Source organism: Dipodomys merriami, unplaced genomic scaffold (assembly GCF_024711535.1).
Source record: "Dipodomys merriami isolate MVZ:Mamm:240054 unplaced genomic scaffold, mDipMer1.0.p SCAF_42, whole genome shotgun sequence".
Lineage (NCBI taxonomy): Eukaryota > Metazoa > Chordata > Mammalia > Rodentia > Heteromyidae > Dipodomys > Dipodomys merriami.
In genome coordinates this window covers 1,031,086-1,174,178 of record NW_027205826.1, presented here as the reverse complement: position 1 = coordinate 1,174,178, position 143,093 = coordinate 1,031,086, and the positions used below count along the sequence as shown (strand labels likewise).

The 143,093-nt window shown below is 46.5% G+C and overlaps 1 protein-coding gene and 1 pseudogene across 11 annotated transcripts; both read left to right on the top strand.

Annotated features, from left to right (window-relative positions):
* The first annotated feature begins 28,142 nt into the window (after positions 1 to 28,142).
* On the top strand, positions 28,143 to 140,647 carry Tnrc6c (trinucleotide repeat containing adaptor 6C). Of its 11 annotated transcripts, none has more exons than XM_069992896.1 (24): positions 29,338 to 29,889; positions 65,622 to 65,681; positions 67,987 to 68,087; positions 69,298 to 69,319; positions 85,677 to 86,003; positions 97,185 to 99,788; positions 105,403 to 105,618; positions 108,842 to 109,008; positions 113,263 to 113,343; positions 114,734 to 114,791; positions 115,621 to 115,763; positions 117,381 to 117,554; positions 118,607 to 118,744; positions 120,327 to 120,446; positions 122,046 to 122,129; positions 122,351 to 122,585; positions 123,946 to 124,113; positions 126,623 to 126,814; positions 128,658 to 128,801; positions 133,572 to 133,688; positions 136,016 to 136,210; positions 137,049 to 137,119; positions 139,123 to 139,262; positions 139,966 to 140,647. In XM_069992896.1, the coding sequence occupies exons 3-24, from the start codon at positions 68,025 to 68,027 to the stop codon at positions 140,324 to 140,326; spliced, it is 5,820 nt and encodes a 1,939-aa protein (XP_069848997.1). In that variant the 5' UTR covers positions 29,338 to 29,889; positions 65,622 to 65,681; positions 67,987 to 68,024; the 3' UTR covers positions 140,327 to 140,647. The 11 variants fall into 11 exon arrangements, with proteins under 11 accessions (XP_069849001.1, XP_069849006.1, XP_069849004.1 ...); XM_069992898.1 differs by lacking the exon at positions 29,338 to 29,889 and adding an exon at positions 30,727 to 30,883; XM_069992899.1 differs by lacking the exon at positions 29,338 to 29,889 and adding an exon at positions 48,217 to 48,232.
* Positions 42,889 to 43,515, top strand: LOC138807476 (small ribosomal subunit protein eS10-like; annotated as a pseudogene).
* Positions 140,648 to 143,093: the final 2,446 nt, after the last annotated feature.

The following is a 143,093-nucleotide window of genomic DNA, read 5'->3' as shown; positions in this document are numbered from 1 at the left end:
TCTGTAAAATACAGAAAACCACACGGAAGTTTCACTGTGTAGATGGCATTGTGCAGTTACATAATGAATGCTGCAGTTTATGGAGAACATCGGGCCAAATATTTAAACACCCTTACATATTTCATTTATATGTTCCTTGTGAACAGGAAGAGGCTGTAACATTTGTCCTTTATTATCAGGCAACTAAGACATGGTGGCTGAGTCACATCCAGGCACCCTGACTTGAACCCCCACATCTCTTCACCCCCTCTGTGCTGTTGAAACACCGAAAACACTCAGGGCACAGAGAGAGTCAATCACAAATGGTGGCCGTGGGTTTGCCCACGCCTGCTGCTGAGCTGCAGCGCCTGGCCACTCTTACAGTCTTCACGTAATTTGTGTATCTGGTCAGATACAACTGGCCCAGACTCCCAGAGAGGGGACCACTAAGGAGTCAGGATCACTGGGAGTCCAGTGAGCTAGGAGAATAAAAGGGTTCTTCATGCTGTACCCCAGCACCTAGCAATGCGAAGACTGGGGTCTCATCGGCGTCTGCTGTCCGTGTTGGCAGGTGGCAGTTGGGACTGACTTCCCACAATTGGGCATTTATGGAGAGAGTGGAAGGGGGGAGGGAAGGAAGGAGGGACCGGTGCTTCAGGGTAAGTTACCAGGCCTCAGGTGAGCATTGCTGTCAGTGTGTGTGTGTGTGTGTGTGTGTGTGTGTGTGTGTGTGTGTGTATGTGTGTGTGTGTATGACTGTCTTCTCATTTCAAATGAGCAAAGGAACGAGCCATCCAATGAGTCAGGTAAACCCTTTCACAACTCCTTGATCTTTCTGTTCTAGAAGGAATATGCAAGCAGACTGACCCGGGCATTAGAGGGCAGGTAGGAGGCTGTCCAGGCCTCTGGATCCTGGCCCAGCTCCCAAGACACACCCCTGGGCCTCTGGAAGGAAGAAAGGGCTTTTGTCAGGAATGCCTCCTTACAGGGTGGGAAATGCTCTGGGTAGTGAACATTTCCCTAACACAAAGCACGCTGGTGCTGGCGATGTCTAATGGAGACTTTCATGATAGGAATGTAATTGTTAAAAAAAAAAAAGATTAAAAAATTGGTTGCGATGCCTCCCCCTCCAGAGTTCATTTGTCCCCTCACTCCTGCAGTAAATAAGCCCTAATTAATGTTGAACCTTGCAGAAAGCCAACGAGATTGCCATTTCCCCATAAGGATGCACTTCACATTTGGGGGAGCTTGAGAGCTCTTCAGATTTCTCCCTTAGTGCCATTTCTCAGCGTTTCGGGGAGGCGTCATTAGGCTGCTGGGGCTGCTAATTGCATTACCATATTTTTAAACCTGCTAGGTGCAGGTCGGCTCCACACTCTCCAAACTCTCCCACTGATCTGCCAGTGTGATGTGGCAGCTTCCAGAGAGAGGGAAGGGAAGGCTCAGATCCCAGGACGCCTCTCAGCTCCCTGCGGGGTCTAGAGCACAGTAGCCCAACCAGACTACCCGCTCTCCTCAAGATCCAACTTCAGAGCCCCCTTCTCCAAAACCTTTCTTTTTTTTTTTTTTAGTTAAAAAAAAAAGGCTGGGAACTGATGACTCACATCTGCAATCCTGCCTAGCTATTCAGGAAGCCGAGACCTGAGCATCTAGGTTTGAAGCTAGGAAAGTCTGTGAGACTCTTATCTACAATGAACCACCAAAAAGACAAAAGTAAAAGTATGGCTCAAGTGGTAGAGCACCAGCCCTGAGAGAACAAAGCTAAGGTATAGTGTCCAGACCCTGAGTTCAAGTCCTAGTACTGGCAACAAAAAATACTTTAAGAGATTTTTTTTTTTTTTTGGTCCGGTCATGGGGCTTGAACTCTGGGCCTGGGTGCTGTCCCTCAGCTCTTCAGCTCAAGGCTAGCGTTCTACCACTTCAGCCACAGCGCCACTTCCGGCTTTTTTCTTTTTGCTTATGTGGTGCTGAGGAATCGAACCCAGGGCCTCGAGCATGCAAGGCAAGCGCTCTACCACTGAGCCACCTTCCCAGCCCTTATATTTTTTTTGTTTGTGTGTCTTTTCTGGTTTTGGTACTGGGGATTGAACCCAGGACAATGAACTTGCTCAGCAAGTGCTTTGCCACTGAGTTACATCCCAGACCTAATTTTTTTCTAATTAAAAGAAAAGTCATGGGGCTGGGAAAGTGGCTCAGTGGTAGAGCGCTTGCCTTGCATGCATGAAGCCCTGGGTTCAATTCCTCAGCACCACATAAGCAGAAAAAGCCAGAAATGGCGCTATGGCTCAAGTGGTAGAGCACTAAACTTGAGCTGAAGAGCTGATGGACAGCATCCATGACCAAAGTTCAGGCCCCACACCCAACAACAACAGCAAAAAAAGTCATGATGTTGTAATAATCCCTATTAAGAAAAACTCCTCCAACACTCCACACTAAAAAAAAAAAAAAAAGGAAAAGGAGTCTGGGCATGCATGTGTGTTTACATATAGAAACAAATTTATGCAAACATATGTATGTTTAGATAGACATAATATATATAAATAGTTATATATGTATGCTCAGGTAAATATAAACATATATCATAAAATATAAATATATTTTCATATGGATGATACCTGCACATGTGTTTAGCTAGCTGAAAATATATGTGCATATATACAAATATCTGTTTACAGAGATATAAATACCAATGCAGATAAGAGTATATGTGTAAATAGATGGAAATACATTTCTATGTATGTGTAGACATGTAAACATACATGCCTATGCACAGATGTGAATGTGTGTGTATATGCATACATGTAAATGATTATTCAAAGGAGTATGCATGTGTGTGGATATGAGCAATGTGAATATGTATATATATATGCATTTACATGTAAATAGATGTGAATTACAGTTGTATGCCTGAGAGGCACTAGTTCCAAGACACCCTGTTCATCCCGAGCTGGATTGATGTAGTATTTGCATAGAATCTGTACACTTCCTTGTATACACTTCTGTACACTTTAAATAATTTTCAGATGACTTACAATACCTAACGCAATATAAATGCTGTTCTAGTGTAGTGTTTGTAAAATAATGACCAGGAAAGAAGGTCTATACATGTCTGGTATGAATACTATTTTACATATAAGTATATGTATATATATTTATGTGTGTATGAGCCGGTTCTGGGGCTTAAACTCAGGGCCCAGGCACTGTCCCTGAGCTTTTTTGCTCAAGGCTAGCACTCTGTCACTGGTTTTTCTGGTAGTTGTTATTTGGAGATAAGGGTCTCATGGATTTTCCTGCCCAGGGTGGCTTTGAACCATGATCCTCAGATCTCAGCCTCTTAAGTAGCTAGGATTCTAGGTATTAGCCACCAGTGCCTGGCTCCCCTAAATATTTTCAGTTCAAGGTTGCCTGAATCTGTGGATCCAAACCCTTGGCTAGCTGAGTGGCTCAAGTTGTGGAGTGCTGGCCAAGCAAGCAAGCTGAGTGAGTGTGAGGCCCTGAGTCAAACCTCAGTACCAGAAACAAAGAAAAAGGAAAAGGCTATAGCGGGCTGATGACATGTATGTACACATATGCACAGAATGGTGGACAGGTAGGTGTATATCTCTACATATGCACAAATATGTGCATGTATGTGTGTATACACATGCATATACGTTACAGGTAGTTGTGGCTGTCAGGGCAGAGTGTGGACAGTGAATGCCAATGTGGTGGCTCATACCTGGAATTCTAGCTTCTAAGGAGGTTGAGATCTGAGGATCACAGTTTGCCTTTTTTTTGGGGGGGGGGTCCGGTCATGGGGCCTGAACTCTGGGCCTGGGCATTGTCCCTCAGCTCTTCAGCTCAAGGCTAGCACTCTACCACTTGAGCCACAGCACCACTTCTGGCTTTTTTCTTATGTGGTGCTGAGGAATCGAACCCAGGGCCTCAAGCATGCAAGGCAAGTGCTCTACCACTGAGCCACCTTCCCAACCCCTGAGGATCACAGTTTGAGCAGGGAAGTCCAGAGAGACTCTTATCTCCAAGTAGCTAGCAAAAAGTCAGAAGTAGAGGCATGGCTCAGGGGGTAGAGCAGGACTGGCAGGATTGGGGATTGCTTGGACAGTTCTGGTTTATTTCGTAGGACATCCTGGGCCCCATGTCTTAGAGATGGGGACACAGAGCCCAAGTCTGAGAGGCTGAGAGGGGTCCAGTTTCCACTTAGACATCAGTGTTCACTTGACCACATCCTTCCGGGGTAGCTACGGCCAGGGACTCCACCTTCCCCTGAGAAGTGAAGCCAAAACAAGCACCACCTTGAGGATGGCTGAAAGATTCTATGAGGTCAAATGAGAGCAGTCATCGGGCATCTATCTATTCACCTACCATGTGCCAGTGGCAGACAGGGACCTGCCCCCCAAGGGGCCTAGTCTACCTGGACAGTAGCAGGTAGACAATAAACCAACAAGCACAGCGTTTGGGAAGTGTCACAAAGAAGCATGTGCAGATGGTCTGAGTGAGAACAACAGGAGCCGGCCGGAGGTCAGGGAACAGCTGAAGGCTGAGAGGAGGCCTACAGCCCTGAGCGGGGAAAGCCGATTGAGCTGCGAGAACACGACACAGCCTGTGGGCTCTGATGGTAGGCGTGGCAGCCACATTGGCCTGCTCCGGTGGAGGACTCCATAGCTGTGGCATTCATGGTGTACCCCAAGCAGAATCTCCTGGTCCCGAGGGTCACCTGGCAGCCTAGCCCCCCTGCCAGGGGGTTATCTCCCCATGCACCATGCTAACCCTCGCAACAGCTGGGAGAAACCACAAGCTGCCCACGTTCCAACCCTCGTGGCAGATCAGGACTCAGATACCAGCAGAGCTCAGACTGAGACCAGGGAAGGAGACTGACCCACTCAGCACCAAGGAGGGGCTAGGCAGAAGACAGAGGGCCAAGGTAAGCCAGGTGGCCAGCTGACACCGAATTTGAAAGGTGCTCTGCTCCGTGCGGTTCCTTCTGCTTCTGAGATGAGGAGCACATTCTAAACTGACTCAGTCACTGTGATAGTAATCTCTCTCTATGTCTATCTCTGTTTGATAGGCAGGTGCTCTACCACTTGAGCCATGCCTCCTGCCCCATTGACCTCATCGTCTATGATTGCTTCCTGTACTACTCAAGAATTCTTGGAGCTGGGCACCAGTGACTCACACCTGTAATCCTAACTACTCAGGAGGCTGAGATCTGAGGACTGAGGTAGGAAGCCATACTGGATAAGGAAGTCCAAGAGTCTCTTTACCACCAATTAACCACTAGAAAACCAGAAGTGGGACTGTGGCTCAAAGTGGTAGAGCACTAGCCTTGAAGGAAATAGCTTAGGGACAAAGCCTAGGCCCTGAGTTCAAGACCCACAACTGACAAAAGAAAAAGAATTCTTGGGCCAGGTGCCAGTGGTTCACACCTGTAATCCTAGCTACTCAAGAGGCTGGTATCTGAGGATCACGGTCCAAAGCCGGCCTGGGCAGGAAAGTCTGTGAGACCCTTATCTCCAATTAACCACAGAAAAAAAAAGCTGGAATTGGCGCTGTGGCTTGAGTGGCAGAGTGCTAGCCTTGAGCAAAAGCAGCTCAGGGACACCATCTAAGCCCTGAGTTCAAACCCCAAAACTGGTAAACACACACAAAAGAATTCTTGAGCTGTCAGGATGGGCAGGCATGGAGCAAGGGTCATCTGGGGACTGCTGTTCTGGTCTCCCTGTTCGTTAACCCCGTCTCATACCCTACAGCTGCACCCTGAAATGAAATGTGTACACATCAACGAGAAAGCCCGAGTGCCCACCCCCATCTGCCTGCCATCCCTCACGCAGACACGGAGCACCGAGCACACGGAGCACCGTTTGTGCACCACTCACAGTTCTCACCCATGCGAGGGCCCCCAGCTTGCGCATCCTTCCCCCCTGCCCTCCCCAGGGAAGAAAGAGGAGTCTGTCTGTCTTGGAGGCTTTCCTCTCCTCGCTCTCCTGTTGGGTTCTCAGGCAGAATCCAGGGAGATTTCAAGCATGCATCAGATCATCCACGGGTTTCCGCTCTGGCCACAGCAGTCACCCGGGAGGGCCACTTGGGTCATGACACTGGCAGCGTCCCTGTCCCTGCCCTCGCCTGCATGTGTGGGCAAGTGCTTGGCCTGCTGGAGATGTAGAGGGCCCCAGGACGAGGGCAGGGGCCCGGCCCGCGGCTCCTGTGAGAACCCCCAGCAGCAGAGGCTGATGAGCTCATTCATTGCTGCCTGGCCTGTCACTGGACAGAATGAAAATCCAGACTTTCCACCCATGGTTTAGGATACAGAAGGGAGCAGGAAGCCTCTCACCTTACAACAGGTGCTGCCTTCTGCACATCTCCCATCCCCAGGCTCCCCATCCCCATCCCTGGCTGGTTTTGAACCTCGATCATTGGATCTCAACCTCCTGAGTAGCTAGGATTACAGGAGCGCACCCCGCCACCCGGCTTGGAGGTGAGTTTACAGTGTCTGGTTAGCCTCAGCATCGGGTGAGCTCTGATTTCAGCAGAAATACAAACGATAAATCGGGACATGAACAGCAACCAAGATTACCAGGTAGAGGGAGCTTTTCTCCTGGTAGGAAATGCCAGCCAGCGCTTTCCACCATGTTTCCCTGACTGCCAACTGCGTGCTATTGCTGGCGCCTTATCTCAGTCGACATTATTATTTTTGTTAGAGGATAAGATAGCAATGTGAGCTCGGCTCCAGGTTATCAGCTTGCGCTTCCAGCTATGTGTAATTTGTATTTGCTGCAGAAGCCGAAAGACCTTCCAAGACTTGAGAAAGCAACCTGAATTGGAGGGTGGGGACGGTTGCAAAAGAAGAAAGCCAATGTGAGAGCCAAGGAATAACATATTATCTTGATTAAGTGTGGGGGAGGAGTCCATGCACTCAGGTTAAAAAATGCATGGTGGGTTTTTTTTATTCTTTTTTGTTTTGCAAATTGTGTTTTTCTGTGTTTCATGTTGACTGATGTGATCTATTCTTGGCTTCCGGAGCAAGAAAAGTCATCAGGGCTTCATCTGTTATGTTTATGCCAATAGACATAAATCTCAGCATTCAGGGGAGCCGGTGGCTCACTCTGCCAAGCCTGCCTGGGGAATTGGGTGGGTAGATCCCTGCCAGGCTTTCGGAGCAGATACAAGGAGGATACACCTTGGCCTTATTGATCATAAAGTTCCTTCATTACTTCTGTGGGGCTGCCGATCGAAAGGCTCACAGAAACATTATAGATTTTTTTTTCTTTTAGAAAATCAATTAAACAGATTTTTTTTTTTTACCAGAATTGAGTTTGCCTGGCCCTTGTCATTTGTGTATAGTTTAACTTTCCCTCTAAGAGCTGCATTATTATTATTATTATTTTATGGTTCTGGTACTAGGGCTTGAACTCAGAGCCTAAGCACTGTCCTTTTACTTTTTTGCTCAAGTATTGTGCTCCACTTCCAGCTTTCTGGAGGTAAGAGTCTCACAGACTTTCCTGCCCGGGCTGGCTTTGAACTACAATCCTCAGATCTCAGCCTTCTGAGTAGCTAGGATGACAAGTGAGTCACCAGCACCCAGTCAAGAGCTGTCTTATAATAGAAAGGGGGCAAGACCGTACTGGAGAGTCTACAAGCTACCATACGGATGAGCCGGAAGTGAGAGAAGAGAAGATTCTCGCAGCTCATGGCTGATAACTGCCAGGCGCCACATGCTTCACGTTGTCATGTAGGCAAAATCCATCAGCTTGCTTTGTCTCAGTCTGGAAATACATGGAACTGAAACTCCTTGGAAAGCTCAGATGGAAGCCTGAATGTCCCCATTCGAAAAGGAGAAGGAAGTTGGGCAAGCGTGAAGATGGAATACCACTAGGCCATGACCAGGCAGCATGTGCCCCTCCCACCTGCAGAGGGGCGGGGGGAGCAGGGATACCAGACTCAAGTTACAGAACAGCAATGGGGAGACCACTAGTCCTGGGAGCACTGGCCATCCACCCATACACCTGGACTTCTCTTTTTCTCTTTTGGGCGTATACGGGTGTGGGGGGGGGCTTGAACTCAGGGCCTCTTTGCTCTTGCTTGGCTATTCTGCTCAAGACTAGTGCTCTACCCTTTGAGCCACACCTCCACTTCTGGCTTTTTGGTGGCTGATTGGAGATGAAAGTCTCATGGACTTTGAAAGTCAACCCTCAGATCTCAGCCTCTCACGTAGCTAGGTTTGAGCCACTGGCTCCAAACTCACATTTGGGCTTTTGGAGCTGACAGACACAAAATTGGCACTGCGCAAATTTATGGGGTCACTGGACACTTCTACAGTGAAACACGTGGCTCCCCAGATCCTGGCCCTCGGGGGAGGGCTGACCTGCCACGCTTCCTATCACTTCAGCCTTCCTGGGGCTTTGTTCTTGTTCCGTCATGATCCTGGATGGTGCACATTTAAATGAAGAAGAGAATTTCTCCTCCCCCTCTGGCAACTCCCTGATAAACCACTCAAATGGGCTGGGTGACAGGGTGACAGAGTGACATGGTGTGGAACTCAGGGACAGTGGCCCAAAAGCCGGCCAGTTCTGCCAACCCCAAGGAATGACATGTCCCTGCTGGGCTGTAATAAATAACAAAGCCGTAACTCCACAGAGAAGCCTGGCGGTGACATTTAAATGTCTCCCAGCTTTGTTCTCCTGGTTCCTGTCATCAGAACGCCAGGCTGGAACCTCGGCTTTAATTTATGTCACGTCAAGGGTATGTTATGTACTAGTGTTTCCTGAGCCGTCTCTTGCTGCCTTGAGTGTGTAGCGTGGCAGCTCTTCCTGGGCCTTCCTCCAGCCCCACTCCACACCAGGTCAGGGGAGGGCATGGCTCACACAGCATCTCCACTACCTGCATCCCTAATGGCAGAAAGTCTGAGCTTTGCATTCCTTCTCTCTCCCTGATGTGCTCCTGTGTTGGAAAGATTCTGAATGGAATCATAAAGCCTGGAGGGGTAGCGGGGGTGAAGTGTTAGGGGGAAATATGAAACTCCACTTCTTCCTGCCGGGCTAAAAGAAAACCAAAGCCCCTTAAATGAATCTCTGGTGGGAGTGGGATTTCCTCCAGACCAGACTTTGAAGATGGAGATATTCCCCAAACTGACCTAATCCGCCCATCTGAGGGGCAGCCCACCTCATGCAGGGACTCCTCCAGAGCGCAGCACTGGGGAGGGTCCCAGAGAACGGGGGTGCTTGTCTTGCTTAGAGAAAGGGGAGTATTAGAAAGAAATAGAGGTTGGGAATGTGGCTCAGTGGTAGAGTGCTTGCCTAGCATGCATGAAGCCCTAGGTTCAGTTCCTCAGTACCACATACACAGAAAAGACCAGAAGTGGCACTGTGGCTCAAGTGGTAGATCTCATTTAACCCATAAAAAGCTCCATATTTCAGTTGGTCCAAAGAGATGCATTATGCAATCAAGACTTTCCATAAGAACAATCATAAAAGCAGACACTGGTGGCTCAGGCCTATCATCCTAGCTACATCTGATGATCATGGTTCAAAGCCAGCCTGAGCAGGAAATTCTGAAAGACTTTTATTTCCAATTAACCAGCAAAAATCTGGAGGTGTAGCTCAAGTGGTAGAGCACTAACCTTGAGCAGAAAAGCCAAGCAAGAGTTCCAAGTTCAAGCCCCAGTACCAGCCTACACAAAAAAAGAAGATATCCAACTTCAGATAAATATTTCATGCATGCACTTAGCTTTTTACCAAACAGAAACACTTCTCATTATAGCTCACTTTTTCAACTTTTTAAATTTGAAGCACAAGTTAGGAACTCTATGCACCACAGATGATGGGGGAGAGCCAGGCAGATTTTGTTTTGTTGTTGTTTTCTTTATCATTCTGTTCCTGGGGCTTGAACTCAGGGCCTGGGCACTGTCTCTTAACTTTTTCTCTCAAGGTTGTCACTCTACCACTTGAACACCTTCTGGCTTTTCTGGTTAATTGGAGATAAGAGTCTTATAGACTTTCCTACAGGGCTGGCTTCAAACCGTGGGCCTCCCAGCTCAGATGCCTGAGTAGCTGACAGGCGTGAGCCACCAGGAGCCTCAGATCTCAGCCTCCTGAGCTGCTAAGATTCTAGGCCTAAGCCATAGGAGCCAGGCCCAGCCTTGGCCTTTTCACGGGAGCCTTTAGGACAGATGCTAAGCATTTGCAGCAGCACGGGGAGTGGGGGGTGGGGAGGAGGAGGGAACGCATTCAAAGATTTTAGAGGCCACGCAGGGGACCCAAGGGGGCAGGTCTGCAGTTCTGAGTAAGGATGGAGAGGAAACCAGGTGGGTGTGGGGAACACTTCCTACCCAGACGTCAGTATGCAAATCACTCGCTGCAGAAATAAATGATCGGGCAGGATGTGGACTGCAGGGCTCCCAGCGGGAGCCATTTGTCATTCCATTCCTTCAAGGGAATGGGAGAAATAGAGCTGCGCACTCGGGTAGCTCCCGAGGCATACTCTTGACCCAGCTTCTTCTAGTCTGGAGAGGGGGCCTGCCTTGGATTTGGGAGTTGGGGGTGGGGGGGAGGCCCACACCGTGCGCTGGAGAGTGCCTCTCCAAACCTAGGCAGTGAGCCCTTTGTCTCCAGGCCTATTTCTTCCCCCGGCACCCTCTCCTGCTAATGGAGTGGGTGGCCTGTCCGTAGGCAGCAGCGGAGCTTTTCCGTGATGTCAGCAGAACCCAGCCAGGTCTGAGATTCTCCCAGCCAGCCTGGCGCAGCTCGGGAAAGTGCCAGGCCAGGCTCTGTTCCGTCCAGAAATCGAGTCATGCTTGGATTCCTTTGCAAACAGCTGGTGAAGGGCAGAGGGGTTGATCCTGCCTGAGATTTGGAATCAGGCCAGACTGTTCCACATGCTCCAACAGAAGAGCAGAGGTTGGAGAGCATCCCACTGGGTGTAAGGCACCTTTGTTGCCCTTTGTCACTAGCCGGTACGGCTCACCTAGACTGCAAGGCTTGCATTATGTGCCCAGTGCTTCCCACTGAAGTGGTGCTGGGCTGGACGGGCAAATCCCAACTTTCCCAGCTCAGACTCTGTCCCATTGTGAGGAGTTAGGAAATATTTACTAGTGAATTCAAAGCCCAGTGTCGGTGGCTCAGGCCTGTAATCCCTAGGAGGCTGAGATCTGAGGATCTCCAAGCCAGTCCGGGCAAGAAAGTCTAAGAGACTCTTGTCTTCAACGAACTCAGCAAAAAAGGCCGACGTAGAAGCGAGTTGGCTCCAGTGGTACAGCACCAGTCTTGATCAAAACAGCCAAGTAAGACGGAGAGGCCCTGAGTCTAGTACCAAAATAATTAAAGTCATCCGAGAAAGTCCTTTGTGGGACCACATAACACAGACTCTGGATATAATTAAAACTCTGGCTGAGTTTGAGATTTGAAACCATGACCTTGATATTGAAAGCATATACACTCTCCTGTTCCCTGACCCTTCATACTTTGGCCTTTATTCAACTTATTAATTCACTTACTCCATTATCATTCAAGATCAATTTGCTGAGCACCAACTGGTATTGTTTTTTTGTTTTTGTTTTTGTTTTGTTTTTTGCCAGTCCTGGGGCTTGAACTCAGGGCCTGGGCATTGTCCTTAAGCTTCTTTGTACTCAAGGCTAGCTCTCTACCACTTAAACTGCAGCACCACTTCCAGCTTTTTCTGAGTAGTTCATTAGAGAAAAGTCTTATGGACTTTCCTGCCCTAGATGGGTTCAAACCGTGAACCTTAGATCTCAGCCTCCCGAGTAGCTAGGATTGTAGGTGTACACCTTGGGAAAGGTACCCTGCATTGCTTTCAGCTTTGGACACAATGATACTCCTGGAGCACGGATTGCTGGTGAGCAGGAGCTGGGTAATGAGCAGTGAGTTCTGCTGACTGTAGCTTATGGTGATCAGGAGTTCCTACAAACCAGGTCCCCAGCACTAGGCAAAGCCCAAGTATTGCTGGGCTCTGCTGATGTCAAAGAGGAAGTAAGGCCTGAGGGCTGGCTCTCCTGAGCATCCTTCCACCCTTCCCGGGTGTATATGGTGCTGGCAGGCACTCTGTCCCCACTGGTGCCAACGTAGAGGGGCAGGAGGGACTGGCTGGTTTGGGCAGGACCTTCCTCACTGTGGCTGCTATTTAGAACTCACTGCCATTCAGAAAACACGGCCTGTGTCTCCTCATCCCTCCTCCATGCACCCCGCCACAGGTAGGAGCCATCTGACCTCCTGAGTTTATCTGAGGCTGGTCCCCGCAGGTGACGTGGGTGACCCGAACCACAGGGAATGTGTTCTCAGACCCTGTCTGCCTGCCTCACCCAGAGCAGAAGTTGGAGCTGGATGGCAGCTTTGTCAAGAAGCAATCTCAGGAACGAGCTGAGAGCTTGTTCTCAGCACCAGCCAGGGGGCAAGAATGGATTCTGGACAATTCTCCTCCAGGAGCCATGGACCAGGGGCCTCTCCAGCAGCTGGGCTTGGACTGTGTCCTCAGAGGGGACTTTGGAGTCTGCCTCTAGGAGTCCCAAGATGCTCAGCTTTCCTTGGTTAAAGGGGCTGAGTCTGCTCAGACCCCAGGGCTTTGTAACTGGGCAGGAGCCACTCCCTGGGCAGAAGTATAGAGACTAGGGAAGAAGGGTACCATACCTGGGGATAGCCAGCCTCCCTTTGTCTCCTCCCCCTCCCTCCCAGGCCTTTGGAGGCCTCTTGTGCGGCACATCCTGCCCAGTAGCCTCTACTGGCTCCACAGAGATAATAATTACTGCATTAGCCCAGTGGCCTGAAGAAAGATGGGGTGGGGATGGGACTAAGAACTGGGGGGGAGGCTCTTTATTAAATGCAGATGTTTTTAAATCACTGTAATTAACTGGAATGGAAACTGGGAATCAGAAGCATAAAAGCTAAATGGGCTTTTGTTTTAACTGTTTGTCATCTATTTGAAGGGGTCGTTGGAGACTATAACACACCAAGATGGGATATGTTCTTGCTCTTTCCGCTTGCTTTTTGCCTGGTAAGCGCTTTCTTTGGGCTGTGTGAGATCGCACACACACACACACACACACACACACACACACACACACACACACACACGTGTGCACACACACACCCCTCCCATTCTTTCTGCTTCTCTCATATAGATATATACTCTACATGCATGCATGGCCACTCTGCTATGGTGGTCTCATTTCTGTCTATCTGCCTCCTCTCTCATACACACAGCGTAGCTGGTTCTTAGCTGTGCAGCAGTGGAGCACACAGCTGTGGAAGGCCCACAGGCCTTCTTGCCCCAGAGTGACACTCTGACCCCTGCTTGACTATCTGCCTCTGAGCACCACAGAAGCCTCAGATCCACACAGGCCTCCTCACCTCACTAAAACGGTGCACTCCCCCTCCCCACCCGGCCTGCCCTCTGCCCAGACCCCTTCCTTCTCCCCAGGAGATCCAGACTCTTCACTGCTCAGGTTCAGGCACCTGGAAGAAGGCAGGGTCCCCCGTAGCTTCAAAACACCTCCCTGGCTGGGTGCTGGTGGCTCACAGCTATAATCCTAGCTACTTCTGAAGTTGCTATCCTAGGACTGTGGTTCAAACCAGCCTAGGCAGACAAAGCCAGCACGCTCTTCTCCAATGAACCAACAAAAAGCTAGAGGGAGAGGTGTAACTCAAGGAAGAGCATGCTAGCTTTGAGTGGATAAAAAGCTACAAGAAGAGCACCCAGTGGAGTTCAAGTCCCAGTCCCCAAGAAAACAAACAAACAATAATAGAAGCCTCTTGCCAAGCACTTCCTCAAACCCTCATCCTAGTCCCTGATCCCTGCAAGTGCTGGTCTGCCAGTGGCCCACGGACAGAGGGCTGAGGACAGACCATGTGGCAGGCAGCAAGGTGAGGGGGCTTCCCGGTCAGGGGCCAACTCCCTCCCATCCACCCCAGGGAGAAGAAAAGCTAGGGCCCAGCCTTCTAGGGAAGCCATGTCCACTTGTCCAGAGGCAATGGCTCTGCTGCAGGATGAAGCCAGGGTGGGCAGGGGAGAGGGATGCTGCTACCCTGAGGGGCCCATGCAAGCTTTCTCTCTGACGCCCTCTGCCGCTTCTCCCCCTGGAGAAGCTTCCTGGCTAGGGCTGGGGAAAAGTGGGAAAGGGGGCCAGGTGTTCCTGGGATGACCAACTGCGGCGACATTCCCTGCGCCCCCTCACTCCCACAGGACCAGGCTTCAGGCCTCTAGTTTCTGGTTAGCTACCTTCCCATGCCAGGCTGGGACCCCACAGGTCTTAGACCCAGACTTCAAGAAGACAAGAAGCTTCAGGCAGTCCTGCCTGGACTGGCCTACAAGCCAGGGAGTCTCGCCTTTCAAGCACAGCCCTTCCTTTTAAGGTGTTCAGGGGACAATCAGGGTTTCCAGGCCCCAGGCCAATCCAGCTGCCAACCCCTGCATTACCCTCTTCCCTGAACTCAAGAGCACATTCCGGGCAACACCTTTCCCAGGACCTGGGTCTGGAGGCTGGCAGCAGTGTCTCAGCCTGCTCTGTCTGTCTGTCTGTCTGTCTGTCTGTCTGTCTCTCTCTCTCTCTCTCTCTCACACACACACACACACACACACACACACACACACATATAAACTACTGAAACAAACGTGTCACATTATTTCCTTCTATTTTTCCTTTCTTCTTGGGGGTTGGTACTGAGGATTGAACTCAGGACTCCACACTTGAGCTGTATGTCCAGTTCTTTTTTTCTTCTTTTTTTTTTTTTCTTTTCTTTGTGCCAGTACTGGGGCTCAAACTCAGGACATCACACTCTTGCTTTGCTTCTTCACTCAAAGCTGGTGCTCTACCACTTTGCACCACAAATCCACTCCTAGCTTTTTACTGGTTAACTGGAGGTAAGAGTCCTATGGACTTTTCTGTCCAACTTGGCTTAGAACCTTGATCCTCAGATCTCAGCCTCTGAGTAGCTAAAATTACATGAAAGAGCCACCTGCACCTGGCTCCTGGTCAGTCCTTTTGCTTTTAGTTTATTTTTCAGATAAAACTTTTGTCCAGGCTGAACTCAGACCTCCTGTCTCTGCCTCAAAGTAGTTGGAACCACAGTCATGTACCACAAACTCTGTTGGCTTGTTTTTAAGATAGGGTCTCCCTAACTTTTGCTATGGTCAAACTTCAATAATGATCTTCCTATCTCTGCCACCTGTCCTACCATGATTAGCCCATTAAAAAAAAAAAAAAAATATATATCCTATTACTCATTTCACCCTGAAAGCCACCGCTCCTGCTCCTGGCAGACAGCAGACGGCATCAGGAAGCTTTCTACAGCACTGCTGGTAGAAGTTTCCTGTACTAATGTTATTATCTCCCTGCTGCAGAGTCCAGAGTCAAGGCACAGGTAGGGTCCTTGGGTAGCACCTGGTGTGCTACAGCCAAGGTGTTGGTCCAAGCTGGTGTCCGAGTCTCTGGTCCTCTTCCAGGCTCAGGTGGCTGGGGCAGAATGCACCACCCTAAACAGACACCCTGAAGGGCACTGCAACCTTGGCTCTGATACGCTGGGCCAGCCTTTCTTGGGGGTCTCTTCTGCTCAGAATCTTTCAGGCTCCACTAAGTTCCTCTTGTGTTCTCCCAGTTTTCCACACACCACATGTTTGTCAAGTGGAGGGGGTCTTATCCACCCCAAGGAAATGTCATTTCTCCAATGACAAAGGCCTCATTTGCATGTCTGAATCCCAACCGGATATTAAACTAGTCTACCTCCCACCGGCAAATTGATGCCGTCAATATAGGGCAAAGGTTTCCCTGTAGGAGAAGAGCTCAGAGGACAGTCGTGACTGTCCAGGGCTCTCTTTGGGCTCGTCTGAAGCCGTATCTCCCATGCCTTGAGTCTATCCAGATCCTGCCAGGATGGTCCATAAGGGGACACAGTTACTCAAAGCTGCAGGCAACACCTGGGAGGTGGGAAGAATCGCATGTTGCCCTGGATATCAAAGTCCAGCTCTCTCCGCTGTGAAGGTTGCTTCCCTGGGGTTGGTGCTCAGATGGCAGAGCAAGTCCCCAGGAAAGCGAGCATTGTTTTGCTAAATGCATGCGGAGGAGAATGTCCTAAGGGCTCCCCCACAGCTCCTTAGCTGTAAATTTTAAAGCTTAAGCCAATGGTTCCTAGTGTACTCTAGACTCCAAAACAGGAGAGCTGGAGCCAGAGACAAAACTGGAGAGTGGGAGAGAGGGGGAAAGGGACTGAAGGAGAGGGAGAGGGAGAGGGAGAGAGAGAAAGGAAAGAGAGAGGGAGAGAGGGAGAGAAGAAAAGAGAGAGGGAGAGAGGGAGAGAAGAGAGGGAAAGAAGAAGAGGGAGGGAGAGTGGGAGAAGAGGGAAAGAGGGCGAGAGGGAGAGGAGAGAGAGGGACAGAGGGAGAAAAGGAGACTGAGAGGTAGAGAATGAGAGGGAGAGGAGAGAGAGAGGGAGAGAGAGAGAAAGAATGAATGATGTTGAAGGCTGTCCCTGGGCTCACAAGAAAAATCACACCTAGTACTACTATGGACTTTTTCAGGTCTGTTTTGAGAAGGATTTAGTATAATCTGGTTACCATATTTTTTGGTCCTAGGATTTGAACTCAGGGCCTGGGCCCTGTCCTTGAGCTTTTATGCTCAAGGCAAGCACTTTACCACTCTGTTATAGCTCCACTTTCTGTTTTGGGATGGTTAATTAGAGATAAGAGTCTCACAGACTTTCCTACCCAGGCTGGCTTTGGACTTTCCTACCCAGGCTGGCTTTGGACCTCGATCCTCAGAACTGAGCCTCTTGAGTAGTTTAGGACTACCAGCCCTGGGGTAGTTACCATACTTTTAACCAGACTGATTTATGCAGGAGAGTACCGGGCAACAATTCTACTTCATTTTCATAGCTATTTCCCATAGTATCTTCCTAGCAGGTCTTCTTGTTTATTTGTTTCTTTTTCCTTTTTGCAGTAGCAATTAACCTAATAAACCACCTTTTCATCATTCTGCCAGTAGATTAACCACTTCAGACAATCCCAGATGAGCAGGAGCTTTGCTGTTCTTAGCCCTTCAGAGAGAAGGCTGTTTGCTTTTTTTACAAAGCAAGGCCGGAACAATGGGGGTTGTTTTAACTTCACTGTCCCAGTCATTAGAGAGAAGAGGCCCCTAAGTAACTGCTGAGAAAGGTCCCTTAATTTGACCCTGTTTCACACCGACCAATTTTCAATAGAATGTGACAGACACTTCAGCTGGGTCCCTCAGGATATCTCCTCGGAGTCCATGCTGCCTAGATTTTCCTGGGGCGTCTACAGTAGGCGGTCTTCCCTGGTGATCTGTTTGCATCAACCAGTCTTCCCTCTGACTGCTCAGTATTTACCCTGGGCTGATCCAGCCTCCCCTCCCTGGGCAGTATTAGTCAAGAGCAGTGTTTTTTGTTTTCCTTTTTCTTCATTGCTCTGTGACCCCTTGATTATGTCTGACAAGCGACCCTTCTGACAATCTGCATGAACCAGCTTCCCTTTCCTACTGCCCATGGAAACCCAAAATGTCTTTTGATGGTGTATTCATTGTTGACTTAAGTATTCATTAGATGGCACTTCTATTGCAAATATACTTTTGGGGGGAGGAACGGGATGGGGAGGGAATAGACATCAGCCCTCAGCTCTTCACTCCTAAACACCACTACCTGTGTCCAACTCTGAAATGCAGTATATGCCCTGCGGAACCTCAAACAGTTCAAATTCGTTGTTGTATGATCTCTTCAGGTGCTTGAGTCCTGCATTTGTTTCTGTTCTGTCCCCTTGTCGAGGGTGACAATGGTTTGATCTCCTGGCAGCTCAGGGACAGAGACCACAATAGCAGTCCTTCAGGCACAGCTCTTTTCTAATCAATCATGAATTTCCTTCCACTCTGGTATCCAGGCCATGTGGGTATTTGTGGGAGCCCCATTCAGTGTGTGCTGCTCGGTGCCAGCCTTTCCTCAGAGAGACTCCTGGAATCCCAGCAGGGATTCAGGGCTGGCAAGCCGCTGGGACAGCAGCCTACCCAGGGCGGGACAGTCTTCCAGGTGCACAGGTAGGTGGAATCCCCAGGGAAGAGGAAAACGGCCATTCCTCTTCTTGCCACATCTGTCCCAGCATCAGACGCTAGGAAACACTGTGAATATCAAGGAAAAATCAAATATATTTGCAATGACTGCTATATCTGGCTCCTATATTCTCGAAGGAACCATAGGGGAACTGTACTGAGTTAAAAAATGCAGGGTTAGGAATGTGGCTCGGTGGCAGAGCGCTTGCCTAGCATGCATGAAGCCCTGGGTTCCATTCCTCAGTACCACATACACAGAAAAAGCTGGAAGTGGTGCTGTGGCTCAAGTGGTAGAGTGCTAGCCTTGAGCAAAAGAAGCTCAGGGACAGTGCTCAGGCCCTGAGTTCAAGCTTCAGGACTGGCAAAAACAAAATAAAACAAAACAAAAACCCTGCAATTAAAGCCACCCAAAGCAATCAGCATACTTCCTCCTGGGCCTAGCTCAAGTCAATTAACTTGTGTGATAGCACGATTTATGTTCCATTTACCAGATTATCATTCAATATGTGTTTATTAATGAAAGGAATTCTTAGTAAATGCAGTACAATAGCAAAATAAAAGCTAGTTGGGCATAGTAACTCATGCCTGTAGCCTTGGTTATTTGGGAAGTTGAGGCAGGAGGTCCAGCATCGTAGTGAGATCCCATCACTTCGAATAAAAGCCAACAAATCAACTGCTTCAAAACACAGAGGAGCCAGACACTGGTGGCTCACACCTGTAATCCTAGCTACTCAGGAGGCTGAGATCTGAGGGCTCCAGTTCAAAGCTAGTTCAAAGCCAGACAGGAAAGTCTGTGAGACTCTTATCTCCAGCAGAAAACTGGAAGTAGCCCTCTGGTCCAAATGGTAGAGCACTTGCCTTGAGTCAAAGAGCTGAGGGACAGCTCCCAGGCCCAGAATTCAAGCCCCACAACCAACAAAAACCAAAAACAAACAACAAACAAACAAACACAGAGGGCATGGTGTTAAAAGAGAATGAAGGCATCACTGGAGAGCTCTCTAAACTTTTATTTTAGGGTGGGGGAAACACAAGTGGCCTCCTGATAGAGCCCATGCCTCATCACACTGAATCTTCTATCATCTCTCAATAACAGATACTGAGCAGAGAGGCCAGAAGCTGGTCCGACTCTCTCCCTGGCCTGCTCAGAAACCTCAGGTCCTTCCTGAGGCGCTTCTGCGATGATATTTGTGTCACAGGTGAGATCCAGAGTTCAATGCTCTGCCCGTGGTCATTATTGAGCTTCAGTTCAGCTCTTCATGCCACAAAGATTTATTGTCTACTGTGTGCTGGGCTCTCCTCTAGGCATTGGGGACAAAAACTAAGTCAAGGCTGGCATAGATAATAACACTATAAGGAGCAGCTGCAAAAGATCACAGAGACAGTTCTCTAGAGAAATGCACGGCTGAGCACACTCAGTTGCTCACTGGCGTGTACCCTCTTGGTTCTACACACGGGAGGTTGTGTTGATTAAATTACCTATCAACACTGTTTGACAAGAGTACAGTGCTCAGTGGTAGAGCGCTTGCCTTGCATGTGTGAGGCCCTGGGTTTGATTCCCCAGCACCACATAAGCAAAAAGGAAAAAAGCCAGAAGTGGCGCTGTGGCTCAAGTGGTAGAGCACTAGCCTTGAGCTGAAGAGCTGAGGGACAGCGCCCAGGCCCAGAGTTCAGGCCCACGACCGGACCCATTAAAAAAAAAAAAAAGAGTACAGTATGTGGCTGTTTGGCAAAATACCACTGCAGCAGTTACAGTGAGGGCATTTTTTTTCCCCCAGATATTTCTTTGGTACAAAAAGAAATGTTTAAAATCAGTGGACTTTGAGTAAAGGAGATTACCTTGCATATTAAAAGCCTTAAAGAAAGAGACTGAAGGCCCCTAAAGAAAGAAAGAACTGTGTCTCCAGGTGGCTTTTGGATCGAAGATGGTGACATCAACTTGGCCTGCCAGCCTGCCCTGGTACGTGCTGCCGATCCCCTGAACTCTCCAGCCACTCGTAGGCTCAGATGCAAACGGACAGTGCTTTGGTCCCACAATGCACCAGAAAACTCCATTCCTCTGAGTTTCTACCATGAACAGGCATGGGAATGGCCCCAACCTGTGCCAACAGTCTGGCCACAGCTTCATCCTCTTTTACTTCTCTCAAGAACCCTGTGTGCATCCCGGCATCAGCAGCTCACACTGCTGCTCGGGAGGCTGAGATCTGAAGATGGACGTTCAAAGCCAGCCTGGAGAGTCTGTGAGACTCTCATCTCCAATGATCCAACAAAAAGCCAGAAGTGGAGCTGTGACTCGAGTAGCCGAGTACTAGACTTGTGTGGAAAAACTAAGGGATAGCGCCCAGGTCCTGAGTTCAAGCCTCAGTACGAAAAACCAAAACCTGAAAGCCACACATTGTGTTTTCCCAGAGCCGCTGCTGGGTGACTCCTGGGTTAAGAATGGCTGCCTTCTCTATGCAGGCTACTGTGCTCTGACTTGGGCCCCAGGGTGGAAGCAACTGGTGTCAACTCAGGCCTTCAGTCAATCCCAGGGAAACCTCTGCGATCCCTAGCCACGGCTCTGTGTGACGGGGCACACCAAAGGCCTGTGGTACCCCCAGGATGGCTGCAAGGAAACCGTGTCTCCCAGGTGGAAGGAAACAATCGCTGCAGCCATGGGCGCAATGAGTAACAAGGTCTTTTTTTTGCCAGTCCTGGGGCTTGAACTCAGGGCCTGGGCACTGTCCCTGAGCCTCTCTGTGCTCAAGCCTAGCACCCTACCACCGGAGCCACAGCGCCATTTCTGGCTTTTTCTATTTATGTGGTAGTAAGGAATCAAACCTAGGTCTTCATGCATGCTAGGCAAGCACTCTGCCACTGAGCCACCTTCCCAGCCCAGTAACAAGGTCTTTGAGTAATAAGTACAGGATTCTTCAAAGAGACTACTGCTGAAATGTCAGGCTCTGACATTCTCTCTCTTTTTTTTTATCAGTTGGTGATGGGGCCTGAACTCTGAGCCTGGGTGCTGTCCCTTAGCTCTTCAGCTCAAGGTGAGCGCTCTACCACTTGAACCATAGCACCACTTCTGACTTTTTCTGCTTATGTGGTGCTGAGGAATCGAACCCAGGACCTCAAGCATGCGAGGCAAGCACTCTACCACTGAGCCACTTACCACTGAGCCACCTTCCCAGCCCCCTAACACTCTCTCTTTCTTGCACGCCAAACACGTGTGGGTACTGCAGATCTGTACTGTCTTCTGGGGATGAACACAGATGCCCATTGTCCACACTGCCAATTGGAAATCATGTTTGACCTTGGTGTACAAAGGCCCAGCTGTGCCTGACAGTGAAGGGAAGCATCTTGAATCTTTCCACATAGATCTCTGGATTGAGGAGCCTGGGCAGGCCACTTGTGGGGTCTGGAGAGCGTTCCACTCCTGCTCAGCTGGTCTGGTGATGGGCTGGACTGACAGAGGTCATACTACTGGCCTGAGGCATAGTTCCTCTGTCTGACAGACGCCCTGGCTGGCTGGCCTGTCCCAGGCTGTGCTGACCCTAAGGTGAGCCGTCTTTGAGGTCCTGAGCATCTGTCTCCTCCTGCAGAGCTGGAGAAGTGAGGGATCAGAGGGCTACGAGGAAATTACGCCAGCCAGGAGTTTCAGGATCTACACACTTGTGACCCATAGAGTGCTACAGCCAACACAAGATTGGCCACAGAAGTGACACAGGACTTTCCAAGGCTCTTGCTATCCATAAACCCCAGGACATTGAGTTCTGCTCAAAGGCAACCGTAAAACTATGTTAGCTTAGCTTCCTTCAAGAATGCTGACTTGCAACCTGGCACTGGTGGTTCACGACTATAATCCTAGCCACTCAGAAGGCTGAGATCTGAGGCTCGGAGTTCGAAGCCAGCACAGACAGGAAAGTCCATGAGACTGTTATCTTCAAATAAGCACAAAAAGAAAAACAACAAACAAACAACAACAAAATGGACGTGGAGCTGTGGCTTAAGTGGTAGAGTGCTAGCCTTGAGTATAAAAGCTCAGGGACAGCACCAGTTCAGCCTCACAGTCGGAAGGAAGGAAGGGAGGGAGGGAGGGAGGGAGGGAGGGAGGGATGGAGAAAGGGAAGGATGGGGGGAGGGAGGGAGGGAGGGAAGGAGGGAGGGAGGGAGGGAAGGAAGAAGAGAAGGATGGGAGTTTAGGGGGAGGGAGGGAGGGAGACTTGTATAAATAAAACAAGGAAACCTATTGAAATTCTTTTAAAATTGGGAAGAGTGGTAGAAGGGGGAGGTTGATCAGGATACATTGTACACATGAGTGGAATTGTTACAATGAAACCTCCCAGTATAACTAATGTATGTCTTAAAGAAACAAACAACAACAACAGAAAATGCTGGGTGAGTCCCAGTGGCTCAGGACTGTAACCTAGCTAATCAGCAGACTGAAATCTGAGTACTATAGTTCAAAGCCAGCCCAGGCAGAGAAGTCCATGATACTTTTTTTTTTTTAATCTCCAATGAAACAGCAAAAAGCCACTAATGGGAGAGTGATTCAAGTGGTAAAACACCAGACTTAAGCAAAAATACTAAGGGACAGCTTCCAAGCCCTGAGTTCAAGCCACACACCCCCAAATGAGGACTGAAACAATGGGATACTGTTCTTCTTTCCAGACTTATATTTTCTAAATACAAGAGTTCATAAAATGAGGAAATTATTTTAGAGCTGCAAAGAAGAAAAGAAACAAAAATAAACACACGGTTGCCATGGTGAGATGATGGGGTGGGGACTCATTAGCTAGCCCCCCCCTTGTTCCAGTGTCCTGTTACACCCCCAGTCTGACCACTGGAAGCTGGGAGCCCTGCCCAGGCTGTGTGAAATGAACACCCAGGACTGCTGCTGGGTCCCGATCCCACCAGATGCCAAACTGAGGGGTTTGGCAAATGCTGAAGGTCACTGGGTTTGGGGTTTCCCTCCCCCGCCCTCCTTCCGGGTACACTACAGCCATGTGTCCGTGCATACACACCAGAATGCACATGGGCTGGCGGCTGGCGGTCAACATGGAAGATGCCCTGCAAGGAGCAGGTTGGCGAGGAGCCTCAAGTAGCCTCCTGGAGGAAAGATGGATTTTTTTTTTCCAGTAGATGTTGAAATTCTCATTTTGTTCTCCAACAGACACTGGTGCTTTGATCATCTCAGTCAAGCCTTTCAAAATACAGGCTGCTTGCCAGAGGTGACTTTGGATATAGACACAGCATATCTGCATCTCCCAGACAGGGACAGTCCCTGTCCTGGAGGACAGATGGATGTGAAGATGTATTCAAGTTTCAGGAGACTGGAGATTAGCCCCAGGTAACCCCAGACATCAATTCGTTCACATCTGGCGCTGGTGCAGATGCAATAAACCAATGAATTTATTCCTATGGCCCGGCCCCTGGAATTATTCAACCTACTGATGTTAGCAAGAGCTGCAGCTGAGGGTCTGAGGTTGAGATTGTTTCCATTCTCCAAAGTGCCAAATGGAAAGCGGGGCACTGTGGTACAAGTGCCCCTCTGTTTCCTTCATGTAGAGACTAAGATACGAGGATCATGGTTTGAAGCCGACCCAGGCAGGAAAATCCATGAGATTCTTATCTCCAATTAGCCACCAAAAAGGCAGGAGTGGAGGTGTGGTAAAAATGGTAGAGCACCAGTCCTGAACTAAGGGACAGTGCCCCAGGTCTTGAGTTCAAGACACTCACAAAAAGGTTAAGGACAAAAAGAGCTGTCCTGGAATACGGAGCTCCCTGAGACAGCAAATCCAAGCGATACTGGCTATGGTGCCTACTGAGACACCAGGACCAAGGCCACAGAGGAATCTTTTGAGAGAGAACCTGAGAGGAATCATCCCTTCTACCATTGAACTAACTCTTCTCCTTTGTCTTTTCTCTGGCACACCAGATTGTCAGTTCGGCAGAAGTAGATCAAAATAGCTAGTGTTCTCAAAAGCCTCCTGTCCAGTATCACAGGGCCCAGAGAATGAGAAGGCCATATGAAGTCCCTGAGACCGCTGACTTCCTCCTCCTCATTTATCATCAGTCTTTTGATCAGTACCCAGAAGTCTTCTGACTTTTACACCTGAGTATTTTTTTTTTTTTGGTCGGTCATAGGACTTGAATTCTGGGCCTGGGAGCTGTCCCTCAGCTCTTCAGCTCAAGGAGAGTGCTCTACCACTTGAGCCACAGCACCACTTCCAGTATTCTGGTGGTTCATTGGAGGTAAGAGTCTCATGGACTTCCCTAGCTGGGCTGGCTTTGAACCATGATCCTTAGATCTCAGCCTCCTGAGTACCTAAGATTACAGGCGTGAGCCACCAGCGTCCAGCTTACCCCTAAGTCTTATAAGATACAACAAAACACACCGAAGGCCTCCAGCAGTACCCACTTCTCCTCTCCTCTGCTTCACCATCTGCCTATCACCCATGAAGCCAGGAAGCAGATGACCATGCTCAGCCTTCCCACCAACCTTCTTACCCTCTGAATCTGCACTCCCCCCCCCCCCCGCCCGCCTCGCCAGAGTCTCAGGTGACATGACCTTTCAAATGGATCTCTTCTGACTTCGATACTCACACTAGATACTTCCATTGGTTCTTCCTTTTCTTTTTTTCTCTTTGCCAATACTGGGGTCCTAAACTCACAACCCTAGGGCATTCTTTTGCTCAAGGCTGGCTCTCTCCCACAGGGGCCACACCACCACTCCCAGCTTTTTTGCTGGTTAATTGAAGATAAAGAGTCATATAGATTTTCCTGCCTGGGCATGATCCTGAGATCTCAGCCTCCTAGGTAGGATTACAGGTGTGAGCCACAGGCTCCTGGCTGGTTTTTATTTCTGCCTTGTGTGACTGTACAGAGCTCCTACCCAGTGACATCATCTCTTACTTAGACCATCCTAGCCTGTCCTTCTCTACCCCACCAGGCTCTACGTTTGCAGGGAGATCTGACAACCGAGTCTAGTAATGTTTAGAGCCCTCTAAGAACTCCACAGAAAGGTTCTATCTCAGGATAAAGTTCAAACTCCTCCTGTGGATGCTGAGCTCCTTGTAATCTGGCCACGGCTCATCTCTCCCTTTCTCTTGTCCTGCCTGAGTGGTTGCAGCCCCTCAGAAGTGCTGTGGTGTGAGCACCCTCTGCTTCCTTCCCGCAGGCAGTCCAGTCTTCCTTTAATGTCCTCCCCTCAGCTCCACTGATCATTACTGAGCATCATTGCTTCCCTGGACTCCTTCAAGACTCAGGTCACAAGGCCTCTGGTAAAAGCATCATCCTGAGTCTTCCAGATCCACCTGGCTTTCTGCTGCCTCCCTCAATGCTTCCTATACAAGGTAACTGTGTTTCGGCCATGCTTGCACTTTAAATCACCAGCATCTGGCCTACTTCCTGGCACATAATACAGAGTCCATAAATGTTGGGTGTCTCCAATTCAGAGAGGAGTAGAAAGAAGTCTGAAGTTCAGAAAATTGCCGTAGGTCATGGGGCTGAGATTCCCCTCACTCTTGATTGTCAGGTTCTCTCCTTTATCTCCAGTCTCTATTATGAGAGATGGCCGATTGCTCCTCTCTTCTTTTCTGGTTAGGTATCAGATTCATGGGCCTTACCTGGACCTAAAGCAAGCCTTTCTTCGAGTCATAAAGCTTTCCCCTTTAAGAGCCTACCATTAAGATGCAAATAATACTTGTAGAATCAGTGAAGACAAAGACTGGGGTAGGAACTAGGCCGGGAAACAAGATCTACCCAGGTAGGTGAAAAGCAGCTGGGACCAGAGGGCAGTACACCGAACTAGAATTCCACAACAAGGTGCTCTTTGGTTCTCAAAGTTTATGGCACATCAAAACCACCTGGAGGGTTTGTAAGATACAGGTGCCAGGTTCGGAAAATCTGGCAATGGGGTTCCCAGAAGTGCTATTTCTAACCTGCTGCTAGATGCTGCTGCTGCTGGCCTGGGCAACACACTTGGAAAACTGCTGAGCTAGTAGAGTTTTGTTGTTGTTCTTATTTCATCCACAGCAGTAGCCACAGAGCGAGGCTATCTCCTTACCTTTCTGCATACACCCTTTCACAGATCCTGAGTTATGGATCTTGTTCATTTCAACATGAAGTTTCTGTGGATAACTCTCATTTGTGGTTCTTGAACTAAAACAAAATTTATCTTGAATGCCTTTCACCCAGTCTGCTTCCTGGATTCTCACAGGAATATATTTGTTCCTCCCTATACATGAGGGTTTAATATATATATATATATTTGAATGGGAGGGGGAAAATGGGAGAGAGCCAGGGAAAGGGGGATATTGTCCAAAAAGAAATATACTCTAGAGCTAGGCACTGGTGGCTGTAATCCTAGCTACTCAGGAGGCTGAGATCTGAACATGGAGGTTCAAAGCCAGCTCAGGTAGGAAAGTCCATGAGACTCCTATCCTCCAATTAACCACTAGATAATAGGAAGGGGGGATGTGGCTCAAAGTGGTAGAGTGCTGGCCTTGAACACAAAAGCTCAGGGACAGCACTCAGGCCCTGAGTTCAAGCCCCATGACTGACAAAAAAAGTGTACTTTTTACCCGACTTAGGTAACTGTAACCCCTCTGTATAACAATAAAAAATTATATACCACCATCCAGACCTGCCTGTCTTTTCTTTGCTATACCAATGGCTTCTGCTTCTTTGGTCATTGCTCAGATCAAAGAACTTCCATCAACAACTGGACATATCTCTGAGATGGTCTCTCACTCATACACTTTATGTATATGCTATACTGCAGTACTCAGAACTAGCCTAATACTTTATTTGTGATCAGATATAAAGTCTCTTATATAGTCTCACCAGTCCGTTTCTTGAAGTGGGCACTGTTTTAATGTAGTGTATTTTTTTTTAACAAATCATTTCACACATTTAGCCACTTAAAACTATTTTTCTCTTACACCAGGTTGTACTGTAATCCAATCAAGTCTTAGTTGTCCTTAATAAGGTGGCTTTTTAACATAAAGGTTGGCTACATTTAGCAGTTACTCCTTTTCTATCTAATTTTATTGTTTTTTCCCATTAAAAAATAATAAAGCATTAACTTGTACCTCAGTTATGAGGTGGTGGTGGTGGCAGGGCTGATAAGAGGTAGACAGATTCAAAGTATGAGCTTATCTACTTTACAATATTGCCTACGAGCCTAAGCATTCTTTATTTCATCCCAACAGCCAGTAAGAAGTGGCACCAAGTTCTGCAATCTCCAGATCTACAGCTACCATGTGTTTCAACACTTCTGGGCCAACCCTGATCTGAGATATTATTTTGATGACAGGTCCACTTGTCAAACTTTGGGTTCAGAAAGTGTGGTTTACCTCTTCTCCAGGTGTTTACAGCCTAATATAGGAAGAGGAAGACAGGCCTCCTTTACTCAGGGAGGGGAACATAAGGAATGGGATAGAGAATGTTAAGGACAAGTATGAAATGTTACTTGGGTTCTGGGACTGGGAGTGTAGCTTGGTGGTAGAGTATGCCTAGTATGTATGAAGCCTTGGGTTTTTCCCTCAGTAACCACATACACAGGAAAAAAAAAAAAGCCAGAAGTGGCGCTGTGGCTCAAGTGGTAGAGTGGTAGCCTTGAGCAAAAGAAGCTCAGGACAGTGCCCAGGCCGAGTTCAAGCCCCAGGACTGACCACAAAAAAAAAAAAAAAAAAAAAGAAAAGAAAGAAAAGAAAAGAAAGAAAGAAAAAAAAAGGTGGCAGTTTTGCTGATTACAACAGATAATTTTAATTGGCCCGCCCAGATACTTGGATTCCTCAATGATGTAGTAATCTACCTCCTGGATGTAGGAGATGTTATTTCGTACTCCTTCCAGGATCATGTGCTAATACTTCTTTTTGAGAAACAATAACCAAAAAAAAAAAAAAAGGATGCAGGTTCTTTGCGATCAAGAATTAAATAAAATGCTAAACAGGCAGAAGTCCATGTAAGCTCCGTCTGCTCTCTGCCTTCAGACCCTTCTGAGGGGTGGGGGGTGGGGGTGTTCGTGAGGGGGAAATAACACAGCGTCGCAGATGTTCAAAGACGACTTTTTAGGCGACTTGTGAATCTGACTACCAAGAGCTTAAAATACGGCAGAAAGAAGAAAGAAGTGTCAGGAGCTCGTGGAACCCGGGGGGAAACGTCAGCGGGGGACGCGTCGGGTCTCTTTTTATCCACCAACGATGAGAGCTCGCTACTTGCAGCAGCGAAGTCGCCCGGCCGAGTACCGGTGTGTGGTTATCTCCTCTGCGAGATGAGCCCCGGGAATGGCCTCTGACAGCACCAGCGACTTTCAGCAGCCCCGCTGGGCCTCCCCGGCGTCACGGAGGGACGTGGGCCTCCTTCCACCACCATTGTTTTCCGAGGCTTCTCGAGGCTGCCGCCCAAAGGTAACGAGGGACTCTGGATTGCACACTGCTCCCGACCTCACCGCCGAGGCACGGAATGGAGGATCGCGGCGGGCGCCGCGCCGGAGCTGGGCGCCCGGGTTCGGCCCGGGCCGGCGCGTGCGCAGTGCGGGCGGGGTGTCTGCGTCTCGGGGAGGGGGGGCGGGGGGAGGCAGCTTCGCAGCCGGGACGGTCGGGTTCGCCGCGGGGAGCTGGCTGCCGGGCCGCAGCGCGCGGAGGCGGGCCGGGATGCTCAGAGAGCAGAATGCTTCCAAGTCCCGGGCCGGCGCGTGTACAAGTGTGTGCACAGTGTGTGTGTGTGTGGGGGGGGTGCGGGGCGTGTGCACGGCACGGGCCGGACGCGCGCCGGAGCGGGCGCCAGACTCTGGGCATCGCCGCGCAGAGGGCCAGCGCCGCCGGGCGCAAACACCGCGCAAAGCCTAGATGCCGCGGGGGCGCTGACCGGGAGAACCCGGCGGACGAGCAGACCAGGATGGCCGCGCCTCCGGCCAGCGCGATGCCACGAAGCCACAGTACCCAGAGGCAAGGGGGCAGGCGGAGACGCCAAACACACCGCGAGGCCCTACGCGGAGCCCCGACTGGAGCACTTGCTACCCAGAATCAGCGCGCGCAGCCAGACAGAGCGCGGCCAGGGTAGCCGCTGCGCGGACGGGTATTAAGGGGGAAGGAGAAGGCGTGGCCTGCCTGGGATGAACCAATGGGAACGGGAGGGGCGCGAGAGGGCGGGGCTCGGCAGCGGAGCGCCGATTGGCCAGACCGTTCTCCTGTATGCAAATACAGCAGGAGTCACGTGTCCGGGGCCCGGACGACTTCCTGTTGGCGGCCGACGCGGGGCGGGGCGGGCGCGGGGGCGCGAGCGCCCCTTCTGGCTGGAGCGGGGGGAGGGGGGGTTCTTGTCAGTTAGAGCAACAAGATGGCCGCGGTGGCAGCTCCGCACCTCAGCGCGACGGCCTCGGGAGCCGGAGCCGCAGCCGCCGCCGGTCGCGCCGCCGTGCAGCCCTGAGCGCCACCGGGTCGACCCCGCCTCCCCGCGACCCGCCGCCCCCGAGCCGTCGCGCTCCCGCCGCCGCCGCCGCCGCCGCCGCCGCCGCCGCGGGACCGCCCGAGCCGTAGCCTGAGGCAGCGGAGCGGCCCCGCGCCCTGCCCGCTGCAGCCGCCGCGGCGGACCCGGGCCGCCCCGGAGCCTCGTCCAGCCAGGCGCCCGGAGGACGACGCGTCGCGGCGTCGCCGGCGCTGGACCTGGACCTGCCGGAACCCGCCGCCGCCCACCCGCCCGCGCCGCCGCTGCCGCCGCCGCCGCCCGCGCGGACACCCGAGCCCGCTGCGCCGGCGCCGAGCGGGCCCCCGCCGCCCGAGCGCCCCCGAGGCCCCCGGGTGGCCGCTGGCGCCTTCGCCGCCGCCAGGCCCGCGCCGCCGGAGCCCCGCGGAGCCGCCGCCGGGGACGGAGCCCAGGTGAGCGCGCGGTCGCCGCGGCGCCCCGAGGTTCGCGGGCCCTTTGTTCGTCTGAGCCGAGCCGGAGCGCGGGGGCCCCGAGCGACCCGCGTGCAGCGCCGGTCCCGGCTGGCGGGCTGGGGGAGCGGCTCCTTGGAGGGGCGCCGGGGCCGAGGCCGGAGGGCGCGCCCTCGGCCGAGCGAGCCTCCGGGCCAGGCAGCGAGGGGATGGAGGGATGGCTTGCACGGCTTGCACACGCAGCGGTCCCCCCTCTCTCTCTCTCTCTCTCACACACACACACACCAATACCAATGCACTGGGTGCAGTTCTCAGGTCGGTCCTCCCTTAACGGTCACCCTCGGACGGGCCCTATCCGACGGTTGGCGTGCAGGAACCGGCCATGTTTGGGTTCAGGACCCCCGTGGCGTCGTTTTGAGTGAGCCGAACCGGGCCCGCGGCGGGCCGGCGTGCGGTTCTGCGGTGCGGAGGGTTTGGAGCCGGGGTGCGGACTGCAGAGCAGTGCGTGCGAGGAGCCGCGCGCCTGCCCCGCGATGGGCTCACGCAGCCCCGGCGCCCGCCCGCCCGCCCGCCGCCTCTGTGTTTCGGGATGCCCGAGGGTGCGATGTCATGCTCCGTGGCTATTGAAGGGTGCAGCTGTGAAACCCGAAGGTTCCCGGTGCGGTTACCTGGGGACGAGGCGGGTGGCGCGCGGGCCGCCGGGGGCTGCGGGAATCTCGGCGGAGCCGGGGGACCGAGCCTGGCGGCTGGGCGGGAGCCGAGGGGGTGGGGGAGGAGCCGCCGGGTCCGGGCTGCACCTTTGGCGTTCGACGGCCGCTGACAGTTCTGGTCCTTCGGTACGTGGGTAATCAGTGGAGTTGTCTCAAACCTTTGCCTCTGCCAGGCGAAATCTCCATTTGAGCAGTCTGTTCGGTGATTTCTGGGCTCGCGGTGCAGATTCTGAACTCAAAATGGTGCCCCGTGGAGGTTCAACTCGAGCTTCTTGAACAAGCTGCAGGTTAGAGCCTCCTGGCTGGGCTATAAACCCATTGTGTTGTCTGAGGTTCGGGTTTTCTCCCCCCGGGTAATTTAGTATGCACCTTGATGTACTTGGAGCCAGGGTAGGGTAGGTAGTCAGTTCATCATGGCTGCGATGGGAAAGACTCGCAGGGCTCTGAATGTAATCTGACCCCGAATACAGCTAGATTTTATTGGGTTTCTTACATTTAGAGTCAGATAACTGTGTGAATGCATCGAGACATTAAAAACGTAGCTAGAGAGGTTTCCGAGGACACGGCTGAGCATTTGAGCTGTGTCCTTGGGGCGCTGACCGTGAGACTTCCGACCCCTGGAGATCCGAGGGAGAGGATGAGTGAGGAAATCGACCCAGGCCCAGATGAACTTGGAGAGGGCAACGGGAGAAAATGTACGTTATTCTAGAACGTTTAGCAGGGTAGCATTAGGGATGCTTTTGTTAGGGGAAATGATTCGAAAGGAGACTTTAAAAACGACTGGTTTTGACTGGTTTTGTTGTATTATTGGAATTGATCATTTTGTTCACGTTTAAAGAACGAAGTGGAAGTTGGGACAGTTGTAACTTTGTTTACCTGTACTGGAAAGGTAGTGTGTGAGGTTTTTTTTCCCTACAGAAAGGGTTTATATTTTTAGTCTCCTAAAAATAGATTCTTAGAATATAGTTTTCTTTGACATTTGTGTCATGAGAAATTAGTAGCTCAGAAAATAATAATAGTAAATTGTATTATACAATGCCTAATTATAGGGGTCCGATTTTAAAAGCTTGCTTTCAATTTAATTTTCTTGTACAAAGGAATCTGTAATTTCAGTTCAACTACTAAGGTATGAAAGTAAATAAAGTTGAACACTAAGACTGTCATAAAGTTTAATTTTAACTTATTTTTTATTTTGGCACTTATATATTTTGGGAGTAGTTTAGGAAGCATGTCAATGTTGATATTTAGATTTTCCTCCTACCCCCTTCCCAACACTTTAACAAAGATTGTTTTGTAACTGGTTTATACTTACACTTAGTTGACTTGGGAATTATCGAATAAGTAGTTACCATCAGAGTGCTGATTATGGGGAGAAAGTGGAGTGAATTGTTTCATTTGACACTCAGTGATTAAAAAATAAAGTGTGTGGGGAATATATGAAACTTAAATGACAATGTTTCTCACCCTTTTGTTAAACAACCAGCTTTACGGAGATAAACATGTGCTTTCCCAAATGCTGTCATTTGGCTTACTTCCAGAATTAAAGCAGAGGGTGAGGCCAGGGCAGGAGCAGGCAGCCTTTCTCTCTAGTGAGGAGAACTTTCAGTAGGCAGATAAAATTTTTGCCGTACAGGTGTTTGTATTACCTGCCTAGCTGCAAGTGAGTGGAAGGACTTCAGCAATGTAAACTTAACACTTGAAAGAGAAGGACTGGGACAGGGATGGGGACCAGGGATGAGGTGGGGGTTGGGGGAAAAAAGCATTGAGATTATTAGTGGATGGTACTTTACATTTGTCTCTTATTTTATTTGAGTACATAGAATGTCTTTAGCATTATAAGTTCCCTAACAATTTAACATCCTAAAGTTAAAGAGCCATTGTAGACTGCTTCCATAGGTCATTGCCACCTTACCCAATAGGAATTTGATCCAGTAGGTTGTATGTATATGTGTTGCATGACTGTTTACTATTCTGTAAGGGTGATATTTGAGAAGATTTTATAAGAAAGAAAATAGATTGGCTGTGAAGTCTGAGGTAGTTCCTCATTCCAAGTAGTATATGAGACAAAGATGATTTGGGATGGAACCAGCAAAGACTGCTTAGCCAGAGCAACTGAAGCCTGTAGGGAGGCATGAGAAGTGGGTAGGAGGTGGCAGGGGACAGATTTATAGCTGCCCTTGGAACCAAGAGAATGATGGGTGGAGGGAGCAAGAGGCAGAGCCCCAGTAGACACTGTAAGCCTGTCAGTATGTCAGGAAAAGCCAGGTGATTTTATTTTTGTCTGGCTTGTTTTGTTTTGATTGAAACTGCTGTAGCTTCCATCTGGAGACTTAGAGACAGTCCAGTGTGTTTTTACCTTTCAAGCTTTATTTCAGATGATTTCCCATGTGTTAGGGGAGGATAGGTGCTGCTGTTTCCCTTGTATTATAACTAGCTTCACAGTGAAGGGGACTGGATTTTTTTAGTTGCTGAATAAAGGTACTTAACACATTAGTCATTTTGTTTGAAAACATCATGGACTGGAGTTAGGACAATAAAATGTTAATGAGAATTGGGAGCAAATTTTACACACTTTATCTTAAGCAAGTCTAATCGTAACTGAGCAAATATCAATTAGCTTTCAATAATTGGGCAGTTGTGAGAAGTAACTTACAAGAAACACAATAAACTTTCTTTACATAGATTTTAATGCAGTAAATGAGTTCCCACTTAAAAATGTTCAGCTCATACACAACTCTTCAGGAATACAATTTCTTGCCGCAAATAATTGTATGACCTTGCATAGAGTGTATGTGTGATGTTGAAACCTGAGGATGTTTAAATTGAATACTCTTAAAATGTATAGGTTTTGGGGCTGGGAATGTGGCTTAGTGGTAGAGTGCTTGCCTAGCATGCATGAGGCAGTACCACATTTAAAAATAAATAAATAAATAAAAAAGCTAGACATGGTGATATAGCTCAAGCGCTAGAGTGCTAGCCTTGAGCAAAAGAAACTCAGGTACAGTGCCCAGGCCCAGAGTTCAAGTCCCAGGACTGGCAAAGCAACAAGAACAATAAAACAACAAAAGAAATATATATGTAGGTTTTTTTTTCTTTTCTTCTTCTTTTTTTTGATTGGTTGGAGGTTTGAAATCTGGACCTACGTACTGTCCCTGAGCTCTTCAGCTTAAGGCTAGCACTCTACCACTTGATCCACAGCACCACTTCCAGTTTTCTGGTGGTTAATTGGAGATAAGAGTCTCACAGACATTCCTGCCCAGGCTGGCTTTGAACCATGATCCTCAGATCTCAGCCTCCTGAGTAGCTAGGATTACTGGCGCCAGCTACCAGCACTCAGCTAGTTTTTTTTTTCTTGTATATATCTTGCACTGAACTGTTAACTAATTCAATAAAAGGTAGAATATATACATATATATTTAACTCAACTGTGATATAGAAAAGTTTCGCATGTTAAAATATGACAAAAGGTCATACCCTTTTTTCCATTTTTAGAGTTGTTCTAAAAATGAGTAATTTTCTTGGCCTCAGATGCTTTCACAGGATGAATAAGCTGTGCAAGATGGAGAGCTGTTTGTTAAGAATGCATTCCTCCTGTGTAGCCCTCAGACCTACAAAGCTGTGTGCAGAGCTAGACAGTCTGGGCATCCAGCCATGAAACATCCTCCCTGCCGCTCTCCTGAGCCCGCCCTCCTCAGCTGCAAACCGCAGCAGGAGGAGCAGCCTTGGGGATGCAGCTTTCATTGCTGTTTTGAACTCTTAATATTCTCGGTGGCTCTTTAAGTTCCAGCTGTGCTTTGGGACTTAGTTTTTCTGAGCTATAATCTTGTTAAGGATGGGCAAGTATATAGTTTCTGAAATAAATGTCACTTGGTAGCCCAATGAGTCTGAATCATGAGAACATGAAGAGTTTTGAGTTGTCTCTTCTACTACCTACCTGTCTCCTCCTTTATTTGTGTATTTGTTGCAAAATATCTTCCCTGTTAGAGACAACCTAACCATGCATAGTCACACGGCTCAAGGACTTACCTACAGGCTGGCTTCTGGAGAGCCACAGAGTTGGTCTAGTGGAGCTTGGTTCCCACTTTATCAGCTTTCCCGACACAACATTTAAAATTTCCACCAACCATATGAAAAAGGTAGAGCAAATACAAATAAGTGAACTCACTGTCATCCATAACCTTATGACGCTCTTTGTGACCAGCATCTCTTTGTATATTTACAGATGATCTCTGGTGAATCCTCCAAGACACAAATAAATACCTACCCAGCTTAGCTCTTTTCTCTTTCTAGACCTTCTCCATCTTCCTTCTTTAGGCCTTTTGTAAAAGAATACACTTGATGCCTTTGTAAAAATCCTCCCTCTGAAAGCTTGAATTGTAGGCTGAAATACCACATCATAAAATCAGCTTATTTTCAGCACTCAGAAAATTCCTGTCTGGGGGGCTGGGAAGGTGGCTCAGTGGTAGAATGTTTGCTTTGCATGCATGAGGCCCTGGGTTCGATTCCTCAGCACCACATAAACAGAAAAAGCTAGAAGTGGGGCTATGGCTCAAGTGGTAGAGCACTAGCCTTGAGCTGAAGAGCTGAGGGACAGCACCCAGTCCCAGAGTTCAAGCCCCATGACCGACAAAGAAAAAAGAAAAAAAAAAATTCCTGTCTGAGGCTGAGTCTTTCACCAACTGGAAGGTGGTCTTTTGACATGACTGGTTGATGACAAATGCAGATTCATAGCAAAGAATTTTCGTTGTGTGTACCAATGCTGAGGCTTTAACTCAGGACCTAAGTGTTATCCCTTAGGTTTTTGTTCAAGGTTGGCATTCTACCACTTAAGCCACAGTTCCATTTCTGGCTTTGGTGGTTTATTTGAGATAAGAGTCTTACAGACTTTCCTGCCTGGACTCATTTTAAACTAGGATACTCAGATCAGCCTCCTGAGTAGCTAGGATTACAAATGTGAGCTCCTCATGCCAGCTTGCAAGGTACTTTTTGGGAATGTATGCTTTCATTCATTTATGTGTAACATCCAGCTTATTAAGACTAAGGTCTCGTGCAACTAAAATAATTTGCTTGGCTTGAGCCTGGTAAAGGTATTAATTTTTATTCCAAAAGAGAATTTCTTTTTAGTTGCTCTTTTACTAAGTAGGAAAAACTGGAATTGAAATAGCAACCAGGAATTGAACTAAAATCTGAAATTGGGAAATAGTGGTATAGGCATAGTGGATGGATTCTTGCTGGGAAATAAGGTTGACCACAGTTGTTCAGAAGTTTTTTTGAGAAGGGCACAAAATCATCAATTGGCTCAGTTGTGTTTGCTCACATTGCATATGAAATATGCAACTCTGAGAGTGTGCAGAGTAGACTATTTTTCAGGAAGCTGTGGACTCTTTGGAGCACTGTGAGGAAAGGCTTGACGCTAAGAAATTATGTGGCCAGAGTTAGAGTAATTAATGCTCTCTTAGGCAGCTAATTGAGTGGTCACCATGTGACTGTGTGCAAGGATGTATTACTTTGTCCTTTACTGTTTCCTTTATCCATCATTCCCATTTTACAGATGAACATTTGGAGGCACAGGGAAAGAATCAACTTTCCTAAGATCCTACAGCTTGTAGCAGATGATGCCAGAATTTAAATTCAGTATTCCTTACAGCCTTCACAAGTGGAAGTAGCTTGGCTTATTTCAGTTGCTCCCTAATTTTAAAGATTTTTCTTTTGTCTTTTCTTTTTTTTGGTACTGGGGACCGAACCCAGGATGTTGCACTTGCTAGACAAACGCTTTGCCAATGAGCTACATCCCAGCCCTACCCCCTAATTTTAATAACCCCCCCTTACTAATACAACCCGAATGCTTGTATTAATTGGATGCTTTCCAAGCACCTTGTGCATCACCTCTTCCACTTCACAACAGCGCTTTGTAAGGCAGGTTCTGATACTTTGTTCATTTTACAAATAGGGAAGCTAAAATTGATGGAGGTCAGAACCTTAACAGGTGTGTCTAGGTGTTCTAATGCTAAAGCTGGAGCTTCCTCATGCCATGTGTCATCTTCTAAAACCTGAGCCACAGTTTCTTTTCACTCTCCAAAGACTGTCTTTCTGTGTGCAGTGGCTACAGTGAAGGAGATGGACTTTGGTAACCCTCCCAGAGTTGTCAGAGACAACGCCAAACAAATATTTTTTATTTATTTATCTTTTGTTGGTCATGGAGCTCAGGGACTTGGGCGCTGTCACTAAGCGTTTTCACTCAAGGCTAGCTCCTCTACCAGTTTGAGCCATAGCTCCACTTCTGCTTTTCTGGTGGTTAATTAGAGATACGAGTCTTAGAGTCTTATGGACGTGAGCCACTGGTACCCAGCTACATTTTTTTTGGGGGGGTCCAGTCGTGGGGCCTGAACTCTGGGCCTGGGCGCTGTCCCTCAGCTCTTTAGCTCAAGGCTAGCGCTCTACCACTTGAGCCACAACACCACTTCCGGCTTTTTTCTTTTTGCTTATGTGGTGCTGAGGATCGAACCCAGGGCCTCATGCATGCAAGGCAAGCGCTCTACCACTGAGCCACCTTCCCAGCCCCAATTTTTTTAAAGAGCACTAGCAATAAGTGTTTGAAGGAGGCCATGTGCACATACAATAATTTAGAAAAAAAATCAAAGGTAGTAATCATCTACCATAACCACTCTACCCTCTCCTTGAGGGAGGAGGATATATATCAAGTCCCATCATAAAAGAAACATGTTTGCCTTTAAAACCTTAGTATTTTCCAGTCTTATATGACCACATGGCCACTAAACATGGCTTTCCTTCTATACCCAGCCTTTTTGTTCCGTATAATGGGAAATGTGGAGAGTGCCAGTGAGAAGAGGGAGCCTGAAAGGAGATAAATGGGCAAGAAGTCACATTGAGAACATTTTGGAAGGTGCCTAACACAATGGCTAGTAGGCACTGTGTATTTATGGACTAATGAGCACTGGGGCCTCACTGTTAAGGAAGGTTTTGTGTTGGCTCCCAGGTGTAGCAGGGGCCACATTGGGTGGAACCTGGACTTTTTTGCCTGATTAGGACCTGACCCAGTTGGTAGATGGGAAATGTTCCTTAAACAGAGATACAATGTTGAAATTGTGGCTGTTTGGCGATCCATGCAAGGCAGTGCAGGCTTTTTTTTTTTTTTTTGGTCGGTCATGGGGCTTGAACTTGGCCTGGGCGCTGTCCCTCAGCTCTTCAGCTCAAGGCAAGCGCTCTAACACTTGAGCTACAGCCCCACTTCCGGTTTTCTGGTTTATTGGAGATAGGAATCTCACGGTCTCTCCTGCCTGGGCTGGCTTTGAACTGGGCTAGGGTTACAGGCGTGAGCCACCAGCGCCCGGCGGGCGGCAGTGCAGGCTTTGACCACACATCTAATTGAGGGATGGAACTGAAAAGGTGCTAGGAAGAATCTGCAGGGCAAAATAATACACAGGGCTTGGTGTGGACAGATTGGGCAGCTATAGCTTACTGCTCTGAAGCATGCTAGGGAGGCTTTGTATTCTAAAGAATCTAGTGTTAAAATGTCCCATTAAATATACACCATGCATCCTTTCTAGATCACAACCAGGGGCAAGATGACACAAAGATAGCCTCAGGACACCGTTTTTTATGAGATGGTGTTCCCAAGTAGAGAGAGTTTCAACTCATAGCATAAACCCAGGCTTGTAATAAGCCAAGTAATGATATGGTTCTACTGTTAATTATGATGAATACTCAGTGGAATAAAACTGTTCATAGAAAACTCTTAACTCAGAGGGGTCGGGGGGGGGGGGGGGAGATGGGAAGGGGAAACAAAGGAGGAGGCAACAATGCTTGATAAGAAATGTACTCAGGGCTGGGAAGGTGGCTCAGTGGTAGAGCACTTGCCTTGCATGCTCGAGGCCCTGGGTTCGATTCCTCAGCACCACATAAGCAAAAAAAGAAAAAAGCCGGAAGTGGCGCTCTGGCTCAAGTGGTAGAGCGCTAGCCTTGAGCTGAAGAACTGAGGGACAGCGCCCAGGCCCAGAGTTCAGGCCCCACGACCGGACCCCAAAAAAAAAAAAAAAAAAAAAAAAGAAATGTACTCATTACCTTGCCCATGTAATTGTAACCCCTCTCTACGGTATTTTCACAATAAAAAAAAAGAAAGAAAACTCTTAACTCAGACTTTATGAAATAGTCCCAGATATACAGTAAACTTCATAGATCTAGAATATTGACAGGAAACAAAAAAGCCTTTCAAGTTACAAGGAAACAAGATCAGATTATCAAATAGATAGCATAGCAGCATTAATACCTCTTGTATTGAAGTTGTCTAGAACTTTTTAAAGGTCAGGTAAATTTAATAGATTCCACAAATTTAAGGAATAATATATTCCTTTTTAGTAAAGAAAAATGTAAAGCAACAAAAAATTCCCCCTTGCCTCTTTTTTTTTTTAACACTAGTGAAGGAGTGGGGAAGCTTTCAAACAGATCCAAAGAATTCTTATTTTTACCTGTCAGGTGAGGAGATTCTTAGCCACTGATACACTTTTGCACATATTGTGAGTTTTGTATTTAATTGGTTAAGTTTCATTATTTATCATTTATATTCCTCTCAGACTTTAAACCCAGCACAGACTTTGCCAGATTATTGCAATAGGACTGCTACTGTGATCATTTCTTTATTTAGCAGGGATAACATATTCATCTTCGTAATCCCTACGCTATCTTTAGTATTTTGTAGGTATTAAAAGGAAGAGTTTTCAGTTTTGAGTCATTTGCTTTTTTGGAAATGTTGCTTTCATGGATGATAATGGGAGAGGGAGGTTGATAGCTGAACATTTTTTTCCTTGGGCTTTAGTCTTTCATGTTAATGACTACCTAGCCAGATGTCCTGTGGGGATGTAACTCAGATGGGAGAGCCCACTCTCAGTGGTCGTCTGGGGATCCTAATACTACTCTTCCCCCCATGGTGGCTAAAGGAATGGGTAGCTCCTTTTCCCTGAGGCTCCTGGCACTGCCAGTAAGCATCCCCAAACAGACTAGCAAGAAAATAACACATGACATTCCTTCCATACATTGAAACTTTAAGGTTTTTGTTTGTTTGTTTGTTTTTGTTTGTTTGTCGCCAGTCCTGGGGCTTGAACTCAGGGCCTAGGCACTGTTCCTGAGCTTCTTTCGCTCAAGGCTAGCACTCTACCACTAGAGTCACAGTGCCACTTCTGGCTTTTTCTGTTTATGTGGTATGGAAGAATCAAACCCAAGGCTTCATGCATGTTAGGCAAGCATTCTACCACTGAGCCACATTAACAGCCCCTGAAACTTTAGGTTTGATACATACATTACAAAAAAATTCCTGGTTTATTTTTCACAGATTTGATGATGGTCTTTAGATACTAGCTCATTGGAAAAATGGGTTATATAAGAAAAAGACCATAAATTATTTTGTCTTAAAGTCATTTTATGTTGACTCATATTTAAGTACTCTTTTAGCAAACATTTTACAACTTCCTGAGTATGCTAGGATCACAGGAATGAGCAACCAGCATTAGGCTCACCTGTCTTTTTTTTTTTTTTTTTAATTTCTTTTTTTTTTTTTTGGTCGGCCGTGGGGCTTGAACTCTGGGCCTGGGCTCTGTCCTTCAGCTCTTCAGCTCAAGGCGAGCGCTCTACCACTTGAGCTACAGCGCCACTTCCGGTTTTCTGGTGGTTTATTGGAGATAGGAGTCTCATGGTCTCTCCTGCCCGGCTGGCTTTGAACCGCGATCCTCAGATCTCAGCCTCCTGAGTAGCTAGGATTACAGGCGTGAGCCACCAGCGCCCGGCCTTTTTTAAATTTCTTATCTGTAGTGCTATACTTCAGAGATGTGACAGTAGGGTGAAGTCTGCCCCCTTTCATTCTGTGTTGGGTGTAGCTAAGCTTGTTAGCTTTGAAAGTGTCAGTCCACAGTTGGTGAAAAGATTCAAGGCAGCGTTTAGTTTTTTATTTTTGACCATCATGCAGCATTAACTCAGGGCTTGGACAGTCTCTGAGCTTTTTTGCTCAAGACTAGTGTTCTACCACTTTGAGCCTTGGTGGTGCTACTTCCAGTTTTCTGGTGATTAATTACAGATAAAAGTCTCAAGGAGGGGTTGGGAAGGTAGGTGGCTCAGTGGTAGAGCACTTGCCTTGCATGCATGAGGCCCTGGGTTCCATTCCCCAGCACCACATAAGCAAAAAGAAAAAAAGCCGGAAGTGGCGCTGTGGCTGAAGTGGTAGAACGCTAGTCTTGAGCTGAAGAGCTGAGAGACAGCGCCCAGGCCCAGAGTGCAGGCCCCACGACCTGACACACACACACGCCCCCGCCCCCGCCCCCGCCGCCACCACCTTCTTTTGCTGTAAATGAAAATAAGTTGGTATAAGGAGCATTACTTACCTTATGTGGATCCTTGATTTCTAACTATCAGAAAAGCTGCTTAGACAGGACTGTGCCTGTGAGATAGTGGATTTCTTTTCTTTCCTGCTACAACAACAGGTTTTTCTTGATGTATTATTTGAAAATTAACATTACTGAACATTTAAGCCCACTTAAATAAGTTCTGGATTTGATCCTAGTTATAAAAAGTGGGAGGCCGGGTGCCGGTGGCTCATGCCTATAATCCTGGCTACTCAGGACGCTGAGATCTGATGATCGCAGTTCAAAGTCAGCCCTTGCAGGAAAAGCCGTGAAACTTTTATCTCCAATAAGCCACCAGAAAACTGGAAGTGGTGCTGTGGCTCAAGTGGTAGCGCACTAGCCCTGAGCTGAAGAGCTAAAGGGGCAGCACTCAGGCCGAGTTCAAGCCCCATGACTGACAAAAAAGAAAAAAAAGTGGGAAGATATTCTGTTAAAACAACAACAACAACTGACACCTTGAAACTAGAATACAATTAATGGGGGTAAGCTGGAAGTAAGCAGCTTTTGATAGGTCAGAGCAGCATATGAAGGGGTAGTAACTGCCTTTCTCCATCTAATTCAGCTGCTTCCTATTCAATCTCAAGTCTCAGTTGGAAAGCAATTTCCCTTACTTGACCCATTTTTCTCCTGCACTGTATCCTTATTCTGGTTCTTTAACAAAAAAAAATGTAGAAATGGACTTACTAGATAAGGAAATTCAGACACCTGATTTGAGATATCTTTTGATTCATTATTTGCCTTTCTAGGTTGGAATAGCAATTTGCTTCTTTAGTTTGCTATCGTAGCTTTCAGAAGAGACATGCCAAATTGCTGAAATTGGTAGACATACTGATACAGAAGGAAAATAAGTGGGGTGAGGTACAACTCTTATTTTTAGTAATATAGGAATTTAATTTAAGGGCATTATAGCTTTACTAAGCATACACAGAATAAAAATAAGCCTAGTTGAAAACTGGTTGCTCATCCCTATAATCCTAACTACTTGCGGGGAGGGTGAGATCTGAGGATCATAGTTCAAAGCCAGCCTGGACAGGAAAGTCCATGAGACTCTTCTCTCCAAATGATCATCAAAAGCCAGAGCCATGCTGAGCTCATGTGGTAGAGCACTAGCTTTGAGCACAGTAGGTTAAGGGCAGATCCCAAAGCCCTAAATTCAAACTCTGGGACCAGCACAAAGGGGAAAATATATATGCTCTATCTGTCTGTCTGTCTATATCAAACTACCTCTCTACATATATAGCAGTCCTTACCCAATACATGATAAATATTAGATTGTGTATAACATAGTTTCTCATATAGCCACACATCCTCCCAACACTGAGCAAATACACAAAGTCTATTCTATACTGTTAACATTTGCTCTATAATCACTTGTATGCACATGACTCTGATTTCAAAGAAGTGATTTGTCTAGAGAGTGCCATTCTTTTAATTCTATCATGGATATGACATTAGTAATTAATTTGGTGTCATTTGTAAAGTGGAGGAGGTTATTTAATCAGAAGAACATCTGTAGTTCTGGCATATAAACTTATCATTTGAATGAAAGATGTAGAATAGAGATTGAATTTGTTTTCTTTGTTAAGACTATTAGGATTGTTGGTGTGGTGATCAAATTGTCAATTTACCATACTTCACACAAGGAAGTCTTGTTTAAGTTTCCAGAAATGTTTATAAAGCTCTCCTGGCCAGCCCTGGTGACACACCTGTAATCCTAGCTTCTTTGAAGGTGGAGATGGAGAGGATCATAGTTTGAGGCCAGCTGATTCAAAAAGTTAGTGACATCCCATCTCAACCAATAAAAACTGAGTGTAGTTGTGCATCCCAGTTACATGAAGAGCATAAATTCGATTGCAGTCTAGGCCAGCCCATGCAAAAAGTGAGACCCCCCCGTCCTTTCCAGCCTCGGCCTTGGACCCTGAAACTGCCGTGATGTTGATGCCCAAGAAAAACCGGATTGCCATTTATGAACTCCTTTTTAAGGAGGGGGTTATGGTGGCCAAGAAGGATGTCCACATGCCCAATCACCCAGAACTGGCAGACAAGAATGTGCCCAAACTTCACATCATGAAGGCCATGTAGTCTCTAAAGTCTCGGGGCTATGTGAAGGAACAGTTTGCCTGGAGGCATTTTTATTGGTACCTGACCAACAAGGGTATCCAGTATCTCCGTGATTACCTCCACCTGCCCCCTGAGATTGTGCCTGCTACCTTGCGCCGCAGCCGACCTGAGACTGGAAGACCTCTGCCAAAAGGTCTGGAGGGCGAGCAGCCTGCAAGACTCACAAGAGGTGAAGCTGACAGAGACACCTACAGATGGAGTGCTGTGCCCCTGGTGCTGACAAGAAAGCCGAGGCTGGGGCCGGGTCAGCAACTGAATTCCAGTTTAGAGGTGGATTTGGTCATGGACCTGGTCAGCCACCCAGTAAAGATGGAGATTGTTTTGTGTTGAATAAACTTGTAGCCAGGGGGAAAAAAAAAAGGAGGGGAGCATAGCTCAGGCAATTATGGCTCCTGCTGAGTGAGCATATGCCTAGTAAGCCCTAAGTTGATGAGTTTAAACCCTAGTAACTTTTTTTTTTTTGGGGGGGGGGTCCGGTTGTGGGGCCTGAACTCTGGGCCTGGGCGCTGTCCCTCAGCTCTTTAGTTCCAGGCTAGCATTCTACCACTTGAGTCACAGCGCCACTTCTGGGTTTTTTCTTTTTTGCTTATGTAGTGCTGAGGAATCGAACCTAGGACCTCATGCATGCAAGGCAAGCGCTCTACCACTGAGCCAACTTCCCAGCCCCCTAGTAACTTTTTTTTTTTTTTTTGGTCCAGTTGGGGGCCTGAACTCTGGGCCTGGGCGCTGTCCCTCAGTTCTTCAGCTCAAGGCTAGCCTCTAACACTTGAGCCACAGTGCCACTTCTGGCTTTTTTCTTTTTGCTAATGTGGTGCTGAGGAATCGAACCCAGGGCCTCATGCATGCAAGGCAAGTGCTCTACCACTGAGCCACCTTCCCAGCCCCCTAGTAACTCTTAAAAAAACCCAAAACAGCCGGGCGCTGGTGGCTCACGCCTGTAATCCTAGCTACTCAGGAGGCTGAGATCTGAGGATCGCGGTTCAAAGCCAGCCCGGGCAGGAGAGACCGTGAGACTCCTATCTCCAATAAACCACCAGAAAACCAGAAGTGGCGCTGTAGCTCAAGTGGTTGAGTGCTCACCTTGAGCTGAAGAGCTGAGGGACAGCACCCAGGCCCAGAGTTCAAGCCCCACGACTGACAAAAAAAAAAAAACCCAAAACACCAAACAATTTGTCTTTTGTGAAATTAATTACCATAATGAGGTGAGTTTCATGACTGAATTAAGATTTGTTCAATAAGATCAGATACGTAAGAAATACACAGTCATTTTATTTTGTACAGGTACTGGGGCTTGAACTCAGAGTCTCACAATCTGGCTTAGCAACTCAGAGCTAGTGCTCTATCACTTAAGCCACATCACCACTTTTGGATTTTTACTGGTTACTTGGAGATAAGACTCTCACAGACTTTTTTCTGTCCAACCAGCTTTGAACTATGATACTCAGATCTCAACTTCTTGAGTAGCTAGGATTACAGGCCTGAGCTACCAGTGCCTGGCCACAGTCATTTTATATTTATTTATTTATTTTTTTTGCCAGTCCAGGAGTTTGAACTCAGGGCCCCGGGCACTGTCCCTGAACTGCTTTTGCTCAAGGCTAGCATTCTAATACTTGAGCCAGAGTGAGCCACAGCACTACCTCTGGCTTTTTTTTTGTTTATGTGGTACTGAGGAATCAAACCCAGGGCTTCATGCATGCTAGGCAAGCACTCTACCACTAAGCCACATTCCCAGCCCTCATTTTCTATTTAAAGCTTGGCTTTGTCCTTCATTTTAGAGGTATGCCAAAGAGGAGGAAAAAGTAGAATGCTTAAAAATGTTATTGTTTGGCATTCAGATTGTATGGATCATTATGTTCACCAGTGTACCTAGACTTTCCTTTATGATGAATATATTTGTGACCTGCCCAAGGCAAAAAACACTAGGCCCTATCTGAAAAATAACTAGAGCACAGAAATGCTTGCAGATGTAGTTCAAGTGGTAGAGGGCCTGTCTAGCAAGGGAAGAGCCTAAATTCAAACTCTAGTTAATTGCTGAAAAACACCTCATTCTAAAGAGAATTTGGGACAAATTCAAACAATAGATGGGAGCTAAGGATGTGGTTCAGTAGTAGAAGTACTTGCCTAGTAAGATTCTGGATTTGATCCCTTGTTACTGCCATGGAGAGGTAGGATATTATATCCTAATAAGATTTATCTTTGGAATTCAAAGAACTCTGCTTGTACTCTGTTGCATTAGTAGATTAAGTAGTAGATCAATTGCTTCCTGGAGTGTCATTCACAAAAGTATCTTTTTAAACTTCTGCTTCTGGCTAAGGCAGACTAGCTATGTCTGACTAGGCTGCTGCTAAGGACTAAAAATGTCAGGTGGATAATAACAGTGATTGTTTGAAGACATTGAAAGGTACCAGGCATTGGGAGGTATTTGAAAGAAAGGAGGTCTAAAAAGGTAGAAGTATTTGGTGCCATATTACTCTCCTGTGAGGCATTTGCCACCCTAAATCTCTGATTGAAAAGCTGAGGTTGGGAAGTTGAGTACAGTTTTAGCAAACAGATGAGGCTGGACTTTAGGGATGACAAAGGAGAAAGGGAGAACACCCTAGCTTTTGGTTAGAAATCATCCCCCAAAATATTTTACTTTCAAAGTAGTATGAACCTTAGAATGATCCTGAAACCTATGAATCACCTGGAATAGAGTAATGAGTCAGCCCTGCTTTTTAAGTGCCTGTGCGATGTAAAAGCAAATTCTCTGTAGAGGAAGATCATGTTATGTAGAACCTCACATGACATTCATAGTTTTTCACATATAAGGCCAACAGCCAGCCAGACTGTAGGTAAACATACAAAATTAGCAAGAGACAAAACGTCTAGATGTGTTAGTTGTCAGATGTATGTCTTAAGTGAATGTTGGTTAATAGTAAGTTTAATGAGAAATGGAGTTTCAGCAAAAACTAGAATCAAAAATAGAAGTTGTAGAATTGAAAAGTACAATAACTCACTAGAATTCAATAAGAGGCTTAATCATAGAGTACGCCCAGGTAAACAAAGAGATAGTGAACTGGAGGATAGACCAGAATAAAATAACCATGCCCAAGCACAGTGAGTAAAAAGATTGGAAAATGAAAATAATAGGAAAACAAAAACACACAAAGGACAAATGAGATGAAACAATGTTAAAAGTCTAAAATTGCCAAGCACAGTGAGTAAAAAGATTGGAAAATGAAAATAATAGGAAAACAAAAATACACAAAGGACAAATGAGATGAAACAATGTTAAAAGTCTAAAATTGCTATAATTAGGGGCTGGGAAGGTGGCTCAGTGGTAGAGTGCTTGCCTTGCATGCCCTGGGTTCGATGCCTCAGTACCACATAAGCAGAAAAAGCTGGAAGTGGCGCTGTGGCTCAAGAGGTAGAGCACTAGCCTTGAGCTAAAGAGCTGAGGCACAGCATCCAGGCTCAGAGTTCAGGCCCCAGGACCAGCAAAAAATAAGTAAATAAAATAAAATTGCTAAATTAGAATCTCAAGCTACAGATTTAAGAATTAAATTTATAGATCTATGCAGAAGAGAGACAAAAATAGAAAAATTGACATTGTTAAAAAAATAAAAGTCAGGTACCGGTGGCTTACGCCTGTAATCCTAGCTATTCAGGAGAATGAGATCTGAGGATTGTGGTTCAAAGCCAGCCCAGGCAGGAAACTGTGTGAGACTCTTTTCTCCAATAAACCACTTAGAAAACTGGAAGTGGTGCTGTGGCTCAAGTGAGTCTTGAGCTGAAGAGCTGAGGGACAGAGTTCAGGCCCAGAGTTTAAGTCCCATGACTGACAAACACAATAATGACAAACATAATGGTGGTTGTGGAGCTTGAACTCTGGGCCTGGGCACTGTCCCTGAGTTCTTTTTGCTCAAAGCTAGCACTCTAGCACTTTGAGCCACAATGCCACTGGCTTTCTGGTGGTTAATTGGAGATAAGAGTCTCACAGACTTCCCTGCCGAGACTGACTTTGGGCCTTGATCCTCACGTATCAGCCTCTTGAGTAGCTAGTATAACAGGCATGAGCCCACCAGTGCCTGAGTCAAAAACCAAAATCATAAAAGTCAACCAAAAGAACAATCTGAATGTGGTGGTGTAAACTTGTTACCCTCTAGGAACTCAGGAGTCTGAGGCATAAGAATCACTTAAGGCCCAGGAGTTCAAGTCAGCCTGGGTAACCTAGTGAAACCCCGTCTGAAAAAAAGATAAATTAGCTAAAAGAGGAGGAAGATACAACTTTTGAAGGAGGGACAATAAAGACTGGTGGTCTACTTTGTAGAGGAAATGAAAATCTAGATAATGGAACAATATCACGAACCTGGACATCTGTATATAAAATAGCTTTGAAAAATAAAGATAGAATATATGCAAAATAGACAAAAACAGTAATTTGAAAGATTTCATTAGTAATAGACCCACACCAAGGAACTATAGGAAATTCTTCATATAGAAGGAAAATGTTTCCCAGATGAAAACATGGAGATGCAGAAAGGAATAAGCCTGAGCACTGGAAAGGATGGATAGGTCAAGCTAAAGTGATACTAAGTACATAAAACAGCAAAGATAGTAAATTACAGCAACACACAAAGCTGGGAGTTTGCCTGTGATTGAAATCAAACTTTGGCAATGTCATGTCTTAAGACTACCCTTCCCATCCCTGCTGAGTGCAATAACCACATCCTAATGCCCAAGCACAGGGATCAGCAAACTTCTCATGAGTAGCTAGAATAGAGACAAGATGACTGGAAAGCTCAAAATATTTACTGTCTAGTTCTTAATAGAAAAAACTTGCTACCCTCTGGCATGTGAACTGAGTATTTTTGTACCTCAAAATTCATATGTGGAAATCTTAACCTCTGATGTGATATTATGAATGGGATTTTAGGAAATATTTAGGTCATGATAGAGCCCTCTTTAATGGCATTAGTGCCCTTGTATGAAAGAGCTTACTTCTTTCCTTTTGCTCTCCACTTATGAGTGCACAAAGAAGACAGCCATCTGCAAGCTAGGAAGAGGCCCTCACCAGAGCCTGACCAAGCTGGAACCCTGATCTTGGATTTCTTGACCTCCAGAACTGTGAGAAAAGTTATTTAAGCCACCTGGTGTTTGGCACTTTGGTTTGTGCAGAAGTAAGACCTCTGTACTGGCATTCTTTGTCTGTAATGAGCTAACTTCTTGCATCTAGAATGACATAGGCTTTCTGCCTATGTAGGAATTGGTAAGGGAAAAGTGGGACTCAATATTTTCTTCAGAATATGACTTTTTCATTGAATCCAAGTTACTGTAGAGTAAGTGCTAAAAGGATAGAAAGACAGTTTATACCACCAAGGTAATAGTAAAAGGGAAATAGAATAATAAAAACTATTAACTGGTTCAAAAAAAAGGATGAGGACAAAGATTAGGTGGGAAATTCTTAGTAAAATAGTCAGTTTAAGTGTTAATGGACAAAAAAATCAATACAGTCACAAGGAAACATACCTCTATTTCTTGTGTTAGACAAATTAGGAAGAACAGGATATTTAATGTATCGTAAATTCACAGACAGTAGTTCCATGATCATACTTAATGGTTATACACTAAAAGTAGTTCACTATATATCTAATAAACCATGCAAGAATTTCTCCTGGCCATCCTAGCAACTTTGAACTGTCCTGCAATAGGAATTCTTACTTTATAAGTAGGGAATAAATATTTCTGCCCAATGACCCAGGTAGGTTTTATTGAATTGGAAGACGAAGGTGCCTCTATTGGGAACTCTTCATGCCATTTGACCATCTCGTAGAAAAGAGGGTGACTACTGCCTGGAGTGCTTAATGCTGATTAATAAGAAGACTTGGGGCAATGCCATACAATGGGTCAGGATGGGCTCTGGAACTCAGAGTGTCTGTAGTACAATACTAAAGAATAGTGAAAAACAATAAAAATCCACCATTTTTTTCAGTTACTTAAAAAAAAAGAATAGTGAAAAACCTTAGTACCCAGAACAGAGGTCTATTGAGTCACCTTGTATTGAAAACACAGACTTGAGGAAGCACTGATTGAGTAAAGAGAAAATCAGAAATAGTATCCATGGCTTGGAAATGAGGGTTGACTTGTCTTTTCTAAGCTCTTGTTTCCTTAACAGTTTTATCTTTAGAGATAGAATATTTAGTGGGCTGTGTCTGAACTATAAGGTGTAATTAATATCACCAGTGTTGAGTGCGTACAATGGTTCTTGGGACTGTGTTTCCTTGTTCTGGGAAGCTGAAAACATCTTCATATCCATCAAACCACTTGCAAGACATTGCAAATGGATTGTTTGATGCTAAGGCATCAAGAGTATGTGCAGGCTTATGTGTGGGAGGCAAATAGCCAAAGGGAAAGATTATGTCAATATTTAATTTGTCTCTGGTTCCAGGGCCTGGGTGCTGTCCCTGAGCTTTTCTGCTCAAGGCTAGCACTCTACCACGTTGAGCCATAGTTCCACTTTCAGTTTTCTGTTGGTTAATTAGAGATAAAAGTCTTATGGACTTTTCCTGCCCAGACTGGCTTTAAAATGCAGTCCTCATATCTCAGCCTCCTGAGTAGCCAGGATTACTGATGTGAGCTACCAGCACCCAGCTTTACACCTTGCTTTTTGACAGAGCCACTAAGTCTAAGTAAGCACTGCTCACCTCTGGTGCTGACAAAAACTTTGAGGAAATTTCTGCCCACTGTTGTAGGGCTCTTCTGTGGACCTAGCTCTGACCGGTGTCAGAGTCAGTGTCCTCCACTGGGTTCTTTCACTAGGGTCTAATGTGTGCTGCTTGGCAGCCACACCTTCTCCAGTCCTGCACGGAGGGGGCCTCTTCTGGGCTCTGAGTCTCTTTTGAACACTTGGAACTTCTTACTTCCTTGGTCTGTGATTTCTAAACCTAGATTTAAAGTGTTTGTGTTATTAGGTCAGGCCCACCTAGGCAGACTCCTAACAAATCTGCAAAATCTCTTCAAAATAATATCTAGATTTATGTTGAACTATCTGGTGTATGTATACCAAGATTCTTGAGGTAGTCTTGGAATTCTGACTACTAGGACATAAATACAAATAAGGAAGTGAAAAGATGGCTGCAATTTCCAGAGTGTGTGCTCAGAAAACCCAGGAGGATCAGCAGCCTGGTTTTTGTTTGTTTTCTTGTGCGAGTCATGGGTCTTGAGCTCAGTGCCTGTGCCCTGACCCTGAGCTTTACCATTTGAGCCATAGCTCCATTTCTGACTTTTTTTTTTTTTTTGGTAGTTTATTAGAGATAGGAGTCTTATAGACTGCCCAGGCTGGCTTTCTCAGATCTCAGTCTCCTGAGTAGCTAGGATTACAGGCTGAGCTACCAGCACCTGGTCTCAGCAGCCAGTTTTTTTGTTTTTTGTTTTTGTTTTCTTTTTAAAGGAGTAATGAAAGTAAATAAGTTGGTAACTTTACTAGATATCTACCATCAGTAATCATTTAGGCAATACATGGAATATCTGGTGCTATTCTTAATAGCAAAGTAAAACTAATAAATGGGGCTGGGAAGGTAGCTCAGTGGTAGAGTGTCTTGCATGCATGAGGCCCTGGGTTCGATTCCTCAGCACCACATAAGCAAAAAGAAAAAAGCTGGAAGTGGCGCTGTGGCTCAAGGGGTAGAGAGCTAGCCTTGAGCTGTGAAGAGCTGAGGGACAGTGCCCAGGCCCAGAGTTCAGGCCCCACGACCAGACCCCCCCCCCTCAAAAAAAAAACAACTAATAAATACCAAGATATGATAAATAAATGTAGGAAATATGTATATAGGAAGTAGATATGAAGAAATTGAGCTGGAGATTTAGCTCAGTGATAAGATAAAGGCCCTAGATTCCATTCTCAATAAAATAAGAAAATGACAGTGTTGCCAGGTGCCAGTGGTTCATGTCTGTAATCCTAGCTACTCAGGAGGCTGAAATCTGAGCATTGCAAGTTGGAAGACAGCTCTGGCAGTAAAGTCCTGAGACTTGCAGGCTCAGTTAACCACCCAAAAAGCCAGAAGTGGAGATGTGGCACAAGTGGTGGAGCACTAGCCTTGAACAAAGAAGCACAAGGAAAGTTAGTTGTCCAGGCCCTGAGTTCAAGCCCAGTTAGTGCCCAGGCTCTGAGTTCAAGCCCCAGACATTCTCTCTCTCTCTCTCTCTCTCTCTCCCCCTCTCCCCCCCCCCCCCCCGGGAATACATGTCTAGGGAGACATCACTGGGAAAAAAAAAAAACTGAATGCTCAGAGTGCATAGAGCTCTGTATTATACTGTTTTTGCTTGATTCACTTTTCCCGTAACACCACTCAGTACCACTCAACTTCTACTAAAGACATGCTACCTTTCAACAAACCTAAGATTTTCAACTTTTACTTAAGCAAGCACATTTACTTTTACCATGCTTTGGGGAGACCATTTGCTTTCCAAAATTAAGGGCACCAAGACACTCAGGAGATCACACAATGATTTAAACACAACTAATAACACAGGACTGACTTGAGCGTCTGTACTGGCTGAGCTGCTTGTAATGAGCAGGAACTGTGAAGCTTGGTTGATGTGAAAATATTTTGTTTAAAAGTTTGTTTTTTCCTTTTATTTTGCAGTATTGGAGTTTGAACTCATGCCTAGCAGGCAGGTACTCTGCCTTTCTGATAGGGCCTTGCATTTTTGCCTTCATTTGCTTCAGGCTACACTCCTACTTCAACTTTGCTGTCTCTGAGACCCAATTTGTTTGTTCTAAGTGGATCTTGCTTAACTTCTTCCTGGTTCTGGTCTCCACTATACTCCTGATCTTTGTCTCTCTGGTAGTTAGGGATACAGGTGTGTACTACTATGCCAACTTGGAATTTTATATAAACAATTATGCCAATCATATTTGTTTATTTTACATTTAGAAAATTTTCTAAACTGAGCCATTGTGACACATGCCTATAATCTACACAGGGAGACCCTGTCACAAGAAAAAAAGAAAAAGTTCCTTAAACTGAATGCAACATTGTCTTGAGTGTCAGGATGGCAATTAACTGTACCAGAGGTCTAGTGCCAGTTTGAAGGGTCTGCCTTGTATTATTCCTTCTGTGAGTCTTCTCCTGGCATCAGGATTTTTTCTCTATGCCTAGCATCTCTAAATCTGCTCTCAAGGAAAATCAATAGCTCCTGAACTCAACTACTTCCCTGTTAAAAACATGTGCGCGCGCACGTGCGTGTACACACACACACCTTGCTTTTTTCCCCCTCCTTTAGCTGAGTAGTTTGAGTGTCTAAAGGACTCAGTTATAATTAGCATGCTTACCACTAGGTGCTGCTATCTGTATTTCAGACTGCAAACAGCTCATTCAGTGGGATTTCAAACTACACATTTGCCCTTTTAGTATTGGACCTCACTTGTTAGGTGCTTAATGTTTAAGTTTTGTCTTATGTACATGTGACTGGAAATGAGTTAGCAACATTAATTATCAAGGAAGTATTTTATACTTTGCCTGGGAGATGCAAGGGTGCATAGATCTAAAACAGTGGTGCCTCATTTCCAGCACCTTACTTCAATGGTTATTCTTACTGTGGATTTCTAAACTGCAAGTTCAGGAAGGCAGGGGCCAGAGTATGGTGTAGCACAGTGTATTCTCAGTAACTGTATGCAGTTTCTGCCCGTGCAAACTTGTACAATTGGAATTCCCTCATTTCTTGGGCTGTGTGTCTTTAGCACAGTGTTACTTCATGGCCTTAAAGTGGCTGTCCCAACAGGAAAGGGATCCATCCATCAATTGCCCCAATGGAGCAATTGGAAATGTGGGAGTTATGTTTAGGATGTCACATAACTGGGGCTTACCACAAATGGCATTTAGTGGGCAGGAGCAGGGATCCTAGGTGCTCTGTAATGACTGAACTAGTCGTGTGCAGTGAAGACTGTCCCGGTGTCTTCCATGACCTTTGAATATTTGTCTGGATGTTAATGTAGGTGAGATGTTTAAGCTCAGGACCTCTTTTAAATGTTACAGTTCTTCATGATTTATTGTAATGTATGCTGCCTTCCTCAGCAAAGCACCTCTCATTCATTCAGGGAAGGTTAAACTTTGAAACTACTTTTTTCAGTGGTTACTCTTCATTTTGAAAATCCCACTGACTCCAGTGCTATTTATGGAATTTGAGTTATGGTGCCCATTTTATGTTCTTCATAGCATTTGTCACAAACTGAAAATCAATACCCTGTTTATTTACTTGTGTTCCTTTTTTGTTTACCCCTAAAATGCAAGTTCTTTGTGATAGCAGTCTTGTGTGTCATGTCATGGGATATATCCTTACTCCAAAACAAAAGTCTGGCATGTTGTGGCAGTTATCAATAAATAATGATAAATAAATGATGGGTGAGTGAACACTTTTCCAAATACTGATGTTCCTTAAGCTTCAGTTCCAGGACCTCTTTTTCCTTTAGGCTGAAATTCCCTCCCCTCCTGATCTCAGCTGTAACCCTTTCAGTTTATAGCTCCATGTTGACATATTCCAAGATTTTCCTGTAGCCTGGGTCTTTTCTCTGAGTTCAGAGCTACATATCCGGCCGTTGGTCCCTTCCCCAGTCACTGATAGAGGCACCTCAAGCTCAGCTTTTCCTCCTCTAGTGTTTATCTTGGTGTGAGAGACCTGGTGGCTGTTCTTGATGCCTCCCTCTCCTTTATGCCCATATCCAGTTCATCACCAAATCCTGTTCTTTTAATCTCTGTCAATCTCTGTCAAGCCCTTTACTGTGCCCTCACCATAAGCTGTCAGGTCTAGACTCATAGACAGCAGTGGCCTGTTCTTGGATTCCCACTAGTCCACAATTTCTCTCCACATAGTAGCCATAATAATCTCATGGAAGCCCAAATGTGATTGTTATTGGCTTGCTTAAAATTTTTCAGTGGTTTCTCTTAGCTCTGAAGATAAAGACCATGGATTTTTTTTTTTTTGGGGGGGGGGGGAGGTCCAGTCGTGGGCCTGAACTCTGGGCCTGGGCGCTGTCCCTCCAGCTCAAGGCTAGTGCTCTACCACTTGAGCCACAGCGCCACTTCCAGCTTTTTTCTTTTTGCTTATGTGGTGCTGAGGAATTGAACCCAGGGCCTCAGGCATGCAAGGCAAGCACTCTACCACTGAGCCACCTTCCCAGCCCAAGACCATGGATTTTAAGTCTGCCCACCAGACCTGTTCTGTTGTTCCATTGCTCCTGTCCTTCAGCTTGTTGGTCACCATTGCCTTCTTTCCTCACTTCCTCACCTATCCCCTCTCCCCATGTTTTTCCAGTGCTGGGAATGGGGAGGCCAGGGCCTTATGCAAGCTAGGCAAGCCTTGTGTATACTACCAAGCTATATAGCATGTTGTTTTTCCTTATCCCATAGAACCTTCATGCATGGAAGTCCCTCCCTCCCTCTCAGCCAGCTCTCCCCAATATAGCTTATGGTCACAGCGCCTTCTGTGACCTCCTGTCTCACTGGGCTCTCCTCATGCTTTCGCAGCACCCTCCCAGGTGCTAGTGGCTCATGCCTGTAATCCTAGCTATTCAGGAGGCTGAGGTCTGAAGATTGGGTTCGAAGCAAGCCCAGGCAGAAAAGTCCACGTGAGACTCTTCTCTCCAATTAACCACTCAAAAACTGGAAGGGGAGCTGTGGCTCAAAGTGGTAGAGCGCTAGCCCTGAGAAAAAGGGACAGAGCCAGGACCTGAGTTAAACCCCACAAACCCCACAGCAAAAAAGAACTGCAGGTCTCTTAGGAGTGCCTTATGGTATGATAGATACAGTGTGTGTTTAAGTCTAGTTCAGCCCTCAGCAGGGCTGGCATCTCTGACACTTCTGGCATTGTCAGTACACCAGGCTGGTCACGGAGACCCTTTGAGTATTGTTAGTTTTCCAATACTATATTTTCTATTGTCAGCCACCCTGGTATTTCAGTTGTTGGAAACTTGCTGTTGATGACAAGTAGTTTGGTTTTCAAAGTTTTGTCTTTGGATTAAACAAAACCATCAGAAACCTTGTGTTGTCTTAGCTCCCCCAGAAGATTGCTGCATTTGTGAGTACCCCTGAGCTTTCTCAAACCAGCTGACTGTCAAGAGACTGCAGCAGGTGGTCTCAGCCCACCCTTCATGTCAGCCGGGGCATATGCAGCCACTGCCTGTAGGAAGCCCCTAGAGAAACTTGTTTTGGGACCTGAGGGTTAGGGAAAATCTTTATTCCAGTACAAAATGGGTGCTTATCATGATTAACGGGACTCTGTAAAGAACAGGGAAAATAACTATTACAAAATGGTAAAGATAATTTGGTAAATTGCCATTTGCTTTCACTATGGAGCAAATTATAGGTTAGTTCTACATACATTAATCTGTTAGTGGATATAGTTCTGTTAAAGCTTTTGGAACATACAAACTCTAGGCTAAAAAAAAGAAAGAAACTAGAAAGCCAAATGGGTTAGCAACTATCAGTACATTTATTTTATGAGAGTAACAGATTGGTGTGTGAGCATGATATTGGACACATGGTCCTTATGAGATAATGTAATTTGAATATTAGAGTTCATTTTAGACAGTGATTTCCAGACAGTAGCTTGAAACAACTGGTGCAGAAACAGTCTGTCAACATTGTTTACAAAGTAGGGCTAAGCCCATTAAGGTCTCAAGTGTGAGCTGTTTGGTCCAGTAAACAGTGCACTGCTTTATGTTTGTTGAATGAATCACTAAAGACTTGCACCTCTAGGATCTCTACTTAAAACTCTTTTCCTGCCATCTGAACCTACTACTTTGTGTTTGAAAATCAAATAGAATTTTTTTCTATAATTGGTAGTTTTCAGATGTTTTCTTCTCATCATTTCCGAAATTAATCTTTGCAGTTGACATTTTTATTTGAAATACTGTGATAGTCGTGTTTTTTTTTCCCCCAGAACAGATAGAATTAACCACAATTTTTTTCTACTACTTTGTAGTAGAAGCTGTTTAGACAGATCCTTAGTTCTCTGTTGTGTCACTCCAGCACATACTTATGAAACCTTTTCTCTTGCTGTCCTCATGGAAGGGGCTTCATGCTTCAGATGTTTGGTGTCATCTTTTTCTAATTAATTATCACCAAGCAATTTCTGCCCAGGCCTTTCTTATTCACTGCCTGCTCTTCTAAACAGGATCTAGTTTTGAGCAGAGTTGGTTTAATGACTTAACAGCCCTTTTAGTTCACAGAATTGTATAATCCTTTGATTATACAATAGCCTCTCCACTAGAGAGGAGAGCAGCCCAGCCCCCACATCTATAACTGTCCCAGGCCGTGTTTTAGTGACTGGCTCCCGGTTACATGATGATGGGACTTCTTTCTTTTTTGTGGTCATGAGGAAGGCTTTTTCTAAACCTGTCCAAATATATCACACATTTGGAACACAGAAACACCAAAGCACACTAAAAGAAAGCAAGCAGGTAAGTGATTTTAGCCAGATTTAGGCAGTTTTAAATCTATCTGTTGGGTCTAGTATTTCTAGTCTGTGGGTTTTTTTTTTTATTTTGGTCAGAGTTTTATATTCTGACTTATGATATAAGCACATTCATGTACTTTATTTATTGGTGTTACAGTATTTAAAAATATTGGCAAGTTTTGAGCAGGCTCTCATGTAAGGGATTCACTTATTGTCAGGAGAGAGAAGCCAGATAGTGATGTGGACAGGGGAGTTTACACAATAAACTGCTAACTGTAGCAGGAAACCTTACTGATGAGAGATTGGTCTGAAGTAAAGAAGGTTCTAGAGAGGGTAAGAAAGGCAGATAGGAGGACTGAGGTGGGACACCCAGGCAGAACTTCCAGGACGCAGGCCCAAACCTTACTAGAGAGGCCACTGCCAAGTTGGGCGAATGAGCCATGTTAGTGAACCTTGCCAGAAAGCCACTGTCTTCGGGAAAGCAGTTAATAAACGTGCTAGCTCCTCCGACAGCTGTGTTGTACTGCCCCAGTGAGGGCGGTGCTTAGCACTAGTAGTGGGAGGCAAGCTCTTCTCCCTCAGTGTCTCTCCAGCGCCCTCTGCCAGAAAAGCACCAGCTGGCTAAGAACACCAGTCCACTGTGACAGAGCAGTAGGAGGGAGTGAATCAGTGCCCGCACAGTTCCCACCTCCAAACTCTTACACGGGGCTGGAAATTGATACTGCAAGGGAGAACTTAATGCTTATCATAGGTACAATACGTTTTTAAACTTCAGCAAGTAATGGAAGTCTGAGCATTGCTTTTTGTTTTGTTTGCCTTACTGTAGTTTGAGCTCAGAGCCTCATGCTTACTAGACAGGTGCCCAAACCATGGAGCCACTCCTGTAGCCCTTAATTATTGTTAATTACCACTCTGTAAGCATGCACCCCAGAACCAGAGACTTTCTTGTATTACTGTTAGCATATTCAAAGTATCTATATTTCATTACATAATGAGTTGTGAAAGAGAGTGCCATTAAAATTATATGGACATTTAAAAATGTGAGGTTAAAGCTGGGCGCTGGTGGCTCACGCCTGTAATCCTGGCTACTTAGGAAGCTGAGACCTAAGGATTGTGGTTTAAACCCAGCCTGGGCAGGAAAGGCCACGAAACTCTTTTTTTTTTTTTTTTTTTTTTTTTTTTTAGCCGGTCGTGGGGCCTGAACTCTGGGCCTGGGCGCTGTCCCTCAGCTCTTCAGCTCAAGGCTAGCGCTCTACCACTTGAGCCACAGTGCCACTTCCAGCTTTTTTCTTTTTGCTTATGTGGTGCTGAGGAATCGAACCCAGGGCCTTGAGCATGCAAGGCAAGCGCTCTACCACTGAGCCACCTTCCCAGCCCCGGCCACGAAACTCTTATCTGCAATAAACCACCAGAAAACCGGAAGTGGCGCTGTGGCTCAAGTGGTAGGTAGAGTGCTAGCCTTGAACTGAAGAGCTGCAGGACAGCGCTCAGGCCCAGAGTTCAAGCCCCATGACTGATAAAAACAAACAAAAAAAGTGAGGCTACCTTAAACTAAAAAGTGAAATAAAAGGAATTCACAAAGAGTACTTATAACTGAACACTACAAAGTGGACACCTTAAGTAATATTCTAGAACTATGTGTGTGCATGCGTGCGCACGTGCACGTGCCAGTCCTGAAGCTTGACCTCAGGGCCTAGGCACTGTCTCTTCTTCCTTCCTTCCTTCCTTCCTTCCTTCCTTCCTTCCTTCCTTCCTTCCTTCCTTCCTTCCTTCCTTCCTTCATTTATTTATTGGTCATGGCCTGAACTCTGAGTCTGCGCACTGTCCCTCAGCTCTGCAGCTCAAGGCTAGCACTCTATCACTTGAGCCACAGCACCACTTCCAGCTTTCTCTGCTTATGTGATGTTAAGGAATTGAACCCAGGGCCTCATGCATGCAAGGCAAGCACTGTACCACTGAGTTGCCTTCCCAGCCCCTCTTGTCTTTTTTTGCTTAAGGTTAGTATTTTATCACTTGACCCACAACTCTATTTCCAGCTCATCAGTGGTTAATTGGAGATAATCTCATGGACTTTCCTGCCTGGGGTGGCTTTGAACCAGGATGCTCAGATCTCAACCTCCTGAGTAGCTAGGATTACAGGCATGAGCCACCAGTACCCAGCCTTAAAGCAATTTCTTTTCTTTTCTTTTTTTTTTTTTTTTTTTGGTCTGGTCATGGGGCCTGAACTCTGGGCCTGGACGCTGTCCCTCAGCTCCTTTAGCTCAAGGCGAGCACTCTACCACTTGAGCCACAGCGCCACTTCCGGCTTTTTTCTTTTTGCTTATGTGGTGCTGAGGAATTGAACCCAGGGCCTCATGCATGCAAGGCAAGCGCTCTACCACTGAGCCACCTTCCCAGCCCCCTTAAAGCAATTTTTATAATGGTAAAAATACTTACTGAATTCATTAGTCTTAAGACAAATGGTAAAATACTGCATTCATTCAGTCTTAGCAAGGAAGCCTGAGTAATATAGTGTTGATACATGGTGCTTAACAGGATTCACAGGTCACAAGCAAAGGAAAGTGTGATTTAGAGGAGGAGGAAAAGAGGAACTTGGAACAGTTTAAAGCAGCTGCCAAAATAGAATAGAGACCAGCAGGCCACCTGATGCATAGTCCTAGTAGGAGATCTGCTCCCAATGTGTGCAGCTTTGTTCCCACAAGCGTCTGAACTGCTAGTGCAGTAGCTCTCTTCAGCTCTCCCTTGCTGGCAGGGTGGGCACTGCACCAGGATGCAGGCACAACTGCTCCTAAGACTTGGAGCTCTTCTTTCCATTTCTTAGATTCTCTTCCTCAATATTATCTTTAGTTGAGGAGTCTGTGGTTGAATGAGGACTGCTGCAGCTTCTAGCCTTATTGGTCTGAATGTTGATCTGTGTCAGTGCCATCAGTGGCCTAGGGAATGCGTTGTTCTTTGATTAGCCATGTAATGTATCCCTGAAGCCATTACCCTTAAAAATGATGGATTTCAGTAGTTCTGTGCAGGACGTCAAGGTACCTTTACCAGTGAGGGTAAAGGATGCCACATGACACAGTGACATGTGTCCGCCTTATTTTATGGAGAATGAGAATTGCCATTTATCCTGTGATAAAAAGCCCCTGGGAGAAGGTAGCAATGCAGGAGAATGCTGGGGAACCCCTCAGTGGCCAGTGATGTTTGCTACTAAGAGGTGAAGCAGCAGATGCTATTTCTTAGGAAGGCAGGTAAATTTTGGCCATAGGAGCTTCATACTGAGGTTGCTGCTGGGACTGTCTGGTTTTGGTTTAGACATTGTAAACTGAAGAACTAAATCCTGGAGTTGATGAAGTCCATATTAGCACTAAAATGGGAATAATCCAGAATATGTTTATGAAGCCTGAGTTGAGCTGAGTTTGTTATGTTGATGTGTCTTCCTTGCTCTCCAAAGTATAGACCATGTTAGGTCAGCTTTGCCCTCTGTGGGCAGGGCCAGGATCCATTTGCATCTGGCTCTTCCTGTGCTGTCGTGGACACCTGCCATTGGGAAATTTGTCTGAGATCCGGGACAGGGATTGTAGACATTTCACTTCAGTGTGCTAGAATAGGGTTTTCTGTTTTACTGGCATACTATTTGTTGCTATTGGTTAGAAGCAACTCCCCCCCCCACCACCCCAAGATCTTAGAGCCTTGTCGCTCACATTGCATTTTGGTATTCAAATAAAAATTCTTCCTTGGCCAGGCACTGGTGGCTCATGCCTGTAATCCTACCTTCTCAGGAGGCCAAGATTTGAGGATTGAGATTCAGAGCCAGCCCAGGTAGGAAAAGCTGTAATACTCTTATCTCCATTAACCACTAATAAGCCAGAAGTGAAGCTGTGGCTCAAAGTGGTAGAGCACTAGCCTTGAGCACAAAAGTTTGGGGAGGCTTGTGGGCACTCCTTTTGTATGATGATTGTCGTACTTCTGAGCGCTCCCTGTGTGCCATTACAGGATGCTTCTGTGAAACAGTCCTTTTTTTTAAAATTAAATTTAATTTTTTTTGTGAACATACTGTACAGAGGGGTTACAATTACATGGGCAGGATAATGTGTACATTTCTTACCAAGCATTGCAGCCTCCTTTGTTTACCCTTCACATCCCTTCCCATGTGAAACAGTCCTTGGGGCTCAGTCACAAGCATGCTCTTCTCTATTGCTGCTGCGTTTCATAGTCTACCAAGGTTTAATTATAACTCAGGCTTTACTGTCTTTTTTCCTGCTATATTATATGCCCCTTGAGATCAGAGATTATTTTGTTTTATATTTTCATACAGCCTACAGGATCTAGCAAGTAATTTTTTTTGCACACAGCAGGTATTCAGACATGTTGAATAAATTAAGAGCTTTCAATATTTCTGTGATAACTAGACAGGATATCTCTTCTTCCCCCTCCCTTTTTATTTTGTTTGATACCATTTTACCAGCCTTTCCTAACCTAAACACTGAGTTAGTCAAGCTTTCTAAATAATTACATACAACATATACCCCCTCGTGCTCATAAAATTAATTTGAGAATGGATATTTTGGTGAGATGACAATAGAGTCTAATGAGTGCAACTCCAGGGTATCGACTCTGAAGTGTCAAGCAGATGAAACTAAGTTAGGATGCGAAACATTTTCAGCTTCTGGTGACTAAATGTCAAAGGCAGAGCACACCCTCCCTTATTGAATCTTTCCTATTCTTTTACAAATAAAAAGAAAAACCAACAGGAAACTGGAACATTTTCCATCCATACTAGTTTTGCATAGGAGCAGGATTCCCAGGCTACCAACATAGTCCCATCATGTAAATCATAGTTCCTTTGGGCAGCTGTAGTTTAGGAACACTGAGATGCTCTGTGGAGGCCCTAGGCAGTGTCCTAATGTTTTTGTTAGTCATGGGGCTTGAACTTAGGGCCTGGGCACTGTTGCTGAGCTTTTGTGATCAAGGCTAGCACTCTACCACTTTGAGCTACAGCACCACTTCTAGTTTTCTGGTAGTTAATTGGAGGTAAGAGTTTCGTGGACTTTCCTGCCGAGGATGGTTTTGAACTGTGATCCTCAGATCTCAGCTTCCTGAGTAGTTGGGATTACAGGTGTGAGCTGCTGGCACCCAGCTCACACAATTGGTTTTTTGGTACCCCACATTCAAGCCACAGATTACCTGACAGGGAGGAAAGGTTCTCAGATCAGAGAGTCCAATGGGAGAAGCATCCAAACTAGAAACAGAGATAATGCAGGAAGCATAGGCGATCTTCAGAAAAACCCTAGTTCATGTCCACAGCTAAAGAGAGGTGAGTTTGCATGCATAAAACAAAAATTGGTTGAAATGGACCATTCAAGAGAACAAAAATTATTTAAAATAACAATAAGAAATTCAGTAGAAAGTTTGAGATCAAATTGAACCAAGCACCTAAAAAACAGAAATAAGGGGGAAAAAATAGGAACCCAAGAGATTCCATATAAGAAAGGAACTGGGTACTGTTGGCTCATACTTGTAATCCTAGCTACTCAGGAGGCTGAGGTCTGAGAATCAAAGCCAGCCCAGTCAGGAAAGTCCATGGACTCTTATATTCAATCAGCCACCAGAAAACCAAAAGTGGAGCAGTGGTTCAAGTGATAGAACATTAGCCTTGAGTAAAGAAGCTCAGGGACAGTGCCCAGTCCCAGAGTTCAAGCCCTAGGACTGGCCAAAAAGAAAAAAAAAAGCAGGGGTATGATGGCCCATGCTTGTAATCCCAGCAATCAGGAGACAGAGTCAGGAAGATTACTAGTTTGAGGCCAGCCTAAGGTGAGTTTAAGCCAACCTGAGCTTCATAGTGTAACTGTCTCTCAAGGGTTGGCTGATAAGAGTCATAGCCCAAGCAATAGAGGACCTACCTAGCAAGCAAGAAGCTCTGACTTCAAACTCCATCACCACCAAAAGGGGCAGGGGAGAAGACCCCCCCCCCCCCCCCCGTAGAGCTCTTGCCTAATTAGCATGAGGCCAGATCCCCTAGTACCACCAAAACCAAAGGCTCAGTAGTAGAACGCCTACCTAGCACCACACCTGCACTACACACACAGAATACAACAACAACTATTACTACTATAAAAAGAAGGAAAGGAAGAGGGAAGTAAATAAATAAATGTGCCTATATTGAAAGCATCTACCAAATGCTAAGCCCATATAATGGGCAGAAAAGACACTAAGGCTTTTGTGTAGGAAGTTTCAGAACTCAGTCATAGAGAGAGGCCATACACTTCTGCAGAAAAGAATGTGCCTAGTGCTGCTGTCCAGGCCTGTAGCGCTAGGTGACTTGGGAGGTAGAGATTGGGAGGATCAAGGTCCTAGGCCAGCCTGGACAAAAAGCTCCTGAGAGCCTATCTTAATAAATCAAGCATGATAGTGTCTATTGTTCCATCTGTGTGGGAAGTATACTACAATCACAGGCCACAGGAGACACTATTTGAAAAATACAGCAAAAAGGATTATGGGTATGGCTTGAGTAGTAGAACCCCTGCCTAGCAAGCAAGCACAAAGTCGTGACTCTAAAACCGCAGCATTGTCCCTCCCCCCCCAGAATTTTTTTTTTTTAAGTCAAAGAGTAGTGTTGGGTGCTGGAATAGAGTGGCACAGTGCCTTCTGAAAACAGATATTCAATGTGGAATGATAAAGACTTCAGTCAAGCCATGAGTCAAACAAAAAGGTAACCTGAAACTATTTTTAGACATTCAGGGTCTCCAGAAATTGGCTTCCCACACACGCATCCTTTCATGAAAAGACATTTGGATGTTTTCCAGCAAATTGAGAGAGTAATTCTCAGAGTGGAAGTCAGGGATGACTGAGTTAATAAATAAAAGTTTAATGGGTAGCTGCTGACATTTGCAGAGGAGTTCACAAGTTTGTTACTTACCTTTGATCTGTACTTCCCACTTGTCAATCTGGAGCAGACAGGAATCAGTAAACCCAATACAAGGTCAGTTTAAAAGAATAGTAGACTTTGATAAAGGAGTAACCATAGACTCCAGAAAAGTTGCACATGTAGCCCACGGCCTCTGAGAACATGCTCAGCTTCACTGAGCCTTAGGGAGATGTGGTCAGAGCCAAAGGAGGAGTCAGGCAGGCAGAACAGAGGGGCAAGAGAGTTGTTTCCTAGGGCGCTTCAGTCTTGTTAAGGTGAAGAGTGCTAACTGTACCATAATGGGAATGCATATAGCACTACTGAACTGTATACTTGAAAGTCCTTAAAAGGACAAGCTGTGTGGAACATCTGTTTTAGCACAATGAAAACAATTTAATGTGGCCTTACTGTAGGTGGTCAGGATCTACCAGGCTGCTTCCTGCTGGGATGGAGCAGGGTAGAAGGCCCTGAGCAGGAGAGTCAGGAGAGTGCTCTAAACTCTTGGTAAGGGAACAAACATAGAAGGGAAGGAAAAGAAAAGCAATTAAGAGCTAAAATTAAACAAAAAGTAAAAATAGATGACAGTGTATCAAATAACCATGGGAATTATTTACGGTTAACGCAGTGGCATTTATCCATTGAACTGAAAGTAGTGATGAGGATGTGTGTAAGAGCCCTCCCTCACACCTATATCTATCGTTTTATCTCTCAGCTAAGCTGTGACACTCTCAAATCAGTAAGAAATAGTAACTCGTTGGTGTGTTACGGATCCCAACATGCAAGAGGCTGAGGTAGGAGGATCATGAGTTTGAGGCCATCTTGGGCAAGACTCTTGTCTCCAAAAACATGACAAAAATAAAATTTAAAAATCCCAGTAATTAAGTCGGGCATCGGTGGCTCAGGCCTTAATCCTGTTTAAGCTTTCCTGCATAGCTATGACAGATATTTGCCACTGTGCCCTGCTCTTTATTGGTTGAGACGAGGTCTTGCAAACATTTGTCCAGGCTGGGATTGAACTATGATATGTCTTCCAAGAAGCCAGGATTGCAGGTATGAGTTAGAAAGAACATTCATTGCAACGGTTTCCTGTATATTATTTAAGAAAATCTAAGAAGAGGGCCTATGAACTAAAGGAGGAGTCTTTTCACTTTCCATCTTTTTGTACTTTGTTCTTCCCATGAACATATTTTCACTTTTATAAAGTAAAAATGTTAATTTTTAAAATTATTCATGAAAAATAGCCAACACTTTACACCAGGAGTTAGAGGTAGAAATGATCAATGCTAGCTAGGGGGACATCAGGTAAAGCCTAATTAAAGAGTGAACATCTGGAGCCAGGTGCCGGTGGCTCACACTTGTTATCCTGGCTACTCAGAAGGCTGAGATCTGAGGATCATGATTTGAATCTGGCCCAGGCAGAAAAGTCCCAGTGAGACTCTTATCTCCAGTTAACCACTCAAAAACCAGAAGTGGAACTATATGGCTCAAAGTGGTAGAGTGCACCAGTGGCTCACACCTGTAATCCTAGCTACTCAGGAGGCTGAGATCTGAGGATCTCGGTTCAGAGCCAGCCTGGGCAGGAAAGTCTGTGAGACTCTTATCTCCAACAAACCACTAGAAAACCGGAAGTGGTGCTTGGCGGTAGAGCGCTCGCCTTGAGCTGAAGAGCACAAGGATAGCACCCAAGCCCAGAATTCAAGCCCCACAACTGACAAAAAAAATCAAAAAACAAAAAAGTGGTAGAGTGCTAGCCTTGAGTTCAGGGACAGCACCCAGGCCTTGAGTTCAAGCCCCAAGACTGACAAAAAAAAAAAAATAGTGAACATCTGCATTATGCTTTGTCATATGCACGTGAGCACAGGCAGGCAAGGGTGAGATGCTTCGTAGCTATGTGAACTCTGTTTACAGTACTTCACTGTGACGGTGGGATCTTATTGCTGAGTAATGGCTAGTACTAATTTAATTTGCAGGTGAATAGAATTCAGTGAAATTCATTTTCATTCCTTTATTCTTTTAAATGTAGCCTGTACTAGCCTACATTATTCAATTTACTCTCTGAAGATGATGGAAGAATCTCACTCATTGTACTCTAGATACAGGGGTCTGACAGTGGCAGAGGAAGCCACTGTTGACCTGGTTTTCATTTGCTGATTTTCTCTGTAGATAAGTGGCTGAAGTTTGATGATTGTAACCCAGCCTGGTCACTCCCAAGAGCTGCCTGTGGTATGTGAATATTGCTCAGTGTCTCTACCTTTTACCATTAGCTTTTGCCTGGAAAGTATCATCTAAGATAATGAACAATCACTTTTCAAACTGCGTAAGTGTTCAGTCTTTTCGTTCGTTTGTCCTGGTACCATGGCTTGAATTCAAAGCATTGTGCTTTCACTTGGCTTTTTCTGCACATGGCTGTTATTCTACCACTTAAGCCACACCTCTAGTCAGGCATTTTGCTGGCTAATTGGAGATAGTCTTGGGCATTTCTGCCTGGGTTGGCTTTGACCCATAATAAAGCTCTAGGTCTCAGCCTTCTGAGTAGCTACGATAATAGGCATGAACTATCCATGCCTGATACATCTCCTTTCAAAGCAGTGTTTCTCAACTTGGGCTGAACCTGGAGTCTCCTAAAAGCTTAAAGTACACTGTTGATGCTTGAGTCCTGTTCCCACAGGCTTCATGTATTGCAGCCTTGGCCTTGGAAGTCTTTGAAGCTTCCCACATAATACTGTTGAGCAAAGTCTAAGGATCACTGTTTTAAAGGAAGAATACTCACAGGTAGCCTCACATACGCTTAAATTGTTCCTACTATGGCAATATTTGTGTACTGCAGATAGTAAGCTGAAATTCCTTATATATGTAGTTGTATCTTTCTAAAATATTTATATGTTAATACATTAAAAGCAATGTACTGATTGTTTTTTCCCCATTGCTGGGACTCATCCCAGGGCCTTGCACATAATGGACAGGTACTCTGTCTGCCTCTTCCTGTGTCCCCAGTGACAGAGTCTGCTGAGGATTGATTCTAGGGATGCTATTCGTAATCCATTATATTCCTACCTGCCAGTGTGAGTATGCTTTCAGTCAGGAGATAGAAACCATATGGTTTATATAAACAGGAAAAGTTTAATGTAAGGAATACAATATGGTAAAAGTAATTGTGGTCAGACAGAATGGCATACCCTATATGCCTACTCCTAGCTATCTGGAGTTTGGGTAAGTCATAGTTCAAGGCTAGCCCTGGCAAAAAGTTAGAAAATACCTTCCCCCTTCCCCCCAATCTCAAACAAGCTTAGTCTTGGTGGCACATCATGTCTAATTACAGCTTTGGGGGATTACAGTATAAGGGCTAAGGTCCAAGATCAGCCCTAGGTAAAAACAGAGACTCTTCATTAAAAAAGTAATAATAAGCCGGGTGCTGGTGGCTCACGCCTGTAATCCTAGCTACTCAGGAGGCTGAGATCTGAGGATCCTGGTTCAAAGCCAGCCCGGGCAGGAGAGACCGTGAGACTCCTATCTCCAATAAACCACCAGAAAACCGGAAGTGGCGCTGTAGCTCAAGTGGTAGAGCGCTCGCCTTGAGCTGAAGAGCTGAGGGACAGCGCCCAGGCCAAGAGTTCAAGCCCCATGACCGACAAAAAAAAAAAAAAAAAAAGTAATAATAATAACTAAAGCCAAAAAACTAAAAGGCTAAGAGCATTGTTTTAGAGGTAAAATGCCTGCCTGGGCAAGAAAGTCCAAGAGACTCTTATCTCCAATTAACCACCAAAAAGCCAAAATCACCACAGCTCCAAAAGGTGGAGTTGTGGTTCAAGTAGTAGAGCTCTTGCCTTGAGCAAAAAAGCACCCCCCCCCCGAAAAAAAAAAAAAAACAAGAAGGCTGGCAGGGAGCTTACTTTATATAGCAGGAGGGAGATACATTCAGTAGTACATGGTGAATGTCCAGTTCTGACACTCTCAAAGTGGTACCTACATTCTTCTGTAGGTGACAGTGGCTTCAGATATTTTGGCCTTGATGCTCCCCTTTCTTTCCCTTCCCTTCCCTTCCCGTCTGTTTTTCCATGTGGCAGAATTGGGATTTGAACTCAGGACATTATGCTTATTAGGTGTTCTACCATTTAAGTCATATCCTCAGCCCTTTTCAATCTAGTTATGTTTGAGATAAGGTCTCATTTTTCCCCCATCAGGCATTCACCTGGTTGCTGATCCTCCTGTTTTATTCTTTGTGCTGTACCTGAGATGACAGTCCCACACCACCATACCCAGCTTTTTCCATCAAAATGGAGCCTTGCAAACATCTTTCCCAGGCTGGCCTGGAACTGCTGCCTTCCTCATTTCAATCCTGATTTCAGCTGAGATCATAGGCACGTGTCACTGTGCCTAGCTGTTGGTTGAATGTTGAGCTATTTGTTGAGAGGCATATCATCTTCTTGAACAGCTAGGATTATAAGTGTGAGCTACTGCACCCAGCCTAATAATATAACCATTTAAAACAGCCATTATACCAACATCACTTTTCTTTATATTTAATAAGGGAGAAAGAAGAAGAAACACAAGAAGAGGAACATTTTGATGGAAGAAAAGAAAAAGAAAAAGCAGGAAGAAAAGAAAAAGAAGGAAGGTGCTCAGAAAAAGGTTTGGCCAAAGTGTTGACTTCACTGTCCTTGTAATCAACCATACATTTGTCATTTACATTGTCACAGCTATTACATTGCTAAGTTTAATTGTATCAGTATGCTATAATTATAAATATTAGCAAATAACAGATACTGTCATGGTGAAAAAAAAATAAAGGATGGCAGCTACAAAGTATCTTTCTTAAAGAGCAAAAGGTATTACAGTTGCATTTCAAGAAGTTTGGGTTTGCTTATGGTGATAAAGTACAGCTGTGCCATTTTACTCACCATCAGCTATCCAGAACAGCCAATCTAAGTAATAAGGAAAGACCTACCAAACTGATCTTACTAGAAAAGCTAGAGGGCTGGGAAGGTGGCTCAGTGGTAGAGCGCTTGCCTTGCATGCATGAGGCCCTGGGTTCGATTCCTCAGCACCACATAAGCAAAAAGAAAAAAGCTGGAAGTGGCGCTGTGGCTCAAGAGGTAGAGTGCTAGCCTTGAGCTGAAGGAGCTGAGGGACAGCGCCCAGGCCCAGAGTTCAGGCCCCATGACCGGGCCCCCCCCCAAAAAAAAAAAAATTAGAAAAGCTAGAAATAACCCTTGAGGGTTGGCATATATTCTTTTAGAAATCCTATCAGTAAATATTAAAGATAAAATTATATATATAGCTCTGGAGTCTTGAGTTTTATGGCATATAAAATACTAAGTTAACATTTAGGGGCTGGGAAGGTGGCTCAGTGGTAGAGTGCTTGCCTTGCATGCATGAGGCCCTGGGTTCAATTCCTCAGCACCACATAAGCAAAAAGAAAAAAGCCGGAAATGGCGCTGTGGCTCAAGTGGTAGAGCGCTAGCCTTGAGCTGAAGAGTTGAGGGATAGCGCCCAGGCCCAGAGTTCAGGCCCCATGACTGGACCAAAAAAAAATTTTAAAAAATAACATTTGCCTTTGTTCTTGCCTATTAGTATAGTTAAACTATATACCTTTTTTACTAAACAAAAGATAGAGCTCAAACAAGCTTCCATGTAGGTTTTATTTTTTGCCTTTACTTAATATTGTCATGTGATCAATAGCAAGTAGCCATTTCCCTCGATAATATGAAATCATAATAAATCAACAGAGTAAAGCTTGTTTTTTACAATGTCCAGTATGAAGTCTGCTTATGATGTGTCATAGTTGTGTATATATGTTCTACATGTGATTGTCCTAAAGCGTTTCTGATTTTTTTTTCAGGCTGCTGATCAAAAAACCAAAGGTAAATTTATTTATATTTCGGGGGGTGGGGGGGACGGACACATTTTATGGCAGTACCAAAGTTGATGAAGATGGTTTTCTTTTTTAGTGGATGTTTCAAAACAAAATATAAGGCTGCCTTTGAGTCTACTTCTTATTCATTGTGAAAGTCTCCATTTATCTCTGGTTTTACATCTGCATCTCATTGGCATTTGGGTAATCTAAAAATGCCTGAAAAATGTTAGCTTTCTAAATAATGCTTTTTTTTTTCTGGCCTGAGCACTGCCCCTGAGCTTCTTTTGCTCAAGGCTAGTGCTCTACAACTTGAGCCACAGTTCTACTTCCAGCATTTTCTGAGCAGTTTTTTTTTTTTTTTTTTTTTTTTGAAGATAAGTGCCTCATTAACTTTCCTGCCCAGGCTGGCTTCAAACTGCAAGTCTCATATCTCAGCCTTCTGAGCAGCTAGGATTATAGGCATGAGCCACCGGCATCCAGCTAAATAACACTTTTAAATTTGCTTTTGGTTTGATTTCTACCAAATAAGGACTGAACTGATGTTGATTCATTTGGAATAAGAACAACCAAAGAATATTGATTCTTTTTCTTTCTTTCTTAAGCTGAGTAGAAAAGTTAGTGAGCTGGATGCCAGTGGCTCACACCTGTAATCCTAGCTACTCAGAAGGCTGAGATCTGAAGATCACAGTTCCTGGCCATCCCAGGCAGAAAGTCTAAAAGACTTCATCTTAGTGGAGAGAAGCTGGATGTGGTGGTGTATACCTGTCATCCCAGCAACTATAGGATGCTTCAAATAGTATTCACCTTGGCAGAATACTGGATCCTGTCTTAACAGTAGTACAAAACAGGGTTGGAGGCATGTCTCAGTAGTAGAGCACCTTCCTACAGCACAAAGTCCTAAGTTCAAACCCTCATACTGCCAAAAATTTTTTCTTGAGATTTTTTTTTTTTTTTTTTTTGGTCAGTGGTGGGGCTTGAACTCTGGGCACTGTCCCTCAGTTCTTCAACTCCAGGCTAGCGCTCTACCCCTTGAGCCACAGCGCCACTTCCAGTTTTCTGGTGGTTTATTGGAGATAAGAGTTTCATGGACTTTCCTGCCTGGGCTGGCTTTGAACTACGATCCTCAGATCTCAACCTCCTGAGTAGCTAGGATTACAGGCATGAGCCACCGGCACCAAGCTTCTTGAGATTTTTTTTGTGGCCTGATTTATCCCCCCCAATCTCAGTCTCTCTCTGTCTCTGTCTCTCTCGTTGGTCCAAGACAGAACTCAGTCTTGGTATCTGATGGTTTTGCTCATCGGCTAGCACTTTACCAAGTGAACCCTCAAGGGTTAGCTATTTCTTCTCTTTCTTTTTTTCTTTTCCCCCCCAATCTCATTTAATCATTTTCATTATAATTATTTTCTTCTCAAATGTTAGAATTGTTATAAGATTGCTATTTTTGGGGCTGGGAAGGTGGCTCAGTGGTAGAGTGCTTGCCTCACATGCCTGAGGTCCTGGGTTCGATTCCTCAGCACCACATAAGCAAAAAGAAAAAATGCTGGAAGTGGCACTGTGGCTCAAGTGGTAGAGGATTAGCCTTGAGCTGAAGAGCTGAGGGACAGCACCCAGGCCCAGAGTTCAGGCCCCACGACCGGACCCAAAAAAAAAAAAAGATCGCTATTTTCTGTTATGCTGATGAATATTTTCATTTCTAACTTCAAACAGTGCTGAGTTTTTATCTGCTCTTTGCATCTTCTCTAAAATACTGCTCTCTTGGGTATAGTTTATTAGTAACTATTCACTGTCTTTACAGATTTTCCTAATAATGATTGTTCATGTCCTTTCAAATAACAAAAATGTGTGACTGTGAAGAATAACAGTACTGGAAGGTAATTTACTAATGGACAGTAACATCAGGTTTTAATTTGTCTCTCTTTTTTTATTTTTTCTTTTTCTTTTTCTTTTTCTTTTTTATCAGCTCAAGGCTAATACTCTACCACTTGAGCCACAGCACCACTTCCAGCTTTTTCTGCTTATGTGGTACTGAGGAATCGAACCCAGGGCCTCATAAATGCTAGTAGGCAAGAACTCTACCACTAAGCCACCTTCTCAGCCCTGGTTTGAATTTTTCTTTTTTCTTTTTTCTTTTTTTTTCTTTTTGTTGGTCGTGGGGCTTGAACTCTGGGCCTGGGCGCTGTCCCTCAGCTCTTCAGCTCAAGGCAAGCACTCTGCCACTTGAGCTACAGTGCCACTTCCGGTTTTCTGGTGGTTTATTGGAGATAGGAGTCTTACTGTCTCTCCTGCCTGGGCTGGCTTTGAACCGCAATCCTCAGATCTCAGCCTCCTGAGTAGCTAGGATTACAGGCGTGAGCCACCAGCGCCCGGCTCAGGTTTGAAATCAGAATTTCCTGGGAAGCGATTGTTTTGCCTGTATCATGAGGCATATTATAATAGTGTTTGTGCTGTCATACAAAATAGATTTGTTTTTCTAACATGCCAGCATTTTTGTTTCTTTTCCCTGCCCTTGCCTGTAAATCCATGGGCAGTTTCCTCCTTGACCTTTAGTCAGCCACTGCTTTCATGCGAGATCTGTTCGAAGTCCTTACTCTCAATATTCTTTCACTTGGTATTTCTTAGTGATGGTGGTATCATCTCCAGAGCACAGACTAGCAAACTAAAGCTGTGAAAGTTTAGTAAGGACATGGTGAGTCTGATGTGCCCAGGATTTCACTGCTGTACATACAGCCTGCAGATGAGCACACAGCAGCCATTTGTAAGTCCACCACTTCCTGTGCTCTGTAGCTACCCAGCTTCAGAGTCCTGCCCATGTCAGGGGGTACTCAGAGAAGGAAAACAGCTTTTGAAGGCAGAACTAGTGAGTAGCAGAGCTTCTGGGGCCAGGGAAATCAAGCCAAGAATTGTTTGGGTGTAGGAAAAAATATAGCAAGTTGGGTGAGTATAAAACTTGAATACAGTTGAGAGACTAAATCATAAATTGCATTATGTGATACACTGAATCAATTTAAAAAGAAGTTTGAGACCAGGTGCAGGTGGCTCATACCTGTAACCCTAACTACTTAGGAGGCTAAGATCTGAGGCTCATACTTCAAAACCAGCCTGTGAGACTATTACCTCCAAAACTATTCAGAAAAAGCTGGCAGCAGCACTGTGGCTCAGTAGAGTACTAGCTTTGAGCACAAAGAGGCTCAGGGACTTTGCGCAGTTCAACCCCAGAACTGGGCAAAGAAAAAGAAGAAGTTTGAATTGTTTGGGGTTGATACTTAGCTCAAAATAGACCAAATCACTTAGTAACATCCTTTTTCTGCAGTATCCTATGCTAATCATTTAGTAAAATTAGGAAAGCAATGCCTCCATTAATTAGCATTTTATCTGACTTAATTTGAACCTCTTCCAATAACATTTCTGAGAACGCTTTAGAATATATTTTGCACCTACGTAGGTTTTATGCTGTCTGCATTTCCCACAGAATATTGTGTTGATAGATCAGGCCTCATTTTAGCATTAATTTTTTTTAAAACTAGTTATACATGTGGCTATTACCATTGAACTTCAACTGAGAACCTACTTAGAAGGCTAACACAAAACTGGATCTAACTAAATATGCCTTTAAGTAAATAATAAATATTTTTTATTTTTATTTTTTTGTGCCAGTCTTGGGGCTTAACTCAAGGCCTGAGTGCTGTCCCTGAGCTTTTGCTCAGGGTAGTGCTCTACCACTTGAGCCACAGCTCCACTTCCAGCTTTTTTGGTAGTTTATTGGAGATAAGTCTCTTGTACTTCAGACTGGCTTTGAACTGGGAACCTCAGATCTTAGCCTCCCAAGTAGTTAGGATACTGGTGCCGGCTAAATATATCTTTTTAAACAATGCTCATATGTAGTACACTTCCTCTCTTCCTCATAAATTTGAAAACAAGAGTTCTAGAAAATGTTTTGTAAAATTATAACTAAAATAGAAATTTTTCCGCTGGCCATTGTTTTCAAGTCCTGACCTATGATTTTTTGTGGAGACTGTTTTCTTTTTAAAGTTCAAGCCAGGTGAGGTAGTATCCTGCCCTATATGGTAGTAGGAGCCAGAGAATACATTATTTGTGTATATGTGCACGCAAGTGTGTATGTGTGAGATTGTGCATCTGCACATGTGTGGGTGTGCATACACACTGGGACTGGGGCTTGAATTCAGAACCTTGGTCCTGACCTTTAGCTTTTTTGCTCAAGGCTGATGTTCTGCCACTTGAGCCACACCTCTACTTTGTACTTTTTGGTGCTTCAAACTACAATCCTCAGATCTGTTTCCTGAATAGCTTGGATTACAGATGTGAGACCCTCTTGCCCAACTCTGAGGGAACACACTCTTACTCAGACAGTGGATTCATTGTGTATCCACCCTTTCTCTCTCCTAACTCCCTTGTGGACCTCCGTAGTGCTCTAAGCATGCCTGTCCCATGGAACTGTGGCTCAAAGTGATAGAGCACTAGCCTTGAACAAAAGAGCTCAGAGACAGCGCCCAGGCCTCAGGTTCAAGCCCACAACTGACCAAAATAATAATAATAATAATAGCATTATTCAAAGAGAAATTAAAGTTCACTTGGAACTTAATTCCTCCATCCTAAGATGTTTTCCCAATTTACTTTCAATCCTAGCCCCTTAGAAGCTACAGTAGGGGCTTTGAAAACCTCTCCTTGAACCTGCTCATAAACAAAATAGTACTTTATAAGTTTTCATCTTGTACACAGCTGAACACAATTGCTGTTTTGCCTTGGTGAGATGTAGATGCTGTCATGATTGGAAGACAGGGCTGAGATCAGGTACTGTCCATTAGCTTAGACAGTAACCCTCTCCTATATAACTGTTGTCCAAGTATTAGGTACTCAGACTGCTTCTATGGGTTTTACTTCTGTAATCAGTAATGTCATTTCTTTATTTTGGGTACTGCTCTTTATTTGCCATAGGTAATTGTAACTGTGTGTGTGATATGAGGGATTTGTGCACCTAAAATTTCCATGATGTTTCTGGGGGTTTTTCATGGGTTGAACTTGAAGGATGTTCACTATAAAAATATGGTACATATAAGTATGATGTTAAATTTAGTGGTTTAAGTCATATTTATTAAGGCTCATAAAATGGTTGTGTATAGATAGATAGATAGATAGATAGATAGATAGATAGATAGATAGATAGATAGATAGAGCTCAAAGCTAATTAATCATGTATCAAAGTGATACCCCTCTTAGTTCAAGTTCCATGCAGTTATTGGATTAGAAATCTGAGTCATGGGCTGGGAAGGTGGCTCAGTGGTAAAGCGCTTGCCTTGCATGCATGAGGCCCTGGGTTTGATTCCTCAGCACCACATAAGCAAAATGAAAAAAGCTGAAAGTGGTGCTGTGACTCAGTGGTAGAGCGCTAGCCTTGAGCTGAAGAGCTGATGGACAGCGCCCAGGCCCAGAGTTCAGGCCCCATGACCGGACCCTCTCCCCCAAAAAAATATCTGAGTCATTTGTTTATAAATGTTATAAATTCAGACATTTAATTTGTATCCTAATCTTGCTTGTAAGAAGTGTGACTTGTTTTGCACTCAGATTTCTACTTTGCCACACCTTCAGTGGTTAAGTGTACACAGGACTTGACCCAGCAAGCCTGCTCTTTGGAGGTGACAGGCTCTTCCTGAGAGAAGAGGGAGGATTTTTCAAACTACCTCCCTCACCAGCCTTCATCACTTCTGTTGCAGTGGCTTGATGTGGGCTCCCTCTTCTGACAGGCTGAAGGATATGACACTACTTTTAGAGGGAAAAACTCCAGGGTTATGTTATAGTTCCTTCACAGTTTTAAAAAATTGATTGTTTTTAAGCCGGGCGCTGGTGGCTCACGCCTGTAATCCTAGCTACTCAGGAGGCTGAGATCTGAGGATCGCGGTTCAAAGCCAGCCCGGGCAGGAGAGACCATGAGACTCCTATCTCCAATAAACCACCCGAAAACCGGAAGTGGCGCTGTAGCTTAAGTGGTAGAGCGCTTGCCTTGAGCTGAAGAGCTGAGGGACAGCGCCCAGGCCCAGAGTTCAAGCCCCACGACCGACAAAAAAAAAAAAAAAAAATTGATTGTTTTTATTACTACATATTAATTGTACATAATTGTTGACTTCAAGGTGACATTTTCATACATGTATATAAGATGTAGGTTTTATTACCCAACCCCTATTACTTAATCCATATCTGTCCTCTGTCCTTCATTTTGCTTGCCTTGTCCTCTTCCCAAATAGTCCCTTTTCAACTTTTTAGGTTTCATATCTTGAGAGAAATCATGTAATAGTTGTTTTTCTGAATCTGGCTTATGCCATTTAACATGATGATCTCCAGTTTTTTTGTGGTTTTTTTTTGGGTCTGGTTGTGGGGCCTGAACTCTGGGCCTGGGCGCTGTCCCTCAGCTCTTCAGCTCAAGGCTAGCGCTCTACCACTGAGTCACAGCACCACTTTCAGCTTTTTTCATTTTGCTTATGTGGTGCTGAGGAATCAAACCCAGGGCCTCAGGCATGCAAGGCAAACGCTCTACCACTGAGCCATCTTCCCAGCCCGATGATCTCCAGTTTTATCCATTTTCTTGCAGATGACACCTTCTTAATGGTTAATATTCCATTTTGTATATATGCCACCTTCTTCCCTTCCATCCAACCATCTGTTGACGGGCTCCTAGCCTCATTCCATAATTTAGCCATGTGTGCCTGCACAACTTCTTAATTTATTACAAAAAAAAGAAAGGAAAAAAAAACCCAAGCTGGGCACCGGTGGGTGGCTCATGCCTGTAATCCTAGCTACTCAGAAGGCTGAGGTCTAAGGATTACAGTTCAAAGCCAGCCTGGGCAGGAACCACCAGAAAACCGGAAGTGGCCCAAGTGGAGAGCGCTAGCGGAAGAGCTGAGGGGCAGCACCCCGGCCCAGAATTCTAGCCTCATGACCAGCCAATAAAACACACACACACACAAAAAAAAAAAAAAACAAAAAAAAAAAAAAAAAAAAACACTTCACACAGTCCTACAGAAGGCAATACTCACATCCTAAGAGAAAGCCTTTGAGACCTAATTCCATTTACACCTTCTATATTTCCTGAGATAAAGATTAGTTTTTCTAGGAGTCATCTACTTCAGGATGATTTGGCATGGAGAGGGTAGACGGAGAGCATACTTGGTGTGCTTTCTCCTTCCTTTTCTTTTCCTTTTCCTCCTTCCACATGGTCAGATTGGAGGGCAAACTTGATTTCCCTGGGGGCAGGAGTATATTACTAAGGTTTGAGCTTAGCACCTTATGCTAGATCACAGGCTCTCTAACACTCGAACCATGCTCTTGGACTTTCTCGAATAGGAACTCACTATTTCCCCAGAAGTCTGAACAGCAGTCATCCTATTTATTCTCTTCTCATGTATCTGGGATGACAGGCACATGCCACCATGCCTAGCTTTTTATTGGCTGAGATAAAGATCTTGACAACATTTTACCCAAGCTTGTCTTGAGCTGCCATTATCCTGATCTCAGCCTCCCGGAGTTGCTAGGCCACTGTCCACTGTTCTGTCCACTGTATTGACTCCATTGATGTTTGATATGGAGAAGATTGCAGAAAGACCTGCAGCTGTTATACACGAACTTGATCGGCAAGATACAGAGAAGCCATGGGCTGGGAAGGTGGCTCAGTGGTAGAGCGCTTGCCTTGCATGCCTGAGTCCCTGGGTTCGATTCCTCAGCACCACATAAGCAAAAAAGAAAAAAGCTGGAAGTGGCACTGTGGCTCAAGTGGTAGAGCACTAGCCATGAGCTGAAGAGCTGAGGGACAGCGCCCAGGCCCAGAGTTCAGGCCCCATGACCGGACCCCAAAAAAAAGATACAGAGAAGCCAAACTTTAGGAGGTCGAATTGGGAGTCTTTATTAGAAAGCCAGTGACTGCAGGCAGACTCATGACCCAAAAAACCTCAGTGCCGAATGTTGTTAGCATGAAGTTTATAAAGGCAAAAGCCATATCAAGGAGATAGTGCATGGTATGGGATTAGCAAAGTGTATTTACAGAACCAAAATAAGCCAGTTAGGGGTTAACTGGGGGTTAGGGTGTTAGAGATTTCTCAGAATCTAATACTCTACTCTTAACAATCAGGTAAAGGATAGGAATTTCCCAGAGTCTTTAACAATCCATGACATATAGCAGTTCTGGGAATGATCTGTACCCCATCTGTACTTCATAAGAATTGAGTGCAATGTCCTATTACCTATTAAGGTGCTGAGGTGGCAGTGGGGACAAGATGGCATTGCTTAAGCCCAGTGTCCATATTTCACAGTCACTCAAGCTTTAACATACTACCATCAGCATCTTCTCCCTTCCTCGTCCCCTTTTCCCCCTCTTCTCCCTTTTACTCTTCTCTTTATGCTGGTCCTGGGGCTTGAACTCAGGGCCTAAGTTCTGTCCCTCAGCCTTTTCATGACTGGCACTCTACTCCTTGTGCCGTACCTCCAGTCTGGTATTTTGCAGTTAATTGGAGAAATGAAGTCTTTCAGACTTCCCTGGGCTGGTTTGGAACACTAATCCTTTAGGTGTCACCCTTCTGAGGAGTTAGGATTACACATGTGAGCCACCAGTGACAGCTGTTAATAGCATTTTCTATTTTGATCTTCTAACCTGACCTGTCGTAATTTGAAATTTAGAAATACAGGACTGGCCGGCGCCCGTGGTTTTCTCCTTTAATCCTTGCTACTCAGGAGGCTGAAATCTGAGGATCATCATGAGGCCCTGCATTCAAACCTTAGTACCACAAATTTAAAAAAATTAATAATGATTTAGAAATACCTATAGCATAAATAGTACATTTTCCTAAGAGTTAAGGAATTCAGTTCTAACTCGTTAGTAATCATTATTAAAGTAATTTTATTCTTTTAACATTAATGTTATCTAGTCTTACATATTGAGAGTCACATTTAACTGATACAGTAGAACTACTTTTTGGGGGTCAGTCATGGGGCTTGAAATTAGGGCCTGTGTACCATCCCTGAGCTCTTTTGCTTAAGGCTAGTATTCTACCTTTTTGAGCCACAGCATCACATCTGGTTTTCTGGTGGTTAGTTAAAGGTAAGAGTCTCACAGACTTTTTTGCCCAGGCTAGTTTTGAATACTGATTCTCAGATTGTAGCCTCCTGAGTAACTAGGATTGCAGTCATGAGAAACCAGTGCCTGACAGAAAATACTTTTCAACATTTCTCATTAGCAATAAACAGGTAATGTAGTTGGTAGTTAATGAGTTTGTGTATTTGAATTGTGCTTCAAGTGTTGCCATGGTGGTAGATGAGCCTGAAGCCTTCCACCGTAGGCCCGTACCACACTTTGCATCCCCCGGCTCTGCAGAGACAGCAGATGTGCTCCTTACTCAGAGCTGTTCCTACTTTCTTCTCAATGTCCTACGGCAAATTTTTGCCAGAGTGTTTGTTGTTTATGGATTGCAGGAGAAATTGTAATAATGAAAATAGTCCTTGGACTCTGATTTGTTTAGTTTAAGAGAATTGGTTTTTTATGTATTTACAATTGCAAACATTAATCACATATGTATGTTTTAGCCCAAAGTCAAAGAAGGAATATTTGAGTAAATTTAAATGTAAAATTGTTGTTGTTGTTGTTGTTGTTGTTGTTGTTGTTGTTGTTGGTCGTGGGGCCTGAACTCTGGGCCTGGGCGCTGTCCCTCAGCTCTTCAGCCCAAGGCTAGCGCTCTACCACTTGAGCCTCGGTGGCACTTCTGGCTTTTTCTGCTTATGTGGTGCTGAGGAATCAAACCCAGGGCCTCATGCATGCAAGGCAAGCACTCTACCACTGAGCCATCTTTCCAGCCCCGGTTAAAATTTTTTAAGGCTCAGTGCCAGTGGCTCATGCCTGTAATCTAGCTACTTAGGAGGCTAAGATCTCAAGATCTGAAGCTAGCTGGGACAGGAAAGTCTGAGACTCTTATCTCCAATTAACCACCAAAAAATTAGAAGTGGTTCAAGTGGTAGAGTGCCAGCTCCTTCCCTTCTCCCCCGTCCCGCCCCCCCCCCCCCGGCTCCCCCTCCCCAGCTGAGGACCAGACTCAGAGCCTTGCATTTACCAGGTGAATGCTCCTCCACTGAGCTAAATCTTCAACCTGGTAGAGTGCTTGCTTTAAGCAAAAAGAGAGATATCTTCAAGGCCCAGACCTAGGACAGGTATTGACGTAATGATATCTTGTTAGTGGACTAGGGGGATTGAATGAGTAATTTATGCTCTAATTGTAAGGTACATTCAAACTTTAGAAGTGACAGATGTTAAAATATGGGGATTAAAATAATTTAGGTTAGCATTCATTGTAGGAAGTAACAAAAAAAATTAACAAAAACAAAAAACTTCTGCTTGGCAGTTCCACAGCCTGGAAGAAGATGCCCTTAATCCATGCTGCTGGTTCAGGCTCAGCAGCACTGGTGCAGGTCACCAAGAGAGTGGTCATGGGCAGCCCATTCTCGAGGGCCTCTCATGTGCATCCACAGCCAGCACTTGCGTCTTGCTTCTGCCCACAAGGGCACACATGTGGCCCCTAGTGGGAAGGTCGTGATGCAAGGCCTCCATCCTCCCTGCAGTCCCAGCCCAGGCTGCAGCAGAGCAAAGCCACAGTGTTGAGGATGAATTTTTTTTCCCCCATTCATGAGGCTTGAACTCTGGGCATGGGCACTGTCCCTGAACTCTTCAGCTCAAGGTGAATACTCTGTCACTTGAGCCACAGCGTCACTTCCAGTTTTCTGGTGGTTTCTTGGAAATAAGACTCTCACAGTCTTTCTTGCCCCAGCTGGCTTTGAATGGCTAACCTTAGATCTCAGCCTCCTGAGTAGCTAGGATTACAGGCATGAGCCACCAGTGCCCAGCTGAGGATGAGTATTTTTAATTTCAGGAAACCACAAGACAAGGGCACAGATTAAGAACAAGAGATGGGACATCAACATTTAGAAGAATGTAGAAAATATTTTAAACAGTTGCAGTAGAGAATCAGACATTTCATGTTAGGTTGAGAAGAGGAGTTCTCAATAGCATTGGCTTATAATGGAACAATAGGCCTATCTTGTTCTAGGTTGTGGAAGTACCAAGCATTCTGGAGAGCAGACCAAATGTCAAGCTAAACACAAGTATGGCACACAGCAAGAGAAAGAGATTGGGGGTGGGAGGGCATTATGTGCTGACCACTGGGTCAGCTAGGCATGATCTTTCTCCCTCACTCCCGTAGAGATGATGAGATGTGTAAAGTTTCTGGGGGTGTGGCTCAGGTGGTAGAGCACTTGCCTTGTAAAGCCTAGGGCCCTGTGTTTAATCCCCAGTATTACAAGGTCAGGGGGACAGTTTGAAAAGGCGCTCCTAATAAAGTTCTTCAATAGGCAGTCAGAACTTCCTGTCTTCAGTGAAGCCTGAGTTTGGGGGAAAGCAATAGTAGGAATTTTGAGCTGCTGAAAGCCAAAGACTGTTTCCAAAAAATAGTTTTAAAAGTACTGCTTTTTTTTCTGTATTCTAGGAGGCAGTCCTTACAACTGCAGTGATTTTTCTTTTTAAAAGATAATTTTGAGGATACTTTTTTAAGGGGGTTTTCACTGTGATAATTCCATAGGTGCATTTAGCACTTTGAACCTCTTTACCTTCTCTATTATATGACCTAAGTAGAAAGTAGTGATTTTCTTGAACCAGGTATTATTTACTGTGAGATTTTATTAGCTTAAAGCATTACAAGTTGATTCCTTATTGTCAATAATAAACATCCTCTACATGATAAGAATGAACCTTTTTTTTGTTGTTGTTGGTTGTGGGGCTTGACCTCTGGGTCTGGGCACAGGTCCTCAGCTCAAGGCTAATGCTCTATCACTTGAGCCACAGTGCCACTTCCAGTTTTCTGAGTGATTTATTGGAGATTTTTCCTGCTGGAGCTGGCTTTGAACTGTGATCCTCAGATCTCAGCCTCCTGAGTAGCTAGGATTACAGGTGTGTGCCACTGGCACCACTTCCAGTTTTCTGGTGGTTTATTGGAGATAGGAGTCTTACGGTCTCTCCTGCCCGGTCTGGCTTTGAACCGCAATCCTCAGATCTCAGCCTCCTGAGTAGCTAGGATTACAGGTGTGAGCCACCAGCGCCCGGCTTAACAATGAACTTTATTTGCAAACAAAATTTAAGAATGTTGCTTTCTCAAGGAAATTGTTAACTATCTTTCACCACCAGATGTTATACCCTCATTTGAAAAAGGTAAAAGCTTATTAGAGTAGCCAATATTTCTGGCTTGCTGACAGATTTAATGTTAACTGTGTAGTTATTAAATGGTTTTGTTTTTCTAAATAACTGACTTATTGACATCCATAAACAGTCAAGTTAAAATAATTCCCATGATCTTGCTGTACTCTCTTACTTCATGAAAACCTGGATTTCTAGAAAGAAGTTATTTATAAGAGAAAAACTATGTTTTCATGGGAAGACCAGATAGAACTTTCTGAAGTTCACTAGTAGGTCTCTTTCTTTTCTTTATTTTAAATTTTAATATATTTTTATTGTAAAAATACTGTACAGAGGGGTTAAAGTTACATGAGCATGGTAAAGAGTACATTTCCTATCAAGCATTGTTGCCTTGTCTTGCCTTGCCTTGCCTTGCCTTGCCTTGCCTTGCCTTGCCTTGCCTTGCCTTCCCTTCCCTTCCCTTCCCCTTCCCCTTCCCCTTCCCCTTCCCCTTTCCCCTTTCCCCTTTCCCCTTTCCCCTTTTCCCCTTTCCCCTTTGCTCTTTTCCCCTTTCCCCTTTCCCCTTTCCCCTTTGCTCTTTGCTCTTTGCCCTTTGCCCTTTGCCCTTTGCCTTTCTGTCCTGGAGCTTGAACTCAGCCTGGGCACTGTCTCTGAGCTGCTTTGGTTCAAGGCTAGCACTCTACCACTTGAGCCATAGCACCACTTCTGGCTTTTTCTGAATAGTTTATTGGAGATAAGAGTCTCACAGGTAGGTGCCTGTGGCTCATCTCTGTAAACCTACTGCTCAGAAGGCTGAGATCTGAGGATCACGGTTCAAAGCCAGCCAGGGCAGGAAAGTCCATGAGACTCTTATCTCCAATTAACCACCAGAAAAATTGGAAGCGGTGCTCTGGCTCAAGAGGTAGAGTGCTCTCCTTGAGCTAAAGAGCTCAGGGACAGTGCCCAGACCCAGAGTTCAAGCCCCACAACTAACCAAAAAAAGTCTCATGGTCTTTCCTGCCCCAGCTCGCTTTGAGTTGTGATTCTCAGATCTCAGCCTCCTGAGTAGCTAGGATTATAGGCGTGAGCCACCGGCACCCAATTGTGTTCTCTCTCTCTCTCTCTCTCTCTCTCTCTCTCTCTCTCTCTCTCTCTCTCTCTCTCTCTCTCTCTCTCTCTCTCCCCCCCCCCTCTCCTCTCCCCTCTCTTCTCCTCTCCTCTCCTCTCCTTTCCTCTCCTCCTCCCCTCTCTTTTAATCAGTGGTGGGGCTTGAACTCAGGACTTGGGCACTGTCCCTGAGCCTCTCTGTGCCCAAGGCTAGTGCTCTACCACTTGAATCACAGCTCCACTTCTGGTTTTTCAGTGGTTAATGGGAGATAAGAGTCTCACAGGGACATTCCTGCCTTGGCTGGCTTCAACCCACGATCCTCAGGTCTCAGCCTCCTGAGTAGCTAAGATTACAGCCACTAGCACCTGGCTGGTCTCTTTCTTAATTCTGTCTTGTGTTTGCTTCGGCAGCACATATACTTAATTCTGTCTTTACTTTTCTGCTTCCTTTGAATTTTGTAATAAATCTTTAGGAAACTGGAAGACTTAGAAGAGTGAGGCAAGAAAACCAGTGAGTATTGGGGACATGTTGAATTTGAAGTGTTAGTAAATGACTAGATGGCAGTATCCAGTAGCCATCTGGCACTTGGAACATGGTTGCAGGATTGATAATGAAGCCATAGGAGTAGATCAAATGTCCCAGGATGTGTATCAAGTAGAAAAGAGTCGTGATAAGACCTTAAGAGACGGGAGGCCTGCCAAGTGAGCTGGGAAGATTGGCTCTCACTGGTGATCTGAGCGTGGTCTAAAGAATGGGAGGTCAGGGCTGGGAAGGTGGCTCAGTGGTAGAGCGCTTGACTTGCATGCATGAGGCCTGGGTTTGATTCCTTAGCACCACATAAGCAGGAAAAAAAAGGCTGGAAGTGGCGCTGTGGCTCAAGTGGTAGAGCACTTGCCTTGAGCTGAAGAGCTGAGGGATAGTGCCCAGGCCCAGAGTTCAGGCCCCACGACCGGACCCCCCCCCCCAAAAAAAAAAAAAAAGAATGATCAGTCAGAAAATAACAATCAGATTTTGGTATACAGTTTAGCATTGCATTGGGCAGTCCATTTTTTGTGAAAAGTTAGTTAAAGGAAGACTGTCAAGCGGAGAAACAGGAAAAGGTAGCTTTCACAAACTCCGAGGAGTTTGACTGGATTAAAGGAAGGAGATTGGGAGGCAGCTAAAGAGGAATTGGGAGCCAAGGAGAAAGACTGCTTATTGGCATTGGAGAAGAGAATAGAGGTTTGAGTGCTTGGGCCAGTTGCCATTGAAACTGTAACTTCCTGCTCTCTGCATGCAAACAGCCAACACAAGTGACCAGATCATCCATGATACTCAGTGGATTCAAGCCCTGGCTAAAACACATGTAACTATTCATAAATTAATGAGTTAATCTAAAACCAGTCCTACCTGAGGATCTTTGTATCTTCTTTGGAATAATGTGGGGTGAAGGCCCAGGCAACTCTCATCTTTCTTAGACCACTGATGGTAAGATGCACCTCACACACATACTACTAGGAAAGGAAGGAGGACTGCTGGTGAACACCCCGACTACTTCGTCTGGCATTGGAGAAGAGATTAGCGGTTTGAGTGGAAAGTCTTTGAATAAATGAGGCATTGACCCCAGTCATCAGGTCCAAGTGGGATTAATCGGAAGCACCTAGGGGCCATGCAGTCACAATGGCATCAAACGAAATGGCCACACCATTTTCTTAAGAGATCCTTAGCTGTGGGAGTCAGAGTGGAGAGAGTAGATGATGGCTTCATCTAGATTGAGGACTTGCTAGACAGGAGGATAACAGGAAGACAAGCAGAGGTATAGAAAATGCTAGTAAGCAGACTGTCATGGTAGTCATCTGTTGAGAGACCAACAGCATGCTAGCTAAAGCTGGAAATATGAAGGAAAATACAGTATCTTACGGACCTACCAGTGTTGACTAAAATAGTTAAACTCAGAAGGGCATCCTTATACTTCAGATAGACCCAAAACAATGTAACAATTCTTTTTTTTTTTTTTTTTTCCCCATCCCGGGGCTTGAACTCAGGGCCTGGGCTCTGTCTCTGAGCTGCTTTTTGCTCAAGGCTAGCACTCTACCACTTAACCCATAGTGCCACTTCTGGCTTTTTCTGTTTATGTGGTACTGATGAATCAAACCTAGGGCTTCATGCAAGGCAAGCACTCTACCATTGAGCCACATTCCCAGCCCTATAAATTCAGTTTTTACATCGCATTCACTCAGATTTAAACTGAAGACATTTATAGATTAAATAGACCTTTCCCTCCCAAATATTGAAACAAGGTGATGAGCATGGTAATATATATATATATATATATATATATATATATATATATATATATATATATATATATAATGATGTATCACTTTCAAGATGAAGGTGAGACTAGCTGACTGACACCAACATACAGGGACACTGCACAGCCTTGGTGCTAGTGTACTTGTTAGCATTGGTGCCATGGTTGAGCAGGCCACCTGCATTCCTGCCCAACAATTTTATCAGAGCCACAAATGCTGATACTGATGGTGTTCAGCTTTAGTTGTTCAGGAGCCAAAAATGTACAAAAAATTCAAAAAAATGTGCATACATGTATGGGTATATATGTCTGTGTTTACACACACACATATATGTATATAAATTCATGAACATCTGAGGATCTCATGATCTGTATAAACCCTAACCATGAACAGTGGTGGCCTGGGAGGAAGCAGCAGCAGCAGCAGCATTATTACCTCAGAACTTAACAGACACTCTCAGGCTCTAGCCTGAGAGTCTTGGGCAGGGACTAAGTCTACTGGGCTTTTATGATCCCTTGGTAATTCTGACAGGTATGAGAACTAACTGCAGTTCTACTCTTGACACAGATGAGACTGTCTGGCTTGAGATAAGGTTGTAGTTCTCTTGTGGGGAAACTGGGTATCAAACCTACAACTCTACTTTAGACCAGCTCTGTTTGAAAGTACTACATGGCATTTTTCCTTTTCTTTGGGTTGGATTTTGAGGAGGTGCTACTAAACCTTTGTTTCTTTTTCTTCTCATTTTTTTCAGTGCCAGAATCTACTAAGACCTGTTCAAGCCAGCCCCAACCTGCCGGTACCTGTACCAGTACTTCCACCAGCACTATCTCCAGCAGCAGCAATGGCAAACGTGCGTCCACCAGTGGCCAGCAGCCAGCTGCATCCCGTTACCTGCCTCGAGAGGTGCCTCCGCGCTTCCGCCAACAAGAACAGAAGCAGCTGTTAAAAAGAGGCCAGCCTTTGCCCACGGGGACTCCGACCAGTGTGCACCCAGCACCAGGCGCTGGGCCTGCAGGGGGGAGCCCTCCTCCCCTCCCCGGAGTTGGGCCACAGCAGCATTCCAGCAAGCCCCAGCCAGGTACAACCACGAAGAGTGAGGACAGTGGGGGGCTAGGATCCAGGGCCTTGTGCTGCTGGTCAAGCCCTCTAGCATTGAGCTATACTCCCAGCCTGAGATTTTGTTTTTATCTGAGAACTCTGCTGCTTATCAGCAAAAATAGATACACTTGGTTCAGATTCACTATATACATAATATATATACAAATGAAAGTTGGTGCTTCTAGTTATTTACAAAATTTCTTATTTATCTGTAGGTGGCATTAACTACTTAAAAGAAATATGTCATAGTATTTTCTGCAACAGTGATCTAGTTGAAACTAGTATTTTTAGACAACTTTGCCTTGTGTTTTTTTAGTAGTCTAGAGTTTGATCTGCTGAACTCCTGGTAGAGGGATGTGGTCTAGTGGTTGTTTCTGTAAAGCCAGAGAAAAATGAGAAAAGTTGATTTTTGAAAACTGATGAAGAACTGAACATACCTCTTGGGCACACCTTGCTAGGATACAGCTAGTTGGCAGCATAGTACCAGTGTTCTTCTAGTGGCTGTTAGTGTGGGAGTGTTGCTTGTTTAAGTAAGTAGAAGTGATCAAGGAATTGGTTTAGTAAAGTTCTGGTGTGAAAGTTTATGGAACCCATGTTCAAGGTACCTAGATTCTATTCTCAGTGCTGCAAAAAAACAAACCAACAAATTAGAAATGTAAACTGTCCTTCTGTAAATATAATATCCTTGTCAAAGAAAATAAAATATATACAGTTATGCATAAATACTCTGTCCCTCTCTGTCTCTCTCTATCTTTCTCTGTCTCTGTCTCTGTCTCTCTGTCTCTCTGTCTCTCTCTCTCTCCTCTCTCTCCTCTCTCTCTCTCTCTCTCCTCTCTCTCTCTCTTCTCTCTCTCGGCTAGGAGCATAGTCTAGCAGGCATGAGGCCTGAGTTGAAATTTGAGTATGGTCACATGCCTGTAGCCCAAGCTAGTCAGTAGGCTGAGGGAGGAGGATTGTTTGTGATCAACCCAGGCAACATAGAAAAACTCTGTCTCAAAAATGGATCGATCGATCGATACATACATACACAGATAGATAAACACATATGTGTAGATAGATAGATAGATGTATACGCATATGTAATTAAGCGGTAGAGTGCTTGCCTGGTATGCATGAGACCCTGAATTTGAGCCCAGCCTCCCAAAAAAATATGCATTCTATGTTTTGAGGACTCCTCATTTATGGACTAAAAACATGTCAGAGAATTGAATCCATCTATATAATGGATGTAAAGTAAGAAGTTGATTTTGGGCTCTCAAACCAAAGTCTTCCTTTTACACCATCTCCTTCCTTCCCAGTCATTTCTGGTATTTCAGCAAGGTAAGTCTTCCCATCCCCTTTCTTTGACTCAGAGGTATCCTTGGAAAGTACCTTGGTCTTAATCCATAGATTCATTTTCTCTGCCTTCACAGCCTTTTCTGCTCAGTGCTTGCCTCTTCTCCATGACCTGGCTTCTGTCCTCACTTGACTGTCTCCTGACGCCTCACATAGGTGCCAGCTTCATGCCAAGTCTTTCTCTAGTAGCACACAAAGGCTTGCCCTTTTACTTTGTCTATCTATTCAGCCCCTTCACCCCCAAACCTCCTCCAGGAGCTGTAATACACTCATCTAGCACAAGCCTTTGCACTCACTGTGAACTGTGCGACTTTGCTACATCTTTTGCTAATTAATTCATTGGAGTTTCACTAAATCCAAAATAACCCATAAAGTGTTTGGCCTTTCTATAATATGACTAGCTTAGTCAAATGAAAAAAACAAAAATTTGGAGCTGTGGACCAAGACATAGAAGCTGAGCATGGTTATGCCACTGACTAGTATTTGATTTCTCACCCAAGAGGAGGTGTCTGAGCCTCCATACTCTCCGTGTCCCTTCCCTGCCATTTTTGGCACTAACACTATCCAGCAGAGCTTGTTTGAGTTGTCCATAGTCTACCATCAAGTTGTAGGCTTGTGGGTAAGGAAAGTAGGTGGTAGTGCAGGCACTGTAGGTGAGGATTGCGTCAAATATGGCGATAGGCCAGATTCACCCTCCAGACCATAGCCTCCTGGGGACCTTGACCGAGACACTTGGCTCCCTGTACTTCTGACTCTTCCTCTCTCTCAGATGGATAGATTCCTCCTTGATAGGGTTCTGTATGTAAGTAGTGTGTGTCTGGTAAATGGAGACAGGAACAAATATGTACCCAGCTGTAAAATACTGCTATAAAGCAGAGTGTTTAAAAAAGATGCCTTATAATATTTTTTTTAAGTAGTTGTACAAAGGGATTTCAATTCTAGAAGTCCAGTAGTGAGTACAATGCATGTTGGTCAGTGTCACCCCTTCCATTATTCTCTCCAGCTTTCCCATTCTATCCCTACCTTCACGTTATGTAGTTCAGTTCTTACATAGTGTACGTCTACTATCATGACTACGTTTTCTCCCTCTCCCTCTCTTCATTCCTGTGCCTTCCTTCATTGCATACCCCCTACATATTTCAGCCTCTAGAATTTTGTTAAATGGTTCATTGTTCAGAGGAGTTACACTACTGGATTCTTACCCTAAGTGTACCATTCTTTAGTCAGCTTATTTGTGTGTATATGATATACATAACCCTGTATACATTAGCATGCCTAATTGTATTTTTATTACTGTTGTTGTTGTTATTATTATTGGTGGTGGTGGTCCTGGGACTTGAACTCTGGGCCTGGACACTGTCCCTGCACTTCTTTGGCTGAAAGTTAGTACTCTATGACTTGAGCCATAGTGCCACTTCCAGCTTTTTTTTTTTTTGTCAGTCATGAGGCTTGAACTCTGGGCCTGGATGCTGTCCCCGAGCTCTTTAGCTCAAGATGAGCACTCTACCACTTGAGCTACAGCACTACATCTGGTTTTCTGGTGGTTGATTAGAGATAAGAGTTTCAAGGCCTTTCCTGCCCAGGCTGGCTTTGAACCCTGATCTTCAGATTTCAGCCTCTGGTGTAGCTAGGATTATAGACATGAGCCACCAGTGCCCTGCACTTCCAGTTTTTTCTGAGTACTTTATTGGAGATAAGAGTCTCATGGACTTTCTTGCTCAGGCTGGCTTCGAACTGAACCGTGATTCTCAGATCTCAGCCTCCTGAGTAGCTAGAATTATAGGTGTGAGTCACTGGTGAGCAGTAACTAATTGTATTTTGGATCTACCCTCCACATAGGAACAAAAACACTGTCTTTTTGAGCCTGGCTTACTTCACTTAACATGATTTATTATAGTTCCATCCATTTCCTTGCAAATAACAATATTCGTTCTAATAGATGAACCATTGTGTATTTTACCATGTTTTCTTGAGCCACTCATCTGTTGTAGGGCATCTGGGCTGTTTGCATAACTTGGCTATTGTGAATAGTGCAGCAATGAACATGGAAGTGCAAATGTCTTTACCATATCCTGACTTGAAATGCTCTGAGTAGTTGACCAAGGAGGCAACTGGGTCATGGGGAACTTCTATGTTTAGTTGTTTGAGGAACCTCCAAACAGCCATCCAGAGTGGTTGTACTAGTTTACGTTCCCACAAACATTGTAGAGTTCCTTTTTCCCCTGTATCCCCTGTAGCACTTGTTGTTCATACTTTTTTTTTTTTTTTGAGGGGGAGCATTCCTTGGGGTTTGAACTCCAGGTCTGGGTGCTGTCCCTGAGTTTTTTGCTCAAGGCTAGCACTCTACCACTTGAGCCACAGCTCCACTTCAGGCTTTTCAGTGATTAATTGGAGATAAAAGTCTCAGATTTTTCTGCCTGGACTGGCTTTGAATTGCAGTCCTCAGATCTCAGCCTCCTGAGTAGACAGCATTACAGCCATGAGCTACCAAGTGCCTAGCCATATTCTTGATGATAAGCCAGTCTTACTGGGGTGAGATGGAATCACTGTGTTCTTTCATTTCCTTTATGTCCAGGGATGTAGAACATTTCTTCATGTGTTTATTGGCCATTCTCGCTTCTCTATTTAGCTCCTTTGCCCATTTATTAAATGAGTTATTGATTTGAGAGGGTGTTGGTTTCTTGAGCTCCTTGTATATTTAGAATATTAGTCCCTTGTCTTCCAACTCTTTGATTAAATTTCTCCACCATACGCCATAGAAAGACCTGAGAGTCTTAGACCTGAGAGCAAATGTTTATACATAGTAAAGCGTAAAAATCTCAGAAATACTAAACAGTCCTACAACAAGAAAGGGGGGAAAAACAGACAAGGCTAAGTGTGCCCAGAGGTGCTGGGGTGACAGAGACCTAGAAAGGTCTTCAAAGGGCTGGTGGACCTGCCTACACTGAGGACCAAAGCAGGCTGAGACTGGACTGGCAGTGAGCCAGGTATATGGACATGGGTGAAATTTGTGTACCTTCTTTGTCAGCAGTGGCAGCAGCAGAGGCTCAAGCAGGGTGGATATCTCCCAGGTGGATAGGCCAAACCCTTCCAGCCTTGCTCCAGATCCTCTTTTTGTTGTTGTTGTTGTTGTTGTTTGTCAGTTGTGGGGCTTGAACTCTGGGCCTGGGCGCTGTCCCTCAGCTCTTCAGCTCAAGGTGAGCGCTCTACCTCTTGAGCCACAACACCACTTCCGGTTTTCTAGTGGTTTATTGGAGATAAGAGTTTCACGAACTTTCCTGCCCAGGCTGGCTTTGAACCATGATCCTCAGATCTCAGCCTCCTGAGTAGCTAGGATTACAGGTGTGAGCTACCAGCGCCCGGCTCCAGATCCTCTTGGTATAAAGGCTGTCTCTGGCATCTGTTGGCCTTCTCACTGAGTAATGGGGGGGGGGGGGGTGTTAAATCCGTGTATTAATTGGGAGGGGAACTGGGTTAGCCAATTGATTGGAAACCTGACCAGGTCAGGGACTCTGTTAGATTTATGAAGATGTCACTTTGTTACCATGTCTGTTTCTCTTCAGATTATGGATATCCAAGTCTGCAAGGTAACTCCAACTTGAAAGACTTAAGAGCTTTTATCTTTAAAAGAAAAATCTTTCTTTTATCCTGCCTTTAAGCAGAGCAGTGCATTGTTTTTTGGTGGTTGGTTATAAGTTTATTAACAGAGCTCTCTTTAATTTGTAATAGTATTTGCTACTATTTTAGATACAGGTGGAAAGGCAGAAAATTAATTAAGAAGTTGGATATATGCCATTTTATATACGAAGCCCACTTAGAATATTACCGCTAGTGTCAGTATGCCAAAAGCAGAGAAGTTATTAGGAAAAGAAAGAATATAAAACAAAGGCAGTTTGGTAGAACCACAGTTGACTTTCATGCAACCAATAGGCAGCCCACCCTAATTGTGTTGTCTGGCTTTCAAAAAAACCTAGAAAAATGGTTGTGGTGCTAATTTTCACTGACTCCTGAAGTGGAAGCCGCTGCTAAAATGAAAGAGGAAGAAGATTGGTTTAGTGTCAGCTGCAATTAGATAATCAAAGCTTTCAGATGGCATCATGGGGTGGAAAGGGCATTGTTCATACTGCATTGCTGGCAGCGGTTGTTCTATGGTTAGCCTGCGCCAGGCTGGCCCTGGAGCATCCTGGCAGCTCCACAGAAGGCAGTTCATTCTGGCTACCGCCGACATGTTGGAGCCCAGGGCAGGGCAGCTCTCTGAGAGACAGCGTCTCCTGCACTTTGTGCCTCACGGATCTGTCCTCCTAGAGCAGGAGAGACAAAGCCATCCAAAAACTAATAACGGCTGCTCCTCTCCAGGAAGCTTGTGACATGTCATTCCTGCATGTGAGCTGGAGCTTGGAGTCCCTAAGCTCTTGGCAGCAGTTCAGATTGGATAAAATGGCGTCTTGGAAAAGAGCTGCTTGCTGGGATCTGCTTCGGAGCAAAGGCATGGCCCCGACATTGCATACTGTGTTTACCCCTGCCCTCTTAGTCTGAGCAAGCTTGTTTTTCCCTTTTCTCTACTGTTTTTTTAATCCATTCTTAACTTGGAGGAAACAGTCTCCTTACCTGCCTTTTGGAAGACATATGCTAGGCAACAAGCTCATTGTTTTGGACACTTCTATTATTGTTTCTAACAAACCTTTTCTTCTGCTCTACATGGAATTCCTTACGCTTAAAACAGTTGTTTCATGAGTCTCTGCGCACTAGAATTCTGAATGTGAAATACTTTACTCCTGAGATACTTGCACACAATATGCAGAGGAAGGAGCGGCATCTTGAGTTCTCAAAAGCTTAAAATACTTGTAATTTTTCTCCCTCCTCTGAAAACCATGTATCAAGGAATTTGTTCCCAGTAAACACATTGTTAACTGTTGAAACCACTGGAAACTATTTTTATAATGTTTTATGATTTTCATTAAGAGGACTGTGAAGGTAAAGAATGAACGCATTTACTGTTTGTCAGTGTGATTACCAATTAAGTAGTATTCAGCATGCTTTCGAGTAGAGCTTGTCTGTGCTTTACTACCTGATTAATTTGATACCTAATTAAAATTTGGCTTACTATACCTTTTAGAAGGCTTGTATTCAGTTATTTTCCAAGAAAAATTTATCTTCATGTGATAACATTTGGAAATTTAAAGATAAACAGGAAAGCTTTTCTCTTTAAACAATAACCCTTTTAAATTTATTCACCTCATATTACATAGATTTTTATAGGCATTTGTCAACTCGGTAAAGCATGCAAACAGAAGATGAAAGGAGAATTTAATGTTTTGCATGAGCTTTTTGTTTCTTCTCTTTTAGGAAAAATTGTCTTGATAACTGAATTAAATGACAGAAAGTACTAAGAATCTTGTTCTGAAACCACATATTTTCAATTTATTCCTCACTGTTTGTTAGTTGCAAAGTTAAGTCATACTACCTCTCTACACTTCTTTTTCCTGTTTGGAAAAGAGACATTATTTCTTCAATAAGGTTGAATTAGCACAGGTATATTTGAAAATAGTTAAAATTTCTGTGAGCTGTGTGATTATATTAAGGAAATATCTTCAGACATGCTGCATGTCTGGTATGTGGGCCTCAGTTTTACAAACTCCAATACTGTACAGAACAGGTGAGATCCCTCAAGGGTCCATGTTCATTGAGGATATTCCTTTAGTTTTAAAAGAAATCAGACATTCTAATTATTTTTCTCCTTTGTGGTTCAGTCCTTTGGACAACTTAGGATTTGTGAATTGACAATACAGGAAACTTTGGTTTCTAAAAATATTTGAGTCAAATATTTTCAAAGAAAGTTCTAAGACGCTAGGTATCTTTTCAATGTAAAAAGAAGGTTTTTTAAGTATTTGCTTTGGTGGGGGGGTATGTCTGAGGACTCCAGTTAAAAGAATATATGGTGGTGGTAGAAATGGAAATGGTAATGATAATAGAAATAGTGACTTGTGATGGTGATGGTGGTGGTGGTATCATAATTATGGTGGTGACAAGATTACTATAAGGACTCACCCCAGTGACCTGCTTCTTCCAGCTAGGTTCCATCTCCTAAAGTTTCCAGAACCTTCTAGCTTAGAGCCACCATCTGGGGACTAAGTGCCCAATACATGAGATTGGGAGTTACTTCAGGTCTAGGGCATACAAAATTAGTATAATAATCCAGTCAAGGCCAGGTGTGGCAGTGAATGCCTGTAATCCTAGCTACTCTGGAGGCTAATGTCTGATGATCAAAGCCAGCCTTAGGCAGGAAAAGTCCGGGAGACTCAGATCTCCAATTAACCACCAAAAAGCTGAAAGTGGAGCTGTGGCTCGAGTGGTAGAGAGCACCAGGCTCAGGCCCTGAGTTCAAGGCTCAGTACTGCCATGTGGCATGGTGTGTCGTGTACACACACACACACACACACACACACACACACACACACACACACACACACACACACACACACACACACACACACACACACACACACACACACACACACACACACACACACACACACACACACACACACACACACACACACACGGCCCAATTTGCAGTAAATATATTTTTAAAATTTTTCTTATTTTTTAATTTTTTTAAATTGTTTAAAAAAATTTTTTTTTAACTGGAGTTGGGGGTCTGAACCCTGGACCTGGGCACTGTCCCTCAGCTCTTCAGCTCAAGGGTAGCACTCTACCACTTGAACCACAGCGCCACTTCCGGCTTTTTTTCTGCTTATATGGTGCTGAGGAATCAAACCCAGAGCATCATGTATGTAAGGCAAGCACTCTACCACTGAGCCATCTTCCCAGCCTTTATTTTTATTTTTTTGCCCGTTCTGGGGCTTGAACTCAGGGCCTGGGCGCTGTCCCTGAGCCTCTGTGCTCAAGACTAGCACTCTACCACTTGAGCCACAACACCACCTCAGCCTTTTCTGTTTATGTGATATAGGGAATGAAACCCAGGGCTTCATGCACACAAGGCAAGCACTCTACCATTAAGCCACATTCCCAGCCCCATTAAATGTATTTTTAACTTAATACTTGATACTAATGAATTTTGTATTCAGGGTTGAAATGGTATATTTTGTGTTGCATATATTTTATCACATTAAAATACCTTTGCTTTAATAGATTTGATAGTTGAAATTGACTGTTATGATTGGCTCTGGGCACCAGTGGCTCACACCTGTAATCCTAGCTGGGAGGCTGAGATTGTTGGAATTGCAGTTGGAGGTTAGTGCAGACAGGAGGGGGAAAAATTGTGATATTCTTTCTCAGGGAAGAGCTGGATATGGTGGCTCATGCCTATTATAATCCTAGCTGCACAGGAAACCTAATGGAGGTGGATCATGTCCAGTCAGGAAGCAAGACCCTATGAGGAAATATTAGAGCTGGAAGTGTTGTGACTCAATGGTAAAAGTGCCAGCTTGTCAAACAAAGGATGGATGGATGGATGGATGGATGGATGGATGGATGGATGGATGGATGGATGGATGGTAGATGAATTTTAAATGAACTATATGTAATAAATAAAATATATGGAGGGTTAACAGTTCAACAATGTATGATGAAGGCATGGAACTCATGAAAGCTGTTGATCAATAGGGGATTAAGGATACAGGGGAAGAAAAATAATAGAGAAGGTTATTCTCAGCAAAAAGTAAGATACCATAGTGAAAGCTCCTTGTTACAATTAATTCTCACTTAAAAAAAAAAGTAATACTCAGGAGGCTGAGATCTGAGGATCGCGGTTCAAAGCCAGCCCGGGCAGGAGAGACCGTGAGACTCCTATCTCCAATAAACCACCAGAAAACCGGAAGTGGCGCTGTAGCTCAAGTGGTAGAGCGCTGGCTTTGAGCTGAAGAGCTGAGGGACAGTGCCCAGGCCCAGAGTTCAAGCCCCACGACCGACAAAAAAAAAAAAAAAAAGTAATAGGAAAGTAAAACAGGCTCTGATGGGGGGTGGACACAGCAGGAGTGGGAATGGTAAACAGAGTAAGTGACACCTGTAATCCCAGCTACTCTAGAGGCTAAGATCTGTGGATCATGGTTCGAAGCCAGACCAGGCAGAAAAGTTCCCACTCTGAATTTTTAATTAACCACGCAAAAACCAAAAGGGAGCCGGGCGCTGGTGGCTCACGCCTGTAATCCTAGCTACTCAGGAGGCTGAGATCTGAGGATCACGGTTCAAAGCCAGCCCGGGCAGGAGAGACCGTGAGACTCCTATCTCCAATAAACCACCAGAAAACGGGAAGTGGCGCTGTAGCTCAAGTGGTAGAGCGCTCGCCTTGAGCTGAAGAGTTGAGGGACAGCGCCCAGGCCCAGAGTTCAAGCCCCACGACCGACAAAAAAAAAAAAAAAAAAAAAACAAAAACCAAAAGGGAGCTGTGTTAGGGTGCTAGCCTTGAACAAAAGAGCTCAGGGACAGGGCTGAGTAGGTGGCTTAATGGTAGAGTGCTTGCCTAGCTTGCATGAAGCCCTGGGTTTGATTCCCCAGTATCACATAAACAGAAAAGGCTAGAAGTGGTGCTGTGGCTCAAGTGGTAGAGCACTAGCCTTGAGCAAAAGAAGCTCAGGGACAGTGCACAGGCCCTGAGTTCAAGCCCCACAACAGGCACCAAAAATAAGCAAACAACAACAAAAAGTGTTTGTGTGTGTGTGTGTCTGTGTGTGTATGTGTATGATTAGGGAGGGGAGAGGTTGACTGGATACATTGTTTATGTGTGGGAAAATGCCTCTATGGAAACCCCCTTGTACAACTAATGTGTGTTAAGAATCAATAAAGAAAAATGTCTGTGTATACTTTTACTTTCTGTTTTCAAACAACTTCAAAATTAAGTCATTAAATGTAATCTAAGTGAAAGACCATATTGGTATAATAGAATCCCAAATAAAATAATTATCCAATGTTCTTAGCAGGAATTTCAATTACAAGCAAATCCTGTTAGAAAAGTATGGTGATAAAGAAAGCACAGGTTCAGGGTAATTGAAAAAATCAACCTGAATTAAGACTAATTTCTCAAGGTGGGCTCCTTGAAGACATGATGGTAGACAATATCTTCTGAGTGAACCAGAGCATAAATGTTTATGGCCAAAATCTGAGTTCTTGTGGCTACCAATTATTTGGAGAGACTGGCTATCATTGAAGAATGCAGCTTATTGAATGAGAATTTGGCGTAGATGTAAACAGTACCTTATCCTGGTGAAACAGCAAGTTATTGGCTATTGGAAAGGGAAGGGTTTTTTTTTGTTTTTTTTTTTTTTTTTTTTACTTGTTTTTCAATACTGGAGATAGAATTGAGGGCCTGGTGCTAGTTAGGCAAGTATTCTGCCACTTGAGCCCAGCCCTCATTAGAACTCTTGAACTGTATTCAGAAGTCCAGGAGAACTTAGTATCTGTGCCAGCACTTCCCAAATCTATGTATTTGCAGAAGTTGCCTAAGCATGTACTCCAGACTGCCACTTCCTTTAGCACAGATGCTCAAAGGCACAGGGAGAGAGGGAGAGTGGGGGGGGGGTAGATTACTGTAATTTTTAGTGGGAGCTGCTAAGAAGTCAAATAGCTTTCTTTCTTTTTTTTTAAAGTTCAAGAAACGGTACGTAAGACCTCATCATGCATGCTATGCAAGCACTTTATCGCTAAACCATACCCTTAGCTCCTTCAAGCCATTTTTATATTAGAGTTCCTCATTTAGAATTAAAAAGCTGAACTACAATATAGAGCTTCTCCCAATTATTAGTTAACTGTTGATTCACTGACAAGTGGGACGAATATCTAATTCTGAGTTTTGTTCCGTCTTTTTCAGATCTTGGTCACAGCGCACTGGCAGATCATTATGAAAATTCTCAGTGGGGACAGCAGCCCTCCTACAGAACTGAAGCCAACTGCAGCTGGGATAAAGTGATCACTGACAAGGCTGACCAGGAGGCTTGGCCAGCCGTCCCAGGAGCAGAGATTGAGTCAGCCTTAGAATGTCCTGCAGACACTGACTCCGCCTCCACCTGTGGCTCAGAGAACAGTGGCATGGCTACAGGGAGTGCCCAGGGCAGCTTCACAGGACATACCAAGAAGACGAATGGCAATAATGGCGCCAGTGGCGCACTCGTCCAAAGCCCTTCCCATCAGAGTGCCCTCGGGGCAGGGGGAGCAAATGGGAGCGGAAGTGCAGCCAGAGTGTGGGGTGTAGCCACAGGTTCCGGCTCTGGCCTGGTTCACTGCTCTATTGGTGGTGGGGATGGAAAAATGGACAATATGATTGGAGATGGGAGAAGTCAGAATTGCTGGGGTGCTTCCAACTCCAATGCCGGCATTAATCTTAACCTTAATCCTAATGCCAACCCAGCTGCCTGGCCTGTGCTTGGACATGAAGGACCTGTGGCAACAGGCAACCCTTCCAGTATTTGCAGTCCAGTCAGTGCCATAGGTCAGAGCATGGGCAGTCAAAATGGGAACCCAGCAGGCACTCTAGGTGCTTGGGGAAACCTGCTGCCACCAGAGAGCACAGAACCACAAACATCCACTTCTCAGAATGTGTCTTTCAGCGTACAGTCTCAGAACCTTAACACTGATGGGCCAAATAACACTAACTCCATGAGCTCTTCACCAAACCCCGTCAGTGCAATGCAGACAGATGGACTGCCAAATTGGGGCATGGCTGTTGGTATGGGAGCCATCATCCCGCCCCACCTGCAAGGCCTTCCTGGTGCTAACGGATCATCAGTGTCTCAAGGCAGTGGGGCTGGTGGGGAAGGAATGAGCAGTTCTGTGTGGGGACTGTCCCCCAGCAGCCCTGCTACAGGAAATAATAATCCTGGGTTCAGCCAGGGGAGTGGAGACACTGTGAACTCAGCATTAAGTGCTAAGCAAAATGGATCCAGCAGTGCTGGGCAAAAGGAAGGGAATGGAGGGAGTGCCTGGGACTCGGGGCCTCCTGCAGGTCCTGGGATCCTCTCCTGGGGAAGGGGCAGCAGCAGCAGTAGCAGCGGAGTCGGTAATATCCATTCAGGAGCCTGGGGCCACTCCAGCCGGAACTCCTCTAGTGGTGTGAATGGGGAGTGGGGCAAGTCCCCGAACCAGCATTCCAATGGTGATGTCAGTGGGAAAGGATCCCCAGGGTGGGAAAGCGTTAGTGTTGCCAACCACTCTCCTGCCCAGCAGCCAGGTGGTGAGCACATGAACTCGTGGGCCAAAGCTGCATCTTCTGGAGCCACAGCAAGTGGAGGAAGTAGTGATGGCTCTGGCAGCCACGGTGATGGAGGCACTGGAAGGGAAGGAGCTGCAGAGGGCAGGAGGCGAGATAAAGGGGTTATAGACCAAGGGCACATCCAGTTGCCAAGGAACGACCTTGACCCAAGAGTTCTGTCTAATACTGGCTGGGGACAGACTCCTGTAAAGCAAAACACTGCCTGGGAATTTGAAGAATCCCCTAGGTCTGAAAGGAAGAATGACAATGGGACAGAGGCCTGGGGCTGTGCAGCTACTCAACCTTCAAACTCAGGGGGGAAGAACGATGGGTCCGTGGTGAACAGTACAAATACCTCTTCAGTATCGGCGTGGGTCAGCTCGCCACCCACTGCTGCGCCAGCAAACACAGGTTGGGGAGACAGCAACAACAAAGTGTCCAGTGGCCCAGGGGTGTGGGGGGACTCGATGAGCTCTACTGCTGTTACTAATGCTGCTGCTGCCAAGAGTGGCCATGCCTGGAGTGGGACCGTAAATCAGGAGGACAAGGCACCCACCTGGGGTGAGACTCAAAAACCCAAATCCCAAAACTGGGGCGATGGACAAAGATCGAATCCAGCCTGGAGTGCAGGAGCGGGAGACTGGGCTGATCCGTCTCCTGTCCTTGGACACCTGGGGGATGGGAAAAAAAATGGATCTGGGTGGGATGCTGACAATAACAGATCGGGGTCTGGTTGGAATGAGGCTGCAAGGTCTGGCACCAGCAGCTGGGGCAATGGCACAAGTGCAAAGGTGAATCCAGGTACAAACTGGGGTGAGGCTCTCAAACCTGGTCCCCAGCAGAACTGGACTCACAAAGCCCAAGACAACAATGCGAGTAACTGGGGAGGAGCTGCTTCTGTTAAGCAGACAGGGACAGGGTGGATTGGGGGCCCAGCACCAGTCACACAGAAGGACAGCAGTGAGGCAACTGGCTGGGAGGAACCCTCTCCACCGTCCATTCGACGCAAAATGGAAATTGATGATGGTACCTCAGCTTGGGGGGACCCAAGCAACTACAACAATAAAACTGTAAACATGTGGGACAGGAACAACCCAGTCATCCAGAGCAGTACCACGACCACTGCCACACCCACGACCCCCACTTCGAGCACTGCACATCGAGCTGAGACGCCACCTTCGCATCAGGCCGGTGCCCAGCTGAATCGGTCGCCACTGCTCGGGCCAGGTACGGAAGGCGCTCCATGCTGCTTTATGAGTAAAAGAGTAGCTTATTTCTTGCTGCTTATATGTAAGGACTCTGGCTAGAGGTTCCACAGTAAGTGACTCAAAAGTAAATGCCCTTTTTCCTTGTGGTGTAGTAGTCCTCTAAAGACGGCAAATAAAGAACAGTCTACTCATAAGTTTAATAATCAAGGGAAATGATCTCTGAGAACTCTGTAGAGCAAAATCCCCCCACTGCTTGGTGCTTTTTTTTTCTTCTTCAGATTGCCAGTGAGTAACGTACTTTGAAGTTGTGTTTATGTTGGGCTGTACTTATTGGTTATATAATTAGATAGTTGATTCTTTTGGGCCACTATTGGGGTAATTCATCTAGCTTGCTTTGCTGGTGGGGCCTTCAGCCCCACTTTTTGGTAGTTAATTGGAGATGTAGTCTCAAACAAGAACAGGCTTCAAGCCATGATTCTTCAGATCTCAGCCTCCAGAGTAGCTAGGAGTATAGGTGTGAGCCACTAGCACTTAGGCATTGACATCATATAGAAACAATTTTGAATTCCTTGTTTTAGCCTCATTCTTTGGAATATTTTCCAGTGTCATTGTAACCATACTTGAGAGGCTCTTGGCACATTTGTGCCATAATGGTCTGATTGCTGAAGCTAACTTAGTCTTAGTCCTCCGTTGCGAGATTTTAAGTGCAAGCATATTCTCTAACCCCTGTACTGTGCAAATAGTCTTAAGTTTACATTCATTCCATACCCTTATATGACAGTGCCAGGACTGATCATAAGATGCAAGAGAAAAGAAGAAACACCTCCTCTTAGGAAAGATTAGGAGCCATTATGTTCATCTATGTTAATCTATAAAATATTTTAATTGATCAGATGAGCTACCTCGGAGCTTGGTGGGGGGGGAGGAGGAGGAGGAGGAGAGCAATGAGTGTCAAGTTGGTCTGAAATGAAGTTCGTTCACAGTGTCTCTGATATGTGGTCAGCTCTGCAGTAAAACAGTGTTTGTAAAATGTAAAGGCCATTATACCAGTCATGTTTTGATTTTAGTTGAGAGAGAGAATTCCAATGTCAGCTATCTGTGCAACTGGATGCTGAGAATATTGAGACCACAAGCCTAAAGCACAGTGTTGCTTAAAATGTAGCTAAACACTGGAGAGCACAGGAGCCTCCGAATTTTGAATGCCAGTATGTGCATGGCACAAAGTGCCATTGTGATCCTAGCATGAATTGCCTAAGCAGTGGGTGAAAATGGCTCTCGAGGTCTATAACTCCCTCACCCAGACTGCACTCCTCCCTCAGGACTGCTATTCCCTGTGTGTTTCTGTTGCAGGTAGAGCTCTGTCCCACCCAGCTGTTAGAGTCAGGCCTCCAGCCTAGTGGGAATTTTTTTTTTTGTTTGGTTTTGTTTTGTTTTTACCTGAATCTATAATCACTGTGTTAGGGGCACCTTTCCGTTTTAATAGCCTCTGAATTTATAAACATCCAATGAAGATGAGACTTTACCGGAGCGAACAGCTCTCCAAGGCCCCTCAGACCTGGATGGGATGTGGCAGGCACTTTGTGGCACCCAGAGCTCAGCCTGTCGGGGAAGCCACATGGTTGTGTCCACTCTGGTAATTCTAGAAGGCCAGGAGAGAGCAGACAAGTGGGTGCTGAGTACCCATTGACTTGTCATGCATGCAGATGTTGGCTTGAAACTGTCCTAGGCAGTCAGACCTCTGAGCAGACCAGCTGGAAAGTCTTGTCACACAGTGGCCCACTCCACAGTGCCATCAGTGCCACCACATTGGCTTTCTATCTGCCTCTGTCCTCGCTCCTGTGAGGTGGTACATGCAGGCCAGAATGCTCACTTTGTGATGGTGGGAGGCCTTGCAGAGGGAAACAGCCCAAGAGAGGGACCCAAGACAGGGTCAGGCGGGCTGTGTGAGATACGGGGAAACAATGGTTTTAAGCAGACTGGAAGCCTAAAGTTAACTTTTTGTAGAATCAGTTGTAGCTATACAATGAATAATTGATCAGTGAGGAGCCGTGCTAGAAAAGATGGGGAGGAGACAGGGGGGTTGCAGTGTGGCGTGGGAAGTGGCAGAATGGAGATGTGGAAGTGGAGGCAGGCATGAAAGGATGTGGGAGCAAAAGGGAAGGCCAGATGGAAGCAGCTTAGAGCTGGGTAAGGGATATACAGAGGCATGGAATTCAGACTCCACTAGCACAACAAAAGATGTGTGAAAGACCAAGTCTCAACCCCGGAGCCTAGTGCAGCTGAGGGGAAAGGCCATCTCTAAAAAAATAGTAGTGTAGAAGCTGACAATGTAACTTGGTGGTAGAATGCTTGTCTAGCATACACATGTCCACGGGTTCCATCTGTAGAACCAACACCTCCAAAATACTAGGCGGGAGCACATTTAAAAGCCAACAGAAAGGAGCAAGTAGAGAATGGATGTAAAGGGAAGAGAGCACCTTATAAACATCTGTGGAGTGGCCAGGGAAAGGGCAGGTGCAGGCAGTCCACTTGTCAGTGAAGTAGAAAGCTTGTATTACCTCCCCTGCAGAGACGGAACAGAAGTCTGACTGGGTGAGGCTGGGAATGTGGCTTAGTGATAGAGTGCTTGCCTAGCATGCATGAAGCCCTGGATTCCTCAGTACCACATAAACAGAAAAAGCCAGAAGTAGTGCTGTGGTTCAAGTGGTAGAGTGCTAGCCTTGAGCTAGCTGCGAGACAGAGCCCCAGGCCCTGAGTTCAAGCCCCAGGACTGGAAAAAAAAATTCTGACTGGGGCCTAACAAGTTGTTGGACACTGTTGGGGCCCAGGAATAGCACACGTGAGTAGATGTTCATTCAGTGTGTGTATGTTGGGGCCCATCGTCCTGGCTGCATTCTAGTGCTGAGGTAGACGGAGGTGTGGGAGTCAAGCCCCTGCATGTGAAACTTGCAAGTCAGTGAGCAAAGGAAGCAGAGACCATACATAGTAGGAACAACATGGGGGTGGAGCAGGCCCAGAGAGGCCAGAATCATAGAGGTGGGCATCCTGCACATTGAGCAGCTGATGGGCAAACAAAGAGCCATCCTTTCTGCATGAATTCATGTCTCACTGTCCCACTGAGCCTCTTCAGTTCACCTGTTGCACATGGTCTTTCAGCTTCCTCCAAGTCCCTGGCAGTTTCATCTCCCAAGGCCATACCAAGAAGTCTGTATGGATCTGCTTGCAGTTCGGTACCATTGCACCAAGGGTCCAAAACAGCATATGCCCTTTGACCAACTTTCAGTGAACCCTCTCTCTCTTGCCTATCTTGGGGCTTGAACACAGAGCCTAGATGCTTGCTGGCCAGGTGTAGCACTGCCTTAATCTGACATAGGCCACTCGCCCAGAACCTGAAGCTGTCAGGTCATAGTGGCACCAGGCTGTTCTTTCTACTACTTGTGGGAAGTGCAGACATAGCATTTACTTAGATTTATAAGGGAATAAAACAAATCCTAAAATTACTTGACAGCTTGACTACCCAACACAGCTAATGTCCTGGGGCACTCAGTCTGCAGGCTCCCAGAAGACAGTGAATGTTAGTTATGACTGTTGTTTGACGAGTACAGGACCTCACAGTTAACTCTTGAGTTGTCGGTGCAGATGAGGAACAGCCTCCAGATGGTTCTTTCCCCCCTGAGCATGCTTGGGTTTCACCAAAAAAGGGATGGGGGCCGGGGGGAGATCACTGCACACTCCTCTAAAGGAAAATAGGGTATTATATACTAGACTCAAGTGTGCCAGCAGCATCCTGGGCTCACTGAGCCTTACCTGTCTTCCAGCATTGAATGGCAGTAAACAGTAGTTCCCTGTGCCAGTCAGAAATACACTGCTAATGTGACACGTATTCCAGATACTTTTCTTCATCCTACTGACTTGACTGCCTGTCTTAAGCCCCTGACCTCACTCCGCCATAGGTCATAGTTACAGAAGGAGCTGGAGCTTGTTCCTGCTTTCACAATGACAAGCTGATGGTAGGGCCAGGGGCCACTGCCTCAGCCTGGGGCCTCAGCCTGGGGCCTCAGCCTGGGGCTGGCTGTGCTCACTTCTAGGCCATCCAGTCTTAGCACAGCCACTTACTAATACACTTTGCTTTCTCCACTCCAGGAAAAACATGAAGAATGCTTATTTGGCATAGAGATGCAGCTCAGTGGTAGATCGCATGCCTAGTATGTTTGAAGATATAAATTCAACACACACATGCATGCGCACGCGCACACATACAAATACACACAAAGCCAGGCTCCAGTGGCTCACACCTGTAATCCTAGCTACTCTGGAGGCTAAGCCCGAGGATCATGATTCTAAGTCATCCAGGACAGGAAAATCCATGAGACTCATCTCTAATTAACCACCTAAATGGTAGAAGTGGAGCTGTGCTTCAAGTGGTAGAGCATCACTTGAGTGAAAAGAGCCAAATAAGACAAAGAGGCCTTGCGTTCAAGCCCCAGTAAAGTATTTTTAAAGTGAATGAAAACTACAATTTCTGGTGGTGTTTGCTAGTACTGCTAATTTGTTGTTCCCAATTCTGTTTGTTCAGTTGAAAGCACTGAAAGGAGGTAAGGACTCCGGAACTCCTTGGTACAGAAATGGTATACTAAAGGTGGTAGGATTTGACAGATTCCTTTCACTTTTTTGCATTTGAAGTGCTCTCCAGTACCGCTCAGCCTGAGTCCACCAGGTCCTTTACCAGTAGAGCACCTGGCAGGATCTCTCTCAGGTCTGCAGTTCCCTGTCGATGGCAGCTGCTCAGCACAGAGGCCTCCCCCTGTGACACGCACAGGTCATTGTTGGATGTACGCACACACAGCTGGCTTGGCACTTGTCTAAGTTGTGGACACTTCTGTGAATTCTCATGCTAAGCCGTGGTGGCTGGAGGCAGCTTCAACACCCTCAGAAAGCAATACTAATGCCCATCACACTTCCACCAGCTGTGCCTTACTTAGCCGTGGTAGTTGGTTAATGGTGAAGCCAATGTAGCACACCTAGACTTCCACTTCTGCACAGCTTGGTGGCGCTATGGATCGGACCCAGGGCCTCATGCACACTCTGTTAACCTTGAAGGGTCATTTTGATTTTTTTAATTTTTTGGTGGTATTAGGATTTCAACTCAGAGACTTGTGCTTGCCCATGCCCCAGCCCTTTTTGCTTTATTTTTCAGGTAGAATTTCAGGCTTTTGCCATGACAGTCCTACCTATACCTCCCACATACCTGAGATTTGAAGCTTAAGCCATTATACCCAGTTTGTTGAGATGGTATCCTTACTAAAAGTTTAACCTGGGCTGGCCTTGGACTTTGATTCCCCTTAAGAAGAAAATTAATTTCACAGGTGTGAATATCCATATTTAGGCTATATCATTTAAATTTTACATTTAAGTATTTTCATTTGATACCATAAGCTTTCTCTTGTATCAGAGTCAGGTCTAGTGTTTGGTTATTACTTGATTAATAATCTCATTTCTCTGGAGACAGTGTACCCATGAGAATTCCCAGTGGTGTAGGCCTTTCAGAGAAGTGGTGTCAGTCCACATGGTTAGCGTTGGAGCTGTTGTGATCGTTGAATTACAGTCTTTCTCTCTTGTGGGCACCTTTTCAGTTTCATCAGGCTGGGGAGAAATGCCTAACGTGCACTCAAAGGCTGAGAACTCGTGGGGAGAACCCTCCTCCCCTGCCACCTTGGTTGACAACGGCACAGCCGCCTGGGGGAAGCCACCCAGCAGTGGCAGCGGATGGGGGGACCATCCTGGTGAGCAGGCAGTGACATTTGGAAGAGCCAGCGCACCTGCCACCGGCCCAGCCCTGTGCAAACCAGGTAAGGCCCTGATCTGACAGTTTAGAAATGTGGGCTGCGGTAAATCAAGTAGTAAAGCACTGCTGGGCACCGGTGGCTCATGCCTGTAATCCTAGCTACTCAGGAGGCTGAGATCTAAGGATCGAGGCTCAAAGCCAGCCTGGGCAGGAAAGTCCATGAAACTCTTATCTCCCAGTAAACCACCAGAAAACAGGAAGTGGCACTGTAGCTCAAGTGATAGAGTGCTCGTCTTGAGCTGAAGAGCTGACAGTCAGTGCCCAGGCCCAGAGTTCAAGCCCCACGACTGACCAAAAAAAAAGGTAGTAAAGCACTTGCCTGGCAAGGACAGGCCCTGAAGTGACTCCCTCGTATATCCAAGATGGGAGGAAGAGAAGGAAGGGGGGCGGGGGTGGAGAATCCAGATGTGGTAGTGCACATGTAATCCAGATGTGGTAGTGCACATGTATAATCCTGTAATGAGAAGGTGAAGGCAAGGAGACTGTTCCAGGCCCACCAGCCTAGGCTGTCAACAAGACCCTATGAAAGAAAAGGAAAAGAAGGAAAGTGATTGGGTGTTATGTTTGGTACTGCTGTAGGTTGCACATGTTTTAAAATCTGAAACTTTCTGACACTACAAGTAGAAAAGTCTCATATGAAGTCACTCTGTGGAATCATTAATAATCATGTGGGCATTAGAGGAGTGGCTTGGTTGGTAGAGCACTTGCAGATGAGGGAAAGCTTCAGGTACCAAGTTCAGGTTCCAGTCTTGCACCAAAATAAAAAGAAAAAAGAAAATCAGACTGGGTGCCAGTGGCTCACACCTGTACCTGTATCCTAGCTACTCAGGAGGTTGAGATATGACGATCATAGTTCAAAGCCAGCCCAGGTAGAAAAATCCATGAGACTCATCTCCAATTAATCACAGAAAAAGCTGGAAGTGGCACTGTGGCTCAAGTGGTAGAACACTAGCCTTGAGCTCAGAGACAGTGTCCAAGCAGAGCTCAAGCCCTAGGACCAGCAAAAAAAAAATAGAATGGGGCTAGGAATGTGGCTTAGAGTGCTTGCCTAGCATGTATGAAGCCCTGGGTTTGATTCTTCAGTACCATATACACAGAAAAGGCCGGAAATAATGCTGTGGCTCAAGTTGTAGTATGCTAGCCTTGAGCAAAAGAAGCTCAGAGACAGGCCCTGAGTTCAAGATTCAGGACTGGGGGAAAAATACTATTTATATACATCATTGTGTATATGTTAATATTCCAAAATCGAAAACCGTGTCGAATACAAGCTCCCGGTTCCCAGCAGTCAGCTGGCTCCCTGTAGATACAGCGCTCACACAGCTTACACCCACTTCCCCAGTGGAACGTGGAAAGCACAGCATCTTTCCTCTTAGGCTTTGTGTTTGAAGATATTGATTAACAATACCCCAGTACTTCTTGCTCATAAACAAAATATCACTTTAGGTCCTCCACATTTGTGCTTAAAACTTGCAAAACAGGCTAAGTCAAGGCGGAGCACTTGTCTAGCACTCATTTCTTATGGGTGTCCAGACTCTGGTTTCCACCTGGAGCATCTAGTGTGCAGTGTCTTACAGTGTGACACTTAACACATCAGTGTAAATAGGAAGATCGCTGGATTTACAGTTGATATTAATCATTCACACAGCTGCAGAATCTTCCCATTTTCTTTGGCTGTCATTAGTTATCCTAGATCTTAAAAGACACTGTTGATTTTGTGTTTTAATACTTTGCCAACAATGGCTCCACTGCCTGGCCGCAAGTATTTGTCACAAAGCTAAAAGATCAGGAAACTTCTGGGCGCTTGGCTTCATGCCACAGTATATTTTGTTCTTAGAATTTGCCCTTAGGGTACTGGTGGCTTACGTCTATAATCCTTGCTATTCAGGAGGCTGAGATCTAAGGATTGAGGTTCAAAGTCAGCCCGGGCAGGATCAGGAGGCTGAGATCTGAGGTTCACAGTTCAAAGCCAGCCCAGGCAGGAAAGTCCATGAGTTTGATTTTTGTTTTTTTGTTTTTGTTTTTGTCGGTCCTGGGTCTTAAATTCTGGGCCTGGGCTCTGTCCCTCAGCTCAAGGTGAGCGCTCTACCACTTGAGCCACAGTGCCACTTGCAGTTTTCTGGTGTTTTATTGAAGATAGTCTCACAGCCTTTTCTGCCCTGGCTGGAGAACCAAGATCTTTAGATCTCAGCCTCCTGGGGTTGGGAAGGTGGCTCAGTGGTTGAGTGCTTGCCTTGTATGCATGAGGCCCTGGGTTCAATTCCTCAGCACCACATAAGCAGAAAAAAAAGCCAGAAGTGGCATTGTGGCTCAAGTGGTAGAGTGCTAGCCTTGAGCTGAAGAGCTGAGGCACAGTGCCCAGGCCCAGAGTTTAGGCCCCATGACCGGACCCCCCCCCCCAAAAAAAAAGAAAAGAAAAGAATAGATCTCAGCCTCCTGAGTAGATAGGATTACAGGCGTGAGCCACCTGTGCACTGGGCCATGAGACTCTTATCTCCAATTAACCACCAGAAAACCAGAAGTGGTACTGTGGCTCAAGTGGTAGAGTACTCACCTTGAGCTGAAGAGCTGAGGGACAGTGCTCAGGCCCAGAGTTCAAGCCCCACAACTGGCCAAAAAAGAAGAAGAATTTGCCCTTAGGTTTGTTGGGTGCCTATCTGTGTTGTAAGCATCATAGTTGCATCATCTTCAGGACCTTGGCCACCTATCATAAGTCTCATCTTGGTGTAGTTCTTCCAAGAAGTAAACATCTGGCCTAACTTTGACACCAAAACTCACTTTGTATTTTTAACAAGGAAGAAAAACATATCACCCCAACATGGAAACCCAGCTGACTTCCCTCTGCCCCAGGTCTCTGTCCTGGAGTGTGTGGGCATGTCCTGGGAACTTGTCAGACTTCAGATGGCTGGGCCTACCCTCGGCTCACCTGGTCCCCACCAACTTTCTCCTATGACCAAGTTGAGAAGCACTGGTCTGTGTGACAGTGCCATAGGCTTTGCTCAAGTTGTGACTTGAGAATCGCACCAGGACAGCGATGTTTTCCAGGCTTCTCCTTTTGAGTATCCTTTTCATACACTGTGGAGATTCCTGACTCTTAAAATGTCTGTGTTCCAAAATGATGTGTGTTTGGTTGAAGTTGGAACCACATAGAGAACAAGTAGAGTTTGAGGTGGAGCCCAGCTACACTTACTTTCCTGTGAATCTGAGGAGTCCATTTGTTCTCTTTGCAGCTTCCAAATCTATGCAAGATGGCTGGGGCAGTGGTGGGGATGAAATGAACCTGGGCCCCAGCCAGTGGGAAGACGAGGACGGGGACCTGTGGAATAATGCTGCCTCCCAAGAAAGCGCCTCCTCCTGCGGCTCCTGGGGCAGTGCCTCCAAAAAAGGACTTCAGAAGGTAGGCGGTGTCTGTGGGAGAAGAATGGGCCAGGAGACAGCAGTGCCCGACTGGTGGTTGGAGGGGACATCTCCATGAGTGGTAGATCTGAGCTCCCAGGGTGCTCTTAGGACCCTTTGTCATCCCTGAGACTCTTTGCGTGGTCATCAAGGTCAAAGATACATTTTGTTGTTATTGTTGTTTTTGTTGGTCAAAGGTACTTTGTTGTTGTTGTTATTGTTGTTGTCATCATCGTCATCATCATCTTCCTAGCTTGTGGGCCTGAACTCTGGGCCTGGGCACTGTCCCTCAGCTCTTCAGCTCAAGGCTAGCACTGTACTACTTGAGCCACAGAGCTACTTCTGGTTTTCTAGTGGTTAAATGGAGATCAGAGTCTCACAGAATGCCCTGCTGGGACTGGCTTGGAACAGCAGTCCTCAGATCTCAGCCTGCTGCGTAGCTAGGATTACAGTCATGAGCACCAGCACCTGTCTTAATCTTTCCTCTTTATAAACTGATTTAGTTCAGGTATTTATTACAGCAATGGCAAGCTGACTAAAATGCCGCTTTACTTCAAGTACAGAACTTGCTGAAAAAGACAAAGTTTTAGTCCTATAAACTAAACTAAGTTTTAGTCCTATAAAATAAACTTCCTTTAGGGCTGGGAAGGTGGCTTAGTGGTAGAGTGCTTGCCTTGCATGCATGAGGTCCTGGGTTCGATTCTTCAGTACCACATAAGCAGAAAAAGCCAGAAGTGGCACTGTGGCTCAAGTGGTAGAGTGTTAGCCTTGAGCTGAAGAGCTAAGAGACAGCAGCCAGGCCCAGAGTTCAAACCCCAGTACTGACAAAAAAAAAAAAAAAAAAAAAAGTTTGCCGGGCACCAGTGGCTCACACCTATAATCCTAGCTATTCATGAGGCTGAGATATGAGGATCTATTTCCAGTAAACTGCTCCGCAAAGGCTAGAAGTGACACTTTGACTCAAGTGATATAGCTTGCCTCAAGCAAAAGAAGCTCAGGGACAGCACCCAAGCCCGGAGTTCAAGCCCTAGAACCAGGGAGAAAAAAAAAGGAAAGGTTTATTTGGATTCACAGATTTGGAGATTGGCCCTGTTAGACTAGCCTGCAGCAGGAACACACTGGGGAGCAAGGCTGCTCAGCTTATCATGGGGAGTAGTGGAGGAAGGGGGGGAGAGAGGGGCGAGGTCTTGTTATCTCCCTAAAGTCCTGCCTGCAGCTGCTGCTGGGCCTGCCCCAGGGGTAGCACCATCAGTTCCCACTAGTGTCACTCTGGGGAAGTCTAGCACTGGCCAGAGCAGGTAGCACTGTCAAGAGACACCATCGATCGCTCAGCTGATGTGTGGAAGTTCAGGAGAATCCAGCCACCGCCACACAAGTGGTGCTAGTCCCCTCATAAAAAATGCCTTGAAATACATTTTTATTTGAAAATGTTTTTTCTGTTATTGCCAATTTCAATAAAAATTAATAACTTTAATTTCTGTTTTAAATTTAAACGCAAGAAAATATTGGTAGATCCAACTCTTAAGCTTCTTCTTTTTTTTTTTTTTTTGTGGTACTGGGGCCTACTGGTACTCAGGGCCTCATGCTTGCTGGGCAAGCGCTCTAACACTTACTTGAGCCACACCCCCTGCCAGAGAAAACAGTCTGTTCTCAAAGCAAGAGGAGTGCCTAGATTGCTGGCAGGAATGTAAATTGGCAGAGCCAAATGGAGGAGAGTTGTCATCACCTGTCAAAATGATTGATGTCTCAGCACTGCAAAGCAGCAGCACCACTTGTCCCAGGCATAGCCAATGACATGTTATTTTCTTTTTTCTTCATTCATTTTTTTAGAAATATTAATCTTTAAGTAGGTGTACAAAGGGCAGAATTGAGCAGATGAGGCAGAGTGAAGAGACCTGGTGCTTTTGCATCATGTGACTGTGCTGTTCAGAGTTAGCCTATAGGTTTCTTTGCCTAGAAGGCGCAGAGATTATTAGACATGAAATCTCTTTCCAATTGAGCCAGCAGGTAATACAAGTATGGTGGGACTGGAAATGCCAAATTGGTAAAGTAGTAAGACTAATCTGGCTCAGGCAGCTACTTAGTAAGGATTAAATTAGCCTCAAGTAAACTACTTCTTGGGCATATGTCCATTTTTATACTCTCATCAATTTTATTATGCCACATGCTCCATTATATAGTTACAGTCAGCTGTGTTGCCCAGACTGGCCTCTGAGCCTGGTTTCAGCAATCTTACCTCAGCCTTCCAAGTAGCTGGAGCTATAGGAGGACATTAATATGCCTAACTGAAGGATTGTATCTGTATTGTATCAGTAGTTGTCACTCAGCCTTTGTCACTGCAGAAGAGAGGGCAGGCTCTTGGGCACGGTTTGTGTGGTGCCCCTGGCACTTGCAGCCCCCTTGGGCCCCTGCCTAGGATACTCAGTTTCTCTCTCTCCCTTTTTTTTTTTTTTGGGGGTCCGGTCGTGGGGCCTGAACTCTGGGCCTGGGCGCTCTCCCTCAGCTCTTCAGCTCAAGGCTAGCGCTCTACCACTTGAGCCACAGCGCCACTTCCAGCTTTTTTCTTTTTGTTTATGTGGTGCTGAGGAATCGAACCCAGGGCTTCTAGCATGCAAGGCAAGTGCTCTACCACTGAGCCACCTTCCCAGCCCCTCAGTTTCTCTCTTTAGTTGCCTTTCTCCCCTTTCTCTTCATCTCCATTCTTCTTCTGACTCCTTGTTCTTTCCTTATTTGTCCTTTCATTCACTGACACAAGCCTCTTGCACTTGGTTGTTGTTTGGAATGAAACTGATGAAATGATAGAAACCATGTAATCTTTAGTAACCTTCACATGTCACCGAGTTCAGGGGGGCAGTCCTTGTGATTTTTAAAATCTTTTTTTAAAATTTTTTGTCCATCATGGGGCCTGAACTCTGGGCCTGGGCGCTGTCCCTCAGCTCTTCAGCTCAAGGCTAACTCTACCACCTGAGCCACAGCACCACTTCCGGCTTTTTCTGCTTATGTGGTGCTGAGGAATCGAACCCAGGGCCAGCCTCATGCATGCAAGGCAAGCACTCTACCACTGAGCCGCCTTCCCAGCCCCATCCTTGTGATTTTTTTCATAATGGAAAGAGTATGTATTTGTGATGAGCCTAACTATCTCTTTGGGAAAGAAAACTAATTACCCTGCTTTTTGTAAGTCCATTAACTACACATGTTAACCAGCCTGCAAATGGACTCATAAACTCATAAACTGCAGCATGATCCATCGTTTGTTTTTATTCTGCTACCAAAACTCAAACTTGGGGCCTCACGTTGTTGTCCAGCTATTTCACTGATAACTGTCTTCTCTGCCACTTGAGTCATTCCTTAGTTGGATTTTTTTTTTTTACTTTAATTGGAGGATAGAGTCTCAAGTTTTGTTTTTGTTGTTGTTGTTGTTGTTTTGCCAGTCTTGGGGTTGAACTCAGGGCCTGGACACTCCCAGAACTTCTTTTGTTCAAGGCTAGCACTCTATCACTTGAGCTGCAGCACTACTTCCAGCTTTTGATGAGTAGTTTATTGCAGATAAGAGTCTCACAGACTTTGCTGCCTGGGCTGGCTTGGAACCATGGTCCTCAGATCTCAGCCCTGGATCAGTACTTAGGATCTCAGCTTATCTTAGTAGCTAGGATTATAGCACCCAGCTGTTTTTGTTATTTGTATCTAGCTGACTGAACCTTAATCAGGAGGATTAGAACTGTTGCGAATAGAAGCATGCCTTTTAAATAGAAAATGTTTGTAATGACTGAACTAATTTTTAATAGAAAAAAAACACAATGTAGGGTTCCAGGAAAACCATATAAGCACTCCTACAACCATTTATGTACAGTGCCAAGCAGCGACAATTCAGTGGAGATGCCAGCTGGGCACTGTTCAGAGTTTCTTTTGCTCAAAGCTAGCAGTCTACCACTTGAGCCACAGCACCACTTCCAGCTGTTTCTCTATCCTCTTGAATAGGTTATAGGCATGAGCCACTGGCTCCTGACTACAATTCATTATTAATGCAAAAGATTCTATGACTTTTATATCAGCATGCTTTTCAGATGTCTTCCATTTCTAGTAGAAATGTATTAGAATGTATCTGGTGGGCTAGAGATAGCCTAGGGATGGAGCCCAATGGTAGAGCACATGCCTATCATGTGCAAAGCCCAGGGTTCCCTCCTCAGCACTACAAGAAATTAAAAATAAAGGACTGTCACCCATGGCCTGTCCCCTTTCCCATGCTTTGTTCTAGGGCATGAAAATGTCGGGTAAGCAGGACGAGGCCTGGATCATGAGCCGGCTGATCAAACAACTCACGGACATGGGCTTCCCGGTGAGTGGGCTCTCCTTAAGGGTGCTCCACGGCTCCCCAGGTGAACTGGTTGATTCCTGTCTGAATCTGTTGACTGCATCTCTAGGGGTGAGAATTTAGGATAGGAACTATGGCTTTGTACGACAGCAAAATCCTACTCCATTTCCATCAAAGAGTCATAATAGCCTTTTCTCAGAATAGCAACTGGTTTGTAATATCCATGAATCTTTACAGCTTCTTATTTTGGTAATTTATAATTAAAACTGAATGGCACTAGTTTATACAATGAATTGAAAGATCACAAGAGGAAGATTGGTATAAGTAGTAAATATGAAGGCCTGGAGAAGTACCCTAACCAAATCTGTTTAGTCCCTGAGTTTCTGGCAGTGTATGGGGAATACAGGGTCCCAGTCCCCAGAACACATCAGAGTCTAGCCAGTTGCTGAGGTTGGCTGCAGTCCAGTGGGTGAGGGCTGTGCTCCTTTTCCCTGTATAAGCATGTGGCCATAGCCTTTCCAGTGGTTTCTTCCAAGTCCTGCTCAAATAAGCATGTAACATGTGGTTACTGTGGATGTATCTATAAAAGTAGGTCCAGCATGGCCTCGTGTACATGTCACTGAGTGCCATCTTCACTGGACAAGACACTGCCCCATAACCCGGAGCTGACTGGTGTCTGCAGGGCCAGACATGCTGTGATGGTCATCACAGCCTCCCAGGTGCTTTGGTTAGATGAAATGACCCCATTCTAATCAGAGGTTCCTACCAAGAGGGAGGCCTCTTGTTTTGTTTTGTTTTGTTTTCCTGTTGGTGCTTTGGGAAAAGTTTATACAACAGAGCCTGGAGTTCATGATATAGACAATGATGACTTTGACATAGCTGCTGGCCCATGCCCATGGCTCTGCTCTCCTGGCCTAGCTGGCATCTCCGCCAAATTATTGCTGCTCGGCGCTGTACAGAAACAGTTGTAAGACTGCTTGTATGGTTTTCCTGGAAAACCCTCATTGTGTTTTTTTTCTCTTAAAAATTTATTCAGTCATTACAAGAATTTTCTATTTAAAAGATAAGCCTATACCCTCCAAATTTCTAAAACTTGGGTTGGGAAGGTGGCTCAGTGGTAGAGCACTTGCCTTGCATGCCTGAGGCCCTGGGTTCGATTCCTCAGCACCACATAAGCAAAAAGAAAAAAGCTGGAAGTGGCACTGTGGCTCAAGTGGTAGAGCGCTAGCCTTGAGCTGAAGAGCTGAGGGACAGCGCCCAGACCCAGAGTTCAGGCCCCACGACCGGACCTCAAAAAAAAAAAAAATTCTAAAACTCCGTAACAATAGTCACCTGTGTTGTAGTGATCCAACTGATTCTGAGTTCTTCCTCCTGTCTGGGACACTGCTAATGAGAACCCTGCTTTGCTCCCCAGAGAGAGCCAGCTGAAGAGGCCTTGAAGAGCAGCAGTATGAACCTTGACCAGGCCATGAGTAAGTGGCGAGTGCTTTCCTCAGGTGCCTCTTGTGAAGTCCTCGTTCCTAGAAAGAGTTGCATGTAGTCATTCATTTTGAACACAACCCACAGCCCTGTAGTGCACCTCTGAAGGACACTTACCTGACAGGAAGGTTTCTCTTCAGGGGTTAGCAACACTACACAGCACTGTACCGGGGACCAGTATAACACCACGTTACCAGTAAACAGCACAAAAATAGGAAAGAGGCATGGCACTAAACAGACCATAAACAAGGACACTGAGCTATATGTCACCTTGTTTGACCTGAGCTGTGTCTGTTGGTGCACCCATTTTTCTGCACACCCCTAGGGAGCATGGGAGTGCTACAGCTGTTGATTTGGGTGAGCAGGCCGAGTCCATATAAAGGGACAGGTGGTAGAGTCACACACAAGCACCAGTGTATGGTTCAGACTGCAAGGCAGAAGAAGGAGCCAAGTCTATGAATCATGCAACTTATAGTTGGGAAGCAGTATATAGTTCTACTACTGCTAAACAAGCAGGAACTGACCAGGAACTCCTTGAGGACAGACTGTGACAAGAGCTCCATAGGCGCGAGGTTGCTGGGCAGAAGGCCTGAGACTGTGGGTTCTGGGGAAGAAGTCACCATGTGACAACCTGGGGAAAGGAAGCAGAGGACAAGTCAAGTAGAGAACAAGCAAGCAGGGCCAGATCCCAGGCATGTAGAATAGGAGAGGACCAGTGCAGGGATGGCCAGTTAGGTCCCTGTTCTTGTCTAGTGTGGAGGGGCTGTAGATGCGCCTTGCCTGGTGCAGCTTTTCAGTGTGGCTCCCTGTGTTGTGCCCCAGGTGCTCTGCTGGAAAAGAAGGTGGACATGGACAAGCGTGGATTAGGAGTGACTGACTACAATGGAATGGTCACCAAACCCCTTGGCTGCCGCCCACCAATCTCCAAAGAGTCTTCCCTGGACCGCCCCGCCTTTCTTGACAAGGTACCTACCGCATCTGGCCAGCAGCTTGCTTGTCCACCTCAGCTGTACCCTGGTGGAAGTGTCTAACTGGTGCGAAGCCAACTGTGACCCTGCTGCACTGTAATCCAAAAAGGGCTCTACCAGCTCTTCTGATGCATGCAAGGCTTAATGGCTATGCTAGGGGTAAAAATGCTGGCATTCAAAGCCGGTTTTCATTTTTTAAATACTCAGTTCAAGTATCTGTTTAAATATCAGTGTGGAAATGAAGTTACATTAGGAAGGGAGGGTGGGGCCAGGTGAGTGAGTGTGTCAGTTGTTTAAGGGGTGCTCTGCCTTCATGTTGTCATGGAGGGATGTCTCCTCTCCAGATTGGGGTGACTACCAAAGGGGGAAGCATCATGTTACCTCCAACTAGAAAGTTACATTCTGAACAGAAACAAGAAAAAAGTATAAGTTTAAGAAATATAAAAGAATTCCACGTATGAGCTTGTAATCCTAGCTACTCAGGAAGCTGAGATCTGAGGATAACAGTTCAAATTTAGTCCTGGCAGAAAAGTCCATGAGACCCTTACTTTCAATAAACTATTCAGAAAAAGGCAGAGGTCATGCTAGCCTTGAACACAAAGAGGCTCAAAGGCAGCACCCAGACCCCGAATTCAAGCCCCAGGACTGGCAAAAAAATTTCCAGGTATGATGGTTCATACTTATAATCCCAGCTACTTGGGAAGCGGAGGCAAAAGTATCATGAGTTCAAAGCCAGGCTTGGCTAACTAGTAAGACCTGTCTCATGATAAACAAAAAAGGAACCGAGAATGGTAAGAGTGGTTCCATGACCGGAAAAGCTCCATGAGGAGGCTTAACAGCCCTGAGTAGCTTTCTGTTGTCATCAGCCCTCCTAACACATGTCTACTTCAGAAGGTTGGGCTGTGGAGTACCTAGGGATAAGTCTCAATTTTGGGGGCAAGGAAGGTGGCTCAGCGGTAGAGTGCTTGCCTCGCATGCATGAGGCCCTGGGTTCCATTCCTCAGCACCACATAAGCAGAAAAAGCTGGAAGTGATGCTGTGGCTCAGGTGGTAGAGTGCTGGCCTTGAGCTGAAGAGCTGAGAGACAGCGCCCAGGCCCAGAGTTCAGGCCCCACGACCAAAAAACAAAAGAGTCTCAATCCCAGGTGTCTCCAAACTGCAGTCTCTGATCTCAGCCTCCTGAGTAGCTAAGATGATAAGCTTAAGCCACTGCTCCAAGCCCCAGGAACATATTTATACTATAAGCTTATGTATTTATTATTTACCTGAAATTCTGGATGAATTCAGAGTCCTTTATTTTTTATTTACTGAATCTGGCAACCCCAACCAGGACTCTTGGTGCTTCTGTCCCTTTCTCCCTACTCTAGCCAGGGCATGGGCAGCAGCATCTAAGAGTACTAGAAGCTAATATATGTGTTTGTAAAATAGTTTTTAATGAAAACAGCATCTTAATCCTATTTCTCTCTTCCTTCTCCCCCCTCTTCTTTGGTCCATGTTTTCCATTTCCTCATTGTCCACACTTTTTTGATCTTTTAACTCTTTATCCATCCACACTCTCCTCTGTTCCCTCTGGGCACTGTTGGTGCTTTGTCCCCTAATGGACACTGCGCACAGCTCACCCTTTCTTTCTCTAATCAGGATGGCGGCCTCGTGGAAGAGCCCACGACTTCACCGTTTTTGCCTTCCCCAAGCCTGAAGCTCCCCCTTTCCAACAGTGCACTCCCCAATCAGGCCCTGGGTGGGATTGCCTCAGGGCTAGGCATGCAAAACTTGAACTCTTCTAGACAGGTAAGAGCATGGTCTGTGTTCACCTGGCTCATTTAAAAAAAAAGAAAAATATGTGTTGGGGAAGTAAACTATACCTTTCCTTAACACATCATCAAATATGCAAGGGCAGGTGAGGGGCTCTGAGGATCTCCCTACAGAGGCTTATTGGAGCCCAGAACCAAGCAACACTGCTTGGAATTTAACCATTGCTAATAAGACGTCAAAGTCATCTTTCCCATAGCATGTGCTATTCCCAAACAAAACCGTGCTTGCTGGGAGAGCAGCCAGCTCGCCACTCTGCTTCAGGCACCTTTGTATTTCTCATGCCGGAGTCCCTGGTATCTGGTGGCTAAGCAGCCCTACGCTGACCCCAGGCATGACCCCAGCGTCCACTGACAGCAGCCCCATGCTGTCCCTAGGTATGACCCCAGTACCCACTGTTATCAGCCCCGTGCTAACCCCAGGCATGACCCCAGCGTCCAATGCCACTGCCCCATGCTGACCCCAGGCATGACCCTAGCTCTCACCCCTGGCTGAGTCAGTAGAATGCAGCAGAAAGTCTGCATTTCAGACATTGCTATCTGAACTTGACCACCTGCAGGGACGTAGGGCACACAAGGTCTGCTCACACAGCTCTCTACCTACAGTTAGGTAGCTCATGCCTAACCAAAGTGTGGAAAATACTTCCAGAACATACTTACATCCAAAATGAATTAAGTGCCTAAATTTCCTCAGTGATTCTTTAAGGCCTTGCACAGCTATATTGCCTACTTGAAAATGTTGCTCTCATGTTAGTGAAGATACCATGATCATTGTTCCCTAACTAACCACAGATGGCTTTCTGATCTAAACAGCCATGTCCATGCATTCATGAAATACTCTATCCTTGTTTCCTCGGGTATAGTCTGCATGTTTGTAATACAAGTAACTGGGGTTTAAAACTACAGGCTTCTATAACCCATCAGACGGCTCCATCCCAAGTGCCCTGGGGGTCAGGTTGGCAGGGGTGGTAGCAGGAGGTGTGCCCCTTCACCCCACCCCAACCTCCTAACCGCCCTCCCCTCTTCCCACAGATCCCGAGTGGCAATCTGGGTGTGTTTGGCAATAGCGGAGCAGCACAAGCCAGGACCATGCAGCAGCCGCCAGTGCAGCCTCTTAACTCTTCCCAGCCCAGCCTCCGCGCTCAAGTGCCTCAGTTTCTCTCCCCTCAGGTCAGACTCAAGCCTGTGTGCTCAAGTTGCAGGCACAGATAGGTCTTTGCTAAAGTGAGACCTGAGGGGCTGGGAAGGTGGCTCAGTGGTAGAGCGCTTGCCTTGCATGCATGAGGCCCTGGGTTCAATTCCTCAGCACCACATAAGCAAAAAGAAAAAAGCCGGAAATGTCGCTGAGGCTCAAGTGGTAGAGCGCTAGCCTTGAGCTGAAGAGCTGAGGGGCCAAGAGTTCAGGCACCACGACCAGACCCCCCCCCCAAAAAAAAATGAGACCTGAAATCGCCTGCATTTCAGAACTAATCTTTCCTTTTCAAACCTGTGAGGCTGTTTTAACCCATGAAGTAGTGTACTGGTTGTGCTGCACTGGCCAGCCCCAGCAAGCATCCACAGGCCAGAGCAGAGGGTATATGCGTGTGTGTGTGTGCGCGCAGACGTGCACTAGGGATGGAACCCAGGCCACAGCAAACATCCACTGGCTAAAACAGAGTGTGTGCACACGCGTACACATGCACGTACACCTGCATACATGCGCCTGTGTGTGTGCATGCACTAGGGATGGAACTCAGAGCCTTGCACATGCTAGGTAAGTGCTCTACCACAGACCCATACCTCAGCCCCAGAGCAATTCTAAGTGAAGCTGAGCCCCATGCACCCATTGCTGCATCTCTGACCTTGGTCTTGCCTGAGGAAGTTACTCCACTGACCTTGATGGTGGCCCTGAGTTGCTGGGAAAGGACCATCTGTCCATCTCAGAGGGCCTCACTGCTGCATGGGACATCAGAGAAGCATCCCAGAACAACTCAGGACCAGTTGTATATACTGAGTTGAGAAAGGTAGAACTTGGTAGCTAACCGTTCCATGTATTAGTCAAGTCACAGGGTATACCCACCTCACCCCAGCAGCATTGGCAGACTCAGGAGAGTCGTGCTAGAGAAGGACTTAAAGAATCCTGCACTAGATGCAAACCTTGGCCTCTCTGATTACTGAGGCAGAGCCAGCTGGATAACTTCTTGAGGTTTCACTTTCAGAGGACACAAACATAACGAGTAGCAATGACCCAGAACTATAGAGAGCCAATTGGATAAGCCAATTGTTTGCAGGAAGAAACTGCTCAGGAGATGTTTTCTTCCTCCTTCCTTCCTTCTTCCTTCTTCTGAACATGTTAACTACTAATGTTAAAATGTTAATGTTAAAAACACCCGGGTACCTGTGGCTTATGCCTGTAATCCTAGCTACTCAGGAGGCTGAGATCTGAGGATCGTGGTTCAAAGCCAGCCTGGACAGGAAAGTCCGTGAGACTCTTCTCTCCAATAAACCACCAGAAAACTGGAAGTGGCACTGTGACTCAAGTGGTAGAGTGCTCACCTTGAGCTGAAGAGCCCAGGACAGTGCCCAAGCCCAGAGTTCAAGTCCCATGACCGACAAAAAAAAAGTCTTAAACATCCTAATAGCCTTTGGAGAGCTCAGCCATGACAAATATAATTATCAGTTAACCAGTTTGAATCTCCAAAAAAAAAAAAAAAAATAGATGAGTAATGTTGTCATGGAGATGCTATGGTTGACGATGGGTTTGTATTCACAGGTTCAAGCACAGCTTTTGCAGTTTGCAGCGAAAACCATTGGTCTCAACCCTGCACTGTTAGCCTCGCCAACCAACCCTCAGCACGTGACTATGTTGAACCAGCTCCATCAGCTGCAGCTGGTGAGTGGAAAGATGTTCAGATTCCAGAGCAGAGACAGCTCACCAAGTTCTAGTACCTTTGCTGCACACATGGTTGTTGTGACTTACGAGTAAGAGTGAGTTTTTCACTCAGCAGTGCTTTCACTGAGCTGTGTAAAGTTTTGGCGCCTTCATAGGAGGTGACTAGTGTCCAGGCATATAACCTGGCCTTGAACTCTCAACCAGCGTTTCTCATTGGACCCTCCAGGACAGATGCATACACACACTATTTCAGTAACTGTTTTCTCACTCTCTCAGGGTCACAGGCCCAAACACTACTAAGTTCTTTAAATATCAAACTTAACTCTCTTATAGAGTCCCCATTGAGAACAGCTGAAATGACTCAATTATTCTCTAAAATCTGAGCATTCAACATAATTGGAATTTTAAGTTTTAACCAACTTAATTGCTTTTACCATAAAACGCCATGCTATCGTCTCTAGACACACACCGAATTTATAAGAATTAAAGGGCCAAGTATATGGTTTTATTTTTTATGTATGGACACTTGACTTATTTAGATATCTTATCCAGCAACTTCATTGTCTGGAAAATGAAAAGGAGTCATGAGGGAAAGGAAAAGTAAGTAGGGGAAAAGTGAAGAGTCCAGCACATGAATCCTCTGACATGAAACCTTCGCTGTGTGTCCTTGGGAGTCCCCCGCCCCGCTGTGCTGGCTGTAGGCATGCTTTATTGAGTGTCTGGCTTTTCAGTAAGTAGCAGGGGACCATGGGAAGAGGTCTAGAGGGCAGCCTCCCTCGCAGCTGCACATGTCCTTGCTTTCCTGAAGGGCTCAGTGCTAGATGTGGCCTCGCCCTCCGCTGTGTCTTGACTCGTAACAGAGGAGACACACACGGGAGATGCTGCAACTAGAGCCAGCCCGTGGTTACACTACAGTCTGCCTTCACAGCAGCAGGAGACCCCTGCACCTTGGAAGGCAATAAGGAAGGGGACACCGAGCTAGGCAAGGGTTCACTTAAGCCAGGCTCACACTTGCTCATGGCAGTGCTGCCAGCCTACTGCCTCCTGACTGGGAGCAGCTGAGGGTGGAGCAGACCTGCTAGACCTTTCAGTGTGGAACAGGTTTTTGGTCCCTGTGGTGTGGAAGACACCAAGAACATGGTGAATTCTTAAGTCTTTTCCTAGAAATACTGCAGAAATGAAGTTTATTAGGCCTTAGGGCCTCTAGGGATTCGTGAAGCAAAGGCATGAGACAGGCCTGGCAGTAGAGGCATTTCTAATGGTGCCATCTCTACCTCTGTTTCCATTCTGTCTTAATGTATGCTTGCCAAAATGTCCCTAGAAATCTGTGTTGTAAGAAAACAATCCTGTGATAGCCACCAGCAGTAGCCTTTGCCCTCCCTGCACAGAGCTCTGTGGTTACCCTACCAGGTCTGGAGCGTTACCTGCTTCAGCCTCTCAGCTGCTGTAGTTCCCTGCTGCTGGCAGAGCCAAGCACGGGGCCCTAAGGGATTCAGAGCTGTTTCGTACTCTGCTTGGCAGCCTGTTGCAGTCTTCTGATGGACGCATCTGTTGTCTGAGGGGCATTTCCTTACAGTTCTGTGACTTTTCTCTCAACAGGCTTACCAACGTTTACAAATCCAGCAGCAGATGTTACAGGCCCAGCGTAATGTTTCCGGACCCATGAGACAACAGGAGCAGCAAGTAGGTGTTGCCGTACTAGCTTCTGTTGCTAGCGGTCATTTTCCCTGATAGACAGGGCCCAGCTGATGAGCTGAGAGGTTACTGACTTTTCTCCAGCTGAGTCTCCGCTTTGGGGAAGTCCTGGAGCTAGCTAGGTTTGAGTGGAGGCTAGCCCAGTGGAAAAGGAAGGCCTTGCGTATCCCCACGCACCCAGCTAAAGTGCATGTGTCTCCACCTACCAGGTTGCACGCACAATCACCAATCTGCAGCAGCAGATCCAGCAGCACCAGCGCCAGCTGGCCCAGGCCCTGCTTGTGAAGCAGCCTCCGCCTCCCCCGCCGCACCTGTCTCTGCACCCCTCTGCAGGCAAATCGGCCATGGACAGCTTCCCTCCCCACCCCCAGGCTCCCGGCCTACCTGACCTGCAGACCAAAGAGCAGCAGTCTTCACCCAACACCTTTGCTCCCTACCCTCTTGGTGAGTCTCCTGTGGGCTTATTACAAGCCATGCTGGATAGCAGGCTGCCTGGAAGTCCCTGTGTCGGCCAGTCACTGTCACTGAATGTGCAGCCCTAAACACACCAGAGCGCGAGTTTCCTGAGGCTGCTTTGCAGTGGAACAGTAGAACCGTTTCAGAGCACCCATTGCGTGACTGACACAAATACTTAAAGGCTTTTAAATTAGCACCCTTGAAGCTGGGCTTGGTGACATATGTCTGTAATACAGGCATTTGGTAAGCAGACACAGGAGTATAGAGAGTTCAAGTTCAGCTTGGACTACATGACAAGAACCTGTCTTTTGAAAGACTGGGAAGATGTACCTTAGTGATAGAGTGCTTGCCTAGTCTGCACAGGTCCACTGTTGCAACCCAGCACCATTAAAAAAAAAAGTAGGCTGGGTATCAGGGGCTTATGTTTGTAATCCTAGCTTCTCTGGAAGGTGAGAGCTGAGAATCATGGTTTGAAGCCAGCCTGAACAGGAAAGCCTGTGAGACTCTTATCTCCAATTAACCACCAAAAAGCTGGAAGCAGAGGTGTGGCTCAAGTTGTAGACCGCTAGCCTTAAGCCAGAAAGCTCAGAGACAGTGCCCAGGCCCTCCTTTTGATATTTGAATTTCTAGTCCTTGACTTAAAGTGGAGAACCAAAAGGTTCTTTCTCCTCCTCATCTCTTGGTGCCCTTTGCTGTGCTGCATGACATGCCTGTGTATGTGGGGGACAGCAGTACAGGGCGTGTGCAGTGCGGGAGCTGCCTGTCTGAGCACTTGGCAGCGCTCCCTGTCAGGTCCTCTATGTCAGCTTCAGGGCCATGGCAAAGCCCCCAGGGCAACTGCTAGCCGCACCCTTGCCCCCAAATAGTTCATTCAGCTCTTACAAGTTGTTTAGTGTGAGGCTCATAAACTCCTTCAGAGCCAACTAATTCTCTGCCTGGTGGTACCCACAAGGTACCTCAAAATCCAGAAGGAAGCCCCCCATCCCTGGCCCCGCTCTGCTCCTCAGTGGATACCACCAGGTAGCTGCATAACCGAGTTTACTCGGCAGGCAACACCGAAAGAGAATCCTGAGGTGTACTTAATGGAAGAGGATAAGCATTTCACCTTAATTAGAGAACACTGTTCCTTTCTGTTTATATACTTGTATATAACATAAATACATGCAGCCAAATATTCTGTGTGCACATACATACATAGATAGGGAAGGTACACAAAGGTCCTTTTCACCCTCTTTGAAGTTGCTGTGGAAGTTTGTGGTTGTGACTGTGCTGACATTGAGGTTGACTCCAGGGGGCTTTCAGAACCAGAGGAGGAGCAGGCCAACCCTAACGGCATCTCTGTTTCCAGCTGGACTTAACCCAAACGTGAATGTCAGCAGCATGGATATGACCAGTGGCTTGTCTGTGAAGGACCCATCTCCGTCCCAGTCACGTCTCCCCCAGTGGACACACCCCAACTCCATGGATAATTTATCCGGCGCTGCTTCTCCTCTGGATCAGAATCCTGGCAAGCATGGTGCGTCCGGGCTGCACCGCCGTGCTACAGTGCACTGCTCATCTATCCACCGATACCACTAAAGTGCAGCATACTTGTTTTGTCTGTTTCTATTTCTGTGAATCTAGCAGTGAGAGTTGAGTAAAAATATTCCAAAGTACCTAAGATCTCATTACACACAGGCCACACTTCCTGTTTGTTTTGTTTTAGTTTTTGTGGGGTTTTTTTCGCCAGTCCTGAGGCTTAAACTCAGGGCCTGGGCACTGTCCCTGAGCTTCTTTTGCTCAAGGCTAGCGCTCTACCACTTTGAGCCACAGTGCCACTTTAAGCTTTTTCTCTGTTCGTGGTACTGAGGAATCAAACCCAGGGCTTCATGCATGCTAGGCAAGCACTCTACCACAGCCCCCAGGCCACACTTCTTGAACCTCACTCAGATCTTAGCTACAAAATCAGAAATCATTGAACATGTCCTAGAACTGCAAAGAATATAGGTCATATCCTATATGTTTTACTTATATTTTTGTATTTCTCTATTTAAAAAAAAAAAGTCTGCCAGGTGATGGTTCAATCTGGTGGTTCACACCTGTAATCCCTACTCAGGAGGCTGAGAGACTGAGATCTGAGGATTGAGGTTCAAAGCCAGCCCAGACAGACAAATTTGAGTCAGCAAAAAGCCAGAGCTAGAGGTGTGGTTCAAAGGTAGAGTACAGGCCATGAGCACAAAAAGGCAATCAAGGGGCTGGGAAGGTGGCTCAGTGGTACAGTGCTTGCCTTGCATTCACGAGGCCCTGGGTTTGATTCCTCAGCACCACATAAGCAGAAAAAGCTGGAAGTGGCGCTGTGGCTCAAGTGGTAGAGTGTTAGCCTTGAGCTGAAGAGCTGACAGACAGCACTCAGGCCCAGAGTTCAGGCTCTACAACTGACCCAAAAAAAAAAAAAGCCAGTTGAGAGCACGAGGCTCTGAGTTAAAGCCTTAGTGTACCACACACGTGCATATTCACACACACTAAAAATAAGACACAAATGGAAAAGTAAATGTTTATAAAAGAGGGGAAAAAGGAAAAATGTTCAACATAAGTAATCACACTTTGTTTTTGATCAGCCATGGGGCTTGAACTCTGGGCCTGGGCAGTCCCTGTGCTCTTTAGCTCAAAGCAAGCACACTACCACTTGAGCCACAACACCATTTCTGGTTTTCTGGTGGTTAATTGGAGATAAGAGTCTCATGGCCTTTCTTGCCTGGGCTGGCTTTGAACCATGATCTTCAGATCTCAGCCTCCTGAGTAGCTAGAATTATAGGAGTACATGGCAGAAGAGAGCCTTGACTCAGGACAGACTGGTTTAGTCAATAAATGTTCTATAGTGAGAGCGGCACATGCAGGAATGGAGGGCAAGGAGTCAACAGTGAACAAAGACATCATCCCCAAAAAGGCTTTATTATGGGCAGCCTCCAGTGCTACACAGAGATTTCTAGCTAGGCAAATGGTATAGCTCAGTGGTTGAGCAATGCCCTGGGTCTGATCTTTAGTGCTACACAAAGAATGTTTGCTGGACACAGTGGCACACCAATAGTCCCAAGTAATCGGGAGGCTGAGGCAGAATGATCTCTTGAGCCCAGGAGTTGAAGACTAGCTTGACCTACATAAGACCCCGTCTTTTTGTTTTGTGCCAGTACTGGGGCTTGAACTCAGGGCCTTGTGCTCTCACTTGACTTTTTCATTTAAGGCTGTACTCTCCCCCTTGAGCCACACGCCACTTCCACTTTTCTGGTGGTTAATTGGAAGTAAGAATTTCACAGACTTTCCTACCCAGGCTGGCTTTGAACCAACCTCCTGAGTAGCTAGAATTACCGCCACTGGTGCCTGCCTCTTCTTTTTTTTTTTTTTTTTTTTTGAAGTAAATTTCCAGCTTCACAAATTAAAACCACTCTGGGATAGTTTTGGTAGCTCAGTGCAGGCTGGTTGTCTTGCATAAAACCCTGGGATTTATTCCAAGCGCTATGAAAGGAAAAGGATTATGGTATGTGATTGGTAATACTTGAGCTGCGGATGCAGCAATGGTGAAGAACTTGTCTCACCCAACACTTAAGGGGAAAACAAGTTTTGGAGCTGGCTGTCAGTGGCTCATGCCTGTAAATCCAGCTGCTCAGAAGGCCCAAGATCTGAGGATCATGGTTATGAGCCAGTTCAGGCAGATAAATCTGCCAGACTCTTATCTCCAGTTAACCAGGAAAAAAAAAATTAAAACTGGAGGCACAGTTCAAGTGGTAGAGCACCAGCTGATCAAGAGCTTGAGGCCCTGAGTTCAAGCCCTAATATCAGCACCAAAAGGAAAAGAAAAAAAATGTTTTGGTCTTCCAAGGACGACACTTGGGCTAACTGTAGCAGCCACTGGTTCTGGTTCATGAGAAGCCTTGACAGACCATGTCTCAGTTCATGTCACTCTGAACAGGATGAGGCCTTAGAAGCTGGAGGCCTTCATGGAGCCTCTGTGGGGAATGTTCATGCTGTTGCTTCTTGTCGTTGCACAGGTGCTATCCCTGGAGGTCTAAGTATCGGGCCTCCTGGTAAGTCCTCCATTGAAGACTCCTATGGCCGGTACGATTTAATCCAAAACAACGACTCGCCAGCCAGTCCTCCCGTAGCTGTTCCCCATAGCTGGTCACGTGCCAAATCTGACAGTGATAAAATCTCAAACGGCTCTAGTATCAACTGGCCCCCAGGTAAGTCCACACAGCAACACTTGTGAATAATAGCAGTGTTAACCATGTCCCACGCCTGGGAGAGATTAGTGCTGAGAGTACTGGAGTCTGCACTAAGGGCTCTGGAAGCCTATGGCTTTGGCATCAATTTGAGGTACAGTTGGCATCAAGTATTGTTCAACTGAAGGGTGAAGGTGACAGAAAGTAGGGAACAGGCTCTACATCCCACCTGGTAGAAGCATTCAGATCCTAGTGTGGTGGCTGTCATACCTGCTTCCGCTTTGTTCCAAAGAGGGAGTGATGTAATTAGAGAGCTTCTAGCTGGACCCCAGTGGCTCATACCTATAATCCTAGCTGCTCAGGAGGCTGAGAATCACCGTTCAATGCAAGCCTAGACATGAAACTCTGTTTCCAGTTAGGTAGCAAAAAGCTAGAAATGGAGCTATGGCTCAAATGATAGCACACTTGGATAAAATAGCTAAAAGGTAGCACCTAGGCCCTGAGCTCAAGCTTTAGTGTCAAAACACACACACACACACACACTCTCTCTCTCTCTCTCTCTCTCTCTCTCTCTCTCTCTCTCTCTCTCTCTCTCTCTCTCTCTCTCTCTCTCTCTCTCTCTCTCTCTCTCTCTCTCTCTCTCTCTCCTAAAATGTGCCTGCCTGAGGGCTGGGAAGGTGGCTCAGTGGTAGAGCGGTTGCCTTGCATGCCTGAGGCCCTTGGTTCGATTCCTCAGCACCACATAAGCAGAAAAAGCTGGCAGTGGCTCAAGTGGTAGAGCTGAAGAGCTGAGGGGCAGCGCCCAGGCCCAGAGTTCAGGCCCCATGACTGGACCCAAACAAATAAAAAATAAAATAAAAATAAATAAAAAACATAAAATAAAATGTGCCTGCCTGGAGTTAATTATCAGATTAATCTTTTTTAATTTACATAAGCAGGAAATTTGGTTTTTTTTTTTTTTTTCCAGTCCTGGGATTGAACTCAGGTCCTGGGCACTGTTCCTGAGCTTCTTTTTTTGTTTGTTTGTTTGTTTGTTTTTTGGTTTTTGGTTTTTGGGTTTTTTTTTGCCGGTCATGGGGCCTGAACTCTGGGTCTGGGCGCTGTCCCTCAGCTCTTCAGCTCAAGGCTAGCTCTCTACCACTGGAGCCACAGCGCCACTTCCGGCTTTTTCTGTTTATGTGGTGCTGAGGAATCAAACCCAGGGCTTCATGCTTGCAAGGCATGCACTCTACCGCTGAGCTATCTTCCCAGCCCCTTCTTTTTTTTTTTTTTTTGTCGGTCGTGGGGCTTGAACTCTGGGCCTGGGCGCTGTCCCTAAGCTCTTCAGCTCAAGGCGAGTGCTCTACCACTTGAGCCACAGCGCCACTTCCGGTTTTCTGGTGGTTTATTGGAGATAGGAGTCTCACGGTCTCTCCTGCCCGGGCTGGCTTTGAACCGCGATCCTCAGATCTCAGCCTCCTGAGTAGCTAGGATTACAGGCGTGAGCCACCAGCACCCGGCTCCTGAGCTTCTTTTGCTCAAGGAAATGTCATGGAACCAAGTGCTGGTAACTCATACTTGTAATCATAGGTTACAGAAGACAGGGATCTGAGGATTGCAATTCAAAGCCAGCCTGGGCAGAAAAGTCTGGGAGACTCTCATTTCCAGTTAACCAGCATAAAGCTGCACAGCAAGTAACTGTCAGCCATGAGGGGAAAAAGTTGAGCAAATGTAGAAGGCCCTGAGTTCAACCCCTAGTCCTATGATTGATAGATAGATAGATAGATAGATAGATAGATAGATAGATAGATAGATACGTGATAGAATATCATAAGGCAATGTGATGGTGTTTCAGTATGCACCTTGTTTTGATTTCCACAAACAGAATTTCACCCTGGAGTTCCGTGGAAAGGGCTTCAGAATATCGATCCTGAGAATGACCCTGATGTCACTCCTGGCAGTGTCCCTACCGGGCCTACCATCAACACCACCATCCAGGATGTCAACCGCTACCTCCTAAAGAGTGGAGGTGAGGAGAGGCTGCTCTGCCTTTTGGAGGGGGGAGGAAGGGGAGCAGTTCTCCAGGCTCCTGCAGAGGGGCTGGCACTGGCATGGTAGGAATGATCTTCAGACACAGTTGGCAGGGGCCTTGTCTCTACAGACAAGAGACACGGTGGTCTATGAGTGTGTGGAAGGTGGAGAATAGCTCTGGGCACTTTTGTGCTTCATTTATGTACTTTGAAGCATAGATTTTGGAGCTTTTCCAGTTGTGGATATTCGCATGGCCTCTTCCAGTTGAACACCCAAAATGTGCCAGCATGAAGTCAGAAAGTCTTCTTGATTTGATTGTTAGATAGCAATGCTCAACCCATATATCATTTTGTATCATTCTTAAGCATTACATTGTAGCATCGCCATATTAACCTTAGCTTTATGTTTTATTTTATTGTTGTCGGTTATAGGGCTTGAACTCTGGGTCTGGGTGCTGTCTCTGAACTTCTTTGTGCTCAAGGCTAGTGCTCTACCACTTGAACCACAGCACTGATTCCTAACCTTAGCTTTTTAATGAAAAGATTTCCATTTGAAATTCCTTCAAACTAAAAAGCAATTGTCCCTGTGTTTACTCATCCATCTGATCTGTTTTTCCTTTCCACAAAGAGTCTGTCCAGGGCTTCTTTCTAGCACACATCTTGGTACACACATCCTCTGTCAGAGTTCAGGATGCTCACGAAGTGGTGGGCGGAGCTTTGTGGCTAGACAGCCCTGCACAGAACTCGGCTCCACCGGCTCCTGGCCAGCACAGTGCATGGAAGAGTTATCTCCAGTGATTTGAGGACAGAAGTAGAGTGAGATGTCCAGGGGTCCTTGTCACTCCTGAAGGCCACGCATAGTTCTAGAAATCTGGATTTATGTTTCTACTAAGAACATGAGGCTGGGAAGGTGGCTCAGTGCTAGAGCGCTTGCCTTGCATGTCTGAGGCCCTGGGTTCGATTCCTCAGCACCACATACGCAAAAGAAAAAGCATGATGATTTTGGGGCTGGGAAGGTGGCTCAGTGGTAGAGTGCTTGCCTTGCATGCCTGAGGCCCTGGGTTCGATTCCTCAGCACCACATAAGCAAAAAGAAAAAAGCCAGAAGTGGCACTGTGGCTTGAGCTAGCCTTGAGCTGAAGAGCTGAGGGACAGCGCCCAGGCCCAGAGTTCAGGCCCCACGACTGGACCAAAAAAAAAAAAAAAAAAGAACATGACCTGCAGGGGTCAGGTGTTTGCCCTTCCAGTTCCTAAAAACAGGCAGTTTCTGAACATGTCTGGTATCGACGGAGGCCTACCTAAGTACAGATGGCCCTTCCTCTGACACTGCATTTCTTGGGTGATGCAGCTGCTTTTTGGGCATTCCAAGTGCCCCTGCTGTTAGGAACAAAAATGAGACACAGAAACAGAAGCCTGAGGGAGGTGGCAGGGACAGAGTAACGCAAACGCTAAAACTAAGAGACCCAGCCCTCATGCTTGTCACCCGTGACCATCGCTGAACAGAATCATGGAGACCTGCGGTCAGGGTTCTGCTGACACAAGCGTTAGGAGCAGTGGGGAGAAGTGAGGCTCTGAGCACATCTCTGATGGAGTGACCGCGGGTCCGTGGACCCCTGGCAGCCTGGGAACAGGCAGAGAAACATACAAACTCTGGAAAGCTGAGCAGTTATCTTCTAGTTCTGTACTTGCTCAATAATGGAGATGGCCCTCTGGCACAACAGAATGTAAGCCCAAGAAACAGGCAGAGTAGCTCAAGTGGTAGAGCACCTGAGGCCCTGCATTCCAAACTCAGTACCAGTAAAGAAAGAAAAATGCTGGCACAGTGGCTTAGGCCTGTAATCCTGGCTGCTTGAGAGGTGGATATCCAGGGATTACACTTCCAGTTCAAGGACAGCTGAGGCAAAAAGAAGTACGTGAGATTCCATCTCAACTAATGACTGGTCACAGTGGTGGATGACTATGAGCCCAGCTACTGGGAAAACATAAAGGAAGACTGTAGCCCAGATGTAAGGTGAGAAACTCTACCTCAAAAATAACCAAGGAGACTAGAGGCATCTCCAGTGGGCAATCAAGAGGTTCTGAGTTCAGTCCTCCAAGAGAGGAAAGGAAAGGGAAAGGAGACATCAGTCATCAAGATAAGCAATTGAAACCCAGTCTGTCATTGAAGAAATCAGCCAGCATCATGTCAAGTGACTGGGAGCTCTGCTGCACGTGCTACAGCCTGGGCGGACTGGCACGGCTCCAGGTGTGTCCTGTGGTCATATCTTCTCACCAAGTCTCTAGCTCAGTCCCTGGGGAGCCCTGAGCCTATGTTCTGGGACCCTCGGGGCTGTGTAGGGATTGTATCAGGGTTTGTCACTGACAGTGGGTAATAGAGCAGTTGGGTCCTAGATGTTGAAGGCCACAAAGTGCCTCCTCTGTCACCCAGAGTGACACAGCAAGAGTGACTCACCACTGCATGCCACTGGCCCACTGCCAGCCACAGCGCTGCACCTCTGCACCTAGCAGCCAGGTGGCTCTACTGGAGGCCCTGGACCCAGCTCAACTCCCAGCCACTAAGGCCATTGTGTCACTGAGTGATCAGCTTGATCTGAAGTGCAGAGATGAAGAAAGACAGTGAGGAATACCCACAGTTCTCTTGACAGTGGCTTGCTTTACATCTGTTTACTGTGGAATTTTCTGTTTTTAATTGAGTATGTTGGCTCTGGGCTAATGGTGGCTCAGTGGTAGAGCGCTTGCCCTGCATGCGTGAGTCCCTGGGTTCAATTCCTCAGCACCACATAAGCAAAAAGAAAAAAGCCGGAAGTGGTGCTGTGGCTCAAGTGGTAGAGCGCTAGCCTTGAGCTAAAGAGCTGAGGGACAGCGCCCAGGCCCAGAGTTCAGGCCCTACAACTGACCAAAAAAAAAAAAAAAAATTCATACCAGGCCGAGCATGGTGACTCACATCTGTAATCCTAACTACTTGAGAGGCTGAGATAAGGAAGATGAAGGTTCTACACCAGTCCAGCATGCCTCCCAGACCCCCTTCCCGACCCATGGCTCAGTGACAGGCGCCTTCTAGCATTGTGGGAGGCTGAGGTCAGAAGCACTGCAGTTCTGGGGCATCCTGGGCAGAAAAATTCACAACTCCATCTCAACAGAAGCAACGCGTGACGGTACATGTATGCCATCCCAGCTACAGTGAGAAGCATAACTATGTAGATGACTTTCCAGGCAAGTGCCCAGGCAGGAAACAAGACCTTATCTCAAAAATAACCAACACAGGGGCTGGGAAGGTGGCTCAGTGGTAGAGCGCTTGCCTTGCATGCCTGAGGCCCTGGGTTCGATTCCTCAGCACCACATAAGCAAAAAGAAAAAAGCCGGAAGTGGCACTGTGGCTCAAGTGGTAGAGCGCTAGCCTTGAGCTGAAGATCTGAGGGACAGCACCCAGGACCAGAGTTCAGGCTCCACGACTGGACCCAAAAAAAAAAAAAACAAAAAAAACAAAAAAAACCAACACACACACAAAAAAAAGCAAAGAAAGAAAATCTGGGTGCATAGCTCATTGGTAGAGTGCCCGGGAGAAAGTGTCTCCATCAGCCCAGTCTTGCTAGATGCTACTTCAGATTGAACCTGAGAAGCGAGTGCCCAGGAGGAGCACGGTGGAGGCTGCTGTGCAGCGTCTGTTATGGTCTGGAAGGGAAACTGCTTCTGTGAACAAGATTTCACTCTGCTATTAATCGTTAACAAGGAAACAACGGGGCTGGGAAGGTGGCTCAGTGGTAGAGCACTTGCCTTGCATGCCTGAGGCCCTGGGTTCGATTCCTCAGCACCACATAAGCAAAAGGAAACACCACCCAGGGCCAGCGGAGCATGCCTGGGATCTTGTGTACTGACAGTGGTATCGTGGGGTAAATGAGAGAAAGGCAGCTGAGGCTTGAGGCTGTCGGGGAAGCCTCCGGGCTTTTAAATTGAAGCCATGTGGTGTTCTGATAGGGGCTAGCCCTGGGGGGGCGGGGGTGAGGTGCTGTGGTCATGGGCAGCCAGCAGCCAGGAGGCCACTGCATGCCTGCCAGGCACCACCCAGAGCTGCAGATGGTGTGTGTAGTAGTGAGCTAGACAGCCCAGCTGTGCGCATGTCCCAAGTTAGAAGCTCTGGTGCCCTGCTTCTGACCAGACTGTCACCTCTCCTCCACTCGATGTGCCACAGCAGCTTAGTGTCTTTCGGGCGTGTGAGAGAGTGACAGGCCAGGGCCAGCCGGGCCTCATGGGCAGGGCTGGGGCACAGGACGGGAGGCCTGAGCTCCCACACCCAGCACGTGGAGGCAGGCCTACACTACTGCTTTGCCTCGCAAGAGCACTCTCGGTGCCGTGCTAAACTCACATTGAAAAACTTGACACATCCTGTGGCTATGTAAGGATGAGGGAGGTTGCCCTTTGTTTGCATTTTTATCCTTCTTGGAAAGGTAAGTCACCGTGGTCCTTCAGCTGTGTTAGACCAGCCAATGGCAATCCTCTCCCCTCCCCCGGTGACTTAACTTGGCATTAGCCAGTGCCTGCCCTGTGCCACCTCAGCCCGCTGGAATTTCTAGAAGATCCGGTGCAGGCCTCTCTGACGGGCTGCAGGACTCAGACCAAGGGGACTCCTACTTCCTCCCCATGCCACAGCTCTGTCCAGGCTTCCCCAGCAGCGGCTGCTCAGGAAGAGGCGGGCGTGCCAAGCCCCTCACTCTAAGAGCTGCTCACCACACGCCTGCTGCCCCTCTCTTAGTGCCGTGTTTGGTTCTGCAGGGTCCTCCCCACCATGCTCTCAGAACGCCGCGCTGCCTTCCTCCAGTGCCTGGCCGCTCAGTGCCTCCGGCTGCAGCGGCTCGTTGAGCAGCATTGCGCCCGCGCCCAGCGCTGCAGGTATGGTCGGGCCTCCTCGTGCAGGTAGCGTTTTCTTTCTTTCCCCAAGCAATCATAGGCCCAGCTTTTCCTGCCAGTCCCTGAGCCCTGTTGTCAGCTGGAAGGCTGTGAGGTGAGGTGCTGAGTGGGGGCCTTGCCAGCACAGCTGCTGGACCCTTGCAGCCTGGAGGTAAATCTCCTCACGCCATGTGCAGACCTAGCTGGAAGACAGTGAGTTTGTGAGACTTTAGCCTGGAACTTGCTGTTACCTGAGCATGCCGTCGGGGCAGAGGCCGGCAGATCCCCTTGCCCACCGGCAGCACCCCCGGGGTACCACGTTCCACTCCTCGGGTCAGTGTGGTACCGGATGCACCTGTACCCCTGCAGACCACACAAGTTCTTCAGACTCGGGACACTTGTCATAAAAACTCCAGAGGAGCAGCACCAGTGGCTCACACCTATCTATAATCCTAGTTGCTCAGGAGGCTAAGATCTGAGGATCACAGTTCAAAGCCAGCCTGGTCAGGAAAGTAATCACCAGCTGTGGCACTGTCCCTGAGCAAAAGTGCTCAGGGACAGTGCCCAGGCCCTGAGTTCAAATCCCATGACTTGACACAACAACGAAACTCCAGAGATGCCCGGCATAGTAGTTACATGTCCTGTTACTCAGGAGGCTGAGACAGGAGGATCACAAGCTCACTGACTGATAGACTCAAGGCCAGTCTGGCTTACACAGTGAAACCCATTCTCAACCCAAAGGCTGAGGACAGGGCTCAGTGGCACAGGGTTTTCCCAGTATGTGCAAGGCCCTGGGTTTGGTCCCCAGCACCCAAAAAAAAAAAAAGGTCCAAAGGAATTTGAGTCTGAAACTCTTAAGGACATGACGTGAGCATACACACAAGCACGCAGCTCACCTGTGAAGCCTTCTCTTCCCATCCATGTGCTTTTAAGCCAGTGTGCTGCCCTGAGCTACACCTAAGTTGTATCCAAGTATTCTCTTCTTAAGAAGTCTCGTCATGCCAGGACAGCTTTGATGTTGTTTATAGCGTGGTGCTAAAGAAGGAATGAGACGGATTATTTTCTTTCTAGCCATTGATGCCCTTTCCAAATCCAGTGCTCGTTCACTGAGCTGCATCCCTTCCCAGCCAAGCTCTGTGCCACCACTGTTCTGTCCTGCAGGGGACTGAGAATAGATGGGGTGGTGGTTATAATTAGGGTTTTGGTTGTTTTTTTTCCCCTAATACAGTGCATCTGCTGCCAGTTAGTACACTCAGCTGCATTCATGTGGGGTATGGTGGGCAGGGGCATCTCTAGAACCGTTGGCAATTACAGTGGCTGCTGGAGAGGGTGCTTGTGTAGAAGGACACTGCTCTGATCTGTACTGCCTGTGATCAGAACTGCCCTGCTGAGCTGGGCTGAAGATGGAGCTTCTTGACCAAGTGCCAGTGGTTCACACTTAGACTCCTACCCATCGAAGAGGGGGAGATGGCAAAGCTTGTGGTTTGAGGCCAGCTAGGCAGAAAAGTGTGAGACACCCCTCCTAACCAATAGCAGAGCATGATGGTATGCTAGCCACCCAGTTACTTGGGAGTCTGAGATTGGGAGAATTGTAGTTTGAAGCCAGCCAGGGCAAAAACCTTAGTTAGACTCCCATCTCAACCAGTACCTGAACTCCATAGCTGATACCTGTCATCCTAGCTATGCGGAAGGCCATCTCAACCAGTACCTGAACTCCATAGCTGATACCTGTTATCCTAGCTATGCGGAAGGCAGAGATAAGAAAGATTGCACTTCCAGGCCAGCCCTGGCAGAAGAGAGATCCTATCTCAGAGAATAACCGGAGCAAAAAGGCTGGAGATGTGGGTTGAATGGTGGAGTCCCTACCTGGTTAGTGTGGGGCCCTGAGTTCAAACCCCAGTGCCACCAACAAAAAAAAATAAGATTAAACGTCAAAGCTTGTTTTCTTATGACAAAGTTTACCTGTTTGAGGATGCATCAGAAGCACTGGCATGGCCTGTGCTAGATGTACAGACTGCATCTTTGAGCAGAAATTAAAGAGAATGTGGCTGGGCACAGTGGTACACACCTCTAGTTTCAGCTTCTCGGGAGGATTGCCTGAGCCCTGCATTTTGAAGCCAGCCTGTGCAACACAGTCTCTGTAAAACCCAAAAAGGAAAGAAAAGGAATCACAAAAACACGGAGTGCACTGTGGGCCTCCCTTTGGGTCACTTTGCTGGTGTTTTTCCTCCAGTCCGTGATGTTGGAGGCATCTGCTGCCCCGCCCAGGGCCAGCGGCCCCTCCGCCCAGGTTGCAGATGCACATGTTCTTTCCATTGTCTGTCTTCTAGGTAAGCTGTCGGACATTAAGTCAACCTGGTCCTCTGGCCCAGCCTCCCACACGCAAGCTTCCCTGTCTCACGAGCTGTGGAAGGTGCCCAGAAACACTACTGCACCTACCAGGCCCCCTCCAGGGTTAGCTAATCCCAAGCCTTCCTCCACCTGGGGTGCCAGCCCCCTCGGCTGGACCAGCTCCTACTCCTCGGGTAAGTTCTTCCTCCTGTCTTGCCATGGGCACAGGACCCTCCAAGCTGCTGAGGCTCGGCCCTCGGGGCAGATGTTCATTGCCCAAAGTGAGGAAGGGATGAGACCACTAATCTTAGGCTGGGTCTCCCCATTTTATCACTAGCTGACCCCTTCTTCTACCACACGAAAGCACACAGCAGCTCCTGCCTGTCAGCAGCTCCCTGGACTGGCGGGGCCTTGGCTGAGCTAGCCAGAGCCGGCGGGTTCAGCCCTGGGCGTGCGCTGGGTCCCAGAGGCTCTGCTCTGGGCCAGGGGATTGCTGCCACGCGCAATCTGCCCCCCTCAGCCAACGCAGGGCCTTGTTTCTCTTGTCTTTGCTTCCCCACAAGATTCTATCGGAGCGTCAGGGCTTTCCAGGCCAGTAAGTAACTCAGCCCGGCAGCCTGCAGAGAACGCTGTTGTGCTGCCGCAGCCCTGTGGGCTAACGTGAGGGAGAAAAGCCAGGCACTGAGGACTTAGGGCACTGAAGGCTTCACAGAGCTACAGGTAGAACATTCTAGAACAACACTTGTTTCATGAGCAAGCAGAAGTGTAGTCCTTTGATTCTGAATGGGGGTGAGACAGGCTGCGGTAGAGACCAGAACTTTCCCAGTGGCCCATGCCTGTCCCGTTCCGCCTACCCCTCGAGGCACAGCTGGGTCGTCCTGGGCTGAGGCGGGGTCCCCAGGCCACGGTAGAGCCTGTGGGCACCGTGAGGTCTGGGTCTGTCAGAGATGCTGGGGTTAGACAGCAGGAACATGGCTCCTGGCTCCCATAGGGCCTGTCAACTCAGTTCCTGTCCTCTGGGCCTTCACACAGGTTCTGCTTGGAGTACTGACACCTCAGGAAGAACAAGCAGCTGGCTCGTCCTGCGCAACCTCACACCCCAGGTACAGCACCGGCGAGGCGGGAGAAGGGCGCTGTGGCGCCCCCAAGGCACTGGATGTGGCCCGGAAGGTGCTGCTCCGCCCCTGGAGCAGATGCCTGTCCTGGGGCCTGTTCAGGGCCCACAAACATTGGATTTGTGAGTTACAGAATAGAGTGCAGGCAGCAAGAAGCAGACATCGCCAAGGAACTTGGCCTGTTCTCAGTTGTTCATTTACCCTGAAAAAAATTACCTTTGTAAACAGAATTGCCTACGATATAATTGTCCATTCAAGAGAGACGTGGAGCTGGGCGTCCTGTGGCTCCCGCCGTAGCCCTAGTTACGTGGAAGGTGAGACTGCAGCTAGTTACATGGAAGGTGAGACTGCAGCTAGTTACGTGGAAGGTGAGACTGCAGCTAGTTACGTGGAAGGTGAGACTGCAGCTAGTTACGTGGAAGGTGAGACTGCAGCTAGTTACGTGGAAGGTGAGACTGCAGCTAGTTACGTGGAAGGTGAGACTGCAGCTAGTTACGTGGAAGGTGAGATCGCAGCTAGGTACGTGGAAGGTGAGATCGCAGCTAGGTACGTGGAAGGTGAGATCGCAGCTAGGTACGTGGAAGGTGAGATCGCAGCTAGTTACATACGTGGAAGGTGAGATTGCAGCTAGTTAACATGTGGAAGGTGAGATCGCAGCTAGGTACGTGGAAGGTGAGATCGCAGCTAGGTACGTGGAAGGTGAGATTGCAGGATCATATGGCCAGGCCAGCCTGGCAAAAAAAAAAGCCCATGGGACTCCATCAAGGAAGAAGCTGGGTAGGCAATACATGCCTGTCATCCCAGCTACGATGGAGCTCCTAGAATAGGCAGATTGAGATCCAGGCACGAGCCTGGGCAGGATGTGAGACCTTAATCTCAAACATAACCAGTGAAAACTAGGGCTGGAGGCATGCCTCCACCAGCATAGAATGCATGAGGCCATGAGTTCAAATCTCCAGTGTTGCCAAAGAATCTGTGTGGTTCAGTAAAGCACCTTCCTAGCAAATTCAAAGGGCCCAGAATTTAAAAAAAAAAAATGCTTCAGAATCAGATGATAATGCTTTATGCCTATAACCCAGGCGATGGTGGTTATGCCTGTAATCCAGGCTCTTTGGAGGGAGAGACTGGGAAGATCACTGTTCAGGGCCAACCCAGCAGGGAGAACGTTGGCAAGACCCCATCTCAACCAAGAGCTGAGTGTGGTGTTGTGGATAGTAGAAGGATCACAGTTCCAAAAAGATCACAAGACCCCCCCCCCCATCTCAACAGCAACAGAGAGTATGGTGGTGTGTGCCTCTCGTTCCTGCTGCATGCAGCAGGAAGCATATATAGAATCATAGTCCAGCCTGAATGAAATACAAGACCCTAGCTCAAAAATAACTAGAGCTACATTGCTAGGTGGGAAGGGGCTGAGCTAAGGAGAGTGAAAGACAGTGAAAGAGAGTGAAAGACTGATTGACAGTCTACAGGTATGAAAATAGAGTGAAACTACTGGAGTTGTGTTGGGGGTAACAGGAGGCTGATGAAATGCATTGTATGCATGCAGAGAAATGCCTCCAAGGGCCCCCCTGTGCCATATGCTAAAAAAGAAACAGTAAAGAGCCAAAAGGGCCGGAGTCCCTGTCTCCAAGCATGAGACCCTAACTTCAGACCCTAGTACCTTGAGAAAACAATGACTTGGCTGTTCCCCTTACACTACCACAGGCCAGGGGCCGTCCGCAAGGCCTCAGGCCCAGTGCCCTGTGCAAACCACGGGCGCCATGGAACAAGCTCCAGCCGGGGGGAGCAGAGCAAGAACTGGAGCCTTGCCCTTCCTCCACCTGATTCTGACTCGTGACGGGACCGAAGGATCCCCACTAGGTGTGCGCCTGGCCCCAGACAGCCACTGGAGATGAGTGCGCATGCACCGGCGTTCCCTGCCCACGCAGGCGCAGTGTGTTGGGGTGCGGTGGTGGAGAGCTCAGGAAGGCGGTGCCTGTGCTTCCCCCCAGATCGACGGCTCCACCCTGCGGACGCTGTGCCTGCAGCACGGGCCCCTGGTCACATTCCACCTGAACCTCACGCAAGGCAATGCCGTGGTCCGCTACAGCTCCAAGGAGGAGGCCGCCAAGGCCCAGAAGTCCCTGCACATGTGAGTTCTCAGCCGCCCCCGAGGGCGGGGGCTCGAGGCCTCCGGCCAGGCACCCCAGCTGCTAGAGGTGCGTCACCTGGCGGTCTGGAGACTCGGCTTGTAAGCACCAGGCAGGCATGTTGAGTTCCCTTAATGTCTCCTCTCCGGGACACTTGTCTCCAGCGCAGCCGCTTCCCAGGCCCGGGGCTGGGACTGAGCATCCGAACGAGCGTGCGGAGCTCATCCTCCATGAGTGTGCTGTTTCCATGGCGGCTCCCTCCTTAGGAGAAGCTCCCCAGCGCACCCGGGGCCATCTGTGACCAAAACAAGAGCCCCCCACCCACCCCCAATAGCACGGAGAGACACGCCCCATGTGACCGGCAAGGTTGGGCGAAGGGGCCACACCGGTGAAGTGGGCCTGCCCTTGAGCCGGCACGAGACCAGGACATGAACTCCCCCACAAACCCACCCCGCTCCCGTGTTTAGCCCAGGAGACAGGCTACTCTGCCGCTGAACCATCCCCCATCTTAGTGGTGCACTGAAGCACGCACCCCACACCCCCACACCGAGCCTGTCAGAGTGGGCGCCTGCCCCAGCCCAGCCACAGCCCAGCCGCAGGGCGTGTGTGGGGAGCCGCAGCTTATGGCCCTTGGCTTCCTTTTCATGGTGGCAGTGCCTCGGACTAGGGCTCGCTCGCCTGACCCCCGTGACCTCTGTGTTGCAGGTGTGTGCTGGGGAACACCACTATCTTGGCCGAGTTCGCCAGTGAAGAGGAAGTGAATCGGTTCCTGGCCCAGGGCCAGGCCCTGCCGCCCACCTCCAGCTGGCAGCCGAGCGGCGGGAGTGGCCAGTCAAGGCTGGGCGCCTCGGGCAGTACCCACAGCCTGGTGCGCGGCGACACTGCCCACTGGAACACCCCGTGCCTGGGTGGCAAAGGGAGCAGTGACCTGCTCTGGGGTGGGGTGCCCCAGTATTCCAGCAGCCTGTGGGGGCCGCCTAGCACTGACGACGGCAGGGTGATCGGCAGCCCCACCCCGCTGAACACGCTGCTGCCTGGGGACCTGCTCAGCGGGGAGTCCATCTAGGGTGCCAGGAGGAGAGCTGGGCCTGCCGGCCCACCAGTGAGCAGGAACGCAGCCCTGCCAGCCCGGCACCATGGCCCTGGGGTGGCCACGCCGCCTCTTTCCAGTACCTCTGTCCAGTTGTGAAGACGCCATGGCCGCGGCCTGAGAACTGTGGGAACAGTGGCCGCCGGCCCGCAGGACGCTCCTCGTAGCTTTTGATTTTGTGTCGTCTCACGTTCGTACAGTGTGTTGTCATTTTGAGTTTTAAGTATAAAAGCTGCTTAGAATAGTTCTATCATGAAGGGCACTTTTCAGATTGTGGGCTGGAAAGGGTTATTTTATCATGGGGGCGGGCGGGAGGGAGGGAGGGAGGGAGAGAGGGACGCGAAGCCTATTTAAAGTGAGCCTGTGATGATTATGCACATTACCAGAGGTGGAGGGGCGGGGCGGGGCGGCAGCTGTGGCTCGGGGGGCGGAGCTGAGCGGCACGGGCAGGCACCGCCTGCCATCTCCTCCCGGTCCCTGGATCCGCCTATGCACATTGCCCTTGTTCCACGACCCTTGTTCCATGACCCTTGTTCCATTACTTTTTCATGTCATTTTTTTATCCCAAAAAATATTTTTTAAAAGTTAAAAAAAAAGACATATCAAACATGCAAATACTTGAATCCAGCAGGCCAATAATGAAATGTGAACACTTTCTAAGTCTAATTCTACACTTCCAGGTTGACAACAGTACACAGAAACAGGCTCTAGGAAAAGTTTCTAAGCTCATAGCCTATGTGTGCGTGCGTGCGTGTGTGCGCATGTGTATGTGTGTGTGCGTGAAACTGCATGTCTGTGCGTGCTTCTGCACGGTATGCGGTTCCTGTGTGCGTGTTGACAGTGTGTGAGGGATTCATCTGGGTTCTTCTCCTACTCAGTATATGCTTTTTTTGGCGCATTGGTCAACTGTCTGTTGTTGTTGTTGTTGTTATTGTTATTGTTATTAGCATCTAACTTTGCACTGAGGTGTCCTTGCCCTTCCTTTAGCTAATCCTAAACATGTAGAGAACTCATGGGACAGGGCGGCGACAATTCACGTGTAAATGTTTACTCAAGGACTCTGTTATGCGTCTAAAGTTACAGTGTATATCTCTGGAAAAATAATATGTATATCTACCTTTAGCAGCTTTTTATCGTGGACTAATGCAAGAAAATTATTACCAGAGTATTGCACCATTTCCATGTGGAATATAAAGTTAGAGAAGAACTGTTGCTGAAGTGTGGCCATAGATCCTCGCAGCGCGCGGGCTCCGGCCGCACGGGGTGCGGGCGAGCACTTGGACGCGGTGATGACTGCTCTCGGCGGAGCCGGGGTTGGCTCCACCTGTTTACAGACCTTTTTTCTCCTTCAGACTTTAACATTTAAAAAATAAAATAAAAAGGAATTAAAAAAAAAAAAAGACTTCCGTCGTAAAGAACCCTATTTTCAGAATGCAGATACGTTACTTCCGGGCTCTGGGACCGGGCAGTGCTGTCCCGGCCGTCATCTGGACTCTGCCGACGCCCTCACCCTCGGGTGACAAGGCACGAGCCGGGCGCTCTCAGGAAAGCCAGGGCCCCGAGGCAGCTCCACGCCATTTCATGTATTTTTAAACCCAACTCCTAGCACTGAAGATGTTATTTTAAAAAAGGAAAAAAGGAAAAAAAAAGAGAAAAAGAAAAAAAGAGGAAAAAAACCACAAAGAAGAAAAATACCTAATCTCTAATGTGTAGCAGTTACATATTTACCAAATAATGGACTCAAAAGAAATAGATGTTTGAAGAGTGCTTTATATATTAAAAATTGCTTTATGTTTTAAAATGATCGATGTTCTGATTGTTTTACAAGGAAGAAAGACAATGGAAGGACATGCCCTCGAGTATGTTTAAAAATATACGAACATTGTGCTCCCTGCCCACCCTGGCCAGGGTTCTTGTGCATTACACTCTTTTTTAATTAGCTTTTTAATGGTTTTATCAAAACAAAAACAAAAAAAAAAGCAAAAAAAAGAAGTCCTGCAAGATTGCAGATCAACAAAAGCTGGTTTTATAGAGGATCATGAACTATGCACAAACTGGGTTCGACTTTTTTTCTCAAGTCTATAATGTATCTAGCTGAACAGGCCCTCAGTGATCCCATCTCATTGCCAATACGTGCATTCTGTTTTTGTGATGTACGCAGACCTGTGTGTGTGTGTGTGTGTGTGTGCACCAGATGGGCGTGTGCGCATGTGTGCACCACACAGCCACCACGCCGCCATTCAGCACTGAGTTGTAGATAACTCGTGGTTTGAAATTTGGGGCTAGACGTAAAGGATCTGCTTGTTTGGGGTTTGGTTTGTTTTTCCTCCTCCCCCCCCCACCCCACTTTTATTTTGAATTTGTCTGTGGCTCTGAGATAAACAAGTTTGTGGCTCTTAATGTTTCTTCTCATAGAATGTGATTGTTGAACACGCACCGAAAGTTGCTTTCAAAACTACAACGCTCTGTTGAAATCTTAAATAAATTGCAATTTTTCTTGGCTATTCAGATGAATGTGTTTTTTGTTTTTCAAAGACAGACTGATCATTTTTAGGGGAGTTGTCCTACTGGAACACACCTCCCTTTTGTGATGTCCTCACAGCTTGTGTGGATCCTGGCTGACTTGTATCATGTGCTTCTCTGTTACAATGTTAAAACTTGTAATGGTCACTGAGAGGCACAGGAGCACCACCCCCCACCCCCCACCCCTGCTCGGCCCACAGCCCTCATGAGAACCAGCGTG

What these genes read in the sequence shown, in the direction of transcription:
- Tnrc6c (XM_069992900.1), top strand. Translation starts at nt 68,025, where the DNA reads ATGGAAGAAAAGAAAAAGAAAAAGCAGGAAGAAAAGAAAAAGAAGGAA. An exon ending in TCACGGACATGGGCTTCCCG is followed by an intron (nt 113,344 to 114,733) that starts GTGAGTGGGCTC and finishes TTTGCTCCCCAG; the next exon opens with AGAGAGCCAGCTGAAGAGGC. An exon ending in GCCCAGAAGTCCCTGCACAT is followed by an intron (nt 139,263 to 139,965) that starts GTGAGTTCTCAG and finishes TCTGTGTTGCAG; the next exon opens with GTGTGTGCTGGGGAACACCA.